Consider the following 144,179-nt stretch of genomic DNA (forward strand, 5'->3'; position numbering starts at 1 on the left):
ACCACATACACATGGCATGATGCACAAACAAGTATGATGCATGTCCGATTTAATGAGGCATGGCATGGCAAAATGCAACAAACAATACTACAAATTAAGTGGAGCTCAATATGCAACGAGTTGCATATTGACAAAACACCACATCAATTATTTAGTTCGCTCTTGTTTATGCTACTCGTCAATATTAAATGTTGATTAACATGGCAAGAGGTGAAGCATAAGTAAACTAACTATTTAGGCAAGTTTAAATGAGGCCGGAACAACAAATAACAATTCCAGAAAATCCTCAAATGCATATTTTGAATTTGGTACTGTTCTGCCCTAAACACAATTTCAATGTTGTTAAACAGCAAAATAAAGTGCACCATGTTAAACTAGGCATTTTTCCAAGCAAGTTACATATATAGTTTATTTAAATCCGAGTTACGGTTATTTAGTTATGAAATAAAGCATTTTAACAAGGCATTTGAGAAAATTAAACAAACAGCATTTTAAACATTTTAACATGGGATGAAAGTGGCAAATTATCAATCTACACAAATTTCTGAGCATTTAACATGTATAAATTATTTTAATCCGATGCACGGTTGTGAAGTTATTATATGCATGAAGTTCAAGGGTTTTTCTGCAAATCTGTTTTCTCAGCATTAATAGGCAAAAATCGCAGACAGAAAGAAAACAACACTGGGCCGAAACTGACTGGGCCAGCGGTGCACATGGGCGAACAGTGGCTGGGCTGAGGCTCACCAGAGGGCCTTGGGCCGCTGGTGGAGCTGGGCTGGACGCAGAGTGGGCCTTGGCGCGGCTTGGCTGGCGGGCCACGTGGAGGACGACGGGTCAATGGGCACGGGCGAATCGAGCAGGAGGAAGTGCTCGTTCGTCTCGGTCTCGCACGAGAGGAAGCAGGTGGCAGCAGAACTTGCAGGGGAGCCCGGAGATGAGGGCTTGGGGAGGGGCGGCGTGATGCAGGAGGCGCCGGCGGCGGAACTTGGCGAGGCGACGGAGGCAGGGCTTGCCGGCGGCGTGGCCGGATGCGAAGGTCAACGCGGGCGGCGGACGTGGAGTGGCTGCGGGGCGGCGGTGGATTTGTCCGGCGACGTACGGACACGTCCGGCGGCGCCGGATGGCGATTTTTAGGGTTGGACTGCGAATGTATTTCGGGAGAGGAGCATATATATAGCTAGAGGGAGCTAGGAGAGTCCAAATGAGGTGCGGTTTTCGCCCACACGATCGTGATCGAACGACCTACAGCATGGAAGTGACTTAGAGGAGTTTTGGGCTGATTTTGAGGGGGGTTTTGCTGCAACACATAAATGGACTTTGCGGTTGCCCGGTTAACCGTTGGAGTACCAAACGACCTCCAAATGGAACAAAGCTTGACCGGTGGTCTACCGGTGGTATACCAAGGCCACTTGACAAGCCTCGGTCCATTCCGAGAACGTTTGACACCCGCTCACGAAAGAAAACAAAAGGGGTGCGCCGGAGGAGATGGGAGCGCCGGATTGCAAAACGGACAACGGGGAAAATGCTCGGATGCATGAGACGAACACGTATGCAAATGCAATGCACATGATGACATGATATGAAATGCATGACATGGACAAAATGCAAAACGAAAGACAAAACCCGACCACGGAGGGAATATCATAACACATAGCCGAAAATGGCAAGAGTTGGAGTTACAAATATGGAAAGTTACATCCGGGTGTTACAGAGGGCATCTTATGGATCTTGAACCAAAGATGACAAAACTTAGATCCTTGCTTTATGCCTAGCTAAGGGCGTAAAACTATAGCGCTTGTTGGGAGGCAACCCAATGAATAAAATTTATTTTTTCTTTTTGCTTTCTGTTCTTGAGTGATAGCACAATTATGCTAATGTTATGATTGTGTTTTTTGTGTTTTAGTTAGTGTTTCTGCCAGGTAGAACCGATAGGATCTTCATGGCTGATAGTTGTTTGATCTTGCCGAAAAACAGAAACTTTTGCGCTCACGAAAACAATTCTTATGTTTTACCAGAGCGTGATAAAATGCCAATTCTTTTTGCAGAATATTAATATACAAATGACCCAGGTCTACCTAGTTTGTCAGAATTTTTGGAGTTCCAGAAGTATTCGAATAAATCAGAGTGCTACAGACTATTCTGTTTTGACAGATTCTATCTTCTTTGCGTTGTGTGCTTATTTTAATGGCCCTATGATTTTCTTTGATGAGTTTTTGCCATATAAAGTTGGAATACAGTATATATAATGCAAAAACAAAATATGAATTGGTTTGGTACAACACTTATAATAGTGATTTATTCTTCTTACACTAACGGATCTCACGAAGGTTTTGTTGTGTTTTGTGTGATTGAAGTTTTCAAGTTTTGGGTTATCTTACAATGGATGAAGGAATAAGGAGTAGAAGAGCCTAAGCTTGGGGATGCCCCGCCATCCCAGGCTATTATCCCAAAAAAGAGCAACCAACTAAGCTTGGGGATGCCCCCCGAGTGGCATCCCCTCTTTCTTCTAACGACCATCGGTATTTTACTCGAAGATATATTTTTATTCGTCACATACTATGTGTTTTACTTGGAGCGTCTTGTATGATATGAGTCTTTGCTTGTTTTATTTTGTGTTTTAAGTCTTGATCCCTTGCTGGACACACCTATTTTGGAGAGCCAAAATTATGTCATGATTTGTTAGAATTGCTCTCTATGCTTCACTTAATTTGTTATGAGCTATGGACTTGCTCTAGTGCTTCACTTATATCTTTTTGAGCACGGTGTGCTTTGTATTTTTGAATAAATGCTCTCTTGCTTCACTTAGATTTATTTGAGAGTTAGTAAAATTTTCAAGAAATTCTCTCTTGCTTCACTTAAATTATTTTGAGAGAAAGAAAGAAAAATTATGCTCATGATCTTTACTTATATTTGTTTGAGCTTATGAAAAGCAACACATGAAAATTAGTCCCAAAGTGATAGATATCCAAGAAGGATATAATAAAAACTTTCATGAAGATCATTGGACAAAAGAAACGTGACTCTTAGTAATAGTTTTGAGATATGATGATGTGATATTTGAGTTATGTTGATGAGTAATTATGCTTTAGTAAGAATATTGGTGTTAAGGTTTGTGATTCCCTATGCAAGCACGAAAGTCAATAGTCATGCAATGAAATTGTATCCTACTTGTGGTGCATTATTCGGTATTATTTATGCTAAATGCTTGCTTATGAGATTATCTGTTTCTTGGTTGGTCGCTTCTCAATCTTTTGCTAGCCTTCGTTTTGCACAAAGTATGATCTCTACTTGTGCATCCAAAAACCTTTAAACCAGTTTTGCCACATGAGTCCACTATATCTACCTATATGCGGTATTCTTTTGCCGTTCTAAGCAAATTTTCATGTGCTATCTCTAATTTTCAAAATAAACTTCTCTTTTTTGTGTTCGTTTCGCTCGCGGAGCGGTGAGGGGTGGCTAATATTTTCCATGCTAGATGTGTTATTCTCACGATGAGTGTTTATTCAATTGTCATTGCATGAGAGTAAGGCAAAGGTATTAGGGATGCCCAGTCCCGAAATGAAAAATGAATTTACTTTATGTTGTCAAATAATAAATTCCTTGGAAAGTGTTGGTATGGAAGGCACCCGTGGATACTGTTAGCCATGGAAAGTGAAAGTATGGTGGAAAAAGGAATAAACTTTATTTTCTGTTTGGGAACCGCCTATGATATATCTAGAATGGAAAGTGTTGGGAACTCTAAGTCATTTTCGTTGGTGGGATGGATACACCCCCCAAAATGTTTTTATCTCTAAGTTTTTCGCTTTAAGCTCTGGCACCTCTACAAATCCCTGCTTCCCTCTGCGAAGGGCCTTTCTTTTACTTTATGCAATTTTTATTTTGAATTTGAGTCTCCATCTTCTCTTACAAAATCACCAACTAGGAGGCAATATGATTGTACTTAAGTATTGGGTGTAACTAATATGCGAGTGTGTTTCATGAATGGATCAATTGTTGAGCATGATGGGCTAGGGATAACTTATTTTAACGTTGATATTTCGAAAGACATGGTTGCTTGTTGATATGCTTGAGTATTTAAATTATCATGTCAAAACTAGACTATTGCTTTGAATCACATAAAAGTCCAAATGTCCATGTTATAAATAAAAGAATATGATATGACATGTTAGGCGGCATTCCACATCAAAAATTCTGTTTTTATCACTTACCTACTCGAGGACGAGTAGGAGTTAAGCTTGGGGATGCTGATACGTCTCCAACGTATCTATAATTTTTGATTGTCCCATGCTGTTATATTATCAATCTTGGATGTTTTATAACCATTTTATAGTCATTTTATATCATTTTTTGGTACTAACCTATTGACATAGTGCCAAGTGCCAGTTGTTGTTTTCTGTAGGTTTTTTACATCGCAGGAAATCAATATCAGACGGAGTCCAAACGTAACGAAACTCCACGGAGATTTTTTTGGACCAGAAGGAACGTAATGGGCCATGGCTGCGCCTGGGGGGGGGGGTCCTCCGAGGAGAGCACAACCCACCATGGTGCGCCAGGAGGCCCAGGCGCGCCCTGGTGGGTTGTGCCCACCTCGGGTGCCCCCCCGGACCGCCTCTTTGCTCTATAAATACCCCAATACTCCCAAAACCCTGGGGGAGTGTAATATCCCAATTTTCAGTTTGGATGTTAATCATTAGGTCATCATATGCATTCATGCTCTTTGCATTTTAATTGAATTTTATTTGGACTTTTTTTATCCTGGAAACCTTAAGCAACTCAAGGACCCAAGGAGAGAGTTGGAGGTTTCACTAAATTTTCCTATTTGAATTTATTTCAAATTTGAAAAGAGGATCAATTTGATTTTAATAATTTCTCTCCAATTATTTCTAACAATAAAAATAAATGAGAGAAGATAAAATGACTTCTTCAACAGAGGAGAAATATTGGAGAAGAAATTTTAAAATCAAATTATTTTTATTTCTATTTTATTTGAATTAGAGAAAAAACATGCATTTTTGAAAATTGCATTTTAGTCCATAAATATGTTCATCTTGTCCTAAATATTAGGTTTGGACGATGAAAATTGTTTCTGGAATTTTTAGAATTTTTTTATATTTTATTAGGATTTTGTTCGCAGCGAAATTTATTTTTAAAAAGTTCCTCGGTCGGCCCAGCCGCAGCCGGGCCACGGCCCAGCCGAGCGCCGCCGCCTTCCTCTAGCTCGGGACCGGAGTCCCGAGTTCGCCCCGCTGCCGTGTCCGACAAGGACACGGGGAACCCCGCCCCTCCCGCAAGCTGCCCCGCCCCTCCCGCAAGCTGCCCCGCCGCCCCTCTCCTCCTCATCAAGCCGCCACCGTCGTTCCGATCCGCCGCCGGTTTCGTCGAAAACCGTCGAACCGGTAAAAACCGAACCGTCGCCCCGCTTTTTTTCGGTTCTCCGTTTTAGATCGGTTTTCTTTTAGGGTTCGCTAATTAGTGAACGTTCACCCGATCTTCTCTGTTAACGAACGTATTCGTCCGTTAGTCTCTGTTAGCGGACGTTCGTCTGATAGATTTTTTCTTTTTCTATTTTATTTTCGGCCAGAGACCTATCCGCGAATATTTTTCTTACAGAATTAGTCCCTGAACTTCAAACCCTTGCTACTTTTTGCTTGTTTGTCCAAATCCAGTGAAACCAACGCCAAAAATCTTCATCTCGATCCCCTCTATCCAGATAATCAACTTGAGCATGGTTTTGAGAATTTAAAATTTGGTTTCCAACAGATTTGAATTTGAACTTCTTTTGATCGTAGTTTGAGTTTCGTAAGTCCGATTCGATTGATTCTTTTTGCAAATCGAAGCTCTTCTCTTGAACTTTCTGTTCAGATCTTTTCTCTTGGTTTTACCTTGCATATTATGCTTGAGTGATTATGTATGCTATTGTTTGTTCATGATAGAGTTTCCGGAGTGCAAGGCTTGCTACTACGAATCTCTAGGGTTTTCCGATCGTCAGCAAGGCAAGTAACACTTTGATCATATCCCTTTATTACCCAGTTTTTATGCATTAGTTTCAACCCTCAATTACTGCATGAGTAGGATTTGATTAACATGTGGTATTGGGAAGTAGTTGATGAGGTAGCACCTATTGTCGTATATCAAACCCTAGGTATTTACTACGTTATGCTTATATTGCTATGCTATGCTTGTAGACGTGGTTTGGTTTGAGAGAATTCATGGAAGATCTGAGAGATTATTGTTAACTAAGGTTTAACTTAAGGTGGCTACTTTAATACACATCTGGGTGGATTGGTTTGTGGGCACCTGGGGAATCCAGTGTTGTCCAAGGAGATCCCGGGGTATCCGTGTGATCATCCTATGGTTCGCCACCCAAGCTCAAAGGGATCATAATGTTATTCATTCTAGAAACTTCCGTGTGCAGCCACAAGCCATTATGGGCTCTGGCATAGTTGAATATGTTGTTTGACCTCTTTCAGTGGTAGACTAGCAGATGTAGGGGATGTAGGTGGTACTATCTACCCGTCGTAAAGAGCTAACGCTTCTAAAAGACTTTGTCTCGGTCATCCGTTTCTCAAAAATCATGCAGTGCGAGAAATTTAATGGAGGAGATCGAGTCTTGTGGGGAAAAGTGCGCAAACATTTACAGAGTGTACAAACTAATCATGATTAGCCGTGTCCCCGGTTATGGACATCTTGAGTATCTGGTGCTTGAATTATTATGTTGATCTCATCACTTTAATTAATTAATTTGTCGGGTTATTGACTTTTAATTGGGATTGAGTTGGGGTTACCTTCTCAATGTTTTTCAACCAACTTGGTAGTTAAATAAAATATATTCCTTTGTTGTAGGGAAAAACTAGCTTATGCAAATGATAACCATAGAGCCTCCACCAGCCATATATGCATGTAGTGATAGCTGTTATTTGTTCATTGCTCTATGGTGTTATCATGCCAGCATATTCCATGTGCTGACCTACACAGGCTGCAACATATTATGTTGCAGAATTTTTAGATGAAGAGTAAGGTGCTGTCGGATTTTGGGTTCCAGCAAAACCCTCGAAGTTTGAACACTGGGGTGCGCACGAAGATCTCTCCCTTCCCTAGCTCACCCACTCCCCACAATCCCAAGGCTCAGCACATCGAACTCGCAGAACAAAGGACACAGGGTTTATACTGGTTTGGGCCACTGATGTGGTGTAATACCCTACTCCAGTGTGGTGTGGTGGATTGCCTCTTGGGCTGAGGATGAACAAATACAAGGGAAGAACAGCCTCCTGAGGAGAGGTGTTCTTGAGCTCGGTGAGCTTGTGTGGTTGAGGATGATCTGAATGATCGAAGATTAGTTGCCTCCCACTGTGGTGGCTAGTCCTATTTATAGAGGCCCTGGTCCTCTTCCCAAATGTAGGCGGGAAGGGATCCAACAACGGCCAAATTTGAAGGGAGACAACCAGTACAAGTTATCCTGACTAAAGGTGGTCTCCGCCTGCCAAAGGCTCTGGTGGTGACGCCATCCTGGGCTCCATGGTGACCTCCGTCCTGCTGTCCTGCTGGTCTTGGTCTCGTTGCACCGATATGGAAACCTTTGCCTGATGCCTCAGGACTCCTCGCCTGCGCTTGCCTCTTTAGCACCAAAGAGGAAACGAGTACGCTGCGCGCGCTGGCACCCGCCTGGCCTTGGTCATCATGGCTTGCGTCACAGGGACCTCGCGGGGTGCCCCTTGCCTTGATCTCCCCGCCCCTCGCGAGCCAGCCTAGTGAGGCTACCCCCGAGGAGGTCTTGCGTCGTTCACCTCGCGAGGCTTTGCCCCTCATGAGGGTCTTGATTGTTTGCTGATGAAGATGGGCCGTACAGGGCCGCTGGTGGAGCCACGCCGTGGGCCGCAGGCAGTCAAATCTGGGGACCCCCGTTCCCAGGATGCCAACAGTGGCCCCGGGCCCAAGGCGCGCTCAGACTTGGCTTCGAGGCGAAGCCAAGGGGCAAGTGCGGAGCGCCGCGGGCCCCAACAGCCTGTGGCCTCGGTTGACGCATGGAGATTGATGGACGTGGGCCTCTCCGCTTCCCCATGCTGCCTCGGCAACTTCCCGACTGACAAAAGGCTGGCGCGGGCTGCATTTGCCTTCATTGCTTTCCTTCTTCTTGCTCCAGATCCCCTTTCTTGCTCTTCACTCCCAGAGACTCCAGATCTGCCCGGATCCTCCTTCAAGCCTGCCGCCAATGGCGCCCAAGAAAGCTTGGGCCGCTCCCTCGTCATCTTGGTACGAGCCGGCGCTCGATGCGTCGAGCGTTTCAGAGAAGAACCTTTCCGCCATGCTCCTGATGACGACAGAGGGTGATGAGAAGAGGGAGACTGTGCTCCGGGCTGGCTCCGCCGAGCCGGAGGCCTCTGGCAGCACCTTCTACCCCTTCTTTATGAGCAACATTGTCGCCGGGTTGGTTCCCCTTTCTCCGACTTCTTCTACTCCATCCTCAGCCATTACAAGATCCACGCCCTCCATCTTCATCCCAACTCCATCCTCCTCCTGTCGATCTTCGTCTTCTACTACGAGGCGTACGTTGGAGTGATGCCATCCGTGGCACTGCTACGCCACTTCTTCTTCCTCCGGATCAAGGAGGGCCACTGCTCAGGGTGTGTTGGCTTCGTCGTGGCCAACAAGACCAACTCCATCTCAAAGGCCGGGAAGAAGGCCGAGGGCTTCAGGAGCAAGTGGGTCTTGATGGACGCCAAGTGCTCCCACCCCCGGCTGGTGCTACCGACGGAGATGCCTGTGTCCCAAGAGGGATGGCTTCGCGCGAAGCTCACCGACCCCTGGGCGGCGCAGGTGTTGGAGAGGATGACCGCCAACCTGAGGCCTGGTGACTCAAGGGCGGCGAAGCTGACGGGGGCCATGATCATCAAAGAATTCATGACGCAGCGCGTGGCTCCCCTTCAGGCGCGCCCGCGCCCCTTGTGGAAGCTTGGAGACGAAGGGGACGACCTCCGCCTGCGCCCGGAGGCCCTTTCTAACAAGGAGTTGCGCTCGGCCCTCCGCTCCTTGGTTGGGGACGACCAAGGGTACCCGCCGGACTCCTTCGTTCCCTTGTTCCACCGCTCAGATGGGGCGGAGGCTGCCGCCGCCATGCCTGTCTTCGACGGGCGTGGGCTTGTGCCGCCTGCGCCCTCGAATGTCCTGGTGACGACGACTCTGGTGGACATGTCTTCCGACGAGTCTCGCGAGGAGGAAGAGGAGGAGGAGCGCGACTCAGAGGCGACCCGCGAAGGGGCGGGGCAGACCTCTCCTTTGCGCAAGGCCGACATCCTCCGCACCCTGCCCGATGACGATGACGAGGCCGATGTCCCCCCGGAGAGGGGGGAGCTGCCCGTGGCAGGGGGCTCCACGAGGTCCAAGGTCAGTCCCCGGAGGAGGTCACCGCCCGAGGTTCCGACGAGGGGAAGGTCGGCGCTGATCTCCCGAGACGACGCCCCTTTTCTGACGCTGCCCGGAGCTACTTCCGGCCCATCTGCTGCCCCCTCTTCTACTCCTAGAGCCCGCGCCCGCGCTTCAGGCTGCGAGGCTCTCAGGTTTCAAGCTTAGGAAGCGGAGAGACTACGCCGCGGTGGACCAGTAAGTATTCTCGTTCTGCCTTGTTCTTGCTTCCGCTGCTAATTCTTGATGCTTCGCCGTTGCGCAATTAGGCCGACGCCCGCGGCAAAGAAGAGGAAGGAGGAAGCGGTGGTACTAGTCAGGATAAAATCGCCTGCGGCGGCCGCACCCCCCTCCGTGGGGAAGGGCAGTGACGGTGCTAGTGCTTCCCTGGCCCGATCGTCCTCGCGAGACTTGGGGGAGCGTCCTCCGGAGGAGGCAGCCACCGTAACCCCGCTGGCTCCGGAGGTGCCAACGTCCGGCTCGGTTGCTGGAGTCCCCAAAGCTCAGGAGCTCCCAGCCTCCCATGCCATGGTGACGATGTTGCCTCCTCCTTCTCCTGCCGCACTACTGACCCTAGATCCTTCCGCCTCCCCTGACGTCCTGGAGCACGCTCTTTCTACGCTGACCCTGCTGCGGGAGGATCTTCAAGGCACCGACCGTAGCCTGGTGGCCGGGCGCCTGGAGCTAATCTCTGGCTGGCTTCACTCCGATGTGTCCGTCCGGGCGGCGCTGAGCTAGGCTGCGGCGGCCTCCGAGAAGGACAAGCAGGTCGTCGCCCAAGCTGCGGCTGCCCGCGAGGTGGCGCTGAAGGATGCCGAGGCCGCCCAGGATCGTTGTCGATCGTCGGAGGCCGAGCTGGAGACCATGCGCAATGAGTGTGCGGACGAAGCTCAAGGCCGCAAGGTGGAGGAGGAGAAGATGAAGGCCCGAGAGGATGCCGTCAGGGGTCGCGACGCCGAGCTGGAGCAGTTGGTGAAGGCGCAGGCTACGGAGCGCAGCCGGCTGAAGAAGCTGGAGCATAAGATGAAGGCAGAGAAGGCCGAGCCGGAAGCCAAGGCGAAGGTCCTGGGTGAGGACCGCGTGGCCTTCAAGTCCCTTGAGGAGAGGCCCCGCGTGGTGCTGCAAGCACTCTACGAGAAGGGCTTGGAGGAGCCGCTGGCTATAGACGACAAGGGCCCCACCCAGCTGCTTCCTCATCTGGTCGCGGCGCTTGAGGATGTCGTGGGCAGGATCGACCCCTTGGTGGAGGGAGAAGCTCGCACGCTTTCCTCGGCCGCGCTGACGCGCATCTTCAGCCACCTCCATCTTTGTGATCCTGATGCCAACCTCGACGAGCTGCTGGAGCCTGTGGATGACGAGCGCTGCGCAGCTGCTGCCGAAGCCGTGAAGGGCCAGGTGGAGGCTTTGCTGAAGAAGTTCCGCGCCTTCGACCCTGCGCCCTCAACTGGTGGTGCTGCTGAACCTGCAACTCAGGCGGGCGGCACAGGTGAGGGCAACATTGCCGTCGAAGGGGCACCTCTTGCACGCGACGGCGGCGTCCAGGGGTGAGGAGATGACTTGCTGGCGACTCCTTTTCCTGCTTTGCCTCTGCAACACGTACCATGCCTTGTGGAGGCGTTAAACTTGTGTTTGGTATTTACAGAACAATATGTTTTGTAATATTTATTTGAGTCCCGCGATTTCCTTCTTGTTTGCTTCATATTCTACGTTGGCAGGGCCTGACCCCGCGCATACCTCAGCCGCCGTTGGGTCGTCCAGATCACCAGGACGAGACCAAGGGGTGAGGGGCTACATGGCCAGTTAGGCTCCTGAGTCATGATGTTCAGGAGTCCCCCTTGACACGCAAACAGCTTACAGAAAGGAGATGCAGGAGTAGGCCTAGTGTTCTACGTCAGCAGGGCCCGACCCCGCGCATACCTCAGCCGCCGTTGGGTCGTCCAGATCACCAGGACGAGACCAAGGGGTGAGGGGCTACGTGGCTAGTTAGGCTCCTGAGTCGCGATGCTCAGGAGTCCCCCTTGACGTCCAAACGACATTCATACCTTGGCTCCGCTCGGGAGGGTGCGTGACGACCAGGTTCGAGAGACCTGGCAGGGAGGCGTATGCTTGGGTGTGACCCGAGCGCACCCCCCGTGCCCAGCCCCCTCACGCGGCTCTCCCGAGGGGAAAGCGTTACAGTGAGGCTGGACACTGAGCCGGGTGGCTCCCTGAGGTTGGTATGGCCATTGGGCTGCCCTCACTTGTTTATCACCAGTGTGGAGCATAGCGCTTCCGCACTTGCACTGGCATAGCCGCTCCTCGACCGTGTCGACTGCCAGCGCGGAGCATGGTACTTCCACTGGTGCGTGGGTGAGGGCTCCCTCTGAGTGGAGCCCCCGGGGCGTGTACAACCCCGCCCTGACACATGGCTTGCACGACAGGGCTGGACGAGGTGTGTCTGGGCACTCGTGAGCCAGCGCGGGACTCACGAGGCCATACCTCAAGGCGGGTTGCGCCTGGACTTGATTCCTGGTGGCCACGACGGTCCTGCGAGATGGTTAGGCAACATGCGCCAGGCGATTCTGCTGAGGCAATCACATGAGAAGGCCAGGCACCAACGACCCCAGGAGGTGACGTGAGTGGGGCCGGCCCGCCAGACAGAGCTTAGTCGTTGGGTTTATCGACGCTGCAGGGACGGACCCAAGCATAGACGCCATGCCTAGTCTTCTCATGCGAAGGATCCTGAAGAAGGACGACCGGCGCGCGACTCCTGCGGTGGCGAGGCACCGGGTCGCGCGCCCTAGCCTGTCCATTCATGACCAGCTCATGCGAGAACAAGGCACCAAGGGCCACAGGAGGTGACATACACGGGAGTGGGCCCGTGAGCCAGAGCTCAGCCTCTTGGGTTTGGCGATTCTGCAGGGACAGACCCGAGCCCAGACGCCATGCCAGTTCTCATCATGAGGTGGTCATCGGTGGGCTTGCTAGGGCGCGTGACGTTCATGGCATTATAGTGCCGGGCAGGCAAGTGGTAATCATAGGTAACTCATGAGATGGAACAAGCTAGCTTAGATAGATGCGAGAACGATACATGCCACTGGGACAGACCCGAGCAGCCTGGGGATGATGCAGCCCGAGGGGCGCCCCCAGTAGAGTAAGCTAGAAACGCGAAATGATACATGCCACAGGGACAGGCCCACGTGACCTGGGAATGATGCAGCCCGAGGGGCGCTCCCAGCGGAGTAAACTTGGAAAATGTCACCTGGTTCCGTTGTCGAAGGAGTGTTGGGGTAGCTGAAGGTGCGCGCTGAAGAAGTCACTCCTCATGAGCCGCCAAGACCCTGAGCCTTGGGAGGCTCTGGGGGCTCAGGTGGTTCCTTGAGTACCGTTTCCATCTCCGCCAGGACTGCGTGATGCCTGGCCTCCTGAGCTGCCAGAATGCTCTGTAGGTTGCGCTGGAAGGCGGCTGCCACACTCGGCAGGCCAAATGGCATGCGGACATAGCTGTGAGGTGGACCCTCGCACCGCCAACGCGTGAAGGCCTGAAGCGCTCCTGAGATGCGGCCCTGTCGAGCCCTGGAATGTCGACGCACACGTGCAGTCCGCCATCCTCGCCAGGATGGGGAGCTGCGCCAAGTGGGCGGCGGTCGCCGCGCATGGTCCTTGCTTCTTGAAGCTCCTGGGTGGCCTTGACGATGAAATCCTAAGCGCCGGGCGCTCCTTGCCCGGTGCCCTCCTGAGGGAAACGTGCCACAAAGCACGCCTCCACGTGGTTCCCGAGCGCCTCCCTCGTGATGTTGGCTAGGTCTGAGGCCCTCCAGAAGAGAGCCCCCGGGCCTCGCCCGAGGAGGGCGCCGGGCACGCCTTCCTATGCGAGGGAGGGAGGCGCCCCAGGTGCGGGCACTGATTCTGAGGCGGCGGCGCCGGAGATGCTGCTCTCCTGAGGCCCTGTGCGGAGTAATTGCTTCTTCTTCTTGGGAATGGCCCCAGGAGGGTACTAGATGCCCTCGCTGTCGGGGTCTTTGATTGCTGCGGCTTGGAAGGCACGCTCCAGGGAGCACACCGCATCTCTTTCTTCGCAGGGGACCATGATTATTCCACCACTTCCTGGCATCTTGAGGACGTTGTAGCCATGGTGGGTCACTGCCATGAACTTGGCTAATGCTGGGTACCCAAGGATGGCGTTGTACGGCAGACGGATGTGGGCGACGTCGAAGTCGATGAGCTCGGTGCGGTAGTTGTCACGCTGGCCGAAGGTGACAGGGAGGCGGACTTGCCCTATCGGGGTGGTGGAGCCGTCGGTCACTCCTGAGAAGGGCTTGGTAGGCTGTAGCTGATCGTATGGCACTTGGAGGCTGTTGAATGTCTCGACGGACAGGATGTTAAGCCCTGGGCCGCCGTCGATGAGGGTCTTGGTGACTTGGACGTTGCTGATGACGGGCGAGCACAACATCGGGAGGGCGCCGGCGGTCGCCACGCACTTGAGATAGTCTGACGAGCTGAAGGTGATGGCGCACTTGAACCACCTGAGCGGGCGCGTGGCCTCGAGCCTGGGAAGAGCCGCGTTCACCTCACGAGCAAACTGCTTGAAGACACGCTGGGATGCTGGGGCCTGAGTGAAGGAAATATGCCCTAGAGGCAATAATAAAGTATTATATATTTCCTTATATCATGATAAATGTTTATTATTCATGCTAGAATTGTATTAACCGGAAACATAATACATGTGTGAATACATAGACAAACAGAGTGTCACTAGTATGCCTCTACTTGACTAGCTCGTTAATCAAAGATGGTTATGTTTCCTAGCCATAGACATGAGTTGTCATTTTCTTAACGGGATCACCTCATTAGGAGAATGACGTGATTGACTTGACCCATTCCGTTAGCTTAGCACTCGATCGTTTAGTATGTTGCTATTGCTTTCTTCATGACTTATACATGTTCCTATGACTATGAGTTTATGCAACTCCCGTTTACCAGAGGAACACTTTGTGTGCTACCAAACGTCACAACGTAAATGGGTGATTATAAAGGTGCTCTACAGGTGTCTCCAAAGGTACTTGTTGGGTTGGCGTATTTCGAGATTAGGATTTGTCACTCCGATTGTCGGAGAGGTATCTCTGGGCCCACTCGGTAATGCACATCACTATAAGCCTTGCAAGCATTGTGACTAATGAGTTAGTTGCGGGATGATGTATTACGGAACGAGTAAAGAGACTTGCTGGTAACGAGATTGAACTAGGTATCGAGATACCGACGATCGAATCTCGGGCAAGTAACATACCGATGACAAAGGGAACAACGTATGTTGTTATGCGGTTTGACCGATAAAGATCTTCGTAGAATATGTGGGAGCCAATATAAGCATCCAGGTTCCACTATTGGTTATTGACCGGAGAGGTGTCTCGGTCATGTCTACATAGTTCTCGAACCCGTAGGGTCCGCACGCTTAACGTTACGATGACAGTTTTATTATGAGTTTATGTATGTTGATGTACCGAAGGAGTTTGGAGTCCCGGATGAGATCGGAGACATGACTAGGAGTCTCGAAATGTCCGAGACGTAAAGATCGATATATTGGACGACTATATTCGGACTTCGGAAAGGTTCCGAGTGATTCGGGTATTTTTCGGAGTACCGGAGAGTTACGGGAATTCGTATTGGGCCTTAATGGGCCATACGGGAAAGGAGAGAAAGGCCCCAAAGGGTGGCCGCACCCCTCCCCATGGACTAGTCCGAATTGGACTAGGGAGGGGGGCGCCCCCTTCCTTCTTTCTCCTTCTCCCTTCCCTTCTCCTATTCCAACAAGGAAAGGAGGAGTCCTACTCCCGGTGGGAGTAGGACTCCCCCCTTGGGCGCGCCACCTCCCCTTGGCCGGCCCTCTCCTCCTTGATCCTTTATATATGGGGGCAGGGGGGCACCCCATGGACACACAATTGATATACGATATTTTAGCCGTGTGCGGTGCCCCCCTCCACCATATTACACCTCGATAATATCGTTGCGGAGCTTAGGCGAAGCCCTGCGTCGGTAGAACATCATCATCGTCACCACGCCGTTGTGCTGACGAAACTCTCCCTCAACACTCGGCTGGATCGGAGTTCGAGGGATGTCATCGAGCTGAACGTGTGCTGAACTCGGAGGTGCCGTACGTTCGGTACCTGATCGGTCGGATCGTGAAGACGTACGACTACATCAACCGCGTTGTTTTAACGCTTCCGCTATCGGTCTACGAGGGTACGTGGACAACACTCTCCCCTCTCGTTGCTATACATCACCATGATCTTGCGTGTGCGTAGGAATTTTTTTGAAATTACTACGTTCCCCAACAGTGGCATCCGAGCCTGGTTTTATGCGTTGATGCTATGCACGAGTAGAACACAAGTGAGTTGTGGGCGATATAAGTCATACTGCTTACCAGCATGTCATACTTTGGTTCAGTGGTATTGTGAGATGAAGCGGCCCGGACCGACATTACGCGTACGCTTACGCGAGACTGGTTTCACCATTGCGAGCACTCGCTGCTTAAAGGTGACCGGTGGGTGTCTGTCTCTCTCACTTTAGTTGAACCGAGTGTGGCTACGCCCGGTCCTTGCAAAGGTTAAAACAACACCAAATTGACAAACTATCGTTGTGGTTTTGATGCGTAGGTAAGAACGATTCTTGCTAAGCCCGTAGCAGCCACGTAAAACTTGCAACAACAAAGTAGAGGACGTCTAACTTGTTTTTGCAGGGCATGTTTTGATGTGATATGGTCAAGACATGATGCTATATTTTATTGTATGAGATGATCATGTTTTGTAACCGAGTTATCGGCAACTGGCAGGAGCCATATGGTTGTCGCTTTATTGTATGCAATGCAATCGCCATGTAATTGTTTTACTTTATCACTAAGCGGTAGCGATAGTCGTAAAAGCAATAGTTGGCGAGACGACAACGATGCTACGATGGAGATCAAGGTGTCGCGCCGGTGACGATGGTGATCATGACGGTGCTTCGAAGATGGAGATCACAAGCACGAGATGATGATGGCCATATCATATCATTTATATTGATTGCATGTGATGTTTATCTTTTATGCATCTTATCTTGCTTTGATTGACGGTAGCATTATAAGATGATCTCTCACTAAAATTTCAAGATAAAAGTGTTCTCCCTGAGTATGCACCGTTGCGAAAGTTCTTCGTGCTGAGACACCACGTGATGATCGGGTGTGATAGGCTCTACGTTCAAATACAACGGGTGCAAAACAGTTGCACACGCGGAATACTCAGGTTAAACTTGACGAGCCTAGCATATGCAGATATGGCCTCGGAACATGGAGACCGAAAGGTCGAGCATGAATCATATAGTAGATTTGATCAACATAGTGATGTTCACCATTGAAACTACTCCATCTCACGTGATGATCAGACATGGTTTAGTTGATATGGATCACGTGATCACTTAGAGGATTAGAGGGATGTCTATCTAAGTGGGAGGTCTTAAGTAATATGATTAATTGAACGTAAATTTATCATGAACTTAGTCCTGATAGTACTTTTGCTAATTATGTTGTAGATCAATAGCTCGCGTTGTTGCTTCCCTGTGTTTATTTTTGATATGTTCCTAGAGAAAATTATTTTGAAAGATGTTAGTAGCAAAGATGCAGATTGGATCCATGATCTGAGGATTATCCTCATTGCTGCACAGAAGAATTATGTCCTTGATGCACCGCTAGGTGATAGACCTATTGCAGGAGCAGATGCAGACGTTATGAACGTTTGGCTAGCTCAATATGATGACTACTTGATAGTTTAGTGCACCATGCTTAACAGCTTAGAATCGGGACTTCAAAGACGTTTCGAACGTCATGGACCATATGAGATGTTCCAGGAGTTGAAGTTAATATTTCAAGCAAATACCCGAGTTGAGAGATATGAAGTCTCCAACAAGTTCTATAGCTAAAAGATGGAGGAGAATAGCTCAAGCAGTGAGCATGTGCTCAGATTGTCTGGGTACTACAATCGCTTGAATCAAGTGGGAGTTAATCTTCCAGATAAAATAGTGATTGACAGAATTCTCTAGTCACCATCACCAAGTTAGTAGAACTTCGTGATGAACTATAGTATGCAAGGGATGATGAAAGTAGTTCCCGAGCTCTTCGTGATGCTGAAATCGACGAAGGTAGAAATCAAGAAAAAAACATCAAGTGTTGATGGTTGACGAGACCACTAGTTTGAAGAAAAGGGCAAAGGGAAGGGAACTTCAAGAAGAACGGCAAGCAAGTTGCTGCTCAAGTGAAGAAGCCCAAGTCTGGTCCTAAGCCTGAGACTAAGTGCTTCTACTGCAAAGGGACTGGTCACTGGAAGCGGAACTACCCCAACTATTTGGTGGATAAGAAGGATGGCAAAGTGAACAAAGGTATATTGGATATACATGTTATTGATGTGTACTTTACTAGTGTTTATAGCAACCCCTCGATATTTGATACTGGTTCAGTTGCTAAAGTAGTAACTCGAAACGGGAGTTGCAGAATAAACAGAGACTAGTAAAAGGCGAGGTGACGATGTGTGTTGGAAGTAGTTCCAAGATTGATATGATCATCATCGCACACTCCCTATACTTTCGGGATTAGTGTTGAAACTAAATAAGTGTTATTTGGTGTTTGCGTTGAGCATGAATATGATTTGATCATGTTTGTTGCAATACGGTTATTCATTTAAATTAGAGAATAATTGTTGTTCTGTTTACATGAATAAAACCTTCTATGGTCATACACCCAATAATATGGTTTGTTGGATCTCGATCGTAGTGATACACATATTCATAATATTGAAGCTAAAAGATGCAAAGTTAATAATGATAGTGCAACTTATTTGTGGCACCGCCGTTTAGGTCATATTGGTGTAAAGCGCATGAAGAAACTCCATACTGATGGGATTTTGGAATCAATTGATTATGAATCACTTGATGCTTGCGAACCATGCCTCATGGGCAAGATGACTAAAACGCCGTTCTCCGGAACTATGGAGAGAGCAACAGATTTGTTGGAAATCATACATACAGATGTATGTGGTCCAATGAATATTGAGGCAGTGGCGGATATCGTTATTTTCTCACCTTCACAGATGATTTGAGCAGATATGGGTATATCTACTTGATGAAACATAAGTCTAAAACATTTGAAAAGTTCAAAGAATTTCAGAGTGAAGTAGAAAATCATCGTAACAAGAAAATAAAGTTTCTACGATCTGATCGCGGAGACAAATATTTGAGTTACGAGTTTGGTCTTCAATTAAAACAATGTGGAATAGTTTCACAAATTCGTGCCACCTGGAACACCACAACATAATGGTGTGTCCGAACGTCATAACCGTACTTTATTGGATATAGTGCAATCTATGATGTCTCTTACCAATTTACCACTATCGTTTTGGGGTTATGCATTAGAGACAGCTACATTCACATTAAATAGGGCACCATCAAAATCCGTTGAGACGATGCCTTATGAACTGTGGTTTGGCAAGAAACCAAAGTTGTCATTTCTTAAAGTTTGGGGTTGCGATGCTCATGTGAAAAAGTTTCATCCTGATAAGCTCAAACCCAAATCGGAGATATGTGTCTTCATAGGATACCCAAAGGAGACAGTTGGGTACACCTTCTATCACAGATCCAAAGGCAAGACATTCGTTGCTAAGAATGGATCCTTTCTAGAGAAGGAGTTTTCTCTCGAAAGAAGTGAGTGGGAGGAAAGTAGAACTTGATGAGGTAACTGTACCTGCTCCCTTATTGGAAAGTAGTTCATCACAGAAATCTGTTCCTGTGACTCCTACACCAATTAGTGAGGAAGTTAATGATGATGATCATGTAACTTCAGATCAAGTTACTACCAAACCTCGTAGGTAAACCAGAGTGAGATCCACACCAGAGTGGTACGGTAATCCTGTTCTGGAGGTCATGTTATTTGACCATGACAAACCTACGAACTATGAGGAAGCAATGATGAGACCAAATTCCGCGAAATGGCTTGAGGCCATGAAATCTGAGACAAGATCCATATATGAGAACAAAGTATGGACTTTGGTTGACTTGCCTGATGGTCGGCAAGCCATTGAAAATAAATGGATCTTCAAGAAGAAGACTGACGCTGATGGTAATGTTACTGTCTACAAAGCTAGAATTGTCGCAAAAAGGTTTTCGACAAGTTCAAGTGTTGACTACGATGAGAGTTTCTCACTCGTATCTATGCTTAAATCTGTCTGAATCATGTTAGCAATTGCCGCATTTTATGAAATATGGCAAATGGATAAACAAAACTGCACTCCTTAATGGATTTATTAAAGAAGAGTTGTATATGATGCAACCAGAAGGTTTTGTCAATCCTAAAGGTGCTAACAAAATATGCAAACTCCAGCGATCCATCTATGGACTGGTGCAAGCATCTCAGAGTTGGAATATACGCTTTGATAAGTTGATCAAAGCATATAGTTTTATACAGACTTGCAGTGAAGCCTGTATTTACAAGAAAGTGAATGGGAGCACTACAACATTTCTGATAAGTATATGTGAATGACATATTTTTGATCGGAAATAATGTAGAATTATTCTGCAAAGCATAAAGGAGTATTTGAAAAGAGTTTTTCAAAGAAAGACCTCGGTGAAGCTGCTTACATATTGAGCATCAAGATCTATAGAGATAGATCAAGACGCTTGATAAGTTTTTCAATGAGTACATACCTTAACAAGATTTTGAAGTAGTTCAAAATAGAACAGTCAAAGAAAGAGTTCTCGCCTGTGTTACAAGGTGTGAAATTGAGTAAGACTCAAAGCCCGACCACGGCAGAAGATAGAAAGAGAATGAAAGTCATTCCCTATGCCTTGGCCATAGGTTCTATAAAGTATGCCATGCTGTGTACCAGATCTATTGTATACCCTACACTGATTTTGGCAAGGGAGTGAAATAGTGATCTAGGAGTAGATCACTGGACAGCGGTCAAAATTATCCTTAGTGGAATAAGGATATGTTCCTCGATTATGGAAGTGAAAAAAGGTTCGTCGTAAAGGGTTACGTCGATGCAAGTTTTGACACTAAATCTAGATGACTCTAAGTCTCGGTCTAGATACATATTGAAAGTGGGAGCAATTAGCTAGAGTAGCTCCGAGCAGAGCATTGTAGACATAGAAATTTGCAAAATACTTACGGATCTGAATGTGACAGACCCGTTGACTAAAATTATCTCACTATCAAAACATGATCACACCTTAGTACTCTTTGGGTGTTAATCACATAGCGATGTGAACTAGATTATTGACTCTAGTAAACCCTTTGAGTGTTGGTCACATAGAGATGTGAACTATGGGTGTTAAGCACATGGTGATGTGAATTATTGATGTTAAATCACATGGCGATGTGAATTATTGATGTTAAATCACATGGCGATGTGAACTAGATTATTGACTCTAGTGCAAGTGGGAGACTGAAGGAAATATGCCCTAGAGGCAATAATAAAGTATTATATATTTCCTTATATCATGATAAATGTTTATTACTCATGCTAGAATTGTATTAACCGGAAACATAATACATGTGTGAATACATAGACAAACAGAGTGTCACTAGTATGCCTCTACTTGACTAGCTCGTTAATCAAAGATGGTTATGTTTCCTAGCCATAGACATGAGTTGTCATTTGATTAACGGGATCACCTCATTAGGAGAATGACGTGATTGACTTTACCCATTCTGTTAGCTTAGCACTCGATCGTTTAGTATGTTGCTATTGCTTTCTTCATGACTTATACATGTTCCTATGACTATGAGATTATGCAACTCCCGTTTACCAGAGGAACACTTTGTGTGCTACCAAACGTCACAACGTAAATGGGTGATTATAAAGGTGCTCTACAGGTGTCTCCAAAGGTACTTGTTGGGTTGGCGTATTTCGAGATTAGGATTTGTCACTCCGATTGTCGGAGAGGTATCTCTGGGCCCACTCGGTAATGCACATCGCTATAAGCCTTGCAAGCATTGTGACTAATGAGTTAGTTGCGGGATGATGTATTACAGAACGAGTAAAGAGACTTGCTGGTAACGAGATTGAACTAGGTATCGAGATACCGACGATCGAATCTCGGGCAAGTAACATACCGATGACAAAGGGAACAACGTATGTTGTTATGCGGTTTGACCGATAAAGATCTTCGTACAGTATGTGGGAGCCAATATGAGCATCCAAGTTCTGCTATTGGTTATTGACCGGAGAGGTGTCTCGGTCATGTCTACATAGTTCTCGAACCCGTAGGGTCCGCACGCTTAACGTTACGATGACAGTTTTATTATGAGTTTATGTATGTTGATGTACCGAAGGAGTTTGGAGTCCCGGATGAGATCGGGGACATGACGAGGAGTCTTGAAATGGCCCAGACGTAAAGATTGATATATTGGACGACTATATTCGGACTTCGGAAAGGTTCTGAGTGATTCGGATATTTTTCGGAGTACCGGAGAGTTACGGGAATTCGTATTGGGCCTTAATGGGCCATACGGGAAAGGAGAGAAAGGCCCCAAAGGGTGGCCGCACCCCTCCCCATGGACTAGTCCGAATTGGACTAGGGAGGGGGGGCGCCCCCTTCCTTCTTTCTCCTTCTCCCTTCCCTTCTCCTATTCCAACAAGGAAAGGAGGAGTCCTACTCCCGGTGGGAGTAGGACTCCCCCCTTGGGCGCGCCACCTCCCCTTGGCCGACCCTCTCCTCCTTGCTCCTTTATATACGGGGGCAGGGGGGCACCCCATGGACACACAATTGATATACGATATTTTAGCCATGTGCGGTGCCCCCCTCCACCGTATTACACCTCGATAATATCGTTGCGGAGCTTAGGCGAAGCCCTGTGTCGGTAGAACATCATCATCGTCACCACGCCGTCGTGCTGACGAAACTCTCCCTCAACACTCGGCTGGATCGGAGTTCGAGGGACGTCATCGAGCTGAACGTGTGCTGAACTCGGAGGTGCCGTACGTTCAGTACTTGATCGGTCGGATCGTGAAGACATACGACTACATCAACCGCGTTGTGTTAACGCTTCCGCTATCGGTCTACGAGGGTACGTGGACAACACTCTCCCCTCTCTTTGCTATACATCACCATGATTTTGCGTGTGCGTAGGAATTTTTTTGAAATTACTACGTTCCCCAACACTGAGCTCCGCCCAAGATGCAGGCGATAGCGCGTGGCTCCTGGAAGCCCCCAGCCCCCTCGTCCTGATGGTGGTCGTCGTTCCTTCTTGGTGGTGGTGGCAGTGGAGGGAGACCAACATTGCCCTGAGGGCGGTCCTCGCGAGGCTGGTCCCTCCATGCGCCCTCACGAGGCTGGTCCTGCCAGCGGTCCTCACGAGGCCGGTCGCACCACTCCTGGCGGGGGCCGCGATCGTCCCAGCGTCCTCCACCTCGTCCTCCTCCTCGGCCGTAGCCCCGGTCACTGCGCTCGGGGCGTCGACCGAAGCGTCCATCTCCAATGGCCCTAAGCTCTTGACAACCGTTGGTGTTGTAGCTGTGTACATTGTGGAAGGGGCAGAACGGACGGCTGCTCTTGGATGACTCGGGGTGGTCTCGGCCGCGCTTTGTGTCTGGCTCCGCCGCGAGCACGACCACCCCCTTGCGCTTCACGTCCTTGGCCTTGGCTTTCTTCTCCTCCGGGTCGGAAGCAGGGAGCTCGAGGAGGGAAAGGCGCCCTTCCTCAGCTATTGCGCACTTGGTCGCCATGTTGAACAACTCCAGAGCCGTGCATAGCTCCTCGTGGATGGCGGGCTCCTCCTTCATCTTGACGTCGCGGACGCCATCGGAAAACGCTGAAATGATGGCCTCGTCCGTCACCTTGGGGATCTTGAGGCGAACGCTGTTGAAGCGCTGGATGTACTTCAGCAAGGTCTCTCCTTGCTGCTGCTTGATGCGGCGTAGTCACCCGCTGCCGCGCGAGCGGCCGCGAGTGCCCTGGAAGTTGGTGACGAAGCGGTCGCGCATCACACCCCAGGAGGAGATCGAGCCCGGGGGCAGGTTCAGGAGCCACGAGCGAGTACCATCATTGAGAGCCATGGGGAACCAGTTCGCCATGACTTTCTCATCGCCGTTGGCCACATTTATGCTTAGCTCATAGAGCTGCAAGAACTCCGCAGGGTCGGGGGTGCCATCATAGCGAGGAGGCAGGTCTGGCTTGAACTTGCCTGGCCAGACGATGGTACGCAGCTCTGGAGTGAAGGCGCGGCAGCCTGCTGTGGCCATCGAGGCCCTTCGCAGAGGCGGAGCCTGCCGTTGATGTCCGCGTGCCGCCACCGCAGGCGGCACGCGGTCTTGTCGTGGTGGCGCCGGGAGCGCAGGAGCGTTTTCTTGCGGCCGGGGAACCTCTTGGCAGCTTCCTTCTTCTCACGCGGGCGCCCGGCACGGTGGGTCGCGCCGGGGTCCGCGCGCCTTGGCGCCGTCTTGGTGTGGAGGTGGCGGAGGCGCCCCATGGGCTACGTCACCTGCGGCTGGAGGAGGGCGAGGTAGCGAGAGAGACGGGACAGGCGAGCCCCCAGTGGCGCTGACAAGCTTGGCGATGTGGTCCAGCCAGTCCTCGTAGAGGTCGTCGACCGGGCGGTAGCGCAGGAGCTCGCGGGCCATGAGCAACGCGGCTGTGTGTCCGTGGGTGCGCGACAAGCGTGAGACGATGAACCGGCCAGAGTTAGCGATGGAGTGGCGGTTCGGCCCGCCGCACAAAGGGGTGCAGCGAGGACACTTGCTGCTCGTTTCCTGCTGGGCCGGTGGCGGCGTTGGCGGCGAGCGACGGAGAACGACGGGGAGGCCCGCCGACAGGGGCCGTCTGAGCGATACGGGCGGCGAGGGCAGCCCGGTGCACGGCGCGGGCTTGACGCGCGTCTGCCATGGATGGGGTGGAGCTGTGGAACGTGGATCAACGAAAGGAAAGCTTCAGCGCACCCCTACCTGGCGCGCCAAATGTCGGATTTCGGGTTCCGGCAAAACCCTCGAGGTTCGAACACTGGGGTGCGCATGAAGATCTCTCCCTCCCCTAGCTCACCCACTCCCCACGATCCCAAGGCTCAGCATATCGAACGCGTAGAACAAAGGACACAACGTTTATACTGGTTCGGGCCACCGATGTGGTGTAATACCCTACTCCAGTGTGGTGTGGTGGATTGCCTCTTGGGCCGAGGATGAACAAATACAAGGGAAGAATAGCCTCCTGAGGAGAGGTGTTCTTGAGCTCGGTGAGCTTGTGTGGTTGAGGATGATCTGAATGATCGATGATCAGTTGCCTCCTACTGTGGTGGCTAGTCCTATTTATAGAGGCCCTAGTCCTCTTCCCAAATATAGGCGGGAAGGGATCCAACAATGGCCAAATTTGAAGGGAGACAACCAGTACAAGTTATCCTGACTAAAGGTGGTCTTCGCCTGCCAAAGGCTCTGGTGGTGACATCGTCCTGGGCTCTATGGTGACCTCCGTCCTGCCGTCCTGCTGGTCTTGGTCTCGTTGCACCGTTATGGAAACCTTTGCCTGATGCCTCGGGACTCCTCGCCTGCGCTTGCCTCTTTAGCATCAAAGAGGAAACGAGTACAGTGCGTGCGCTGGCGCCTGCCTGGTGCCTGCCTGGCCTTGGTCGTCATGGCTTGCGTCACAGGAACCTCGCGAGGTGCCCCTTGCCTTGATCTCTCCGCCCCTCGCGAGCCAGCCTAGTGAGGCCGCCCCCGAGGAGGTCTTGCGTCGTCCGCCTCGCGAGGCTTGGCCCCTCGCGAAGGTCTTGAGTGTTCGCTGATGAAGATGGGCCGTATAGGGCCGCTGGTGGAGCCACGCCGTGGGCCGTAGGCAAGCACATCTGGGGACCCCCGTTCCGAGGACGCCGACAGGTGCGCTAGGTCGTTGTCATGCACGCAGTTTTGCCGTGGAGTTGGATGGACTCTTCTACCTTCGAAGCTTCCGCTGTTATATTATTTAGATGGCCTTCAGCCATATTATTGTAATAATTTCTGTTTTGAGACATTCGATGTAATAAGTGTGTGATTGAACTCTGTTATAAATCCTCGAGTACTGTGTGTGTTAGCAATACCAATACAGGGATGACACTTAAGCACAGAGACATGACCGCCTGAGGTCGGGTCGCTACAAGATGGTATCAGCACGCTGACTATAGGACACGATCACTAGGATAAGCCACAGGATACTCCTCTCTACTCATTTCCGACTCTTCCCCATTTTCTACTCTATAGATGGTGGACCCAAGGAACAAGTTCACTCAACCGGATGATGACACTCCTTTTGGACGACACTTGAAGGAAGTCACTAGGTACCTGAGCATCGGAATACCAAGCTTCATCGGGACCTACACCGCCACTTTACCAGAAGAGGAGCGCTGGATGATTCGAATTCATATTCCAGGAAGGACATTCACGCCTATTACTGATCCCATAGAGTTTTCTTTTGATGCACCAACCTGGAGTCTAGGAAAGAGCATGGCTGCCCACATCGCCATTGGATGCATCGACGAGGTATACAACAAGGATCTTAAGGACACCATCTACCAGATATGTGGACGCCGAGACGAGCAATGGGAGATGATTTGCACCAGGAGGATAAATCCATTGCAGCCTACATCCAGGAGTTAAACCAGCACATTCGTCGTCAGGAGAACCAAATGTGCGCCAGCATGATAGACATGAAGAAGGTGATGACCCGGAACATGGAGCTAGAAGAGGAACTCAAGTCTACATGCGATGGATATGAAGAAGAAATTGCAGTACTACTGGAGAAGAATGAAGACCTGAAGAAGAAGCTAGGAATATTCATGGGAGATCCCGAACCTGAAGAGGACAATCATCCTGGAGACTACATCATAATCGATGACAACGACTCCGACTCCGATAGTGATGATGATGATGAAGACGAAGCTGGAGCAGATATCATGGAGTCTTCCACCGATCAAAATTTCTAGTAGGCCACCATATTATCATTAGTATTACCCCATGTATATAGTTATAGTCCGAGCTTTTTGTAACGATAGTCTAGATTGATTGTATGATCTTGTTTGAATTGAGTGGTGTGAAATAAATGTGATTGTCTCATGTGCATATGGGTAGTGATTTCTCTTTAGACCTCAGTCTATTCTGTCTCACCCCTCTAAAACCTATCAGATGCCTCCGAGACGTGACCCCGGATTTGTCTTCCAACCGGAGCTCACTCAGTTGATCCAACAGCAGAATGCCTTGATGCAGTTGCTAGTCCAGAACCAAGGCAACAACAAAAACAACAACAACCCACCTCCACCACCTCCAGTGGACAACTTAGCCTGTTTTCTGAGGTTAAATCCGCCGGTGTTTTCTAGTAGCACCGAGTCGATTGTTGCTGATGACTGGCTCCGCAAGATTGGAAGGGAGCTGACCACCACAGGTTGCACAGATGCTGAGAAGGTGCATTTTGCCGCACACCAACTGGATGGACCCTCAGCCTCATGGTGGGAGAACTACACCGCCACTTTCCCCGTGGCCAATGTCACTTGGGATCAATTTCAGCAAGCATTCCGCACTGCACATGTCTTAGCTGGAGCCATGAGTATGAAGAAGCGTGAGTTTCATAACTTACGCCAGGGAATCATACTGTGGCGCAGTACGTGGATGAGTTTAGTAAGTTAGCTCGCTACGCCCCAGATGATGTAGCCACAGATGTCGCGAAGTAGGAGAAGTTTATGGAAGGGCTGAATGACAAGCTGAGTATGTAGTTGATGGTGGCAACATTCACTAACTATCAGGAGTTGGTAGACAGGGCTCTTATGATAGAAGGCAAGCAGCAGCAGATAGAGTGCCGCAAAAGGAAGTATGGACAGGGGAATTACAATTCTGGAGCTCAGCAGAAGCCTCGCTTTACCCCAAACTCGGGAGGACATACCCATCATAACCATGGAGGCCATACTCACAATGGAGGAAGTTCACATAACCACAGTGGCCCTAAGAATGGAAACAGGAATGGAGGAAGCAGCAGCCAGAACCGTTCCAACCCAGCAACACCCGCCAAGAAGGATCTGAGTCACATAGCTGTTATAAGTGTGGGAAGACTAGACACTACGCCAATGATTGTTATGAATTAAAGAATGGCAATGGAAATGGAAGCTCTAGAAAGAAGCCCAATTCCTTCACCAGAGGATAGGTGAACCACATCAACGTGGAGGAAGTTGAAGAGCAGCCTGACGTAGTGATTGGTAAGTTTTTGATTAAGTCTACCACTCTCGTTCTTTTTGACACCGGTGCATCGCATTCATACATATCAAGGGGATTTGTGGACAAGTTTAAGTTGCCAACCTTAGCCCTTAGGTCACCCATGTTAGTAAGCTCGCCAGGAGCAGAGTATATGGCCAACTGATGGTGTGATCGGTTACCTTTAACCATTGGTAGCCACGTTTTCCCCTCAGACCTAATAATTTTGGAGTCACAAGGATTGGATATAATACTAGGTATGGATTGGTTATCTAAGTATGGAAGGAACATTGAATGTGCTAGTAAGTCGATACTACTCACGACCCCTGAGGGAAAAAGGATCAAGTATGTATCTAGGCATGCGCCAAGGAGGACCCAAGTAAATTCCCTCTCGGGAGTTGTTCAGGAAGAAGTGCCAGTAGTGAAGGATTACCCTGATGTTTTTCTAGAGGAATTACCAGGCATGCCACCAGATCGAGATATAGAATTTTTGATAGAGCTATTGCCCGGCACCGGACCAATATCGAAGAGACCATATCAGATGCCCGCAAATGATTTGGAGGAAATTAAGAAGCAAATTAAGGAGTTATTGGAGAAAGGTTATGTTCGACCAAGTTCATCACCGTGGGGAGCCCCAGTGCTCTTAGTTGAGAAGAAGGATGGATCTTTGAGAATGGCTGTTCATTATCGTGCACTGAATGAGGTGATGATCAAGAACAAGTACCCACTACCGATGATCAACGACTCGTTTGACCAGCTATAGGGAGCCAAAGTATTCTCCAAGATCGATCTTCGATCAGGATACCATCAGCTAAAGATCCGAGAACAGGATATACCCAAGACAACTTTTACCACAAGGTATGGGCTATATGAGTACACGGTCATGTCTTTTGGATTGACTAACGCCCCTGCCTATTTAATGAGTATGATGAATATGGTGTTCATGGAGTTCTTGGATAAGTTTGTTGTGGTGTTCATTGATGATATATTGGTGTACTCGAAGAATGAAGAGGAACACAAGGAACACTTGCAATTAGTTCTCGAGAAGCTCAGAGAACATCAGCTATATGCCAAGTCAGCAAATGTGAATTTTGGTTGAAAGAAGTTGGATTTCTTGGACATGTTATATCAGGAGAAGGTATAGTAGTAGACCCTACCAAGGTTCAATCTGTCACTGAGTGGTTGGCACCCACCTCAGTTGGAGAGATCCGCAGTTTTCTTGGACTCGCAGGATACTATAGGAACTTCATTGAGAATTTTTCCAAGATTGCGAAGCCCATGACAGAGTTATTGAAGAAGGACACCAAGTTAAAATGGACCGAGGAATGTGAGGCTAGTTTCTAGGAGTTAAAGAAATGTTTGGTTACAACCCCAGTGCTAATTCTTCCGGATATACGCAAGGATTTCCAAGTTTATTGCGACGCTTCTCGCCTGGGACTTGGAGGTGTACTTATGCAAGACGAAAGAGTTGTTTCATATGCCTCACGATAGCTTCGACCTCATGAGTTGAATTATGCCACGCATGATTTGGAGTTAGTAGCCGTAGTGCACGCGCTCAAGACCTGGAGACATTTTCTTATTGGAAACCGTTGTGATGTATACACGGATCACAAGAGTTTGAAGTATATCTTCACGTAGAAGGAGTTGAATCTCAGGCAGAGGAGATGGTTGGAGCTCATAAAGGATTATGATATGTAGCTGCATTATCATCCGGGAAAGGCCAATGTTGTAGCAGACGCTTTGAGCCGCAAGAGTTATGTCAATACTCTCGTAACCGGAGGGTTACCACAAGAGTTGGCCGACAATCTCAAGGAACTTCATTTGGAGATAGTTCTGAGAGGTTTTGTTGCAGCTTTGGAAGTTCATTCCACGTTATTGGGAAAGATTCAAGAAGCCCAGAAGACTGATAAGGAGATTGCGGAAATAAAGGAAAGGATGAGTAAAGGAAAAGCCAAGGGTTTTCGTGAGGACGAACACGAAACTTTATGGTTTGAGGATCATATTTATGTGCCTAATGATGCGGAGATCAGGAAGTTAATACTTCAGGAGGCTCACGACTCGCCATACTCGATTCACCCTGGAAACACCAAGATGTATTTGGATTTACAGGGACGTTTCTGGTGGACCGGTATGAAGAAGGATATTGCCGAGTATGTGGCAGTATGTGATGTATGTCAGAGAGTTAAGGCAGAACACCAGAAGCCAGCAGGATTATTACAGCCTATGCCGATACCTGAATGGAAGTGGGATAAACTTGGCATGGATTTCATCACCGGATTACCCAGGACACGATCCGGTTACGATTCCATCTGGGTAGTAGTTGATCGCTCGACCAAAGTGGCACAACGCCACCCGGCAACCGGCCTTGCCGTCCTCCCGCTTTATACCACGACTACGCTCACGCCCTTGGCGGAGGTAGGGGCAAAGTAGGATTAGGCCCTTCGTCCGTCCCCCTTCCATCGGAACTACAACCAAATTCCAGCCCAAAAAGGGGTTTTGGGCATAGGAAGGAGGGAGCACGGTGGCATGGGATTGAGCGAAGTTTCATACGGAAGTACGCAGCGGGGGAAAAAGGACTTATCTGAATCTGCTGCCCCCGGCAGCCTTGGCTTGCTGGGGTCGGGGTGTCAGTTCGTATCCTTTCCTTCAAAAAGTTCCACTGAAGCGCCCATGCAGCCTCCAAACCAAAGAGGACTGAAAGGGACAAAAAGACACGCACACTCGACCTCTATGCTAGGGGTTAGTTTCCGCTAAGCACTATCAACCCTACTAGAGAGAAGCTCAACCTAACATGCATGCTAATTCTTAGGGCGCCAACGCATCATTTATTCAGCCGTTGCTCAGGGTCTGCGCCTGGCTTTGTACAAAAGGTGGTCTGCCGGGGGTCCCGGCAACTGCGCCTTACGGGTAAAACTTGCGAAGATGTTTGATGTTCCATGAGTTGCTCACTGGGATACCATCTTCGGTCTCCAGGCGGACTGCGCCGGGCCTGGTGACTCGTATTACCCGATAAGGGCCTTCCCACTTTGGCGTCAACTTGTTGGAATTCTTGGCCGACTGAACGCGCCGAAGAACAAGGTCGCCTTCCTCAAAGCTTCGGGCATGAACCTTGTGGCTATGGTAGCGGCACAGGGCTTGCTGGTAGCGTGCAGCTCGCACAGCAGCCTGAAGACGATCTTCCTCAAGGAGCTTAGTGTCATCTTGCTGCAACTTCTCTTGCTCAAGCTCATCATAAGCGAGTACTCAAGGCGACCCGTATGTGAGTTCTGTGGGGAGAACTGCTTTTGCCCCGTATACGAGGGAGAAGGGCGTCTGGCCGGAGGCTCGATTTGGCATTGTTCTGATTGACCAAAGAACCGCCGGCAACTCGTCAATCTAGTGTCTTCCGCACTTGTGTAGCCTGTCAAAAGTCCTCGTCCTGAGGCCCCGTAACACTTTAGCATTTGCCCTTTCCTCCTGGCCGTTGCTTCATGGATGTGCAATAGAAGCAAAACATATCTTGCTGCCGAGGTCTTGGACGTATTGCATGAAGATGCGGCTTGTGAACTGCGTGTCGTTGTCGGTGATGACTCTGTTGGCACACCAAAACGACAAACTAGTCCTTTGAAGAACTTGACGGCTGATTGTGCTGTCACCTTTCTCACTGCTTCCACTTCTGGCCACTTTGTGAACTTGTCAATCGCAACGTACAAGTACTCAAAGCCCCCGATAGCACGGGGAAAGGGGCCCAGTATGTCGAGCCCCCAGACCGAAAATGGCCAGGAAACAGGGATTGTCTGAAGAGCTTGAGCTGGTTGATGGAGTTTCTTCAAATGGAACTGACACGCTTCACACTAGGTTACTAGTGCAGTTGCATCCTTGAGAGCAGTGGGCCAAAAGAAACCTTGCCGTCAAGGGCTCTTGATCCTATGTGAGAGCCACATATGCCCACGTGTATCTCTGCCAACAGCTCCAGTCCGTCCTCTCGGGGAATTGATACGTGCATTTTGCATCATGTTTTCTTACTGTTATTTATAATGTTTTTATCCATAATAATGCTTTTTGGAGTAATTATAATGCCTTCTCTCATAATTTGCATGGAACACACCAAGAGGGAGAATTCCGGCAGCTGGAAATCTGGACCTGGAAAAGCTACGTCAGGCCACCTATTCTGCACAACTCCAAATAAGCTGAAACTTCACAGAGATTTTTTATGGATTATTTAAGAAATACTGGAGCCAATAACCACCAGAGGGGGGCCACCAGGTGGGCACAACTCACCTGGGCGTGCCAGGCCCCCCAGGCGCGGCCTGGTGGGTTGTGGCCTCCTTGGCCAACCTCCGGTGCCCATCTTCTGGTATATAAGTCATTTTGACCTAGAAAAAAGAAGGAGGAGGCTTTCTGGACGGAGCGCTGCCGTCTCGAGGCGGAACTTGGGCAGGAGCACTTTTGCCCTCCGACGGAGCGATTCCGCCGGGGGAACTTCCCTCCCAGAGGGAGAAATCGTCACCAACAACTCTCCCATCTTGGGGAGGGCAATCTCCATCAACATCTTCAACAACACCATCTCATCTCAAACCCTAGTTCATCTCTTGTATTCAATCTTGTTACCGGAACTATAGATTGGTGCCTGTGGGTGGCTAGTAGTGTTGATTACTATATGGTTTATTTGGTGGAAGATTATATGTTCAGATCCATTATGCTATTTAATACTCCTCTGATCATGAACATGTTTATCATTTGTGATTAGTTACTTTTGTTCTTGAGGTCAAGGGAGAAATCGTGTTGCAAGTAATCATGTGAACTTGATACGTGCTCGATATTTTGATAGTATGTATGTTGTTATTCCCTTAGTGGTGTCATGTGAACGTCGACTACATGACACTTCACCATATTTGGGCCTAAGGGAATGCATTTTGGAGTAGCAATTAGATGATGGGCTGCGAGAGTGACAGAAACTTAAACCCCAGTTTATGCGCTATTCCGTAAGGGACCGATTGGATCCAAAAGTTTAATGCTATGGTTAGAATTTATTCTTAATACTTTTATCGTAGTTGCGGATGCTTGCGGGAGGGTTAATCGTAAGTAGGAGGTTTGTTCAAGTAAGAACAACACTGAAGCACCGGTCCACCCACATATCAAATCATCAAAGTAGCGAACACAAATCAAACCAACATGATGAAAGTGACTAGATGAAATCCCCGTGTACCCTCAAGAACGCTTTGCTTATCATAAGAGACTGTTTTGGCCTGTACTTTGCCTCAAAAGGATTGGGCTACCTTTCTGCATACTTGTTACTATATCGTTACTTGCTCGTTACAAATTACCTTGCTATCAAACTACTCGCTACTTACAATTTCAGCACTTGCAGACATTACCTTACTGAAAACTACTTGTCATTTCCTTCTGCTCCTCGTTGGGTTCGACAATCTTACTTATCGAATAGAGCTACAATTGATCCCCTATACTTGTGGGTCATCGGGAATGCACTTCAATTTCACACCGTTCGGTCTTTTCCTGTACAGGACGTCGTCCACAAACTGGTACATGGCAGACCGATGGGCTACTTTCTCCGCTTCTTCCTGTTCCTCAGGGAGTTCCCCTGTTTGGAGGAACCGAACAGTGTGCCGCGCCCATGCCAGAGCCCGAGGCTCGACGGCAAGGACTAGAGGCATGTCTTCTGTCATGGGAGCGGTTGTCTCTACGGCAAAGGCTTGAGGCCCTACCGAACCCTGTTGCTCCCCGGCAAGCTTGGCGTCCCCGGCAACATCCTTGCCGGCGGCTCCTGGGAGCTCGGCGGGAAAGTACTTGCCGGGGCCTGATTTTCTTCGCTTATTCTGTCCCGCTGATGGTTCAACGGATGGCTGAGTCAATTGGAGCACAAAGTTTCCTGCTTCCATAGGTAACTTGAGGGCAGCACGTTTTGACAGGTCGTCAGCATGCTGTTCTGTGCTCGAGGAACATGCTCTGCTTGTAGACCGTCAAAACGCTCTTCCGACTTCCTCACTTCATCTACATAAGCTTCCATCAGCGGGCTCTGATAATCCTTGTTCACTTGGTTCACTACGAGTTGCGAATCCCCACGGACGATCAACTTTCTGATCCCAAGGTCTGCTGCGATCCTGAGATCGGCAAGAAGCCCCTCATACTCCGCAGCGTTGTTCGTCCATCTCTCCCGGGGAAAGTGCATTTGGACTACGTACTTGAGGTGCTCTCCGGTGGGCGCGACAAGTAGCACACCAACACTGTTGCCTTGCAGTGAGGAATCCCCATCAAAGTACATAATCCAGTCGCGGCTTGTTTCCTTGCCGGGGAGAATGGTCTCTTGAATTTCTTCGTCAGGCGTTGAGTTCCATTCTGCAATGAACTCCACCAAAACCCTGCTCTGGATTGTCAAAGTGCTTTCAAACCTGAGACCAAAGCTTGACAGTTCCAACGACCATTCCACAATCCTTCCAGTTGCATCTGGGTTGTGCAAGATCCGTTGCAACGGGAAGCGAGTGACAACGGTGATTTCATGTGCTTGAAAATAGTGACGCAGCTTCCTCGAGGCCATGAGGAGGCTGAAGAGCAACTTCTGCACGCCAGAACATCTTGATCTAGCCCCCTGCAAAAGGGAGCTAACAAAGTAAACTAGGTGCTGCATCATCTTCTTCCTCTGTGTTACTTTGTCTGCTTGTGCAAATCCTGCCTTGCCGATGCCAAACTCTGCCGGGGGTCCTGCCTTGCCGGCACCAGACCCTGCCGGGGGGAGCCTTGGCTCGTCATCCGACAGCCTTGCCACCGCTACCTGTTGGTGTACAAAAGTACAGGCTCTCCTTTTGACCCCTACATTGGACCCAGGGCTCGGGAGGCACCTCTGTGGTGGCATGCAGATCTTTGTCAAGATCATGAGTACATGAGGTTAGATGAGAACCAGAAGACGACGACCCTCGGCGGGATTCTAGCCGAGGAAATCCACAAGACCCCCGGAAAGCGCCTTGCCGGGGACGACCGCAGCGCGACGGCAAGACCCTTGCCGGCCCCCCGGCAAGACCCTTGCCGAGGACACCAGCGGGGCCGCAGCCAGGCCCGCGTCTGCCAAGATGCCACCGCCGTCCCCAAGCAGCTGCTAGCTCAACCAGCTGGGCAGGCACCTGCATGGCGACGGGCAGCCTCTACACCGACCCAGAAAGCACCTGCGTGGTGGCATGCAGATCTTCGTGAAGACTCCACCACCGCGCCAGCCCAGCAGCCAGCCAACGTGGCGCCACGACGCCCCGTCAGCTCGGACGCGTGTCGAAGCCAGGCGGGGCGGCGACAGCTGGGACGTGCTTCCTTGCCGTCCCCGATAAAGCAAGGGGGGCACATCGGCAGCGCATTAAATGCGTTTGTCCGACGGTCCCAGAGGATAGGCTTATCGACTGTAGACCTTTCTACCTCCTGTGTGCCACTGTGGCAACCCCTTTTGCCTATAAAAGGAGGCCCGAGGCGACCTGGAGAAGGATCCGGCTCTTTGGAACGACGCAGCCACCGTAGCTAGTTCGAGAGCTCAAGAACACTCTGAAATACACACCAAAGTAGGACTAGGGTATTACGCATCCTCGCGACCCGAACCTGGGTAAACGATCTTTGTGCTAGCTCCTAAACCTACTCTTCTCACAACCCCGTGCCCGCCAACCGTAGAAGGGATTCCAGTGATCCCATAGGTGTCGTTTCCCCGACACCTTTGGCGCGCTAGGTATGGGGCACAGTTGTGATAATCTGGTTTAGCAGCCAGCTTAGTAGTTCCTCGTGGCCATGGCTTCTAAAAAAGAAGACGACCAAGAGAACGGCGCCGCCTGCAAGCGCGAAGGGCGCTAGTGCGGTGACAGGAAAGCTAAGTCATGCCGAACTTTAAATATTTCCTTTTTATATATGGTTATTATCCTCGAAGGTCCTGCCCTATGTATGGAAAACCTGCACGCAAGGGGGCCCTTCCGCGATTGGCAACACCCTTGCTTTGTTTCGTGTCCGCTCAACAGCTCAAGCGGCCGCGTCGAGAGCGGCAGGGTAGCCTTCCGCAATTAGGGACGCTCTCGATTCTGACTCGAGTCAAGCTCGACAGTTCGAGCGGCCGCGTTGAGGGCGGTAAGGTGGCTCGCCTGGCAGCAAGCAAACCCGGCAGGCTATTGGGGATCCATCCTCAAGGTGTCGTGGCCTGGGTTACGCACCGGCAAGCGAACCCGATTAACGTAGGGCGAACATACAAAGGGGGGATTGAACAGGAAGATAACATGCATCATATCAAAGGTACTGCAGAGTTGTATTACATCAAGTGTTGCTGCGGTTCTAACTAAAGATAAAAATTGTCTTGGTCATGAACCTGCAGCGGCAGTGAGAGACGGGGTTCCTAATCCCGGCGCTGGCTCTCTACCCTCTGAATTCCGCCGACGCGGCTGATGATGGGCTTGAGACGCTCCTTGAGCGCCGCGAGGTCCGCATCCTCCGACAAGCTATCCAGCGCGGCATCGAAGTCGAGGTTGGGATTCCAGTACGCCATCTTGGTGAGGACCTTGGTCATAGCACCCTGGCAAAGCCTCCGGGCCTCATCGGCCAAGGAGGCCGCCCGATTGGAGTGGAGCTGCTCCATGGCCCCGAAGACACCCTCGAAGAACAAGGTCAGCTTGGCGTTGGGGCTCACGTTGCGCTCCGGGGTGTACCTCACATTGGGCATCCCCATGGTAGCTAGCTGCATGGTGATCCTGCCGGTGACGTCTTTGAGGCGGCCGATCGAGCGGTTCTCGCCCTCCACAAAATCCTTGTGGTTGGCGGCTTCGTTCTTCCACAGCTGCTTCTCGGCCTCCAGATCCTTGGCCAGGGTCTCCTCCTGGGTTTTGGCCTCAGCATCCCCTCGAGACCCTCCAGCTTTAGCTCGAGGTCTTTGATGGAGTTTGCTACCTCTTGAGCACTGCGTTGGTTTTCCCTTGAAGAGGAAAGGGTGATGCAGCAAAGTAGCGTAAGTATTTCCCTTAGTTTTTGAGAACCAGGGTATCAATCCAGTAGGAGGCTACACACGAGTCCCTCGCACCTACACAAACAAATAAATCCTCGCAACCAACGCGATAAGGGGTTTTCAATCCCTACACGGTCACTTACGAGAGTGAGATCTGATAGATATGATAAGATAATATTTTTGGTATTTTTGTGATAAAGATGCAAAATAAAATAAAAGGCAACGGAAATAGCTAAGTGTTGGAAGATTAATATGATGGAAAATAGACCCGGGGGCCATAGGTTTCACTAGTGGCTTCTCTCGAGAGCATAAGTATTTACGATGGGTGAACAAATTACTGTTGAGCAATTGACAGAATTGAGCATAGTTATGAGAATATCTAGGCATGATCATGTATATAGGCATCACGTCCGAAACAAGTAGACCGACTCCTGCCTGCATCTACTACTATTACTCCACACATCGACCGCTATCCAGCATGCATCTAGAGTATTAAGTTCATAAGAACAGAGTAACGCTTTAAGCAAGATGACATGATGTAGAGGGATAAACTCATGCAATATGATATAAACCCCATCTTGTTATCCTCGATGGCAACAATACAATACGTGCCTTGCTGCCCCTACTGTCACTGGGAAAGGACACCGCAAGATTGAACCCAAAGCTAAGCACTTCTCCCATTGCAAGAAAGATCAATCTAGTAGGCCAAACCAAACTGATAATTCGAAAAGACTTGCAAAGATAACCAATCATACATAAAAGAATTCAGAAATTCAAATATTGTTCATAGATAAACTTGATCGTAAACCCACAATTCATCGGTCTCAACAAACACACCGCAAAAGAAGATTACATCGAATAGATCTCCACAAGAGAGGGGGAGAACATTGTATTGAGATCCAAAAAGAGAGAAGAAGCCATCTAGCTAATAACTATGGACCCGAAGGTCTGAGGTAAACTACTCACACTTCATCGGAGAGGCTATGGTGTTGATGTAGAAGCCCTCCGTGATCGATGCCCCCTCCGGCGGAGCTCCGGAACAGGCCCCAAGATGGGATCTCACGGGTACAAAAGGTTGCGGTGGTGGAATTAGGTTTTTGGCTCCGTATCTGATAGTTTAGGGGTACGTAGGTATATATAGGAGGAAGGAGTACGTCGGTGGAGCAATGTGGGGCCCATGAGGGTGGAGGGCGCGCCCAGGGGGGGGGGTAGGCGCGCCCCCTACCTCGTGACTTCCTGGTAGCTTTCTTGAAGTAGGGTCCAAGTCCTCTGGATCATGTTCGTTCCGAAAATCACGTTCCCGAAGGTTTCATTCCGTTTGGACTCCGTTTGATATTCTTTTTCTGCGAAACTCTGAAATAGGCAAAAAATAGCAATTCTGGGCCGGGCCTTCGGTTAATAGGCTAGTCCCAAAAATAATATAAAAGTGTATAATAAAGCCCAATAATGTCCAAAACAGAAGATAATATAGCATGGAGCAATCAAAAATTATAGATACATTGGAGACGTATCAGAGTTGTTGGCCTCGGAAAGCTGCCCAGCCCTGCTGAGGACCATGCCCTGCGCCTCAACCAGAGCGCCGTTGAGCGTATCCTTCTCTTTGGACAGCTTCAGGACCTGGTCCTTTAGCCCGTCCTGCTCCACCTCCAGCTCCTTCACCCTGTCGGCGTGAACCAGAGCCTGGGCATCGAGTGCCTCCTTGTGCCTCTGTTCCAGCTCCTGGGTCTGCTGCACGACGAGCTTCTCCACCTCCTCATCCTTGTCGCGGAGCTTTGCGGTGAGCCTCTCCTCGTGCCCGGCAAGGTCCTCCTCCTGGGAGTTTAGCGCAGCCTGCTGCTAGTGCCGAGCGGCCTCGGCCTGAGCCAGTTCCTGGGCCTTCTCAATGTCGGCCTGCTTCATGACGAGCGCCAGGTCGCGCTCGGCCAGCGCATCCGGGGCGGCCTTCAGGTCCTTGTGGGCCTGGCGGAACCAAGCTTGCGCCTCGACAACATGCCCCTTGAGGTCCGCCTCCGCCTTGTCCACCATCGCCATCCTGGACTTAGCCTTGTCCAGGCGAGCGCGGTGAAGCGCCCGGAGCTTTTGGAAGTTGGCGCCCATGACCTGGAGGAGCCGCTCTTCCTGGGAACCGCCGCCACCGCCGCTCAGCTCGTCAACGATCTCAAGCCCTGCGGCGGCGAGCACTTCATCATCAAACACCTCCCCTTCGACGGGCGCCCCGGTGCTCGTCGTCCCTGGGAGGTGGACGAACAGGTCGTTGCTCACCCTTAGGTACGTGCCTGAGCCAGAGGCAACAGAGGAGGAAGGTTGGTCGTCAACCACCTCCTCCTCGGCAGCGGCCTTGCCGGCCTTCCCGGCGGGCCCCTTGTCGGCCTCCTTGGCAGTAGCCTTGCAGGGCTCCTCGGCGGGCCCCTTGGCGGCATCTTCAGCAGCGCCCCTAGCGGCCTCCTCGGCGGTGATCTTGTCGGCCTCTGCCGCGGCGTCCTTGGCAACATCCTCGATGACGGTATCTATGTCCTCCGGACCGCCGAAGGAGGATCTGGATACCGAGAAGGGGATTAGGCGAAGCCGAGACCAAGACTCAGAAAGAACAGAAAAAGAACAGGGACGGAAGAAAAGCAACTTACACGTGCCGGGCTGGGAAGAAGAGGCCCCCTCCCCGCCAACATCTGGCGCTGAGGCGAAGCCACCAGCGTCTGAGTTTGCCTCCTCCTCCTCCGTGTGCATGGGCTCGGTGCCTGGCGCCCTTGCCGGGGACGCCCCTCGGGGTGGCGTGGTCCATGGGGGCGGCGTGTTGGGGGTAGCCCTCGGTGGCTCCTCCTGCTGCTGCCCTCCTCCTGCAACCACGGCAAGGTCAGCGCCAAAGGATCATACCCCCAACACACGTCGACGAGGGGTGAGTAATGAGCTTACACTGGGGGCTGTGCCGGGGGCTGCTGTCCGGGCTGCTCAACACCACCAGCGGTGTACCAGAAGTACCTGCCGGGGGCTGGCCGCTCGCCGAAGCCCTGGCCCTCTTCACCCTCTGGGCCAGTGTCTCCGCGTCCCTGCAATGAAAGAAACAAATCAAGATAAGCGGCATGGTTTGAGGAGGCAGAGATGGCGAGAAAAAGGGAACAAGATACTTACTCATCCTCCACCTCCTCCTCTGCTGCCTTCCTCTTCCTCCTTGGGCTGAGGGACCCAAAATCAAAGACAACCTCTGCGTCGTCATCCGCCGGAGGAGGGGAAGCAGATGGGGTCCGTGGACGCTTGGACGAAGCAGAGGCAGTTGCCTTCTTCTTCGCCACCGCGGCTTTCACCACTTGCCTCGCCGCCGCGACCCTTGTTTGGCGCGCGGACCCCTCCTGGGCTTGCCGCGGTTGCACGGCCCTGCCAGGCCGGACCGGCTTGCCGGAGGTGGCCCACCACAGGACTCGCCCTCTCCCCGGGGCTGGGGGATCGACAGCCTCGGCCTCCTCCTCCGATGACTCATCGACCACATCCTCGATGAGAGGAGCCCCGGTGCCGGCGCTGCTAGCCTCCCCAGCGGACTCCGCCCACTGGGCGAGCTCCTTTTCCTCCACAGCCGCCACGGCCTTGTCCTCCACACCGCCGGCGCTGCCGGCCTCCTTGGCGAGCTCTGCCTCCGCCGCCCTGGCGGCAATGCAGTCCAGCTCCGCCTGGGTGGTGTCCTGGACGAGCCGCGGTTTGGCACGGACGTACTTCTCCTCCAAGGTGTCAAAAAGCTCCTGCACCTGATCCGCCGGCGGCTTGGCCCAACTTGGGACGAGGCCATGCACGTTGAACTTTGGCATCATGGCGATGATGTCGTTTCGGTGTGAGTTGTTGCTCAGCGGGACCACGCCCACCGGCAACCCAAACAAGGGCCCCTTGGCGACCTTGCCGGCCTTCGCAGCCTTGCCAGACTGCTCGACCTTGCCTTCGCGGTTCACGTCAAGCTGGAAGAGGCGTTGGCAGAAGTGGGCATGCCCCATCATCGTGAGGTTGTGGTCCAAGTGGCAGAGCCTCATGATGTCGGCGACATTCATTGAGAGCCAGGCCAGCCTCACCTTGTTGTGCAGTGGAGCGATTCGGCGGCGGATGAAATCTGCCCCGATCATCTCAAGGGTGAGCCCGACCTCGGTGAGACGAAGAATCCGGGTTGTAGCGACCGTGAGCTTCTTGTCGTTGACATCGACATCACTCCAGTCGTTTCTACGGACCGGCGGTGCATGGCGGACCCAGCAAAAGTCCTGCGGATCCTTCTCTTCAATCCAGCTCCACCGGCCCCGCCACTCCTCCCACCTCTCCTTCTAGGCGCCGTCCGGGTATGTCTTTTTCTCCTGGGTCCTTGGGATCCAAGCGACACAACCGGAAATGGCGCCCCCCTTTTGGATGGGAGGGAAGAAGTAGTGGCGGAAGAGCGCCGTGTTGGGATGCACTCCGGCGAAGCCCTCACAGAGATGAGCAAAAAGGGACATGCACGCCACATCATACGGAGTAAAATCCAGAAGGCGGAAGCCATAGCTATGCATGACATCGTTGAAGAAATCGGAGAAAGGGGGACAGAGCCCGCAGGGGAAGTAATCGACGAAGAATGGGTACCCATTCGGGCCGGCTTCGGCGAAGGCGTCGGGGATGACGCGCGTGGCCGGATGCCCCGTCGTCTCGCTTCCCGTCTTGCACCCCCACAGGTGCTTGAAGTAGTCCCGGAGTTCGACCGCGTCGACCGTCGACGGAAAGTAGGCATGCTGCGTCCGCCGCACCGCCAACTCGCTCTCCGGCGGCTCCTTCTCCCCGGCGTCCTTGGCCATCCCCTTGCCTCTGCTGGTTTTGGGCGCCATGGCGGTCGGGGAAGACAAAGGCACAGCAGCGGCGAGCGGGAGCAAGAGCATGAGAGGGAAGAAGAAGGGGAAGGCGGTTCCAAGATTGGAGAAGGCGCAGGGGGTAAATGAGCAGTGCGCCCGCGGTTATTCCTTTTTACGGGGAAGGCGCGAGCCGCCTCTTTTCCCATTAACTGCGACGTGACGCATGCATGCGGGAACCACCCCACGCATGACCCCCACGTCACGCACGACCCTCCACGCCGCGTGTTCAACGCGGGTCATGGGGAAGCACCGCGGGTGAAAAGTTACCGCGGTAAAAGTCCACCCCACCTGCCCGCGCCCCGTTATGGGCCCGGCCCAACAACACGTCGCACTTATGTGTGGCCCAGAACCGGGGGCTCCTGTCGGTGTACAAAAGTAGGGGCTCTCCTTTTGACCCCTTTACTTGTGCACGGGCAGTCAGAGCCGCGTGCCGCGGCCACACATAGCAGGGCAAGAGGAGGGAAGCCGGAGGAAAACCGAAGCACAAGACAAACAAGGCGACGCCAAGACCAGAAGCATAAAAGAGCAAAGGGGCGAGCTGGACTCCCCCGGCAAGACCCTTGCCGGGGCGGCCTCCGCGGCCCCGGCAAGAGCCTTGCCGGGGCAACTTGCCCAACGCCAGCAGAGGGAGCCACCCTTGAGCCCAAGGGTTCCAAACACCGCCAACAACTACATTGGACCCAGGGCTCGGGAGGCACCTCTGTGGTGGCATGCAGATCTTTGTCAAGATCATGAGTACATGAGATCAGATGAGAACCAGAAGACGACGACCCTCGGCGGGATTCTAGCCGAGGAAATCCACAAGACCCCCAGAAAGCGCCTTGCCGGGGACGACCGCAGCGCCACGGCAAGACCCTTGCCGGCCCCCCGGCAAGACCCTTGCCGAGGACACCAGCGGGGCCGCAGCCAGGCCCGCGTCTGCCAAGATGCCACCGCCGTCCCCAAGCAGCTGCTAGCTCAACCAGCTGGGCAGGCACCTGCATGGCGACGGGCAGCCTCTACACCGACCCAGCAAGCACCTGCGTGGTGGCATGCAGATCTTTGTGAAGACTCCACCACCGTGCCAGCCCAGCAGCCAGCCAACGTGGCGCCACGACGCCCCGTCAGCTCGGACGCGTGTCGAAGCCAGGCGGGGCGGCGACAGCTGGGACGTGCTTCCTTGCCGTCCCTGATAAAGCAAGGGGGCACGTCGGCAGCGCATTAAATGCGTTTGTCCGACGGTCCCAGAGGATAGGCTTATCGACTGTAGACCTTTCCACCTCTTGTGTGCCACTGTGGCAACCCCTTTTGCCTATAAAAGGAGGCCCGAGGTGACCAGGAGAAGGATTCGGCTCTTTGGAATGATGTAGCCACCGTAGCTGGTTCGAGAGCTCAAGAACACTCTAAAATACACACCAAAGCAGGACTAGGGTATTACGCATCCTCGCGGCTCGAACCTGGGTAAACGATCTTTGTGCTAGCTCCTAAACCCGCTCTTTTCACAACCCCGCGCCCGCCAACCGTAGAAGGGATTCCAGTGATCCCATAGGTGTCGTTTCCCCGACACTACCACCTCTTCGTCAACTTCTCCCTGCGCCACTAGTGCAGCACTGACCACTTGATTCATTACCGCTAGATATAGCAGCAACGGCTCTTGCGGTTTAGGCGCAACTAGTATTGGTGTAGAGGAGAGGTACCTCTTTAATTCCTGCAGTGCTTCCTCGGCCTCCAGGGTCCATTTGATCGGCCCTGCCCTTTTCAAAATCTTGAAAAAGGGGAGGGCGCACTCAGCAGATTTGGAGATGAACTTACTTATAGCAGCAATAGAGCCAGCAAGCCGACACACATCTTTGACTCGCCTTGGTGCCTCAATCTGCTCAATTGCCTTGTTCTTGTTGGGGTTCGCCTCGATCCCACGTTGAAACACACAGAACCCGAGAAGCTTGCCGGATGGGACACCGAACACACACTTCTCAGGGTTGAGCTTGAGGTTGATCTTGTGCAGATTTGCAAATGTTTCTTCCAAATCTTGCACAAGTGTCGCCCTGTCCTTGGTTCTGACCACTATGTCATCCATGTAAGCCTCCATATTTCTATGGAGCTGGGGTTCAAAACCAATTTGAACTGTTCTTGCAAATGTCGAACCAACACTTTTCAACCCGAAAGGCATTCGTATAAAACAATATGTACCACATGGGGTGATGAAGGCGGTCTTCTCTTCGTCTTCCTTCATCATAAAGATTTGGTGGTATCCCGAATAGGCGTCAAGGAACGACAACAGGTCGCACCCGGCAGTGGAGTCCACGATCTGGTCAATGCGCGGGAAAGGGAAAGGATCCTTTGGGCAGGCTTTATTGATATCGGTATAATCAATGCACAACCTCCACTTTCCATTCGCCTTGCGCACCACCACCGGATTGGTCAACCATGTTGGGTGGATCACTCCTCTGACCAAGCATACAGCTTCCAACTTCCTAATCTCCTCGATGATGAATTCTTGCCACTCCAAAGCTTGCTTCCTAACCGTCTGCTTAATGGTCGCGCATGAGGGCAGACAGCAAGGTGGTGCTTAATCACCTCCCTGGGAACGCCGGGGATGTTAGATGCTTGCCATGCAAACATATCGACATTCGCCCACAGGAAGGCTACGCGCGCGCTTTCCTATTTGCTATCAAGGGTGGAGCTTATAATAAAAGCTCCGCCCGTGTCGTCCTCCTTCACGGACACCTTTTTGGTTTCCGGTGGTGCAGCCTTGGATTTCTTGCTCTTGTCAGTGGAGCTCTCTGGCACGTCCACAACGGAAACGCAGCACCCCGAGGAGGTACGCTTGCTAGAGTGGGTGCAAGAGCCTTGGCCGGGGCCAGAAGTCTTGCTGGTGACTGAGGCCTTGCCGATGACTAAGGCCTTGCCGGTCTTCTTCCCCTTGGGGGCTCCAGTGGCAAGAGAAAGTTCCTGGGCGGCAGGCGCCACCACCGCCTCCTAGTAGAGCTGGTTGGCACAGATGAGCGCGTCCTTCTTGTCGGAGCCGACAGTGATGATGCTCATTGGGCCGGGCGTCTTTAGCGTGTTGTAGGCATAGTGTGATGCTGCCATAAACTTGGCCAGTGCTGTTCGGCCAAGGATCCCGTTATACGGCAACGGGATCTTGGCTACATCAAAAACGATCTTCTCTGTCCTGTAGTTCAGCTCACCACCAAATGTAACTGGTAGTGTGATCTCACCCTTGGGCTGACTTCTCCCTGGATTGATCCCTTGAAACGTGCCTGTCTCCTTGAGATCTTCTTTGGGGATTTGAAACCTCTTAATCACTTGGGGCGAGATCAAGTTCAGACCGGCCCCACCGTCCACTAGCATTTTCGTCACCTTGAGGTTGCGAATTGTTGGGAAAACCAACAACGACAAGCACTCGACTGCAGTTGTGCAATCAGGGTGATCCTCGGCGTCGAAAATGATAGGCGTGTTGGACCATTTCAGTGGCTTCTGGGCATCAATCGATGGCTCTGTCGCGTTGATCTCGCACGCCCATTGTTTAAGCTGGCGGTGTGAAGAATGCAACGAGGCGCCACCATCGATGCACATGGCTTCTGTGGCCTTTTAAAATTCTTGGTCACTGGACTCATCGTCCTCTTCGTGGTCATCATCCCCCTCTTTCTTGTCGCGGCCTCGAGCAGGCCTCTCTTGTTGCTTCTCCTTGCCGCGGCGCCCCCCTCGGCCACTGCGCTTCTTGCCGGACCCCTCAGCACCATCCTGACCCTTCTCCTTGTCCCGCCTTCATACTCAGCTTTCTGCCTCTCCACAAGCTGCTCAACTTGCCGGCAGTTTTGGAGGTCATGGCCCTTGCTGCGATGGATGTTGCAATATTGCTTGTCGGAGCCCTCTGGCTTGTTGGCGGCTATCAAGTCCTGGTAGGCGGCACACCCGGCAATTCCTTGCCGGGGTTGTCAACCTTGGCCTTCTTGGCGGTGCTGGGGTTGTCGGATTCCTCGACGGCAAGCACGGTCTTGCCCCTGCGCTTCCTATTGCGCCGTCGGCCCTTCTTTGCCGGCGCGATGACATCTTCGTCACCAGAATTGCTTCCCATGCCAGCATCTTCGCCAGGGTACTTCCTTCCTTCTTCAGCACGAGCACATCTATTGGCCAGAACATACAGTTTGGCAACATCCCTAACCTTCTTCATGGCCAGCTCTTCACGCATCTTGCGGTTGCACACGTTCTGATGGAACGCGCTGATGACAGCGACATGATGAACATCTGGGATGTTGTACTGCACACGGCTGAACCTCTGTATGTACTTGCGCAAGGATTCACCATCCTTCTAGGGGATGAGATGCAAATCACTTGCCTGGCCAGGAGCTTGATGGCCTCCAGTAAAGGCGCCGACAAACTCGTGGCACATGTCCGACCAAGAGGAGATGGAATCTACTGGCAGGTGCATCAACCACGACTCGACGTTGGGTTTGAGCACCAACGGGAAGTAGTTAGTGAGCACCATGCCGTCCCGAGCCCCGGCAACTTGCATTGCAATGGTGTATACGCTCAGGAACTCGGACGGATGGGTCTTGCTATCGTACTTCTCCGGGACCTCAGGTTTGAATGTCCGGGTAGTGGGCCACTGGAATTGCCGCAGATCACGGGTAAAAGCTGGACAACCTACCTCAGAAGGCAGGTCACCAGAATCCCCCGACGCAGGCCTGTACGCAGTGGGCCCTGCACGCCTATCAGACTGATAGCGTGCTTCCCATCACCGCTCGATAGTAGTTCGAGCGTCTTCTTTAACCCGCTCCCGAAGAACTTGACGTTGGTCGCGGCGCTCGTGGATCGGACGAAGCCATGGATCCATCATCCCGGGCGTCGACCCGCCGAGCTGGCGACCGTTGCTGTCGTGGTGGAGGGGAGTGCACCGTGGTTGCGACGCCTCCGGCCCTTCCGCCGGCGGCATGCGCCGGCTCAGTGGAACGATGCCGCGAGGGGCCTGCCTCCTGGTATTGATCTTTATTGGCGTGGCCAATAAGGCTCTGGATAATAGCCCTCCGCTCTTCTTGCTTCTCCGCGGCAAGAGGGAAGTCGAGGAGTAGTTGTACTCGTGCTAATGCTTCCGCTGGCGTAGGTGGCAGCGACAAGCGCGAGGAACGGGAGGTGCTCGGACTTCTAACCATGTTAGAAGGAGCGCCGTCACGGTTCCGCGGCCGTGTGCTACCTCTTGAGCATGCGTTGGTTTTCCCTTGAAGAGGAAATGGTGATGCAGCAAAGTAGTGTAAGTATTTCCCTCAGTTTTTGAGAACCAAGGTATCAATCCAGTAGGAGGCCACACACAAGTCCCTCGTAACTACACAAACCAATAAGAACCTTGCAACCAACGCGATAAAGGGGTTGTCAATCCCTTCACGGCCACTTGCAAAAGTGAGATCTAATAGAGATGATAAGATAATATTTTTGGTATTTTTATGATAAAGATTAAAAGTAAAGATTGCAAAATAAATGGCGAAAGAAATAGTTAGTTGACTGAAGATTAATATGATGGAAAATAGACCCGGGGGCCATAGGTTTCACTAGTGGCTTCTCTCAAGATGCATAAGTATTATGGTGGGTGAACAAATTACTGTCGAGCAATTGATAGAAAAGTGTATAATTATGAGAATATCTAGGCATGATCATGTATATAGACATCACGTCCGTGACAAGTAGACCGACTCCTGCCTGCATCTACTACTATTACTCCACACATCGACCGCTATCCAGCATGCACCTAGAGTATTAAGTTCATAAGAATAGAGTAACACATTAGGCAAGATGACATGATGTAGAGGGATAAACTCAAGCAATATGATATAAACCCCACCTTTTTATCCTCGATGGCAACAATACAATATGTGTCGTTTCCCCTGCTGTCACTGGGATCGAGCACCGCAAGATTGAACCCAAAGCTAAGCACTTCTCCTATTGCAAGAAAGATCAATCTAGTAGGCCAAACCAAACTGATAATTCGAAGAGACTTGCAAAGAGAACCAATCATACATAAAATAATTCAGAGAAGATTCAAATATTGTTCATAGATAATCTTGATCATAAACTCACAATTCATCCGATCTCGACAAATACACCGCAAAAAGAGTTACAACGAATAGATCTCCAAGAAGATCGAGGAGAACTTTGTATTGAGATCCAAAGAGAGAGAAGAAGCCATCTAACTAATAACTATGGACCCGAAGGTCTGTGGTAAACTACTCACACATCATCGGAGAGGCTATGGTGTTGATGTAGAAGCCCTCCGTGATCGATTCCCCCTCTGGCGGAGCACCGAAAAAGGCCCCAAGATGGGATCTCATGGGTACAGAAGGTTGCGGCGGTGGAAATAGTGTTTCGTGGTGCTCCTCGCTGGTTTCCGGGTACATGGGTATATATAGGTGGAAGAAGTAGGTCGGTGGAGCCACGAGGGGCCCACAAGGGTGGGGGCGCGCCCAGGGAGGCAGGCGTGCCTCCCTGCCTCGTGGCCTCCTCGTTGATTTCTTGACGTCCACTCCAAGTTCTCTGGATCACGTTAGTTCCAAAAATCGCGCTCCCGAAGGTTTCATTCCGTTTGGACTCCGTTTGGTATTCCTTTTCCGCGAAACATTGAAATAGGCAAAAAAACAGCAATTTGCACCGGGCCTTGGCTTAGTAGGTTAGTCCCAAAAATAATATAAAAATGTATAATAAAGCCCATTAAACATCCAAAACAGAATATATAATAGCATGGAGCAATAAAAAATTATAGATACGTTGGATACGTATCAAGCATCCCCAAGCTTAATTCCTGCTCGTCCTGGAGTAGGTAAATGATAAAAACAGAATTTTTGATGTGGAATGCTACCTAGTATATTCTTCAACGTAATTTTCTTCATTGTGGCATGAATGTTCAGATCCGAAAGATTCAAGATAAAAGTTTAATATTGACAAAAAATTAATACTTCAAGAATACTAATCAAGCGATTATGTCTTCTCAAAATAACATGGCCAAAGAAAGTTCATCCCTACAAAATCATATAGTTTGGTTATGCTCCATCCTTGTCACACAAGAATGCTCTCATCATGCACAACCCCGATGACAAGCCAAGCAATTGTTTCATACTTTAGTAATCTCAATTTTTTTTCAACTTTCACGTAATACATGAGCGTGGCCATGGATATAGCACTATGGGTGGAATAGAATATGATGATGGGGGTTGTGTGGAGAAGACAAAAAAGAGGAAAGTCTCACATTGACGCGGCTAATCAACGGGCTAGGGAGATGCCCATCAATTGATGTCAATGCAAGGAGTAGGGATTGCCATGCAACGGATGCACTAGAGCTATAAATGTATGAAAGCTCAACAAAAGAAACTAAGTGGGTGTGCATCCAACTTGCTTGCTCACGAAGACCTAGGGCATTTGAGGAAGGCCATTGTTGGAATATACAAGCCAAGTTCTGTAATGAAAAATTCCCACTAGTATATGAAAGTGACAAAACAAGAGACTCTCTATCATAAAGATCATGGTGCTACTTTGAAGCACAAGTGTGGAAAAAAAGGATAGTAGCATTGTCCGTTTTTATTTCTTTTTTTGGGCCTTTCCTTTTTTTATTTGGCCATTCTCTTTTTTTTTATTTGGGACAATGCTCTATTAATGATGATCATCACACTTCTATTTATTTACAACTCGATGATTACAACTCGATACTAGAACAAGATATGACTCTATATGAATGCCTCCGGCGGTGTACCAGGAAGGGCAATGAATCAAGAGTGACATGTATGAAATAATATGCATGGTGGCTTTGCCACAAATACTATGTCAACTACATGATCATGCAAGTCAATATGACAATGATGAAGCGCGTCATAATAAACGGAACGGTGGAAAGTTGCATGGCAATATATCTTGGAATGGCTATGGAAATGCCATAATAGGTAGGTATGGTGGCTGTTTTGAGGAAGATATAAGGAGGTTTATGTGTGATAGAGCGCATCGTATCACGGGGTTTGGATGCACCGGCGAAAGTTGCACCAACTCTCAAGGTGAGAAAGGGCAATGCACGATACCGAAGAGGCTAGCAATGATGGAAGGTTGAGAGTGCGTATAATCCGTGGACTCAACATTAGTCATAAAGAACTCACATACTTATTGCAAAAATCTACAATCAAAAACCAAGCACTACGCGCATGCTCCTAGGGGGATAGATTGGTAGGAAAAGACCATCGCTCGTCCCCGACCGCCACTCATAAGGATGACAATCGAAGAACACCTCATGTTTCAAATTTGTTACACAACGTTTACCATACGTGCATGCTACGGGACTTGCAAACTTAAACACAAGTATTTCTCAAATTCACAACTACTCAACTAGCACAACTTTAATATCACTATCTCCATATCTCAAAACAATCATCAAGTATCAAACTTCTCTTAGTATTTAATGCACTTATATGAAAGTTTTTATTATATCCATCTTGGATGCCTATCATATTAGGACTAATTTTATAGCCAAAGAAAATTACCATGCTATTCTAAAGGACTCCCAAAATAATATAAGTGAAGCATGATAGATCAATAATTTCTATAAAATAAAACCACCACCGTGCTCTAAAATATATAAGTGAAGTACTAGAGCAAAATTGTTTAGCTCAAAAGATATAAGTGAAGCACATAGAGTATTCTAATAAATTCCGATTAATGTGTGTATCTCCCAAAAGGTGTGTACATCAAGGATGATTGTGGTGAACTAAAAAGCAAAGACTCAAATCATACAATACGCTCCAAGCAAAACACATATCATGTGGTGAATAAAAATATAGCTCCAAGTAAAGTTACCGATGGACGAAGACAAAAGAGGGGATGCCATCCGGGGCATCCCCAAGCTTAGGATTTTTGGTTGTCCTTGGATTTTAACTTGGGGTGCCTTTGGCATCCCCAATCTTAGGCTCTTGCCACTCCATGTTCCATAATCCATCAAATCTTTACCCAAAACATGAAAACTTCACAACACAAAACTTAACAGAAAATCTCGTGAGCTCCGTTAGCGAAAGAAAACAAAACACCACTTCAAGGTACTGTAATGAACTCATTCTTTATTTATATTGGTGTTAAACCTACTTTATTCCAACTTCTCTATGGTTCATAACCTCTGATACTAGCCATAGATGCATCAAAATAAGCAAACAACACACGAAAAACAGAATCTGTCAAAAACAGAACAGTGTAGTAATCTGTATCAAACGCATACTTATGGAACTCCAAAAATTCTAAAATAAATTGCTGGACGTGAGGAATTTATCTAGTAATTATCTGCAAAACGAATCAACTAAATATCACTCTCCAGTAAAAAGTTGTAGCTAATCTCGTGAGCGCTAAAGTTTCTGTTTTTTACAGCAAGATCAAAAAGACTTCACCCAAGTATTCCCAAAGGTTCTACTTGGCACAAACACTAACTAAAACATAAAAACACATCTAGCCAGAGGCTAGATGAAAGATTTATTACTAAACAGAACCAAAAAGAAAGAAACAAAAATAAAAATTGGGTTGCCTCCCAACAAGCGCTATCGTTTAACGCCCCTAGCTAGGCATAAAGGCAAGGATAGATCTAGGTATTGTCATCTTTGTCATGCAATCCATAAGTAGCTCTCATAATGGATTCATAAGGTAATTTAATTTTCCTTCTAGGAAAGTGTTCCATGCCTTTCCTTAACAGAAATTGGAATATAATATTCCCTTCTTTCATATCAATAATTTCACCAATCGTTCTAAGGAAAGGTCTACCAAGAATAATAGGACATGAAGGATTGCAATCTATATCAACGACAATGAAATCTACGGGCACATAATTTCTATTAGCAACAATAAGAACATCATTAATTCTTCCCATAGGTTTCTTAATGGTGGAATCCGCATGGTGCAAGTTTAGAGAACAATCAAATTCACGGAAACCTAACATATCACACAAAGTTTTTGGAATCGTGGAAACACTAGCACCCAAATCACACAAAGCATAGCATTCATGATCTTTAATTTTAATTTTAATAGTAGGTTCCCACCCATCATAAAGTTTTCTAGGGATGGAAACTTCTAATTCAAGCTTTTCTTCATAAGATTGCATTAAAGCATCAACGATATGTTTAGTAAAAGCCTTATTTTGACTATAAGCATGTGGAGAATTTAGCACGGATTTCAATAAGGAAATACAATCTATTAAAGAAAAATTATCATAATTAAATTCCTTGAAATCCAAAATAGTGGGTTCATTGCTATGTAAAGTTTTGACCTCTTCAATCCCACTTTTACCAATTTTTGCATCAAGATCTAAAAACTCTGAATCATTGGGACGCCTTTTAACTAAAGTTGACTCATCTCCAGTCCCATCATTATCAAGATTCATATTGCAAAACAAAGATTTAATAGGAGACACATCAATCACTTTTAGATCTTCATCCTTATTATCATGAAAACTAGAAGAACACGCTTTCACAAAGCAATCTTTTTTTGCACGCATCCTAGCGGTTCTTTCTTTGCACTCATCAATGGAAATTCTCATAGCTTTGAGGGACTCATTGATATCATGATTAGGTGGAATAGATCTAAGTTTCAAAGAATCAGCATCAAGAGAAATTCTATCCACGTTCCTAGCCAACTCATCAATCTTAGGCAATTTTTCTTCAAGCAAGGCATTGAAGTTCTTTTGAGAAATCATAAATTCTTTAACACTAGTCTCAAAATCAGAGGGCATCTTATTAAAATTTGCATAAGTGTTGTTGTAGGAATTACTATAATTATTAGAGGAATTACTAGGATACGGCCTAGGATTGAAGTTTCCTCTACAAGCGTTGTTACCAAAATTGTTCCTACCAACAAAATTCACATCCATAGATTCATTATTATTCTCAATCAAAGTAGACAAAGGCATATCATTGGGATCAGAAGAAACACTCTTATTAGCAAAAAATTTCATAAGTTCATCCATCTTTCCACTCAAAACATTGATCTCTCCAATTGCATGCACCTTTTTACTAGTAGATCTTCTAATGCGCCATTGAGAATAATTAACCATAATATTATCTAGGAGTTTAGTAGCTTCTCCTAAAGTGATTTTTCCATAAAAGTGCCTCCCGAGGCCGAACCTAAAAGATTTCTAGAAGCAAAATTCAATCCGGCATAAATTTTTTGTATAATCATCCATAAATTCAAACCATGTGTAGGGCAATTACGTATCATTAATTTCATCGTCTCCCAAGATTGTGCAACATGCTCATGATCAAGTTGCTTCAAATTCATAATATCGTTCCCAAGAGAGATGATCTTAGCGGGAGAAAAATACTTAGAGATAAAAGCATCTTTGCACTTATTCCATGAATCAATACTATTTTTAGGCAAAGAGGAAAACCAAGTTTTAGCATGATCTCTAAGCGAAAACGGAAATAGCTTCAATTTAACAATATCATTATCCACATCTTTCTTCTTTTGCATATCACACAAGTCAACAAAGTTGTTTAGATGTGTAGCGGCATCTTCACTAGGAAGGCCAGAGAATTGATCTTTCATGACAAGATTTAGCAAGGCAGCATTAATTTCACAAGATTCAGCATCGGTAATAGGAGCAATCGGAGTGCTAAGAAAATCATTGTTGCTGGTATTGGAAAAGTCACACAATTTATTATTATCTTGAGCCATCGTAACAAACAATCCAACACACAAGCACACAAGAAGCAAGCGAAAAGAGGCGAATGGAAAAAGAGGGCGAATAAAATGGCAAGGGTGAAGTGGGGGAGAGGAAAATGAGAGGCAAATGGCGAATAATGTAATGCGAGCGTTAAGAGTTTGTGATGGGTACTTGGTATGTCTTGACTTGACTTGACTCCCCGGCAACGGCGCCAGAAATCCTTCTTGCTACCTCTTGAGCATGCGTTGGTTTTCCTTGAAGAGGAAAGGGTGATCCAGCACAGTAGCGTAAGTATTTCCCTCAGTTTTTGAGAACCAAGGCATCAATCCAGTAGGAGGCCACACACAAGTCCCTCGTACCTACACAAACAAATAAGAACCTTGCAACCAATGCGATAAAGGGGTTGTCAATCCCTTCATGGCCACTTGCAAAAGTGAGATCTGATAGAGATGATAAGATAATAGTTTTGGTATTTTTATGATAAAGATTAAAAGTAAAGATTGCAAAATAAACGCCGAAAGAAATAGCTAGTTGACGGAAGATTAATATGATGGAAAATAGACCCGGGGGCCATAGGTTTCACTAGTGGCTTCTCTTAAGATAGCATAAGTATTACGGTGGGTGAACAAATTACTATCGAGCAATTGATAGAAAAGTGCATAATTATGAGAATATCTAGGCATGATCATGTATATAGGCATCACGTCCGTGACAAGTAGACCGACTCCTGCCTGCATCTACTACTATTACTCCACACATCGATCGCTATCCAGCATGCATCTAGAGTATTAAGTTCATAAGAACAGAGTAACGCATTAGGCAAGATGACATGATGTAGAGGGATAAACTCAAGCAATATGATATAAACCCCATCTTTTTATCCTCGATGGCAACAATACAATACGTGTCTGTAACGCCCCGGATCCGATGCGCCAGGTGTCATCCAGTTATTCGCCGTCGTTGCCATGTCATTTGCTTGTGTGTTGCATCTTGCCATGTCATCATCTGCATTGCATCCTCATGTTTTCAAAACTTGCATCCGGCCTTTTTCCCCGTTGTCCGTTTCGCGATCCGACACTCTCGACGCGCCCGTCGCCCCTCTGAGACCTTGTTTCGTTAGCGGGAGAAAAACATTCTCAGAATGGACCGAGATTTGCCGAGTGGCCTTGGTTTAGCACCGGTAGACCGCCCGTCAAATTTCGTTCCATTTGGAGGTCGTTTGATGCCCCAACGGTTAACCGCGTAGCCCGAAACCCCTTCTTTTGTGCAGACCAACACCCCTTCAAATCAGCCCACTAACCCAGCAAAACCCCCTCCATGCTCTCCGCCGTTCGATCAAGATCGTGTGGGCGAAAACCGCACCTCATTTGGACTCTCCTAGCTCCCTCTATCTATAAATAAGTCCCCTTCCCCAAAATTCGCAGTCCAAACCCTAGCCCCGCTCCCCTCGCGCCGCCGGACATGTCCGCACCCTCGCCGGACGTGTCCACCGCCGCCAGCCACGTCGCCCGGCAAATCCTCGCGCGCCACCTCAGCTCTAGCCGGCGCCGTCGCTCCCAACCGTGCCGTGGCCCGCGGAGCCCATCCGGGGCCGCGCGAGCCCATCCGCCGCCGTCGCCCGAGGCGCCCCGCGCCCGAGCGCCTCCCGTGCCCTTCGCCGGCGCCCGCCTCCACCGCCGTTCGCCGCGATCTCGCCGACCGCCACCGCCATCTGCTCAGCCCCGCTGCCGTCTCCGCGAATGCCACCGCCGGCTGCCCTCTCGTCGCCGGCCACCCCAGTGCCTTCCCCGACCCGCCACATGGCGTCGCCTCGCCTCCGGCAACCTCGCCGGCCGCCGCAGCCCGGAGCTCGCTGGCGCTCCCCTCCGCGCCATCCCCATCGACACGCGCCTCCCACGCCGGACCCTCCCCGCCGTCGGTCGTCGCTCTCCGGCGACCTCGCCGGCGTCGGCCGCCGCCCCGCCTCGCATCCGGTCGGGTGGGACGAGATCCACCCGACCACCGATCCAAACACGCCTTCCCCCGCCTGGATCTCCCCGTCCCGCTTCGTCCTGTCCAGATTTTCGGAGTGGTAAATTTCTGCTAAGTCCCGAAATTGTTGCATTATGTTGCTCTGTTCTTCATGCCATAACGTGCTCGGTGCTCCGATTCATGCGTGTAATATATCAAAATGTTCATCATGAGATGCTCTTCATTTCATTCCATTGTACCATGCTTGTTTGAGTTTATCTTGATGCCCTAATCATCGTTGCAAGAGTGCTATATGATGTTAACTGTTGTCTGTTATCAGAACTTGGTGATTTGTCTTTTTCATTGCATTTTGTGTGTGCATCCTATGAGCATGAGCTCTACATGAGATTTGTACTACATCATGCCATCTTTACATAGGTGCTTGTCTTGTATTTTTGTGATCTATGTGGTGACTAGCACAAGCATGCAAAGTAGCCTCCGTGATGTTGCTGATTTCTCTGACTAGGTCATTTCTGTTGTCTGTAGCTGTAGCATTGTGATGCCATGTAAACCTGCTGTCACCATGAGTTCTATGCATAGTCTGGAGATGTTCACTAAGGATGTTTTGTTATACATATTATGCTTTATCCATCCATGCCCTTGTTTGCATTTATAGCCTGCTGTAGCTTGTTGTTATCATGCTCCAAATTTGCTAAATAATGTTTCTGTCAGCCTGTTAACATTAAGTCCAGTTTTTGCCATGTGTTTTGATAGTGATCCATGCACCCTATGAACTTTCTCTTGCCATGCTTTGCTTCATAATTATGCCTTCTTACTTCTGGTTACCTTGTCATGCCATGTATTTCTCTGTGGTGAGTGGTTCAAGCTCACCAACATGCCTACTTATCGTTGATCCTGCCATGCTTTGTTTTTCTGCTAAGTCTGTATCTGTTTATGAACTTGCTATGTTTACATGGGTGCCATCATATCTTCTGTGCCTTTTTGGCCAATGTTTAGTAAGGGACTTTTGTTCTATGCAATTAGTAAATTCATGCCATGCCTTTGTTTGCTATGATATGTTCCTGTATCATGTTGTTTGATAGCTCAAACTTTGCAACCTGATGTTATTTCTGCCATGTCCAGTAATTTCTGCTAAGTCTGTGATCTGTTATTATTTGCAATTTTGCCATGTCCTTTTGAGCATGTTCTAGTGATTTCTGGAGATAGCTCAGTGTTCATGTTTTGTCATGCTTTACCTGTACATCATGCCCATGCCTTTTGTTTTTATATTGAGGTGCTGTAGCATATTGTTTTGATGCTTGCTAGAGGCCTAGTTGTTGTTTTGGACAGATTGTTGTTATATCTTGTTTGGAGTGTATGTGTTGCACCGTTGCTCCGTTTTGAGCATGCTCTATATCAAACTTGCTTAGAATTGCATGTAGTTTCATATTATCATGTTGCATTCATGCCTTGAGTGTGTTCGTTTGATGGTTGAATGCATTTTGCATCAATGCCATGTTTAACTTGTTTTGCTCATATCTTCTAGGCCGTAGCTCCGAACTAAATGAACTTTATATGTAACTTGACTAGAATTTCGTGTAGATCATATTGGTGCATCTTAACTTTCTGTTTAACAACTTGAACATAAGGTTTATTCAGATCTGGACCAATTTAGAAATTTGCATATGAGGACTTACCAGAATTGTTATATGTTGTTTCCGGCCTCATTTAAACTTGCTTTGATGTGTTGTTCTTGTATGCATCATCTCTTGCCATGAGTAGCTTCATATAGCCTTGTCATGCATCATACTTGATTGAGCATCATGCCTTGTTCATGTGTGGTGTGTTTACCATGTTGTGTGCTTCTTCTCGATAGTTCACGTTTCGTTGCGATCGTGAGGATTCGTTCGTCTACGCTTGGTTCGTCTTCGTGGCTTCATCTTCTTCATGGGCTCGTTCTTCTTCCTAGCGGGATTTCAGGCAAGATGACCGTCACCTTGGATCTCATTACTATCATTGCTATGCTAGTCGCTTCGTTCTATCGCTATGCTGCGCTACCTATTACCTGTTTATCAAGCCTCCCAAATTTCCATGAACCTCTAACCCTTGTCACCCTTCCTAGCAAACGTTGTTTGGCTATGTTACCGCTTTTGCTCAGCCCCTCTTATAGCGTTGCTAGTTGCAGGTGAAGATGAAGTTTGTTCCATGTTGGAACATGGATATCATGAATTTTGTTGGGATATCACAATATTCTCTTATTTAATTAATGCATCTATATACTTGGTAAAGGGTGGAAGGCTCGGCCATATGCCTGGTGTTTTGTTCCACTCTTGCCTCCCTAGTTTCTGTCATACCAGTGTTATGTTCCTTGATTTTGCGTCCCTTACGCGGTTAGGTGATTTATGGGACCCCCTTGACAGTTCGCTTTGAATAAAACTCCTCCAGCAAGGCCCAACCTTGGTTTTACATTTGCCTAACCTAGCCTTTTTCCCTTGGGAGTCGTGCTCCCGAGGGTCATCTTTATTTACCCCCCGGGCCAGTGCTGCTTCGAGTGTTGGTCCAACCTGTCAGCTGCCGGTGGCCACCAGGGGCAACTCTGGGCTGGCCTACCGGAAGTTTGGACAATCCGGTGTGCCCTGAGAACGAGATATGTGCAGCTCCTATCAGGATTTGTCGGCACATTCGGGCGGCTTTGCTGGTCTTGTTTTACCATTGTCGAAATGTCTTGTAAACCGGGATTCCGAGACTGACCGGGTCTTCCCGGGAGAAGGAATATCCTTCGTTGACCGTGAGAGCTTATAATGGGCTAAGTTGGGACACCCCTGCAGGGTATTATCTTTCGAAAGCCGTGCCCGCGGTTATGTGGCAGATGGGAATTTGTTAATGTCCGGTTGTAGAGAACTTGACACTTGACCTTTATTAAAACGCATCAACCGCGTGTGTAGCCGTGATGGTCTCTTCTCGGCGGAGTCCGGGAAGTGAACACGGTTTCTGGGTTATGTTTGACGTAAGTAGGAGTTCAGGATCACTTCTTGATCATTGCTAGTTTCACGACTGTTCCTTTGCTTCTCTTCTCGCTCTTATTTGCGTAAGTTAGCCACCATACTTGCTTAGTCGCTGCTGCAACCTCACCACTTTACCTCTTCCTTACCCTTTAAGCTTTGCTAGTCTTGATACCCATGGTAATGGGATTGCTGAGTCCTCGTGGCTCACAGATTACTACAACACCAGTTGCAGGTACAGGTTTTGCGATGATCATGACGCGAGAGCGATGTTACTTGTTTTGGAGTTCTTCTTCTGCTTCTTCTTCGATCAGGGGATAGGTTCCAGGTCGGTAGCCTGGGCTAGCAGGGTGGATGTCGTTTGAGCTTCTGTTTGTGTTTCATCCGTAGTCGGATGTTGATCTTATGTATGATGTATTGATGTATTCTTGCGGCATCTGTATGCCTTGTATGTATCCGCATCTATTATGTAATGTTGATGTAATGATATCCACCTTGCACAAGCGTGTCAATATGCGGTTCTATCCTTGGTGGGACCTTCGAGTCTCTTTACGATAGTATCGCATATTCGGCGTGACAATGTCGTTTCCCCTGCTGTCACTGGGATCGAGCACCGCAAGATTGAACCCAAAGCTAAGCACTTCTCCTATTGCAAGAAAGATCAATCTAGTAGGCCAAACCAAACTGATAATTCGAAGAGACTTGCAAATATAACCAATCATACATAAAAGAATTCAGAGAAGATTCAAATATTGTTCATAGATAATCTTGATCATAAACCCACAATTCATCGGATCTCAACAAACACACCGCAAAAAGAGTTACATCGAATAGATCTCCAAGAAGACCGAGGAGAACTTTGTATTGAGATCCAAATAGAGAGATGAAGCCATCTAGCTAATAACTATGGACCCGAAGGTCTGTGGTAAACTACTCACACATCATCGGAGAGGCTATGGTGTTGGTGTAGAAGCCCTCCGTGATCGATTCCCCCTCCGGCGGAGCGCCGGAAAAGGCCCCAAGATGGGATCTCACGGGTACAGAAGGTTGCGGCGGTGGAAATAGGGTTTTGTGGTGCTCCTCGATGGTTTCAGGGTACATGGGTGTATATAGGAGGAAGAAGTAGGTCGGTGGAGCCACGAGGGGCCCACGAGGGTGGGGGCGCGCCCAGGGGGCAGGCGTGCCTCGCTGCCTCGTGGGCTCCTCGTTGATTTCTTGACGTCCACTCCAAGTCCTGTGGATCACGTTTGTTCCAAAAATCACGCTCCTGAAGGTTTCATTCCGTTTGGACTCCGTTTGGTATTCCTTTTCTGCGAAACACTAAAATAGGCAAAAAAACAGCAATTTGCACTGGGCCTTGGGTTAGTAGGTTAGTCCCAAAAATAATATAAAAATGTATAATAAAGCCCATTAAACATCCAAAACAGAATATATAATAGCATGGAGCAATCAAAAATTATAGATACGTTGGAGACGTATCACCGTGCACCATCTTGACCAGCATCTTGGCATGCATGTCGGCCCTGAGCATCTCAGGAATGATGCAGAGGGCTCTTCCCGCGGCGGCGCCCGTGGTCACCAATGTCGCGGCGCTGCTTGTCACGCACGACCTGAGAGGAGCCTGGCGCGGGCGCCGGTGGGGGTGTCTTGGAGGCCGTTGCGCCGCCTGTAGGCAGTATGGCTCCGCCCTTGGAGGTCCCCGCGCCGCCCGTAGGCGGCACGACTCCGTTCTTGGACGCGGCAGCATGCGGCTCGTCGTCTTGGGCACGAACGACACCGCTCGCCTGGCTTCGGTTGCCAAAATGTTGTGGATGGTCGTGATCTGCACCTCCGCCACCATCCACGACTACCCCATCGCCCGTCCATGTTGGCACGGGCAGTTCGGCTCCAGAAGAACCGATCGCCGTGATCCCCTTCTTCTTGGGAGCCATAGTGATCGAGGAAATGATGCACAAACCACTAGATCAGGTTCGCAGAACTACTCTTTTCCCCTGCTTGGCGCGCCAAAGATGTCGGTGAGAACAACACCTATGGGATCACGTGGACCCCTTCTACGGTTCGGCAGGGAAGAGGGGTGGTGCAAAGAGCAGATCTAATGATCAACACGATGGATTTTTACCCAGGTTCGGGCCACTGAGAAGCGTAAAACCCTAGTCCTGCTTGAGTGTATATTCTGTGTTCTTGAGCTTTGGCTCGCTGCTCCGCATGCAAGTTGGGCCGAGAGGTTCAAAAGTCCGAATCCTCCTCCAGTACGCCGTGGGCCTCCTTTTATATGTCCAAGGGGCTGCCACAGTGGCATACAAGAGGTGTAAACTAGCTACAGTGCCTATGTTTATCATCGGCATCTCAGGACAAACGCATTAAATGCATTGCTTACGTGCCCTTCAGCTTTATCGGGGACGAGAGGAGAGCTCGTCCCGTCCGTTGCAGCCATGCTCCGTCTCGACACGCGTCCATGTCGACGGGGCATGCAGTGCCAAGTTGGCTGGACAGCTGGTGCGCTGGAGAGGTGGCAGGAACATCATGAAGATCTGCATGCCACCACGCAGGTGCTTGCCAGGCTGGTAGGTCGGCCACTGCGCCGGAGTGGTGACGGGGTGGCAGAGCCTTGCTGCGTTCTTGCCGATGTCCCCGGCAAGGATCTTGCCGGGGCCTCGTAGACGTCTTCGACAAGGATCTTGCTAGGTACTTCATCTTCTAGCCTTTACATAGATCTACGCGCCACTACACGCGGACCCCTGGGTCTGGGCCTTAACATTGTCGATGGTGTCAGAGCTCTCAACCATAAGGGTGGTGCCTTTGTTAGTGATCTGCAAATCATCCCGGTAAGGATCTTGCCGGGGTCTCGCAAGCCGTCCGGGCAAGGATCTTGCCAGGGGTCCAGCTCGTCCTCTGTCCTCTGGTCTCTGGCTCGGCTGCTTCTCTTCGCCTTGTTCTTGTTTTTATCCTTGATCGCCCTCTTCATGCCTCGCCATGCGTGGCTACGACTGCCCGCGCATAAGTATGGGGTGCTAAAGGGCCCAAACTTTAGTACACCAACATAAGAATTCAGAGAAGATTCAAGTAATATTCATAGATGAGCTGATCATAAATCCACAATTCATCGGATCTTGACAAACACACCGCAAAACAATATTACATTGGATAGATCTCCAAGAGCATCAAGGAGAACATGGTATTGAAAATCAAAGAGAGAGAAGAAGCCATCTAGATACTAGCTATGGACCCGTAGGTCTGTGGTAAACTACTCACGCTTCATCGGAAGGGCAATAGAGTTGATGTAGAAGCCCTCCATGATCGAATCCCCCTCCGGCAGGATGCCGAAAAAGGCCCCCAGATGGCATCTCACGGGAACAGAAGGTTGCGGCGGTGGAAAAGTGTTTTCGTGGATGCCTCTGGTGGTTTGGGAATATATGTGAATATATAGGCAAAAGAATTAGGTCAGGGGAGTCACGGGGGGCCCGTAAGGCAGGGGCGCGCCCTACCCCCCTAGGCGCGCCCTCCACCCTTGTGGCCGCCTCGTGGCTCCTCTGACTTGAACTCCAAGTGTCCTAGGTGTCTTCTGGTCCAAGAAAAATCACCGCGAAGGTTTTATTCCGTTTGGACTCCGTTTGGTATTCCTTTTCCATGAAACTCAAAACAAGGAAAAAACAAATACTGGCACTGGGCCCTAGGTTAATAAGTTAGTCCCAAAAATAATATAAAATAGCATATTAATGCATATAAAACATCCAAAACAGATAATATAATAGCATGGACCAATAAAAAATTATAGATACGTTGGAGACCTATCAAGCATCCCCAAGCTTAATTCCTACTCGTCCTCGAGTAGGTAAATGATAAAAACATAATTTTTGATGTGGAATGCTACGTAACATATTTATCCATGTAATTTTCTTTATTGTGGCATGAATATTCAGATCCATAAGATTCAAAACAAAAGTTTAATCTTGACATAAAAACAATAATACTTCAAGCATACTAACAAGGCAATTATGTCTTCTGAAAATAACATGGCCAAAGAAAGCTTATCCCTACAAAATCATATAGTCTGGCCATGCTCCATCTTCATCACACAAAATATTCAAATCATGCACAACCCCGATGACAAGCCAAGCAATTATTTCATACTTTTGATGTTCTCAAACTTTTTCAACTTTCATGCAATACATGAGCGTGAGCCATGGACATAACACTATAGGTGTAATAGAATATGGTGGTTGTGGAGAAGACAAAAGAAAGGAGATAGTCTCACATCAACTAGGCGTATCAACAGGCTATGGAGATGCCCATCAATAAATATCAATGTGAGTGAGTAGGGATGGCCATGCAACAAATGCACTAGAGCTATAAGTTTATGAAAGCACAAAAAGAAACTAAGTGGGTGTGCATCCAACTTGCTTGCTCACGAAGACCTAGAACAATTTGAGGAAGCCCATCATTGGAATATACAAGACAAGTTCTATAATGAAAAATTCCCACTAGTATATGAAAGTGACAACATAGGAGACTCTCTATCATGAAGACCATGGTGCTACTTTGAAGCACAAGTGTGGTAAAAGATAGTAACATTGCCCCTTCTCTATTTTCTGTCATGTTTTATTGGGCCTTCTCCCATTTTTTTGGCCTCTTTTTTTTCGTCCAGAGTCTCATCCCGACTTGTGGGGGAATCATAGTCTCCATCATCCTTTCCTCACATGGGACAATGCTCTAATAATGAATATCATCACACTTTTATTTACTTACAACTCAAAAATTACAACTCGATACTAGAACAAAATATGACTCTATATGAATGCCTCTGACGATGTACCGGGATGTGCAATGACTCAAGAGTGACATGTATAAAAAAGATGAAAGGTTGCTTTGCCACAAATACGATGTCAACTACATGATCATGCAAAGCAATATGACAATGAGGAAGCGTGTCATAATACACGGAACGGTGGAAAGTTGCATGGCAATATATCTCGGAATGGCTATGGAAATGCCATAATAGGTAGGTATGGTGGCTGTTTTGAGGAAGGTGTATGGTGGGTGTATGGTACCGGTGAAAGTTGCGCTATACTAGAGAGGCTAGCAATGGTGGAAGGGTGAGAGTGGTATAATCCATGGACTCAACATTAGTCATAAAGAACTCACATACTTATTGCAAAAATCCATTATTTATCGAAACGAAGTACTACACGCATGCTCCTAGGGGGATAGATTGGTAGGAAAAGACCATTACTCGTCCCCGACCGCCACTCAGAAGGAAGACAATAAATAAATAAATCATGCTCCGACTTCATCACATAACGGTTCACCATGCGTGCATGCTACGGGAATCACAAACTTTAACACAAGTATTTCTACAATCCACAATTACTCACTAGCATGACTCTAATATACTATCTTTATATCTCAAAATAATCATAAGGAATCAAACTTCTCATAGTGTTCAATGCACTTTATATGAAAGTTTTTCTTATACCCCTCTTGGATGTCTATCATATTAGGACTAAATTTATAACCAAAGCAAATTATCATGATGTTTAGAGACTCTCAAAATAATATAAGTGAAGCATGAGAGTTCAACAATTTCTACAAAATAAAGCCACCGCCGTGCTCTAAAAAGATATAAGTGAAGCACTAGAGCAAAATTGCCTAGCTCAAAAGATATAAGTGAAGCACATAGAGTATTCTAATAAATCACGATTCATGCGTGTCCCTCTCAAAAGATGTGTACAGCAAGGATGATTGTGGCAAAATAAAAAGCAAATACTCAAATCATACAAGACGCTCCAAGCAAAACACATATCATGTGGTGAATAAAAATATAGCCTCATGTAAAGTTACCGATAGACGAAGACGAAAGAGGGGATGCCTTCCGGGGCATCCCCAAGCTTAGGCTCTCGGTTGTCCTTGAATATTACCTTTGGGTGCCTTGGGCATCGCCAATCTTAGGCTCTTGCCACTCCTTATTCCATTGTCCATCAAGTCCTTACCCAAAACTTGAAAACTTCGCAACACAAAACTCAACAGAAAATCTCATAAGCTCCGTTAGTATAAGAAAATAAATCACCACTTTTGCTACTGTTTTGAACTCATTCTTTATTTTTATTGGTGTAATACCTACTGTATTCCAACTTTTCCATGGTTCATACCCCTGATACTACCCATAGTTTCATTAAAATAAGCAAACAACACATAGAAAACAAAATCTATCAAAAACAGAATAGTCTATAGTAATCTGTAACTCTCGAATACTTCTTTAACTACAAAATTCTGGAAAATTAGGAAAACCTAAGAAATTTGTTTATTAATCTTCTGCAAAAAGAATCAATATTTTATCATGCTTCTGTTAAAAAAGAGAATTGTTTTCCTGAGTGCAAAAGTTTCTGCTTTTCAGCAAGATCAAATCAACTATCACCGTAAGCCGTCCTAAAGGTCTTACTTGGCACAAACATTAATTTAAACACAAAAGCACATCTAACTAGAGGCTAGATGAAGTATTTATTGCAAGACAGAAGCAAAAAGTAAAGAACAAAAGTAAAATTGGGTTGCCTCCCAACAAGCGCTATTGTTTAACGCGCTTAGCTAGGCATAAAACACAAATAGATCTAGGTATTGTCATCTTTGGTATGCAATCCATAAGTAGCTCTCATAATAGGTTCATATGGAAATTTAATTTTATTTCTTGGAAAGTGTTCCATGCTCTTCCTTAACGGAAATTGAAATCTATTGTTTCCTTCTTTCATATCAATAATTGCACCAATCGTTCTAAGGAAAGGTCTACCAAGAATAATAGGACATGTATGATTGCAATCTATATCAAGAACAATGAAGCCTACGGGCACATAATTCCTATTTGAAACAATAAGAACATCATTAATCCTTCCCATAGGTTTCTTAATCGTGGAATCCGCAAAACGCAAATTTAAAGAACAATCATCAAATTCACGGAAACCTAACACATCACATAAAGTTTTTGGAATCGTGGAAACGCTAGCACCCAAATCACACAAAAGCATGGAACTCATATTCTTTAATCTTAATCTTAATAGTAGTTTCCCACTCATCATAAAGTTTTCTAGGGATAGAAACTTCCAATTCAAGCTTTTCTTCAAAAGATTGCATCATAGCATCAACAATATGTTTAGTAAAAGGTTTGTTTTGATTATACGCATGAGGAGAATTCAACATGGGTTGCAACAAGGAAATACAATCTATTAAAGAACAATTATCATATTTAAATTCCTTGAAATCCAAAAGAGTGGGTTCAATGCTACTTAAAGTTTTGACCTCTCCAATCCCATTTTTATCAATCCAAAAACTCCAAACCAGTGGACGCTTTTTAACTAAAGTTGACTCATCTCCAGTCCCATCTTTATAAAGATTTATATTGTAAAACAAAGATTCAATTGGAGTCACATAAATCACTTTAAGATCTTCATAATTATTTTCAGGGAAACTAGAAGAACACGTTTTTACAAACCAATCTCGTTAAGCACGCATCTTAGCAGTTCTTTCTTTGCACTCATCAATGGAAATTCTCATAGCTTTGAGAGACTCATTAATATCATGCTTGGGTGGAATATATATAAGTATCAAAGAATCAACATCAAGAGAAATTATATCCATGTTCCTAGCCAAATCATCAATCTTAAGCAATTTTTCTTCAATCAAAGCATTGAAATTTCTTTTGCGAACTCATAAATTCTTTAGCACTATTCTCAAAATCAGAGGACATATTATTATAATTTCCATAAGAATTGTTGTAGGAATTACCATAATTATTAGAGGTATTACTAGGAAACGGCCTATGATTAAAATTACCTCTATACGCGTTATTACCAAAATTGTTCCTACCAACAAAATTCACATCCATAGATTCATTATTATTTTCAATCAAAGTAGACAAAGGAATATCATTAGGATCAATAGAAGCACTCTTGCTAGCAAATAATTTCATAAGCTCATCCATCTTTCCACTCAAAACATTAATTTCTTCAATCGCATGCACTTTTTTACTAGTGGAAGATCTTTCGGTATGCTATTGAGAATAATTAACCATAATATTATCTAGGAGTTTAGTAGCTTCTCCTAAAGTGATTTCCATAAAAGTGCCTCCCGCGGCCGAATCTAAAAGATTTCTAGAAGCAAAATTCAATCCGACATAATTTTTTTGTATAATCATCCACAAATTCAAACCATGAGTAGGGCAATTTCGTATCATCAATTTCATCCTCTCACAAGATTGTGCAACATGTTCATGATCAAGTTGCTTAAAATTCATAATATCATTCCTAAGGGAGATGATCTTAGCGGGAGGAAAATACTTGGAAATAAAAGCATCTTTACACTTATTCCATGAATCAATACTATTTTTTGGCAAAGATGAAAACCAAGTTTTTGAACGATCTCGAAGTGAGAACGGAAATAGCTTCAATTTAACAATATCATTATCCACATCTTTTTTATTTTGCACATCACACAACTCAATGAAATTATTAAGATGGGATGCAGCACCTTCACTAGGAAAGCCGAAAAATTGATCTTTCATAGCAAGATTCAGCAAAGCAGCATTATTTTCATAAGATTCCGCACTAGTGGCGGGATCAATCAGAGTACTAATAAAATCATTGTTATTGGTGTTGGAATAGTCACACAATTTGGTATTCTCTTGAGCCATGGTGACAAAGCTAGCAATCCAACACACGAGCACACAAAAAACAAACGAAGAAGACAAACGAAAGAGGGGCAAAGAAAAGGCAAATATTTTCGAAAATCATTTTAGAAGTGGGGGAGAGGAAAATGAGAGGCAAATGGTGAATAATGTAATGCAAGAGATGAGAGTTTATGATGAGTACTTGGTATGTCTTGACTTTGCGTAGACCTCCCCGGCAACGGCGCCCGAAATTCTTCCTGCTACTTCTTGAGCTTGTGTTGGTTTTTCCCTTGAAGAGGAAATGGTGATGCAGCAAAGTAGAGATAAGTGTTTCCCTCAGTTTGAGAACCAAGGTATCAATCCAGTAGGAGACAACACACAAATCACCAATACCTGCACAAACAATCAAACAACTTTCACCCAACGCGAAAAGGGGTTGTCAATCCCTTCACGGTTACTTGCAAAGGTCAGATCTGATAGAGATAGATGAAACTAAACAAACGATAGAGTAAATATTTTTGGTATTTTTGGTTTATAGATTAGAAAGTAAAAGATTGCAAAATAATAGATCGGAAACTAATATGATGGAAAATAGTAGATCGGAAACTTATATGATGGAAAATAGACCCAAGGGCCATAGGTTTCACTAGAGGCTTCTCTCAAGATAGCAAATAATATGGTGGGTGAACAAATTACTGTCGAGCAATTGATAGAAAAGCGCAAAGTTATGACGATATCTAAGGCAATGATTATGAAATATAGGCATCACGTTCGTGTCAAGTAGACCGAAATGATTCTGCATCTACTACTATTACTCCACACATCGACCGACTCCTGCCTGCATCTAGAGTATTAAGTTCATGAAGAACATAGTAATGCATTAAGTAAGATGACATGATGTAGAGGAATTAACTCAAGCAATATGATGAAAATGAAGGAAATATGCCTAGAGGCAATAATAAAGTTGTTATTTTATATTTCCTTAGTTATGACAAAAGTTTATTATTCATGCTAGAATTGTATTGATCGGAAACCTAAATACATGTGTGAATACATAAACAAATACTGTGTCCCTAGTGAGCCTCTACTACACTAGCTCGTTGATCAAAGATGGTTAAGGTTTCCTAACCATAGACATGTGTTGTCATTTGATAACGGTATCACATCATTAGGAGAATGATGAGATGGACAAGACCCATCCGTTAGCTTAGCATAATGATCATTCAGTTTTATTGCTATTGCTTTCTTCATGTCAAATACATATTCGTTCGACTATGATATTATGCAACTCCCGGATACCGGTGGAATGCCTTGTGTGCTATCAAATGTCACAACATAACTAGGTGATTATAAAGATGCTCTGTAGGTATCTCCGAAGGTGTTTGTTGAGTTGGCATAGATCAAGACTAGGATTTGTCACTCCGAGTATCAGAGAGGTATCTCTGGGCCCTCTCGGTAATACACATCATAAGCTTGCAAGAAAACGACTAAGGAGTTAGTCACGAGGTGATGTATTACGTAACAAGTAAAGAGACTTGCCGGTAACGAGATTGAAGTAGGTATGAAGATACCGACGATCGAATCTCGGGCAAGTAACATACCGATGGACAAAAGGAATTGCGTATGTTGTCATAACGGTTCGACCGATAAAGATCTTCGTAGAATATGTAGGAGCCAATATGGGCATCTAGGTTCCGCTATTGTTTATTGACCGGAAAGGTGTCTCGGTCATGTCTACATAGTTCTCGAACCGGTTGGTTCCGCACGCTTAACGTTCGTTGACGATATAGTATTATATGAGTTATGTGATTTGGTGACCGAATGTTGTTTAGAGTCCCGGATGAGATCACGTACATGACAAGGAGTCTCGAAATGTTTGAGAGGTAAAGATTGATATATAGGACGATGGTATTCGGACACCGGAAGTGTTCCGGAGGGTATTGGGTACTTATCGGGTCATCGGAAAGGAGTTTCGGGCACCCCCGGCAAAGATATGGGCCTTATGGGCCAAGTGAGGGAACACACCAGCCCTGGTGCGCCCCTGCAGAGGCCAGACCTATGAGGAGGAGAAGGAAAGAGGGGAGGGCAAGGAAAGTGTGGAATAGGATTCCTACTTCCTTCCCTCTCCCCCTCTTTCCTTCCCCCTCGGTTATATATGGCAGGGGGCGCGCGGCTTGGGAGGGACTCCAAGTAGGATTCCTCCTACTTGGGCGCCTTCTATGGCTGCTCCTCCCTCCCTCCCACCTATATATATGAGGAGGGGGGCGCCTAGCACACACCAGACAATTGCCTAGCCGTGTGCGGTGCCCCCCTCCACAGTTTACACCCTCGGTCATATCTTCGTGGTGCTCAGGCGAAGTCTTGCGAGGATCACTTCACCATCACCGTCACCATGCCGTCGTGCTGATGGAACTCATCTACTACCTCGACGTCTTGCTGGATCAAGAAGGCGAGGGACATCACCGAGCTGAACGTGTGCAGAACGCGGAGGTGCCGTGCGTTCGGTACTTGACCGGTTGAAGCGCGAAGAAGTTTGACTACATCAACCGCGTTGTGAAATGCTTCCGCTTATGGTCTATGAGGGTACGTAGACACACTCTCCCCTCGTTGCTATGCATCTCCATGGATAGATCATTGCGTGTGCGTACAATTTTTTTGTTTTCCATGTAACATTCCCCAACAGTGGTATCAGAGCTAGGTCTATGCGTAGATGATATGCACGAGTAGAACACAATGAGTTGTGGGTGGTGATAGTTATACTGCTTACCACCAACATCTTATTTTGATTTGGCGGTATTGTGGGATGAAGCGGCCTGGACCAACCTTACATGTCCACACACATGAGACCGGTTCCACCGACACACATGCAACTTGTTTTGCATAAAGATGGTTGGCGGGTGTCTGTTTCTCCTACTTTAGTTGAATCAAATTTGACTACAGCCGGTCCTTGAAGAAGGTTAAAACAGCAAACTTAACGAAACACCGTTGTGGTTTTATGCGTAGGTAATTAAGAACGGTTCTTGCTAGAAGCCCGTAGCAGCCACGTAAAACTTGCAACAACAAAGTAGAGGATGTCTAACTTGTTTTTGCAGGACGTGTTTTGATGTGATATGGTCAAGACATGATGTGATATACATTATTGTATGAGATAATCATGTTTTGTAAAAGTTATCAGCAACCGGCAGGAGCCTTATGGTTGTCTCTTTATTGTATGAAATGCAAACGCCATGTAATTGCTTTACTTTATCACCATACGTTAGCGATAGTTGTAGAAGCAATAGTTGGCGAGACGACCACGATGTAACGATGGAGATCAAGGTGTCGAGCCGGTGACGATGGAGATCATGACGATGCTTTGGAGATGGAGATCGAAAGCACAAGATGATGGCCATATCATGTCACATTTTTTGATTGCATGTGAAGTTTATCTTTTATGCATCTTATTTTGCTTAGTACTGCGGTAGCATTATAAGATGACCTCTTCACTAAATTTCAAGGCAAAAGTGTTCTCCCTGAGTATGCACCATTGCAACAGTTCACTGTGTTGAGACACCACGTGATGATCGGGTGTGATAGACTCTACGTTCACATACAACGGGTGCAAGACAGTTTTGCACATGCAGAATACTTGGGATAAAGTTGACGAGCCTAGCATGTACAGACATGGCCTGGGAACACTGGAGACCGAAAGGTCGAACGTGAATCATATATTAGATATGATCAACATAGAGATGTTCACCATTGATGACTACCCCATCTCACATGATGATCAGACATGGGTTAGTTGATTTGGATCGCGTATTACTTAGATGACTTGAGGGATGTCTATTTAAGTGGGAGTTCTTAAGTAATTTGATTAATTGAACTTAATTTATCATGAACTTAGTCTGATAGTATTTGCAAATCTATGTTGTAGATCAATTCGATATAGCTCCCCTATTTTTGATATGTTCCTAGAGAAAAATAAGTTGAAAGATGATAGTAGCAATGATGCGGACTGGGTCCGTGATCTGAGGATTATCCTCATTGCTACACAGAAGAATTATGTCCTTGATGCACCACTAGGTGAAACCCCTATTGCAGGAGCAGATGCAGACGTTATGAATGTTTGACAAGCTCGGTATGATGACTACTTGATAGTTTAGTGCACCATGCTTTACGACTTAGAACCGGGACTTAAAAAAAGTTTTGAACGCCACGGAGCATATGAGATGTTCCAAGAGCTGAAATTTGTATTCAGACTCATGCCCATGTTGAGAGGTATGCGACCTCTGACAAGTACTTTGCCTACAAGATGCAGGAGAATAGCTCAGCCAGTGAGCATGTGCTTAGAAAGTCTGAGTACTACAATCGCTTGAATCAAGTGGGAGTTAATCTTCCAGATAAGATAGTGATTGACAAGAGTTCTCTAGTCACTATCACCAAGCTACTAGAAGTTTGTGATGAACTATAATGTGCAAGGGATGATGAAAACAATTCCCAAGCTCTTCACGATGCTAAAATCGACGAAGGTACAAATCAAGAAAGAGCATCAAGTTTTGATGGTTAACAAAACCACTAGTTTCAAGAAAAAGGGCAAGGGAAAGAAAGGGAACCTCAAGAAGAATGGCAAGCAAGTTTTCACTCCTGGGAAGAAGCCTAAACCTGGACCGAAGCCTGAAATTGAGTGCTTCTACTGCAAAGGGACTGGTCACTGGAAGCGGAACTGACCCAAATACTTGGCGGATAAGAAGGATGGCAAAGTGAACAAAGGTATATTCGATATACATGTTATTGATGTGTACTTTACTACTGTTCGTAGTAGCCCCTGGGTATTTGATACCGGTTTAGTTGCTAAGATTAGTAACTCGAAGCAGGAGTTGCAAAATGAACAAACTAGTTAAGGACGAGGTGATAATGTGTGTTGGAAGTGATTCCAAGGTTGATAAGATCACCATCGCACACTCCCTCTACCTTCGGGATTAGTGTTGGACCTAAATAAATGTTATTTGGTGTTTGCGTTGAGCATGAACAAGATTGGATCGTGTTTATTGCGATATGGTTATTCATTTAAGTCAGAGAATAATTTTTGTTCTATTTATATGAATAAAACCTACTATGGTCATACACCCAATGTAAATGGTGTATTGAATCCCGATCATAGTGATACACATATTCATAATATTGATGCCAAAAGGTGCAAAGTTGATAATGACAGTGCAACATACTTGTGGCACTGCCGTTTAGGTCATATTGGTGTAAAGCGCATGAAGAAAGACCACGCGGATGGACTTTTGTAGTCACTTGATTATGAATCATTTGATACTTGCGAAGCATGCCTCATGGGCAAGATGTCTAAAACTCCGTTTTCGGAAACAATGGAACAAGCCAATGACTTATTGGAAATAGTACATACCGATGTATGCGGTCCGATGAGTGTTGAGGCACACAGCGGGTATCATTATTTTCTGACCATCACAGATGATTTGAGAAGATATGGGTATATCTACTTAATGAAACACAAGTCTGAAACATTTGAAAAGTTCAAAGAATTTCTGAGTGAAGTGGAGAATCATCGTAACAAGAAAATAAAGTTTCTACGATCTGATCACAGAGGCGAATATTTGAGTTACGAGTTTAACCTTCATTTAAAACAATGTGGAATAGTTTCACAACTCACGCCACCTGGAACACCACAGCATAATGGTGTGTCCGAACGTCGTAACCGTACTTTATTAGATATGGTGCATTCTATGATGTCTGTTACCGATTTACCAGTATCATTTTGGGGTTATGCATTAGAGACAGCTGCATTCACGTTAAATAGGGCATCGTCTAAATCCGTTGAGACGACACCGTATGAACTATGGTTTGGCAAGAAACCTAAGCTGTCGTTTCTTAAAGTTTGGGGATGCGGCACTTATGTCAAAAGGATTAAGCCTGATAAGCTCAAACCTAAATCAAATACCCTAAGGAAACAATTGGGTGCACCTTCTACCGCTAAGGCAAGATCTTTGTTGTTAAGAATGGGTCCTTGATACGTCTCCATCGTATCTACTTTTCCAAACGCTTTTGCCCTTGTTTTGGACTCTAACTTGCATGATTTGAATGGAACTAACCCGGACTGACGCTGTTTTCAGCAGAATTGCCATGATGTTATTTTTGTGCAAAAATAAAAGTTCTCAGAATGACCTGAAACTTCACGGAGAATATTTTTGGAATTAATAAAAAATACCGGCGAAAGAATCAAGGCCAGGGGGCCCACACCCTGTCCACGAGGGTGGGGGGCGCGCCTACCCCCTGGGCGTGCCCCCTGCCTCATGGGCCCGGTGCTCCACCGACCTCAACTCCAACTCCATATATTCACGTTCGGGCAGAAAAAAATCAGAGAGAAGGATTCATCGCGTTTTACGATACGGAGCCGCCGTCAAGCCCTAATCTCTTTCGGGAGGGCTGATCTGGAGTCCGTTCGGGGCTCCAGAGAGGGGAATCCGTCGCCGTCGTCATCATCAACCTTCCTACATCACCAATTTCATGATGCTCACCGCCGTGCATGAGTAATTCCATCGTAGGCTTGCTGGACGGTGATGGGTTGGATGAGATTTACCATGTAATCGAGTTAGTTTTGTTAGGGTTTGATCCCTAGTATCCATTATGTTCTGAGATTGATGTTGCTATGACTTTGCAATGTTTAATGCTTGTCACTAGGGCCCGAGTGCCATGATTTCAGATCTGAACCTATTATGTTTTCATGAATATATGTGAGTTCTTGATCCTATCTTGCAAGTCTATAGTCACCTATTATGTGTTATGATCCGTTAACCCCGAAGTGACAATAATCGGGATACTTACCGGTGATGATCGTAGTTTGAGGAGTTCATGTATTCACTAAGTGTTAATGCTTTGGTCTGGTACTCTATTAAAAAGATGCCTTAATATCCCTTAGTTTCCAATAGGACCCCGCTGCCACGGGAAGGTAGGACAAAAGATGTCATGCAAGTTCTTTACCATAAGCACGTATGACTATATTCGGAATACATGCCTACATTACATTGATGAACTGGAGCTAGTTCTGTGTCACCCTATGTTATAACTTTTGCATGAGGAATCGCATCCGACATAATTCTCCATCACCGATCCAATGCCTATGAGCTTTTCACATATTGCTCTTTGCTTAGTTACTTTTCCGTTGCCACTGTTACAATTACTACAAAACTACTACTGTTACTTTTGCCACCGTTACTTCCATACTACTTTGCTACTAAATACTTTGCTGCAGATATTAAGTTATCCAGGTGGGTTGAATTGACAACTCAACTGCTAATACTTCAGAATATTCTTTGGCTCCCCTTGTGTCGAATCAATAAATTTGTGTTGAATACTCTACCCTCGAAAACTGTTGCGATCCCCTATACTTGTGGGTTATCAAGACTATTTTCTGGCGCCATTGCCAAGGAGCATAGCTCTATTCTTTGATTCACTTGGGATTTATATCTGCTGGTCACTATGAGGAACTTGAAAGACGAAAGAACTAAGATTTTTCCCTCAACTACGAGGGGAGGTAAGGAACTGCCATCTAGCTCTGCACTTGATTCACCTTCTGTTTTGAGTAAGCTTGCGACACCTAAACCTGCTTCTGCTATTAATTCTGATATGTCGCATGTTATTGATGATGCCACTTCTTCTATGCATGATACTTATGATGAAACTACTTCTATGCTTGATACTACTGTGCCATTAGGTGAATTTCTTGATGAACAACTTGCTAGGGCTAGAGAGAATGAAATTATTGAAACTGATAATATTGATGAAAGTGATGATGAAGATTCTCCCCCTAGATATGAATTGCCTGTTGTGCCTGAGGGTTATGTTATGGATGAAGAAACTGCTAGAGACTTTCTTGCTTGCAATGATAGATATGATCTTAAGAAATTATTAGCTAAGATGAAAGAAAAATCTTTGAACGCTAGAATGAAATATGACCCTGCTTTTGCTACTTCACCTATCTGTGTTACTGATAAGGATTACGATTTCTCTGTTGATCCTGAGATAATTACTTTGGTTGAATCTGATCCTTTTTATGGCTATGAATTTGAAACTGTCGTGGCACATCTTACTAAATTAAATGATATAGCCACCCTATTCACTAATGATGAGAAAACTCGTTACTACTATATCCTTATATTATTTCCGTTCTCATTAAAGGGTGATGCTAAAACATGGTTTAATTCTCTTGATCCTGGTTGTGTGCGTAGTCCCCAGGATATGATTTATTACTTCTCTGCTAAATATTTCCCCGCTCATAAGAAACAAGCTGCTTTAAGGGAAATATATAATTTTGTGTAAATTGAAGAAGAGAGTCTCCCACAAGCTTGGGGGAGGCTTCTCCAATTACTTAATGCTTTGCCTGATCATCCTCTCAAGAAAAATGAAATACTTGATATCCTTTATAATGGACTAACCGATGCTTCTAGAGACCACCTGGATAGTTGTGCTGGTTGTGTTTTCAGGGAAAGAATAGTTGATCAAGCTGAATTTCTATTGAATAATATGTTGACTAATGAAAATAATTGGACACTTCCTGAACCAACTCCTAAGCCAACTCCGAAGAAAAGGGGTATTCTATTTCTCAGTCCTGAAGATATGCAAGAGGCAAAGAAATCTATGAAAGAAAAGGGTATTAAAGCTGAAGATGTTAAGAATTTACCACCTATTGAAGAAATACATGGTCTTGATAACCCGACACAGGTAGTAAAGGAAAATTCTCTCTATAGATTTGATGAAGGTGATATTCCTCGTTATAAGTCTGCTAGCCAATGCTTAGATGAGTTTGATAATTTTATTGTTAAACAAGAAAACTTCAATGCTTATGTTGGTAGACAATTGAAATGAAATGCTTATATGATTGAACACTTGAGTGATTATATGTCTAGAGTTAAAGGTGAACTTAAACTCATTAGTAAACATGCTTCTATGGTTACCATTCAAGTAGAACAAGTGCTTAAAGCTCAAAATGAATTGCTCAATGAATTAAATAATAAGAAGAATGATAATGCTATTAGAGTTGTGACTAGAGGGGATAAAATGACTCAGGAACCTTTATATCCTGAGGGCCACCCGAAGAGAATTGAGCAGGATTCGTAGAGAACTAATGTTGATGCACCTAGTCCTTCAAAAAAGAAGAAAAAGAAAAATTATAGGACTTTGCATGCTTCTAGTTAACCTGTTGTTGACACACCTGAGAATCCCAATGATATTTCTATTTCTGATGCTGAAACACAATCTGGTAATGAACATGAACCTAGTGATAATGTTAATGATGATGTTCATGTTGATGCTCAACCTAGCAATAATAATGATGTAGAGATTGAACCTGCTGTTGATCTTGATAACCCACAATCAAAGAATCAACGTCATGATAAGAGAGACTTTGTTGCCAGGAAGCACGGTAAAGAAAGAGAACCATGGGTTCAAAAACCCATGCCTTTTCCTCCTAAACCATCCAAGAAAAAGGATGATGAGGATTTTGAGCACTTTGCTGAAATGATTGGACCTATCTTTTTGCGTATGCATTTGACTGATATGCTTAAATTGAATCCTTATGCTAAGTACGTGAAAGAAATTGTTACAACTAAAAGAAAGATACCGGAAGCTGAAATTTCCACCATGCTTGCTAATTATACTTTTAAGGGTGGAATACCAAAGAAACTTGGAGATCCAGGAGTACCAACTATACCATGCTCCATTAAAAGAAACTATGTTAGAACTGCTTTATGTGATCTTGGAGCCGGTGTTAGTGTTATGCCTCTCTCTTTATATCGTAGACTTGATTTGAATAAGTTGACACCTACTAAAATATCTCTGCAAATGGCCGATAAATCAACCGCTATACCTGTCGGTATTTGTGAGGATGTGCCTGTTGTGGTTGCAAATGTTACTATTTTAACGAACTTCGTTATTCTTGATATTCCCGAGGACGATAGTATGTCGATTATCCTTGGTAGATCCTTTTTGAACTGCAGGGGCTGTTATTGATTGCAACAAAGGCAATGTCACTTTTCATGTTAATGGTAATGAGCATACGGTACACTTTCCAAGGAAACAACCTCAAGTCCACAGTATAATTTCTATTGGAGGTTTTGAATTTCCTCTTCCTACTGTCAAGAAGAAATATGATATTCTTACTATTGGGGATGTGCATATCCCCATTGAGGTAACATAGTGTTATTCGAAATTTCTCCGGTTCCATGTCATTCGGAATGAGTTTGTTAACAAGTCTTGATCAACCTTGTGAGTGGATTCCTTTTGATGAGCATCAGATGGATGAAGTTAGAAAACACAACCTTCTATACCCTCCTTTTACTTTCTGTTATTTAGATTAAATAAAGCAAAAATAGTATTTTCTTTCTGTTTTCTGAATTATCCTTGCAATAAAAATACCCCGAAAATAAAAGTTCTCCAAATGTCCCGAAAATGAAATATGATTTTTTCTAGAATATATGAGAATATCTGGCACCGAGAACACATCAGGGGAGCCAGCACCTGGCCACGAGGGTCCAGGGCGCGCCCCCTGCCTCGTGGGCCCCTGGTGGCCCCCTCCACTTATTCCTGCACCCACACACTCCTTCTTCCTCCCAAAAAATCACCAACCAGCTCAAGCACGAGTTCTAGCTCATCTTGCTGCCATTTTCAATATCCTTGCTCAAAGCTCCACTCACAAAACTGCTTTGGGGGATTGTTCTTCGGTATGTGACTCCTCCAATGGTCCAATTAGTTTTTGTTCTAGTGCTTTATTTATTGCATATTTTTGCTGCTTAGGTGACCCTGTTCTTGAGCTTGCATGTCAAATTTATATGGCCCCAAGTAGTTCTAATGCATGATATAGTCTCTAGGCACTTGTGGGAGTAGTTGCTATCAATTTTGTTGAGTTTGGTTCACTTTTATTTTGAGTTACTAAAATTTTCCGAAATTTTTCAGAGGAAGAAATATGTTTAGGAAAATGTAACAAGGTGGTTCTTCAAGGAAGCAAGGACCCAGGCCCGCAATACGTGAGCCGGACCATGAACTACCAAGAGAAGCTCAAGTGCGGCCTTATGAATGGCCGTGAGAAGATTTCATGGTCCAAGCAGGAAGTAAAGAGGAATTTGACGCATATGTGCGTAATGCTGAACTCGAGGGCTTCATGCTAGATAAGTGCCCTCAGTATTATCACCTAACTTATTCCTTTGTGAGAAGGTTCAAATTTACATCTTCACGCAATTCTCACACTGTCCTATTTGATCTCTATGGTAAATCTTATACTATGGACTTAGAAGATTTTAATACTGCTTGTAAACTCCCGCAATGGGGTAGTGCTAGTGAACCTCGCAAATCTGAGTTTAAAGGTTTTCTTGCTAGCATACTGTGGGGGAGTCTAGAGAGATAACACAAGCTACCATAGGGAGCATTCATTTTCCTGCTATATTTTATTTTGCTCTCTTTATAGGTAGATGCATTAACGGCAAGGACGAGGCATGTCACATGTGTGTTCCTGACCTTAGTGTTCTCAAGAGTGCCGTATTAGGAGATAAACAATATAACTTGGGGGCCATTGTTGCACGAAGGTTGCATAATAATGGTTTAAGTGGAGACTTGTTCGGTGGGATTTATGCAACCTGTGTAGCTAATTTTCTTGAGATACCCATACATGAAAATGATATGGAACTGCCTCCCGCTTATCTAGATTATGATGATATGGTTCGCCATCAGTTTATTGAGAGGAATGAACAACTGTAACACCCATGATGCGGCTATATCTCCCACGTGTCGAGGCACGACTTAGAGGCATAACCGCATTGTGGTTTTGTCGCAAGAAGGGTCATCTTCACACAATCCCATGTAATGCACAAGAATGGGATAAAGAGTTGGCTTACAATCGCCACTTCACACAATACATAAATAAAATCATACATCAATCAGAGTATACACATAGGTCCGACTAGGGAACCAAAAGAAAAGAAGACAACCCCAAATGGTAGATCCCCGATCGTCCCAACTGGGCTCCACTACTGATCATCTGGAAACGAAACATAGTAACGACCAAGGTCCTCGTCGAACTCCCACTTGAGCTCGGTTGCATCACCTGCACTGGTATCGTCGGCACCTGCAACTGTTTTGGAAGTATCTGTGAGTCACGAGGACTCAGCAATCTCACACCCGTGAGATCAAGACTATTTAAGCTTATGGGTAGGATAGGGTAATGAGGTGGAGCTGTAGCAAGCACTAAGCATATATGGTGGCTAACATACGCAAATAAGAGCGAGAAGAGAAGCAACGGAACGGTCGTGAAGCTAGCAATGATCAAGAAGTGATCCTGAACCCCTACTTACGTCAAACATAACACAAGAACCGTGTTCACTTCCCGGACTTCGCCGAAAAGAGACCATCACGGCTACACACGCGGTTGATGCGTTTTAATTGAGTCAAGTATCAAGTGTCAAGTTCTCTACAACCGGATATTAACAAATTCCCATCTGCCACATAACCGCGGGCACGGCTCTCGAAAGTTTATACCCTGCAGGGGCGTCCCAACTTAGCCCATTATAAGCTCCCACGGTCAACGAAGGATAAACCTTCTCCCGGGAAGACCCAATCAGTCTCGGAATCCCGGTTTACAAGACATTTCGACAATGGTAAAACAAGACCAGCAAAGCCGCCCGATGTGTTGACAATCCCGATAGGAGTCGCACGTACCTCGTTCTCAGGACACACCGGATGAACACTACGTACAACTAGAACCAGCCCTCGAGTTTCCCCGAGGTGGCGCTGCAAATGGCTCTAGTTTGGACCACCACTCAGAGGAAAACTGGCCCGGGGGTTTAAATAAAGATGACCCTTGAGTCTGCAGAACCCAAGGGAAAAAGGCTTAGGTGGCAAATGTTAAAACCAAGGTTGGGCCTTGCTGGAGGAGTTTTATTCAAAGCGAACTGTCAAGGGGGTCCCATAAATCACCCAACCACGTAAGGAACGCAAAATCAATGAACATAACACCGGTATGACGGAAACTAGGGCGGCAAGAGTGGAACAAAACACCAGGCATAAGGCCGAGCCTTCCACCCTTTACCAAGTATATAGATGCATTAATTAAGATAAGAGATATTGTGATATCACAACATATCCATGTTCCAACATGGAACAAACTTAATCTTCACCTGCAACTAGAAACGCTATAAGAAGGGCTGAGCAAGAGCGGTAACTTAGCCAAACAACGGTTTGCTAGGAAAGGATGGTTAGAGGCTTGACATGGTAACATGGGAGGCATGATATAACAAGTGGTAGGTAGCGCAGCATAGCAATAGAGCGAACAACTAGCAAGCAAAGATAGAAGTGATTTCGAGGGTATGGTCATCTTGCCTGAAATCCCTCTAGGAAGAAGAAGGAGTCCATGAAGAAGACAAACGGACGTAGTCGAACGAATCCTCACAACTCCGGAACGAAACCGAAGCTAACGAGAGAAGCAACCTGGAAAGAAACAAACAACATAGTAAACAACCATCACATAAACATGGCATGATGCACAATCAAGTATGATGCATGCCCGGTTTAATGAGCATGGCATGGCAAAATGCACAAACAATACTACAAATTAAGTGGAGCTCAATATGCAACGAGTTGCATATTGACGAAACACCACATCAATTATTTAGTTCTCTCTCGTTTATGTACCCAACAATGTTAAATGTTGATTAACAAGGCAAGAGGGTGAAGCATATGAAAACTAACTATTTAGGCAAGTTTAAATGAGGCCGAAACAACAAACAACAATTCCAGAAAATCCCCACATGCATGTTTTTAGATTTGGTACTGTTCTGCCATAAACACAATTTTAGTGTTGTTAAACAGCAAAATAAAGTGCACCATGTTAAACTAGGCATTTTTCTACCCCATTTACATATAAAGTTTATTAAATTTGGAGCTACGGTTAATTAGTTATGAAATAAATCATTTTAGCATGGCGTTTGAGCAAATTTAATCAAACAGCAATTTAAACATTTTAAACATGGATGAGAGCAGCATATTATGAAACTAGATGAAATTCTAGACATTTTTCATATATGAAGTTTTTACATATGATGCACGGTTGTGGAGTTATTATATGCATGAACATGAGGGACTTTTCTGCAAAACGGTAAAACTCTAGATAATTAGCAAATCGTCCAGAACTGAAAAAAAACGTCCACGGGCTGAAACTGGGTAGCCCATTAGTGCAAGGCGGGGCGCTGGTGTAACGCCCATGATGCGGCTATATCTCCCACGTGTCGAGGCACGACTTAGAGGCATAACCGCATTGTGGTTTTGTCGCAAGAAGGGTCATCTTCAAACAATCCCATGTAATGAACAAGAATGGGATAAAGAGTTGGCTTACAATCGCCACTTCACACAATACATAAATATAATTCATACATCATCCAAAAATACACACATAGACCGACTACGGTCAAGATCCAAATGAAAATAAGATAACCCCAAATGCTAGATCCCCGATCGTCCCAACTGGGCTCCACTACTGATCATCAGGAAAAGACACATAGTAACGACCACGTTCCTCATCGAACTCCCACTTGAGATCGATCCCATCATCTGCACTGGCATCGTCGGCACCTGCAACTGTATTGGTAGAATCTATGAGTCACGAGGACTCAGCAATCTCACACCCGCGAGATCAAGACTATTTAAGCTTATAGGAAAGGATGGTGTAATGAGGTGGAGCTGCAGCAGGCACTAAGCATATATGGTGGCTAACGTACGCAAAAGAGAGCGAGAAGAGAAGCAACGGAACGATCGTCATCTAGCAATGAGCAAGAAGTGATCCTGAACTCCTACTTACGTCATTCATAACTCAAACCGTGTTCACTTCCCGGACTCCGCCGAGAAGAGACCATCACGGCTACACACACGGTTGATGTATTTTAATTGGGTCAAGTGACAAGTTCTCTACAACCGAACATTAACAAATTCCCATCTGCCTCATAACCGCGGGCACGGCTTTCGAAAGATAATACCCTGCAGGGGTATCCCAACTTAGCCCATCATAAGCTCTCACGGTTAACGAAGGATAAACCTTCTCCCGGAAAGACCCGATCAGTCTCGGAATCCCGGTTTACAAGACATTTCGACAATGGTAAAACAAGACCAGCAAAGCCACCTGAATGTTCCGACAAATCCCGATAGGAGCTGCACATATCTCGTTCTCAGGGCACACCGGATTGTCCAAGCTTCCGATAGGCGAGCCCAGAGTTGCCCCTAGTGGCCACCGGCGACTGACAGGTTGGACCAATACTCAGAGGAGCACTGGCCCGGGGGTTCAAAATAAGGATGACCCTCGGGCTCTAGGAAACCCGGGGGAAAAATGCTTAGGTGGAAAATGGTAAAACCAAAGTTGGGCCTTGTTGCAGGAGTTTTATTCAAGGCGAACTGTCAAGGGGGTCCCATAAATCACCCAACCGCGTAAGGAACGCAAACTCAAGGAACATAATACCGGTATGACAGAAACTAGGGCGGCAAGAGTGGAACAAAACACCAGGCATAAGGCCGAGCCTTCCACCCTTTACCAAATATATAGATGCATTAATATAATAAGAGATATTGTGATATCCCAACATATCCATGTTCCAACATGGAACAAACTTCAACTTCACCTGCAACTAGCAACGCTATAAGAAGGGCTGAGCAAAAGCGGTAACATAGCCAAACAACGGTTTGCTAGGAAAAGGATGGTTAGAGGCTGACATGGCAATATGGGAGGCATGATATAGTAAGTGGTAGGTAGCGCAGCATGGCAATAGAACGAACAACTAGCAAAGCAAAGATAGAAGTGATTTCGGGGGGTGGTCATCTTGCCTGCAAGGTTCTCAGAGTTGTCGAAAGCTTGATCCTCGTAAGCGTACTCAATAGGTTCCTCATTCATGAACTCGTCTCCCGGCTCTACCCAAAACAAGAACACAAGCAACGGAACCACAATCAATCACGGGGAATGCACAAGCAACATGATGCAAAACATGAATGATATGCAAGATATGGTATGCGATGCATATGCATGCTCCGGAAGAAAAATGATGAACAAGGCAGTAACTTGGCAAACCAAGCATGCTACTAGAAAGATGAGATGATTTTGGTTGAAATCGATATAAAGATCACCGGAAACGGATGCACGGTTTGCAAATGGCAAGCAAAACAAGAATGACACGAATCTGCGATTAACAGCATGATAGCACTTAAAATGCAACAAGTAGCAATGCTACAGCACTCCAACATATCAACAAAGCATATGGAAGTAAACTACAGGAGATGCTTGACCAAAGATGAACACTGTGCTACGGCTAGATCACAACATAACAGGCTCAAACAAGCATGGCAAAAGTGCAAAAGATAACAGGTTCACCGACTTGGTGAAATTACTGGACATGCCTGAAATAGTATCAGGTAGCAATGTTCAGAGCACGAAAACAACATGCTACAGGAACTTAACATGCCAAAACAAGGCAGGTCAGTGTTGTACTAAATGCATATGACAAAAGTCCCTTACTGACCAGAAGCCAAAAAGTACCAGAAGATATGATGGCAACCATGTAAACATAGAAAGTTTCGTTATCAGGTTTCAGACTTAGCAGAAAACAGAGCATGGCAGAAACAATAATATGAAGAAATCTTGGTGAGCTTGATGCACTCACCACAAAGCAATGCATAACAAAACAAGCATACCTACAGCAATATGGCATGTTTATGAAGCTATCCATTGCAAGAGAAAATACATAGCATTTAGGGATCAACTACAATAAGCTTGGCAAAATTGAATAACACGTAAACAATCTGCCAGAAATATTTTATTGCAAAAGTAGAGCAAGATTGAGTCATGCTATGGCACTCCATAATTGCAAAAAAGGGCAGGAATGGATCCATTACAATAATATCTACAAAACATCCTTAATGAACATCTCCAAAATATGCATGGATCTCTCTGTAGCATCAAGTTTACATGGCAACAAAATAACAGCAGACAAGGACTTGGAGAAATTACCAAGTCCCTGAAATCAGAAACATTATGGAGCCTAGTTTGCATGCTTGTACTAGTCACCACAGAGATCACAAAAATACATGGCATACACCACTGGAAAGATGGCATGGCATACAACAAAACACATGTAGAGTTCATGCCCATAAGATGCACAGATTAAATGATACAAAAATAACAAATCTCCAAGTTCTGCTAAGTAACAGGAGATAACAGCAAGTAGCACTCTTGCTCGAGAGATTTGGGCATCAAGATGGCCTCTAATGAACATGGTGCAGTGGAACAAATTGTAGAGCATCACGAGACGAACATTTCGATATATCGCACGCGTGAAACGGAGCTATATACAGTGCGTTATGATGCTACGAACATGTGCACATGCAGTAAAAAATCAAAAACTTAGAAAAAATCGGGGTCTCGGGAAAAGTCAACCTCGAGCTCGATTGGATCTGGCCGGGGCTCGGGCGACGCTCGCCGGCGACGGGAGAGGAGCGGGCGACGCGGCGGGGCACGGCGGCGGCGCGGGGCGGCGGGGCACGGCGAGGGACGGCGGCGGGGCACGGCGAGGCAGGCGCGGCGCGGAGGAGGGCACGGGCGGCAGGGCGCGTCCGGGCTCGGGGGCCGGCGCTGGGCCCTCGCGGGCCGCGGCGGCGCGGGGTACGGGCGGCGGCTGCTGCCACGTGTCGAGCGCTGATTGGCCCGGGGCGGCGGCGCGATTTGTCCGGCCGGCGGCGGACGTGTCCGTCGGCGCGGAGGGATAGGGTTAGGGTTGGACTGCGAATGTATTTCGGGAGGGTTGCATATATATAGGTAGAGGGAGCTAGGAGAGTCCAACTAAGGTGCAGTTTTCGCCCACACGATCGTGATCGAACGACCTAGAGCATGGAAGAGAGTTTGGTGGGTTTTGGGCTGTTTAGAGAGGGGGTTTTGCTGCAACACACAGAAGGCATCTGCGGTTACCCGGTTAACCGTTGGAGTACCAAACGACCTCCAAATGGAACGAAACTTGACCGGTGGTCTCCCGGTAGTATACCAAGGCCACTTGACAAGCCTCGGTCCATTCTGAGAACGTTTGACACCAGCTCATGAAAGAAAACAAGAGGGGTGCACCGGAGGAGATGGGAGCGCCCGAGTGCAAAACGGACAACGGGGAAAATGCTCGGATGCATGAGACGAACACGTATGCAAATGCAATGCACAAGATGACATGATATGAAATGCATGACATGAACAAATGCAAAACGACAAACAAAACCCGACCCCGAAGGGAATATCATAACACATAGCCGAAACTGGCAAGAGTTGGAGTTACAAATATGGAAAGTTACATCTGGGGTGTTACAGCTGGATCTGGGCTTCTCACCAAAGGGCTTGGGGTGCTGCTGGGCAGCGGCTTGGCGCGCTGGAGGCGCGGTCAACGCGAGCGAGGCAGGCTCAAGGCGCTCGTGCGGGATGAGCGAAGGTACTCTGCTCGAAGCAGAGCGAGCAGAGGCCGGCGATGGTGGACTTGGCGAAGGGCGGCGCGCTGGCGTGGGGTAGCGGAAGCAGACGCGAAAGCTGGCGGCATGAGAGGCACGGATCCGGGCGGTGGAGGTAGCATGCCGGCGGCGACGACTGCTGTTACAGAGAACCAGAGAGAGAGATCGGGAGTGAGTAGCGGCATGGGGAGGAAAAAGAAAGAAGAACGGAGGCGGGGCATGGCAAGGTCCTGGCAGCGGTGGACCTTGCGGGCACGCAGAGGAAGGTCGAAGATGGTGGTGCATCGCCGGATCTGGTGCAGGTGACGAAGCTCCAGGCGGAGAAGGTTCCATGGGGCGGCGGCGTCCTTGTTCGTCCCTGAGAGAGAAAGAGAGCGAGAGCGATTGAGATAGGGGGAACAGAGGAGGACCAGAGGACGGAAAGAAAGGGTCGGCGACCTGCGGGGAGGTCCGACCGCGGAAACGCGCCGGCCTCAAGGTGCGGCAGCGACGGCGAGATCTGGCGAGGACGCGACTTGGACGAGGCAGCGGCTGTCCATGGAGGTTCTCTGTCCGAGAAAAAAAACAAGACAGAGATGTGAGAGGGAGAAGAGAGGAGCGGGAAAGGAAGGAAGGGGCGGCGCGGGGCTCATCTGCTGGTGATGATCGACGGCGGAGGGAGCTCCGGTGGTGCTGCGGCTTGCCGCGCGTGAAGGACGGGCGAGGACGGAGGGGAACGAGGCAGGAGCTCGAGCTCCTGGCTGACGAGGGGAGCGAGGAGGTGGCGCACGAGGTCGGGCTCCAGGCGGTGCTCGGGCGCCGCGGGAGACGATAAAGGGAGTGGAGCGATGGGTTCCTGAAGCTGCTGATGCGGCTTTGTGCGGTGGTGGATCGGGCAGGCGTGCCGATCGAGGAAGGTGGGTGGCGGCGCTGGGTTGACTCGGGAAGGAATGAGGGGATCCCAAGGCAGAGGGGGACTGGAGGAGTGGCGGCGGCGCGATGGGATCGATGGGACAAGGGGGCTAGATTTTTGGGATTGGTCTAGGGTTGGACTATTTATATAGGGAGGGGATTAGGGTAGGGGTTAATCCGGTCCGTCCGATTATAATCGGGCGGTCGTAAATAAATAGGTTAGGTAGCCCGAATAATAAAACGGAGATGTTTTATAGATGTTAGGAGATGATCTGAATGCAACGGTGATGACTGAGCGGGTCGGGTTCGGGACAGGTTTCGGACGCGCGCGAGAAGGGGTTTTGTGCATTGTGCAGAGAGGCTCAGACGGTCGGACAACAAAAGAACAGTTGGTCTCGAGAAAGGTCAACAGAGACGAGGAAGAAGCGACAACTATCAACAGGTGCATGTTTAAAAAAAAATGCGGATGCAATGCACATGATGCGATGATGAAATGCAACAAACAAATAAATAACATAGCTGGCACGCAACACAAGGAAGACATCTGGAGCGTCGGTCTTGGGGTGTCACAACACTCCAGCACTACAAGAGGATCTCGTCCCGAGATCTAGGATGGCACCGGAGAGAAACGGAAGAGGAAGAGAAGAGGTAAAACTAAGTTGCTTCTTGACAAACGAGTGAAACCACGAACCTTGAGAGGTTGAACAAATTAAAAGAGAGAATACAACGAAGATGAACAAGATTGAAAACACTCCGTTATCAAAGAGGAACAAGGAACATTGCGAGAACCTTTGTAGGTTGAAGAATATGAAACAAGAGCTTAACGGATCAAAAGGAATATGAAAGCACACCGGTAGGAAAAAGAAACAAGGAACAAGAATGACAGAATTTGGACAGCACTCTGGTAGAAAAGAGAAGAAAACTTGATAAGATGAAAAGATATTGAAGAGATGATCCAACACTCCGATTGGAAATGGAAGGAATAGAATTTGAACATGGCAAAATGAAAGCACTTGGATGAGACTCTAATTAAAAGAGGAATGATAGACACAACACTCCGGTTAAATGGATTAGTAAGAAAAGAACACGATCCTCACAATTCGAGATGATGAGCGAAGAGAGCAACATCACCATGCCTCCGGAAGAAAAAATAGAAGATAAATCCTTGGAATAAAGAATGGAGAAGAAAATGACAACTTTTGCCACAAATGAGCTTAGAAAGCACCCTTCCAAGAAGGTTATAACGGAGTTGTTGGAAAATCAACAACAAAAAGAACAAGCTTGTTGAGGGCTTATGGAACACATCTCAAAATTATGAGGTCACAACCCGCCACTAACGAAAACAACTAATATAATTGATAACACCAACGAGATGAAAAACTTCTTTCACCAAGAGGAAATGAGAAAACTTGGATCATTGATAAGCACCATAATAGCAACATTCCTTAGGGAAGGCTTTAGGTGAAATATAACCCAAGATAACTCCAACAAAGAGATTGATGTGTTGAAAGATCTCCTGAGCGAAGAGAAAAAATGGTGGGTTTAAATATCTCATTCCTTACAACTTGTGAATCATGAAACATGAAGGAAATTATCCAGAATGACATAACACCACCTCAAAAGATAAGAGAGAAAGAATTGCACTTTAGAATGCAAGATGACGAATGCTTGAACTCCTCAGGACAAAACATGTGTAGAACACCATGTTTATTTTAGAGTATAGCTTGGCGGATCATAACTTCAAGAGAAATCTTGAAGAACAATTGAAGAATGAAAAGACTCCTTGATGAACCACCATGTAGAGCCTCCATGAAGAACTCCCGTAATAAAAGAATGATAGAAAGGAAGAGAAGTTGAAAGAACAAGGTGATCCTTGCAATGATTTGGGTGGAGCTTTGGAATGATATAACCGAGAAAACTTGGAACTCCGAAAAGAAAGATGAACAAATGAAAACAAGAATTTTTGATGAACCTCCGGAATAAGGAATTAGATCACTTGGATGAAACAATAATAAGAATTACATTATGCGTATCCTTCACCAATATAAATTGATGACAAGCAACGGATTTGGCATACTACTTATTCTAGTAGAAAGGATTAAGATAGAAATTGCGCAAACTTGGGAAGGTCTTCATCGAACCACCAGTAGGATTGAAACAACGAATAAATTTATATGATAACGAAGGAAGAGAACTCTTCTTTGGTCTTCAAAATCCGAGAATGACGACGAGGAATACCACCAAAATTATTGAGACACTCCGGAACAATGGATAATAGAAATGATGAACCAACGATGAAAGAATTTGAAAGATCTTGGAGAAAGACATATGACTGATGAAAATTCATTCTTCCGACAAACTTTGAAAAGAATTTGAGAATAACTCCAGAAAAATTAGAAGAGTCAGGTAAGATCCTGGAAAAAGACCTGTGGGTTAGGGCCCACTCAAAAGATACACCGTTGAATGATTTAAAAGAGAGATTGCGCCGGTTGAATTAAATGGCTTGAATGAGATAACAACCACGAAATAACTTGAACGGATCGAGAGTGGGAACGCGAATCTTCTGAGATATCTTCGTCACTTCGGATATGAATAAAGAGAGATGAACGATTAAGAGGTGCACCAGCATGGAAAAGCATTTGAAACAAGGAAAGGAATGTGATCAACACTGAAAGCTTGAATTGAATCCACCAGAGAAGAAATAACAACGAAGGATGATGAACTTGAAGCTTCGTTAGTATCTTCATGGGAATTCATCAGATCAGAACATTGATTGAAAAAAAGGATGGAGAGACTTCCCATCAATAAAAAGGATACTTGGTTAAGAAATCTGAGTCCTTGAAAAAAGAGGGTGGGAGGGCGGGGAAACAAAGACAACTTGGGACGGATGAAGCAAACACCGTTGCAAAGAACTGAGAATTGATCTCGCGAATGTTGAAATGATCGGATCCACATGAAAAAGAGCACGTCGGTTGGAAAAGAATTGAAAAGACAACCTTGAAGATGAAGAAGGATTAGCATCCACATAGAAATATGAGAACACCGCTTAGGATAAGGTATGGAATCAACACTTGACATTGAAGCAACTCGAATACCACAACTTAAAACAAAACAAAGGATTGGCTTGCAGAATAAGCCAGAAACAAACATATGATAGAGATTTCGTCCGAAGTTTTCGTGGTGGGGCCCACACGGGCTCGATCGTACAACACCATCATGTACAAGGCAGTGCACATGACATACGAAGCGTCCCCGAGTCGGCATAGCCAAGGACTATTTAAGACACTACGAGACCACTGTAAAACCAACCGTGGAAAGGCGGACCACTAGATGTCGAACCCCAATCTCATATCATGCATCTGTCGGAAAGATATCCTAGGAGCTACTTGAATTCCCACTTATAAACTCCCGAAACTTTCTGGTTATGCAATCTGGTGTTGGGGATACAGGGGACAAAATATATCACCCAAACTAACAATCCCTAGATCCAGCTGTATCCATCCGTAAACACATAACCAAGAAACCTTCGGAAATCGTTTACCTCAACCTTCGAAAAGCATCCGTTATACGAGTTATGGCAATACTCCCGAACTCCCGCCCCAGTACTGGGTGGCGTCGAGGTGATCTCACCAACAACTGCATAAAAGAGATTTTCGATGTCGGCGAAACTCAGGTATTCCAGAACTGCAACGATAAAATTGTGACAACAACACCTCGGAGCTCAACTCCCCGGGACACTGCCACAACCCCTAAATGTCAGGAGGCACCAAGAACAATGTTCTCGTCACAAAACCATCGGAACGACTCCAAGATACCCGCGTGATCCTAAATTTTTTTAGTGAAATTTGAGGAGAGGAAAGTCAAAACTTCTACGTCAGGAGACCTCACCAGAGAGACGAAGGGACTGAGGAGTAAAAAGAATCCTACTCTCCGATATATATAATCCTAAGACTCAAAACATTTTTGTTCTAGACTCAACAACGCCAGCAATTCGATCAAGCAGGGGGCTCCTAAGTGGGGGATGGCTCTGATTACCAACTTGTAACACCCGCGATGCGGTTATATCTCCCACGTGTCGAGGCACGACTTAGAGGCATAACCGCATTGTGGTTTTGTCGCAAGAAGGGTCATCTTCACACAATCCCATGTAATAAACAAGAATGGGATAAAGAGTTGGCTTACAATCGCCACTTCACACAATACATAAATAAAATCATACATCAATCAAAGTATACACATAGGTCCGAGTACGGAACCAAAAGAAAAGAAGACAACCCCAAATGCTAGATCCCCAATCATCCCAACTGGGCTCCACTACTGACCATCTGGAAACGAAACATAGTAATGACCAAGGTCCTCATCGAACTCCCACTTGAGCTTGGTTGCATCACCTGCACTGGTATCGTCGGCACCTGCAACTGTTTTGGAAGTATCTGTGAGTCACGAGGACTCAGCAATCTCACACCTGTGAGATCAAGACTATTTAAGCTTATGGGTAGGATAGGGTAATGAGGTGGAGCTGTAGCAAGCACTAAGCATATATGGTGGCTAACATACGCAAATAAGAGCGAGAAGAGAAGCAACGGAACGGTTGTGAAGCTAGCAATGATCAAGAAGTGATCCTGAACCCCTACTTACATCAAACATAACACAAGAACTGTGTTCACTTCCTGGACTCCGCCGAAAAGAGACCATCACGGCTACACACGTGGTTGATGCATTTTAATTGAGTCAAGTATCAAGTGTCAAGTTCTCTACAACCAGATATTAACAAATTCCCATCTGCCACATAACCGTGGGCACGGCTGTCGAAAGTTTATACCCTGCAGGGGTGTCCCAACTTAGCCCATTATAAGCTCTCACGGTCAACGAAGGATAAACCTTCTCCCGGGAAGACCCGATCAGTCTCGGAATCCCGGTTTACAAGACATTTTGACAATGGTAAAACAAGACCAGCAAAGCCGCCCGATGTGTCGACAATCCCGATAGGAGTCGCATGTACCTCGTTCTCAGGACACACCGGATGAACACTACGTACAACTAGAACCAGCCCTCGAGTTTCCCTGAGGTGGCGCTGCAAGTGGCTCAGTTTGGACCAGCACTCAGAGGAACACTGGCCCGGGGGTTTAAATAAAGATGAACCTTGAGTCTGCAGAACCCAAGGGAAAAAGGCTTAGGTGGCAAATGTTAAAACCAAGGTTGGGCCTTGCTGGAGGAGTTTTATTCAAAGCGAACTGTCAAGGGGGTCCCATAAATCACCCAACCGCGCAAGGAACGCAAAATCAAGGAACGTAACACCGGTATGACGGATACTAGGGCGGCAAGAGTGGAACAAAACACCAGGCATAAGGCCAAGCCTTCCACCCTTTACCAAGTATATAGATGCATTAATTAAGATAAGAGATATTGTGATATCCCAACATATCCATGTTCCAACATGGAACAAACTTAATCTTCACCTGCAACTAGAAACGCTATAAGAAGGGCTGAGCAAGAGCGGTAACTTAGCCAAACAACGGTTTGCTAGGAAAGGATGGTTAGAGGCTTGACATGGTAACATGGGAGGCATGATATAGCAAGTGGTAGGTAGCACAGCATAGCAATAGAGCGAACAACTAGCAAGCAAAGATAGAAGTGATTTCGAGGGTATGGTCATCTTGCCTGAAATCCCTCTAGGAAGAAGAACGAGTCCATGAAGAAGGCAAACGGACGTAGTCGAACGAATCCTCACAACTCCGGAACGAAACCGAAGCTAACGAGAGAAGCAACCCGGAAAGAAACAAACAACATAGTGAACAACCATCACATAAACATGGCATGATGCACAATCAAGTATGATGCATGTCCGGTTTAATGAGCATGGCATGGCAAAGTGCACAAACAATACTACAAATTAAGTGGAGCTCAATATGCAACGAGTTGCATATTGACGAAACACCACATCAATTATTTAGTTCTCTCTCGTTTATGTACCCAACAATGTTAAATGTTGATTAACAAGGCAAGAGGGTGAAGCATATGAAAACTAACTATTTAGGCAAGTTTAAATGAGGCCGGAACAACAAACAACAATTCCGGAAAATCCCCACATGCATGTTTTTAGATTTGGTACTGTTCTGCAAAAAACACAATTTTAATGTTGTTAAACAGCAAAATAAAGTGCACCATGTTAAACTAGGCATTTTTCTACCCCATTTACATATAAAGTTTATTAAATTTGGAGCTACGGTTAATTAGTTATGAAATAAATCATTTTAGCATGGCGTTTGAGCAAATTTAATCAAACAGCAATTTAAACATTTTAAACATGGATGAGAGCAGCATATTATGAAACTAGATGAAATTCTAGACATTTTTCATATATGAAGTTTTTACATACGATGCACGGTTGTGGAGTTATTATATGCATGAACATGAGGGACTTTTCTGCAAAACGGTAAAACTCTGGATAATTAGCAAATCGTCCAGAACTGAAAAAAAACGTCCACGGGCTGAAACTGGCTGGCCCATTAGTGCAAGGCGGAGCGCTGGATCTGGGCTTCTCACCAAAGGGCTTGGGGTGCTGCTGGGCAGCGGCCTGGCGCGCTGGAGGCGCGGTCAACGCGAGCGAGGCAGGGTCAAGGCGCTCGTGCGGGACGAGTGAAGCAACTCTGCTCGAAGCAGAGCGAGCAGAGGCCAGCGACGGTGGACTTGGCGAAGGGCGGCGCGCCGGCGTGGGGTAGCGGAAGCAGACGCGAAAGCTGGCGGCATGAGAGGCACGGATCCGGGCGGTGGAGGTAGCATGCCGGCGGCGACGACTGCTGTTACAGAGAACCAGAGAGAGAGATCGGGAGTGAGTAGCGGCAGGGAGAGGAAAAAGAAAGAAGAACGGAGGCGGGGCATGGCAAGGACCTGGCGGCGGTGGACCTTGCGGGCACGCAGAGGAAGGTCGAAGACGGTGGGGCAGCGCCGGATCTGGTGCAGGGGTGCAGGTGACGAAGCTCCAGGCGGAGAAGGTTCCATGGGGCGGCGGCATCCTTGTTCGTCCCTGAGAGAGAAAGAGAGCGAGAGCAATTGAGATAGGGGGAACAGAGGAGGACCGGAGGACGGAAAGAAAGGTTCGGCGACCTGCGGGGAGGTCCGACCGCGGAGATGCGCTGGCGTCAATGTGCGGCGGCGACGGCGAGATCTGGCGAGGACGCGACTTGGACGAGGCAGCGGCTGTCCATGGAGGTTCTCTGTCCGAGAAAAAAAACAAGACAGAGATGTGAGAGGGAGAAGAGAGGAGCGGGAAAGGAAGGAAGGGGCGGCGCGGGGCTCATCTACTGGTGATGATCGACGGCGGAGGGAGCTCCGGTGGTGCTGCGGCTTGCCGCGCGCGAAGGACGGGCGAGGACGGAGGGGAACGATGCAGGAGCTCGAGCTCCTGGCTGACGAGGGGAGCGAGGAGGTGGCGCACGAGGTCGGGCTCCAGGCGGTGCTCGGGCGCCGCGAGAGACGAGAAAGGGATTGGAGCGATGGGTTCCTGAAGCTGCTGATGCGGCTTTCTTGCGGTGGTGGATCGGGCAGGCGTGCCGATTGAGGAAGGTGGGTGGCGGCGCTGGGTTGGCTCGGGAAGGAATGAGGGGATCCCAAGGCAGAGGGGGACTGGAGGAGTGGCGGCGGCGCGATGGGATCGATGGGACAAGGGGGCTAGATTTTAGGGATTGGTCTAGGGTTGGACTATTTATATAGGTAGGGGATTAGGGTAGGGGTTAATCCGGTCCGTCCGATTATAATCGGGCGGTCGTAAATAAATAGGTTAGGTAGCCCGAATAATAAAACGGAGATGTTTTATAGATGTTAGGAGATGATCTGAATGCAACGGTGATGACTGAGCGGGTCGGGTTCGGGACAGGTTTCGGACGCGCGCGAGAAGGGGTTTTGTGCATTGTGCAGAGAGGCTCAGACGGTCGGACAACAAAAGAACGGTTGGTCTCGAGAAAGGTCAACAGAGACGCGGAAGAAGCGGCAACTATCAACGGGTGCAAGTTTAAGAAAACAAATGCAGATGCAATGCACATGATGCGATGATGAAATGCAACAAACAAATAAATAACACTGCTGGCACGCAACACAAGGAAGACATCTGGAGCGTCGGTCTCGGGGCGTCACAACAACCTCTCCAGTACCGATTAATGTTTGACAGGCGCCGCACTGTCCATGTTGCTCTCCCTGCTCCTACTTTCTTTGACTTTCGGGCAAAAGGGAGATATATTATAACCAGGGAGGAGGCGAACGAGTATAAGAGAAGGACGGAGGCAGCTCGCCTCCAAGCTGCAGCTCATGAGGCAATAGCTACTGCTTCTCAGTACGACCCCAGCTACAACTTTGATCCTTGGGCATAGACCAACTTAGGCCAAAATCCTAAGCTTGGGGGAGTACGTATTTCTCACCGACATTACATTCATGTTCACACACTCATTCTAGTTGTCGGTGCTCATACTTTTTCATTGTACTATCCATGCTAGTTTATTTTCTTTTCTAGCCTTCTTCTTGTGTGTTTGAGAAAAAAACCTTAAGAAAAACCAAAACAATTAGTTGTAGCTTCTAGCTAGTTTACTTTCCATGCTTGTAGTAGTAATAATTAAAAGAAAACCCAAAAAGATTTCTTGTTCTTGTTTTGCTTGTTGGGAGCTTTCCCGTGTAAATAGTTTTATTTCTTTTCTTTGCTTTGGGGATCGAGAGGAGAAGACCATAATGAAAATGTTGAAGTGGCTCTTATATGCATTATTGTTGATTTAACAAAGAGCCCATATTACCTTGTCTTCTCCTGTGTATTAAGATGCCTGCAGATTCCAGCTTAGTCCAATGCACGTGCACTATTATTATTATTATTATTATTATTATTCACACCGTTCGGTCGTGCAAGTGAAAGGCAATAATGACGATATATGATGGACTGATTGAGATAAGAAAAGCTGGTATGAACTCGACCTCTCTTGTTTTTGTAAATATGATTAGTTCATCGTTCCTGATTCAGCCTATTATGAATGAAACATGTTTGCAATGACAATTAGAGATTATAGTTGCTTATGCCATGCTTAATTAGCTAGGAGTTTATAATGGTTTACCTTGCGTGCCAACATGCTATTAAAATGGTTGTGATGTGGTATGATAGGGTGGTATCTTCCTTTGAATGATTCGAGTGACTTGACTTGGCACATGTTCACACATGTAGTTGAAACAAAATCAACATAGCCTCCACGATATTTATGTTCATGGTGGATTATATCCTACTCATGCTTGCACTCAATGTTCATTAATTTTAATGCATGTTCATGACTGTTGTCGCTCTCTAGTTGGTCGCTTCCCAGTCTATTTCTAGCCTTCACTTGTACTAAGCGGGAATACTGCTTGTGCATCCACTTCCATAAACCCGAAGTTATTCCATATGAGTCCACTATACCTTCCTATATGCGGTATCTACCTGCCGTTCCAAGTAAATTTGTATGTGCCAAACTCTAAACCTTCAAATGAAATTCTGTTTTGTATGCTCGAATAGTTCATGTATCAACTAGGGCTGTCTGTATCCTCCATGCTAGGCGGGTTATTCTCAAGAGGAGTGGACTCCGCTCCTCACTCACGAGAAAATGGCTGGTCACCAGGATGCCTAGTCCCATGCTCAAACCAAATCAAAATAATTGCAAATAAAACTCCCCCAGGACTGTTGTTAGTTGGAGGCACCCATTGTTCCGGGCCAGCCATGGATTAATGCTTGTTGGTGGTGGGGGATTATAAACTTTACGATTCTGTTTGGGAACCGCCTATAATGTGTGTAGCATGGAAGATATCGAGATCTCTCGGTTGTTCTGTTGACAATGAAAGTATGCCGCTCAAAATATTATTTATCTCTATTTCAAAACTCGAGCTCTGGCACCTCTACAAATCCCTGCTTCCCTCTGCGAAGGGCCTATCTATTTACTTTTATGTTGAGTCATCACCCTCTTATTAAAAAGCACCGTATTAAGATATGCAGGCCGAAGCACATGGGAGGGCTTGGAGTCATTGGCCTGTCTAAACACGAAATCGCATTAAGATTGAGATGGGAATGGCTCCGACGCACATACGAGTCTAGGCCTTGGCAAGGCCTCAACTTGACCGCGGACAAAAAAGTTGACCAAGCATTTGGGAGCCTTGTCAAATGGAAGGTTGGACCGGGAGGCAAAACCTTGTTCTAGAAAGACCGGTGGATACATGGTGCAACAATCAAAGAGATTGCTCCATTGGTGGCAGCAAAGGTGCGGACACAAGTAGCTAACCGGAGGCTTGTGCGGGATGCGATGTACATGCATACATGGATGGACGATCTAGTAGGAAGCCTATGTACTGAGGGTCTTACCCAGTTCATCGGACTTTGGGAGATTCTCATGGAGGTCCAGCTGGATGATCAGGTGGAGGACTATCCCATCTGGGCTTGGAATGCAACGGGCGTATATACGGCGTCTTCGGCATATAAGATGTTGTGTGAGGGAGGAACTAAATTCCACTCCTTTGGGGACATATGGAAGTGTTGGGCACCTCTTGCATGCAAGATTTCCATCTGGCTCGCCGTGCAATATAGACTGTGGACATCAGACAGGAGAACCAGGAACGGTTTGCAAGACCAAACATCTAATTGTTACTTGTGCGACCAAGAGGAGGACACGGTCGATCATATATTGCTGCAGTGTGTTTTCTCGTGGCAAGTTTGGTTCCATTGCATCGACAGGATGGGTTTGATGGCGGATCTTTGCCCATCTTACAACTCTAGTTTGGTGCAATGGTGGACGGATGGTAGAAAACGGTTAGATAAGCACTCCAGGAAAGGTTTCGACACTTTTCGTGATGCTAATTTGTTGGACGTTATGGAAGCAAAGGAACGCGAGGGTTTTCAACACTGGAATGATCAAGAATGAGTGGCATACGGTGGACATGATCTTCGATGATCTTAGGACCTGGGCCCTGGCAGGAGCGTTTGGAGGACAACCAGTTGTAGAGTAGTCGAGTAGACCTAGGGAGTGGTCTGGAGGGTTGGTTAGGGTCGACATGTGACACCTAGCTAGCAAATGTGTAATCTCTTGTACATATTTTCCCCCTTCTATAAAGCTAAGGTACGCCTTTGGCGTACCCTTGAAAAAAAGCACCAGTTGGAGAGCACCGCTGTCATTTGCATCCATTACTATTAATTTATATTGAGTATGACCATGACTGGATCTCTTTTACCATGAATTACAATGTTTAGTCAGTCCTTGATCTTCAGAGGTGCTCTGCATTTATGTTTCGCGGTCTCAGAAAGGGCTAGCGAGATACCATCTTGTTATATAATATTATGATTGTTTTGAGAAAGTGTTGTCATCCGAGATTTATTATTATTGCTCGCTAGTCGATTATGTCATTGATATGAGTAAATATGAGACCTAAATGTTATTGTGAATATGGTTAGTTCATAATCTTTGTTGAAAACCTGAATGCTGGCTTTACATATTTACAACAACAAGAGCAAACAGAGTTTGTAAAAGTTTTTCTTTATCACTTTCAGTTTGTCAACTGAATTGCTTAAGGACAAGCAAAGGTTTAAGCTTGGGGGAGTTGATACGTCTCCATCGTATCTACTTTTCCAAACACTTTTGCCCTTGTTTTGGACTCTAAATTGCATGATTTGAATGGAACTAACCCGAACTGACGCTGTTTTCAGCAGAATTGCGATGGTGTTATTTTTGTGCAGAAATAAACGTTCTCGGAATGACCTGAAACTTCACGGAGAATATTTTTAGAATTAATAAAAAATACCGACAAAAGAATCAAGGCCAGGGGGCCCACACCCTGTCCACGAGGGTGGGGGGCGCGCCCCCCGCCTCGTGGGCCCCCTGGTGCTCCACCGACCTCAACTCCAACTCCATATATTCACGTTCGGGGAGAAAAAAATCAGAGAGAAGGATTCATCATGTTTTACGATACGGAGCCGCGGCCAAGCCCTAATCTCTCTCGGGAGGGCTGATCTGGAGCCCGTTCGGGGCTCCGGAGAGGGGAATCCATCGCCGTCGTCATCATCAACCTTCCTCCATCACCAATTTCATGATGCTCACCGCCGTGCGTGAGTAATTCCATCGTAGGGTTGCTGGAAGGTGATGGGTTGGATGCGATTTACCATGTAATCGAGTTAGTTTTGTTAGGGTTTGATCCCTAGTATCCATTATGTTCTGAGATTGATGTTGCTATGACTTTGCTATGCTTAATGCTTGTCACTAGGGCCCGAGTGCCATGATTTCAGATCTGAACCTATTATGTTTTCATGAATATATGTGAGTTCTTGATCCTATCTTGCAAGTCTATAGTCACCTATTATGTGTTATGATCCGTTAACCCCGAAGTGACAATAATCGGGATACTTACCGGTGATGATCGTAGTTTGAGGAGTTCATGTATTCACTAAGTGTTAATGCTTTGTTCCGGTACTCTATTAAAAAGAGGCCTTAATATCCCTTAGTTTCCAATAGGACCCCGCTGCCACGGGAGGGTAGGACAAAAGATGTCATGCAAGTTCTTTACCATAAGCACGTATGACTATATTCGGAATACATGCCTACATTACATTAATGAACTGGAGCTAGTTCTGTGTCACCCTATGTTATAACTTTTGCATGACGAATCGCATCCGACATAATTCTCCATCACCGATCCAATGCCTATGAGCTTTTCACATATTGCTCTTTGCTTAGTTACTTTTCCGTTGCCACTGTTACAATTACTAGAAAACTACTACTGTTACTTTTGCCACCATTACTTCCATACTACTTTGCTACTAAATACTTTGCTGCAGATATTAAGTTATCCAGGTGTGGTTGCATTGACAACTCAACTGCTAATACTTGAGAATATTCTTTGGCTCCCCTTGTGTCGAATCAATAAATTTGTGTTGAATACTCTACCCTCGAAAACTGTTGAGATCCCCTATACTTGTGGGTTATCAGTCCTTTCTAGAGAAGGAGTTTCTCTCAAAAGAAGTGAGTGGGAGGAAAGTAGAACTTGATGAGGTAGTTGTACCTTCTCTCGAATTGGAAGGTAGCACATCAGAGAAATCCATTCCCGTGATGCCTACACCAACTAGAGAGGGAGTTAATGATGATGAACATGAAACTTCAGATCAAGTTACTACTGAACTTCGTAGGTCAACCAGAGCACGATCCGCACCAGAGTGGTACAGTAATCCTATCCTAGAAGTCATGTTACTAGACCAAGGCGAACCTATGAACTATGAAGAAGCTATGATGAACCCAGATTCTGACAGATGGCTTGAGGCCATGAAATATGAGATAGGATACATGTATGAGAACAAAGTGTGGACTTTGGTGGACTTGCGCGATGATCGGCAAGCCATAGAGAATAAATAGATCTTCAAGAAGAAGACTGAAGCTGATGGTAATGTTACTGTCTACAAAGCTCGACTTGTCGCAAAAGGTTTTCGACAAATTCAAGGGGTTGACTACGATGAGACTTTCTCACCCATAGCGATGCTTAAGTCCATCCGAATCATGTTAGCAATTGCCGCATTTTATGATTATGAAATCTGGAAAATGGACGTCAAAACTGCATTCCTCAATGGATTTCTTAAAGAAGAGTTGTATATGATGCAACCAGAAGGTTTTGTCGATCCTAAAGGTGCTAACAAAGTGTGGAAGCTCCAGCGATCGATCTATGGACTTGTGCAAGCATCTCGGAGTTGGAACATACGCTTTGATGAGGTGATCAAAGCATATGGTTTTATATAGACTTTCGGTGAAGACTGTATTTACAGGAAAGTGAGTGGGAGCTCTATAGCATTTCTGATATTATATGCGGATGACATATTGTTGATTAGAAATGATATAGAATTTCTGGATAGCATAAAAGGATACTTGAATAAGAGTTTTTCAATGAAAGACCTCGGTGAAGCTGCTTATATATTGGGCATCAAGATCTATAGAGATAGATCAAGACGCTTAATAGGACTTTCACAAAGCACACACCTTGATAATTTTTTGAAGAAGTTCAAAATGGATCAGTCAAAGAAAGGGTTCTTGCCTGCGTTACAAGGTGTGAAGTTGAGTCAGACTCAAAGCCCGACCACTACAGAAGATAGAGAGAAAATGAAAGTCATTCCCTATATCTCAGCCATAGGTTCTATAAAGTATGCCATGCTGTGTACCAGACCATTTGTGTGCCTTGCCATGAGTTTGGCAAGGGGATACAATAGTGATCCAGGAGTGGATCACTGGACAGCTGATAACCCACAAGTATAGGGGATCGCAACAGTTTTTGAGGGTAAAGTATTTAACCCAAATTTATAGATTCGACACAAGGGGAGCTAAAGAATATTTGAAGGTATTAGCAGCTGAGTTGTCAATTCAACCACACCTGGAGATTAATTATCTGCAGCAAAGTGATCAGTAGCAAAGTAGTTTGATAGTTTTGATAGTCGTGACAATAGCAACGGTAACAGTAATAGTGGTAGCAGTAATTTGTAGCAAGTGTAACAGTGATGATAGCAATAGTAACGCAGCAAGATCAATAAGGATAAATTCGTAGGCATTGGACCGGTGACTTGTTGGATGATATTCATCATGTGACAGTTATAACCTAGGGCGATACGGCACTAGCTCCAGTTCATCGATATAATGTAGGCATGTATTCCGTAAATAGTCCTACATGCTTTATTAAAAGAACTTGCATGACACCTTTTGTCCTACCCTCCCGTGGCAGTGGGGTCCATATTGGAAACTAAGGGATATTAAGGCCTCCTTTTAATAGAGAACCGGAGCAAACACATAGTGAATACATGAACTCCTCAAACTACGGTCATCACCGAGAGTGGGCCCGGTTGTTGTCACTCCGGGGTTGTCGGATCATAACTGTAATAGGTGACTATAACTTGCAAGATCGGATCTAAAACATGGATATAATGATGAATTCATAAACAGTTCATATTTGAATTCATGGCACCCGGGCCCAAAGTGAAAAGCATTAAGCATAGCAAAGTCAAAGCAACATCAATCTAATAACATAGTGGATACTAGGGATCAAGCCCTAACAAAACTAACTCATTTACATGATGAATCTCATCCAACTCCTCACCGACCAGCGAGCCTACGAAGGAATTACTCACTCCCGGTGGGGAGCATCATGTAATTGGCGATGGATATGGGTTGGTGATGACGAAGAACGAAGATCCCCCTCTCCGGAGCCCCAAATGGACTCCAGATCTGCCCTCCCGAGGAAGAATAGGGCTTGGCGGCGGCTCCGTCTCGTGGATCGCGATAATTCTTTCTCCCTGATTTTTTTCTGGAAATATGTGATTTTATAATATCAGGGGGGTCGTGAGTGGGGCCACCAGGTGGGTACGACCCACCTGGGCGCGCCAGGAGAGGGGGGCGTGCCCTGGTGGGTTGTGCCCAACCAGGGGCCCCTCTCTGGTGGGTCTTGGCTCTAGAGAAATTTTATTTCTGCATAAAAACAACACCATGGTAGTTCTGCTGAAAACAGCGTCAGTTCGGGGTTAGTTTCATTCAAATCATGCAAATTAGAGTCTAAAACAAGAGGAAAAGCGTGAGAAAAAGTAGATACGTTGGAGACGTATCAACAGCTGTCAAAATTATCCTTAGGTACGTAAGAGTACTAATGAAAAGTTTCTTGGTTATGGAGGTGATAAAGAGTTAGTCGTAAAGGGTTACGTCGATGCAAGCTGTGACACTGATCCGGATGACTTTAAGTCTCAATCTGGATACGTATTGAAAGTTTGAGCAATTAGCTAGAATAGCTCCATGCAGAGCATTGTAGATAGAGCATCGTAGACATAGAAATTTGCAAAATACATATGGCTCTAAATGTGGCAGACCCGGTTACTAAAACTCTCTCACAAGCAAAACATGATCACAGTTTAGTACTCTTTGGATGTTAATCACATGGCGATGTGAACTAGATTATTGACTATAGTAAACCCTTTGGGTGTTTGTCACATGGTGATGTGAACTATTGGTGTTAATCACATGGCGATGTGAACTAGATTATTGACTCTAGTGCAAGTGGGAGACTGAAGGAAATATGCCCTAGAGGCACTAATAAATTTGTTATTTTATATTTCCTTATTCATGATAAAGGTTTATTATTCATGCTAGAATTGTATTGATCGGAAACCTAAATACATGTGTGAATACATAAACAAATACCGTGTCCCTTGTGAGCCTCTACTAGACTAGCTCGTTGATCAAAGATGGTTAAGGTTTCCTAACCATAGACATGTGTTGTCATTTGATAACGGGATCATATCATTAGGAGAATGATGTGATGGACAAGACCCATCCGTTAGCTTAGCATAATGATCATTCAGTTTTATTGCTATTGCTTTCTTCATGTCAAATACATATTCCTTCGACTATGAGATTATGCAACTCCCGGATACCGGAGGAATGCCTTGTGTGCTATCAAATGTCACAACGTAACTGGGTGATTATAAAGATGCTCTACAGGTATTTCCGAAGGTGTTTGTTGAGTTGGCATAGATCGAGATTAGGATTTGTCACTCCAAGTATCGGAGAGGTATCTCTGGGCCCTCTAGGTAATACACATCATAAGCTTGCAAGCAGACGACTAAGGAGTTAGTCATGAGGTGATGTATTATGGAACAAGTAAAGAGACTTGCCGGTAACGATATTGAATTAGGTATGAAGATATCGACAATCAAATCTCGGGCAAGTAACAAACCGATGGACAAAGGGAATTACGTATGTTGTCATAATGGTTCGACCGATAAAGATCTTCCTAGAATATGTAGGAGCCAATATGGGCATCTAGGTTCCGCTATTGGTTATTGACCGGTGAGGTGTCTTGGTCATGTCTACATAGTTCTCGAACCCGTAGGGTCCGCATGCTTAACGTTCGTTGATGATATAGTATTATATGAGTTATGTGATTTGGTGACCGAACGTTGTTCGGAGTCCCGGATGAGATCACAGACATGATGAGGAGTCTCGAAATGGTCGAGAGGTAAAAATTGATATATAGGATGATGATATTCGGACACCGGAAGTCTTCCGGAGGGTACCGGGTACTTATCGGGTCACCAAAAAGGAGTTTCGGGCATCCCCGGCAGAGATATGGGCTTTATGGGGCAAGTGAGGGAACACACCAGCCCTGGTGCGCCCCTACGGAGGACTAACCTATGAGGAGGAGAAGGAAAGAGGGGAGGGCAAGGAAAGTGTGGATTATGATTCCTACTTCCTTCCCTCGCCCCCTTCTTTCTTCCCCCTCGCACTACAAAAAACAAAGACACATCCGTGACATTTTGGGTCGAACGATTTTTTTGTCATGCTTATGACACTTCTATGATGATAATTGTGACAAAACCCGGTATCATCATAGATGTGGTGGATTCCTACTTCTGTGACACAAAATCATGACAAAAAATGGGCTTTTCGTCCTGGGCGGGCCGGAGACGCAACTTCATGACATTCTTTGGGCCGTCCATGATGGAAAAAACCGTTGTAGAAGCGAGGGCGAGGAAAATATCGTGGATTCCTGGTTCTGGTGGGTGGCCGGGGCTGAGCGATGCACGTTTCTCTCGTACACGTATGCGCGTGGGTGCGAGGCGTTGGGCTCTAACTGAACCCGAGCGAGGCGTTTGCCTACTGAACCCGAGCGATTGCACTGCAGGCTACGTGTTACTGAACACGAGCAATCGATTGATCCCTGGCTGTTAACTGAACCCGATCGAGCGATTCCTTTGCTACTGCTGCTAACTGAAGCCGATCGAACCTGCTGCCTCTTGATGAACAGTGAGCGTTGTTGGGGGGTTGGATGAATGACACGTCTCCAACGTATCTATAATTTTTGATTGTTCCATGCTATTATATCATCTGTTTTGGATGTTTATGGGCTTTATTATGCACTTTTATATTATTTTTGGGACTAACCTATTAACCCAGAGCCCAGTGCCAGTTCCTGTTTTTCCCTTGTTTCAGTGTTTCGAGAAAAGGAATATCAAACGGAGTCGAAACAGAATGAATCCTTTTGGAGAAGTTATTTTTGGAAAGAAAGCAATCCGGGAGATTTGGAGTGCACGTCAGGAAATCAACGAGGGAGGCACGAGGCAGGGGGGCGCGCCCTCCACCCTCGTGGGCCCCTCTTGGCTCCCCTGACGTATTTCTTCCTCCTATATATACCAATATACCCTAAAACCTTCGGGGAACAGAATAGATCGGGAGTTCCGCCGCCGTAAGCCTGTTCCTGCACCCTGCCGGAGGGGGAAACCCTCACCGGTGGCCATCTTCATCATCCCGGCGCTCTCCATGACGAGGAGGGAGTAGTTCACCCTCGGGGCTGAGGGTATGTACTAGTAGTTATGTGTTTGATATCTCTCTCTCTCTCGTGTTCTTAAGGTGATACGATCATGATGTATCGCGAGCTTTGCTATTATAGTTGGATCTTATGATGTTTCTCCCCCTCTACTCTCTTGTAATGGATTGAGTTTCCCCTTTGAAGTTATCTTATCGGATTGAGTCTTTTAATGATTTGAGAACACTTGATGTATGTCTTGCGTGGGATACCCGTGGTGACAACAAGGTATTCTATTGATCCACTTGATGTATGTTTTGGTGATCAACTTGCGGGTTCCGCCCATGAACCTATGCATAGGGGTTGGCACACATTTTCGTCTTGATTCTCTGGTAGAAACTTTGGGGCACTCTTTGAGGTTCTAAGTGTTGGTTGAATAGATGAATCTGAGATTGTGTGATGCATATCGTATAATCATACCCACGGATACTTGAGGTGACATTGGAGTATCTAGGTGACATTAGGGTTTTGGTTGATGTGTGTCTTAAGGTGTTATTTTACTACGAACTCTAGGGCTGTTTGTGACACTTATAGGAATAGCCCAATGGATTGATCGGAAAGAATAACTTTGAGGTGGTTTCGTACCCTACCATAATCTCTTCGTTTGTTCTCCGCTATTAGTGACTTTGGAGTGACTCTTTGTTGCATGTTGAGGGATTGTTATATGATCCAATTATGTTATTATTGTTGAGAGAACTTGCACTAGTGGAAGTATGAACCCTAGGCCTTGTTTCCTATCATTGCAATACCGTTTGTGCTCACTTTTATCATTAGTTACCTTGCTGTTTTTATATTTTCATATTACAAAAACCTATATCTACCATCTATATTGCACTTGTATCACCATCTCTTCGCCGAACTAGTGCACCTATACAATTTACCATTGTATTGGTGTGTTGGGGACACAAGAGACTCTTTGTTATTTGGTTGCAGGGTTGTTTGAGAGAGACCATCTTCATCCTACGCCTCCCACAGATTGATAAACCTTAGGTCATCCACTTGAGGGAAATTTGCTACTGTCCTACAAACCTCTGCACTTGGAGGCCCAACAACGTCTACAAGAAGAAGGTTGTGTAGTAGACATCAAGCTCTTTTCTGGCGCCGTTGCCGGGGAGGTGAGTGCTTGAAGGAATATCTTTAGATCTTGGAATCGAATCTTTTAGTTTCTTGTTTTAGCACTAGGCTATTTTATAAAAGAAAACTAAAAAAATGGAATTGAGTTTACCTCATACGCTTCATCTTTTTAATATCTTTCGTGAGAATGATGGGAAGGAAAATTGTGCTCAAGTGCTAGAAGAAGAATGCATTAGAATGTTTGGCACTAAATCTTTGTATGATGAGCATGATTTAAATGTTGTTAGTATGAATTCTTTGAATATCCATGATGCTAATCATATGCAAAGCCACAAGCTTGGGGATGCTATGTTTAATGAAGATGATATGTTTTGTCCCCCAAGTTTTGATGAGCAAATTTATTATGATGAAAGCATGCCTCCTATCTATGATGATTATTGTTATGACACGTATGCTATAAAGAATAATGATAACCATGAAACTTGTCATCTTGATCTTAATTTTCAATCACATGATAGTTATTTTGTTGAGTTTGCTCCCACTACTATTGACGAGAATAAATTTGCTTATGTGGAGAGTAATAAAATTTCTATGCAAGTAGATCATGAAAAGAATGCTTTATGTGCTGGTTATATTGTTGAATTCGTTCATGATGCTACTTAAAGTTATTATGAGAGAGGAACATATGCTTCTACATATTGCAATAATATCAAGTTTCCTCTCTATGTGCTTAAAGTTTTAAAGTTATGCTTGTTTTGCCTTCCTATACTAGTTGATTATTGTTCCCATAAGTTGTTTGCTCACAAAATCCCTATGAATAGTAAGTGATTTAGACTTAAATGTGCTAGTCATATTCTTCATGATGCTCTCTTTATGTTTCGATTCTTATCTTTTATGTGAGCATCATTGAAATCATCATGCCTAGCTAGGGGCGTTAAACGTTAGCGCTTGTTGGGAGGCAACCCAATTTTATTTTAGTTTATTGCTTTTTGGTTCTGTTTAGGAATAAATAATACATCTAGCTTCTGTTTAGATGTGGTTTTGTGTTTTAATTAGTGTTTGTGCCAAGTAGAACCTTTGGGAAGACTTGGGTGAAGTCTTTATGATCATGCTAAAAAAACAGAAACTTTAGCGCTCACGAGATTAGCTAAAACGTTTTACTGGAGAGTGCTATTTAGTTGATTCTTTTTGCAGATGATTACCAGAAAAATTCGTCAGGTCCACCAATTTATTTTAGAATTTTTGGAGTTCCAGAAGTTTGCGTTAGTTACAGATTACTACAGACTGTTCTGTTTTTGACAGATTCTGTTTTTCTTGTGTTGTTTGCTTATTTTGATGAATCTATGGCTAGTAAAATAATTTATAAACCATAGAGAAGTTGGAATGCAGTAGATTTAACACCAATAAAAATAAATAATGAGTTCATTACAGTACCTTTAAGTAGTGTTTTGTTTTCTTTCTCTAACGGAGCTTATGAGTTTCTGTTAAGTTTTGTGTTGTGAAGTTTTCAAGTTTTGGGTAAAGATTCGATGGACTATGGAATAAGGAGTGGAAAGAGCCTAAGCTTGGGGATGCCCAAGGCACCCCAAGGTAATAATCAAGGATAACCAAGCGTCTAAGCTTGGGGATGCCCCGGAAGGCATCCCCTCTTTCGTCTTCGTTCATCGGTAACTTTACTTGGAGCTATATTTTTATTCACCACATGATATGTGTTTTGCTTGGAGCGTAGTTTTATTTTCTTTAAGCTTTGCTTGCTGTTTGAATAAAATACTAAGATCCAAAATTCTTAAATGTTAGAGAGTCTTCACATAGTTGCATAATTATTAAACTACTCATTGATCTTCACTTATATCTTTCGGAGTAGTTTGTCGGTTTCTCTAGTGCTTCACTTATATATTTTAGAGCACGATGGTGGTTTTATTTTGAAAGAAATAGATGAACTCTCGTTCTTCGCTTATATTATTTTGAGAGTCCTAAACAGCATGGTAATTTGCTTGGGTTATGAAACTAGTCCTAATATGATGGGCATCCAAGATGGGTATAATAAAAACTTTCATATAAAGTGCATTGAATACTAAGAGAAGTTTGATACTTGATGATTGTTTTGAGATATGGAGATAGTGATATTAAAGTTGTGCTAGTTGAGTAGTTGTGAATTTGAGAAATACTTGTGTTGAAGTTTGCAAGTCCCGTAGCATGCACGGATGGTAAACGTTATGTAACAAATTTGAAACATGAGGTGTTCTTTGATTGTCTTCCTTATGAGTGGCGGTCGGGGACGAGCGATGGTCTTTTCCTACCAATCTATCCCCCTAGGAGCATGCGCGTAGTGCTTGGTTTTTGATGACCTGTAGATTTTTGCAATAAGTATGTGAGTTCTTTATGACTAATGTTGAGTCCATGGATTATACGCACTCTCACCTTGCCATCATTGCTAGCCTCTTCGGTACCATGCATTGCCCTTTCTCACATTGAGAGTTGGTGCAAACTTCGCCGGTGCATCCAAACCCCGTGATATGATATGCTCTTTCACACATAAACCTCCTTATATCTTCCTCAAAACAGCCACCATACCTACCTATTATGGCATTTCCATAGCCATTCCGAGATATATTGCCATGCAACTTTCCACCGTTCCGTTTATCATGACACATTCATCATTGTCATATTGCTTTGCATGATCATGTAGTTGACATAGTATTTGTGGCAAAGCCACCGTTCATAATTCTTTCATACATGTCACTCTTGGTTCATTGCATATCCCGGTACACCGCCGGAGGCATTCATATAGAGTCATACTCTGTTCTAGTATCGAGTTGTAATCATTGAGTTGTAAATAAATATAAGTGTGATGATCATCATTTTATAGAGCATTGTCCCAAGTGAGGAATAAAAAAAAAGGAGAGAAAGGCCATAAAAAAAGGGAAGGTCCAAAAAAATGAGAGAAAAAGAGAGAAGGGACAATGTTACTATCCTTTTACCACACTTGTGCTTCAAAGTAGCACCATAATCTTCATGATAGAGAGTCTCTTGTTTTGTCACTTTCATATACTAGTGGGAATTTTTCATTATAGAACTTGGCTTGTATATTCCAACAATGGGCCTCCTCAAGTGCCCTAGGTCTTCGTGAGCAAGCAAGTTGAATGCACCCCCACTTAGTTTCTTTTGTTGAGCTTTCATACATTTATAGCTCTAGTGCATCCGTTGCATGGCAATCCCTACTCCTTGCATTAACATCAATCGATGGGCATCTCCATAGCTCATTGATTAGCCTCGTTGATGTGAGACTTTCTCCTTTTTTTTGTCTTCTCCACATAACCCCCATCATCATATTCTATTCCACCCATAGTGCTATATCCATGGCTCATGCTCATGTATTGCGTGAAGGTTGAAAAAGTTTGAGATTACTAAAGTATGAAACAATTGCTTGGCTTGTCATCGGGGTTGTGCATGATGAGAGCATTCTTGTGTGACGAAAATGGAGCATGACTAAACTACATGATTTTGTAGGGATGAACTTTCTTTGGCCATGTTATTTTGACAAGACATGATTGCTTAGTTAGTATGCTTGAAGTATTATTATTTTTATGTCAATATTAAACTTTTGTCTTGAATCTTATGGATCTGAATATTCTTGCCACAATAAAAAGAATTACATGGATAAATATGTTAGGTAGCATTCCACATCAAAAATTCTGTTTTTATCATTTACCTACTCAAGGACGAGCAGGAATTAAGCTTGGGGATGCTGATACGTCTCCAACGTATCTATAATTTTTGATTGTTCCATGCTATTATATCATCTGTTTTTGATGTTTATGGGCTTTATTATGCACTTTTATATTATTTTTGGGACTAACCTATTAACCCAGAGCCCAGTGCCAGTTCCTGTTTCCCTTGGTTCAGTGTTTCGAAGAAAAGGAATATCAAACGGAGTCGAAACGGAATGAAACCTTCTGGAGAAGTTATTTTTGGAAAGAAAGCAATCCGGGAGACTTGGGGTGCACATCAGGAAAGCAACGAGGGAGGCACGAGGCAGGGGGGCGCGCCCACCCCCCTGGGCGCGCCCTCAACCTTCATGGGCCCCTCGTGGCTCCCCTGACGTATTTCTTCCGCCTATATATACCAATATACCCTAAAACCTTCGGGGAATGGAATAGATCGGGAGTTCCACCGCCGTAAGCCTCTGTAGCCACCAAAAACAAATCGGGACCCTGTTCTGGCACCCTGCCGGAGGGGGGAACCCTCACCGGTGGCCATCTTCATCATCCCGGCGCTCTCCATGACGAGGAGGGAGTAGTTCACCCTCGGGGCTGAGGGTATGTACCAGTAGCTATGTGTTTGATCTCTCTCTCTCGTGTTCTTGAGGTGATACGATCTTGATGTATCGCGAGCTTTGCTATTATAGTTGGATCTTATGATGTTTCTCCCCCTCTACTCTCTTGTAATGGATTGAGTTTCCCCTTTGAAGTTATCTTATCGGATTGAGTCTTTTAATGATTTGAGAACACTTGATGTATGTCTTGCGTGGGATACCCGTGGTGACAACGGGGTATTCTATTGATCCACTTGATGTATGTTTTGGTGATCAACTTGCGGGTTCCGCCCATGAACCTATGCATAGGGGTTGGCACACGTTTTCGTCTTGATTCTCCGGTAGAAACTTTGGGGCACTCTTTGAGGTTCTAAGTGTTGGTTGAATAGATGAATCTGAGATTGTGTGATGCATATCGTATAATCATACCCACGGATACGTGAGGTGACATTGGAGTATCTAGGTGACATTAGGGTTTTGGTTGATGTGTGTCTTAAGGTGTTATTTTACTACGAACTCTAGGGCTGTTTGTGACACTTATAGGAATAGCCCAATGGATTGATCGGAAAGAATAACTTTGAGGTGGTTTCGTACCCTACCATAATCTCTTCGTTTGTTCTCCGCTATTAGTGACTTTGGAGTGACTCTTTGTTGCATGTTGAGGGATTGTTATATGATCCAATTATGTTATTATTGTTGAGAGAACTTGCACTAGTGGAAGTATGAACCCTAGGCCTTGTTTCCTATCATTGCAATACCGTTTGTGCTCACTTTTATCATTAGTTACTTTGCTGTTTTTATATTTTCAGATTACAAAAACCTATATCTACCATCTATATTGCACTTGTATCACCATCTCTTCGCCGAACTAGTGCACCTATACAATTTACCATTGTATTGGTGTGTTGGGGACACAAGAGACTCTTTGTTATTTGGTTGCAGGGTTGTTTGAGAGAGACCATCTTCATCCTACGCCTCCCACAGATTGATAAACCTTAGGTCATCCACTTGAGGGAAATTTGCTACTGTCCTACAAACCTCTGCACTTGGAGGCCCAACAACGTCTACAAGAAGAAGGTTGTGTAGTAGACATCAATGAACAGGTCTAGGTGGGGGTTGGATGAATAGGACCCCGTGGTAGTAGAGGCCGTTGCCGCTGGATGAACAGGACTCCGATCGAGCCGGTTGGGGGTGGATGAATAGGACCCCATGGAGGGTTGGATGAACAGCAGCTGGTGGAGGGCTGGTTGAACAGTAGCTGGTGGAGGGCTGGATGAACAGTAGCCCGTGGAGGGGTGGTTGAACAGGACCCCGTGGAGAGGGCTGGTTGAACAGTAGCCGGTGGAGGAGCGGTGGAGGCTGGATGAAGAGGAGCCTGTGGATGAACTGTAGCTGGTGGAGGCAGGAGGGAGACACCATGGATGAACAATCATAGGTGGGGGCTGGAGAAGGTCCACGCTGGATGAACAGTAGTCCGTGGAGGCTGGAGCGAGGCAGTAGACGGTGGATGAACAGTAGCCCGTGGAGTCCCGTTTTGCGGTACGCCACACCCCTCCCGATGAATAGGACCCCCGTTTCGACCGTAGGAGGTTGAAGAGAAGTCCGTTTTGTGGTACGCCACACCCCTCTCGATCAACAAGACCTGTTTCGGTGTTGGAGGTCGAAGAGAAGTCCGTTTCCTCCGTTTTGCGATACAGCACACCCATCCCGGTGAACAGGATCCTGTTTGACCGTAGGCGGTCGAACACAAGGCCGTTTCCTCCGTTCTGCGGTACGCCATGCCTCGTTTTGGCTGTTCCGCCCAAGGTGGTTGGCTCCCGATGAACACGACGCATTCCGTTGCCTCCCGATGAACACGACAACGCAGTTTCTCCGTTCTGGCTCAGCCGGTTGGCTGCCAATGAACAGGACGCCATCGCTGCCTCTCCATGTACATGAGTCCTGGCCGTACATATGCGCGAGTAGGCGTTCGAGACCTCGCCCGTGTGTACGTACGTGGCCATATTTACTTTCTTGCACCATGGCTGTACGCACGTGTACATGCTACGTATGCGCCTCTACTACGACATGTGCCCTTATTTACTCGGCCACGGTTCATCGCTGCAGCCTGCAGACAGACCAATCGACCAGTATGTCGTACACGTTCGTGACCAGAATCACAACGCTACGTAAGCTTCGACCAGGTGGGTCCCGACTATCAGGGAGGATAAGCAGGCACTTCCTTCCCTGCGAAGATGTAGCTGGTGGGTCCCAACAGTCAGGGGGAAACGTTTTTTTTGTGAAATACAGTGGCCTTTCCAATGGGTCCCTGCTATCAGGTGGAGGAATCATTATTTTGCGTGTAATAAGGTTGCACTTCCTTGTTGCGGCCCTGGACCCAGCTGCCAGCCTCTTCACATACAGTACTATTCCGATGGAAGTCATTCCTTGACCACATTGACCACGCCGCGCCGAGAGCACCAAGGCGGTGGACGATGGCCAGGCCTACGAAGGGGACGATGCGAAGCCGGGGAAGACGCGGCAGTGGATGCCCACGCGGAGAGGAGTACGAGGGTTCACTGGTTCGGCTGCGGTGTGAGGCTGCCATCGCCGCAGAATAACAGGGGGTGTGGGTGAGTAGAGGGATGGCCTGGCCAGCGGTGGGAGTAGTAGGGGGCGGTGAGGCCTCCACGGCAGCACAGCCGGCCATGGGAGGCAGCAGCAGGTGGCACGACCGGCACTGGTTTGGGCAGGTGGAGCAAGAAGACTAGAGGTTGAAGAAGCACTACAGCCGTTGGATGGACATCGTACGGTCACTAGAGTTAGAATCGTTCATATTGACTAAGTTGACAAAGCCCTCCGTCCGCATCAACTTAGTAGGCCCACAAGTCAGCCTCCCACTATGGTGGGTCCCAACTAGCAGGGAAGTATTCATTTTTTTGTGCGTAATAAGGAGGCACTTCCTTGCGTGCGAAGATATAGCTGGTGGGTCCGAGCTATCAGCGGGGGGAACATTTTTTCAAATACAGAGGCCCTTCCGGTGGGTCCCCGCTGTCAGGTGGAGGAATAATTATTTTACACGTAATAAGGTTGCACTTCCTTGCTGCGGCCATGGACCCAGCTATCAGCCTCTCCACGTTCAGTCCTCTTTCGATGGGAGTCGTTCCTTGACCACGTTGACCACGCCGCGCCGACAATACTAAGGCGGTGGACGACGGTGAGGCCTGGAAGGGGACAACGCGGAGCCGGGGAAGACGCGGCAGTGGATGCCCACGCAGAGAGGAGTACGAGGGTTGACTGGTTCGACTGCCGTGTGAGGCTGCCGTTGCCGCAGAATAACACAAGTTGTGGGTGAGTAGACAGTAGAGGGATGGCCTGGCCAGCGGCGGGAGTAAGGTGGGGCGGTGAGGCCTGCGTGACAGCATAGCCGGCCACTGGAGGCAGGAGCAGGCGGTCTCGCCAGCGCTGGTTTGGGCGGCTGTTGTAAGAAGAGCAGCGATTGAAGAAGCAAGAGGACCGTTCGATTAAAATCCAATGGTCACTTCTGCTAAATCGTTTATGACTAAGTTGAAAAAGCCCTGCGTACGCGTCAACTTAGTAGGCCCACAGGTCAGCCTCCGAACCGGTGCTCCCCAGATGTCAGTGAGAGGAATCATTTTTTCGCATAATAAGGAGGCAGTTGATTGCGTGCGGCCATGGACCATGGGGGTCCCTACTATCAGCCTCTCCACGTACATCCCTATTCCCATGGCTGTTGTTCGTTCAATGTTGAGCATGCCGCGCCTAGAGCACCAATTGGGTGGACGACTGTGAGGCCTAGGAATGGAACGACCCGGAGCCGGTGAAGACATAGCAGTGGATGCCCAGACTGAGGAGAGTATGACGGTTGACTGGTTCGGTTGCGGCATGAGGCTGCCGTCACCGGATAATAATAGGAGGTGCGGGTGGGTAGAGGGATGGCCAGGCCAGTGGAGGGAGTAGGGTGGGCTGGTGAAGCCTGCGCGGCATCACAGTCGGCCACAAGAGGAGGGAGAAAGCAGTCCCGCCGGTGCTGTCTTAGGTGGCTGGACCAGGAAGATCAGAGATTGAAGAAGCATGTTGGCCGTTGGATGGACATCCAATAGTCACTGCTGCTAGAATCGTGTGTTGACTGACAAAGCCTTGCGTAAACAAGCCAGCCTCGAAATCTATGGCGTGTACAACCCATTTGCTATTATTTTTATAATTTTTACTCATTTGCTAATTCATATGGAATTTATTGCAGCCCATTTTCCATTTTTAGAACTGCTGCCCATTTTCTGGTTAGTGCCAAGGTTAGAAAATTGAACTAAAAAATGTGCGAAATTTTAAAAATTCGCATATTTTTGCTTGGGAACAAAATATTATTAATCCATAAATTAGTGGCCATACTAAAACGAATTTAAAAATAAATTAGTACCATGTCACATTAATTTTTTTCCAATGAAATATAAAATATCTGTGAAGAACAAAAACAAAAAAAGAAACTAATTGCCCATTTGCTATAATTTTTTTGGAATTTGCAACCCGTTTGATATTACTTTTAAGATATACTGACCATACTCTTTGGCCAGGCCGGAATGCATCCCTCCTCGTCTTGAAAGATTTGCAGCCCAGTAGGTCGGAGAAAACAAATAGGCCTAGCTTGGGTATTTTTAAAAAGAAATAGTGGGCTGCCTATTTTCCGAAAGAAAAAACTGTGGGCTGCTCATGTTATTAGACGGGCCACAGAGACCGCACAACCAAGTTTATAGCCTGCTCCTTCGAACAAATCGTCTAAAAAAAGTTGTGCAATTCTGTCGATAATTGACATACGTTGACAATGATGTGGGTCCCAGATATCAGCAGGGTGGATTAGAGTAAAAAAACGAGGGGTGCATCTGAGTAGTAAAAGAGGCGCTTGCTTGCGTTCGGGAGTGGACCTAGTGGGTCCATACTCTCATACTCACAACTACAATCCTCTCAAGATTCACTATGTTGACAGGGCCGGACGATGGCACCGTGGCGAGCGCACCAAGGCGGAGGATAAAGTGGCGTCACCAATGTGTTGGGCTTGGTTGGGCATTCTTATCGAAAAATAAAAATGGACCGGAACTATTTATGACGTTGACTACGATTTGCATGGGTCCGCTGGTTGCAGGAAGAAAATGGTGGGAGAAGGAAGACTGGTCGCTATCTTTGCCTAAGAATAATATCGACTAAATGTAACAACACTATCATAGGAAATAATATCCTCCTGTTAAAATTTTACTTTTCAAATCGTGAATTTAAAGAACTGGTGCATGAGCATTAATCTTTATTTATTTATTTACTTATTTATGTTTCGGGGACCATGAGCATGTACCTCGTCTGGATTCATGTGAGAGCCTCCCTTCCAGTTAATTATGGGCTCCTCTATTGGGCCTTCATCAGTGGGCTGCATGTTATCGACAAGTGGAAAATGTGTTCCGTACCAAAAATAGTATGCGCTACTACGGTACGGGGCACTAAAGGATCGGACCGTGCAACGACTTCCAAAACATTGTGTTTGTCGTTCTAACAACACATTTATTCAACCAACAGAAGAAATATACTACTGATTTTACATTGAAAACAGCAGCAACAGCAACCAGGGCTGGGGGTGCAACAGAAGCAGTAAGCAGGCCAGAAGAGTAAAGACATAGATCTCTCTCCCAAACCAAACATCAGCCATCATTACAAAAGGGCTACCAAAAAAGAACAAGTGTATGCATCAAACTAAATAAAGATCCTACTACACCAAGTGTACACATCTAACTAACTTGTTTAGTTAGACGTTACTATTTATTAAGCTGTGGAGATTGGCTGACGGCTTGAACCAGATGGGTGCCTGACGGGGGAAACTCCAGCCAACAGGTCGAAGTCTGATACTTGCGACCCTCTCTCCTACTTTGGGCTGCAGGGCGTGGCGGCACATATCAGGGTATGGTGGATGGAGAGACGCATGGTACACTGTGTACACACAGTTTTGCCCGATGAACGAAACCGCACTGCCATCATGATCCTTGATGTCGGTTATCTCCTGGTTAATTGGATAATTCAGTCCAAGAAACAAAGAGCGTGTACCAAGGCTACTTACCAGCCTCCAGTAAAAAATTCCTGAAGGCCCAGATAAGCTAGGATCCTACTCAAAGACCTTGCAGTGACTGTGATTGTATTCCGCGAAACAACACGTCCGTTATGTGTGAACGATCATCAATCATTCGCCGTCGCCTGATCGAGCCAGGAACCACCTGCAACTGCCATGCCGCTTTTCTTTGAAAGGTTCTGGGATTAGGAAGGGTAGGGACACCAGGCGGCCTACAACATCATATCAAGTTGGAGTCAAATAAAAAAGGGCTCTTACTATAGTCAATCATAAGAATAGCATGTTATGAGCATGAATATTTTTTCAGTAAATGTTGACGGTAATATAAGCAAGCTATCATGATATCGTAGGAAAGTAACATACTGCTGTAACAGCCAATTGTACTGATGGCTGGAGTAGGCCAGCAATACGTCCAGCCATAGAAGGAGTCGACAGCATAAATGAAGCCCTTGTGTTCAATGGCATCTGAGAACCATGGAGGATGTATGATCCTGCGATGGATGTGCAGACTTATCCACTTACCGCGGTGACCTGTCACATAGGCGAGACCGCGGTTGAAGAATGCAATTAGCCTGAAGTCTTTATAATTCGCAGATCTTGTGGGCACTTGGCAGATTACAACCTTGAGCAAATCAAACTTGGTATCATGTTGGCTTTTGTACGATTCTGAGTATTCTGGGCCGCGTTGGCAAAGCAGTGCAGTGTTAATCGAAGGAAGGGGGATCAATCGCCGGGTGTAGACCACCACGATCATCTAGCTGCCGCGACCGTCGATGATCACCATCCAAGACGTGTTACTGCCGACCCAGTACATACCATTAATGTAGTTGAGCGTGATGGGGATCGGATCACAGTCAAGGGGTTGATGCTCGCTACCCTACGATCGTTCTGCTGCGTGACATGCCGTTTCTAAAGATCATGCGACATCAGCAAGCAAGGAGCTAGCTTAAAAAGCTCCGGCATGAGGGCTTTGAGTAAACGGTACATCCCCGACAAGAACGCGGCGAGCGGCATGGTACTGAGATTGTCCACATGCGAAACAATGAGCTTGATTACCTCTGTGTTGAGCGAATTCCAGCCACTCTTTCAGCGGACGCTGCTCGGTTCTGCCATTGTTAGTGCTTGGGATTTGGAAGAGGGGCGAGGCGCCTTAGCGGGGATTGAAGATTGGACGATTATGTGCGGACAAAGATGGAGAAGCGAATATGTGCTGCAAGAAGTGGACAGGTGATGATGACTACAACACGCCGCTTGACTTACGGGACACATACCAGCAGCGTAGGGTCATATCAATGCGAGACAACTTTCTTGAGTGACCACAGTACTAGTACTCCCTACAGTACTTTGATGTCTACTACACAACTTTATCCTTGTAGACGTTGTTGGGCCTCCAAGTGCAGAGTTTTGTAGGACAACAACAAATTTCCCTCAAGTGGATGACCTACGGTTTATCAATCCGTGGGAGGTGTAGGATGAAGATGGTTTCTCTCAAACAACCCTGCAACCAAATAACAAAGTGTCTCTTGTGTCCCCAACACACCCAGTACAATGGTAAATTGGATAGGTGCACTAGTTCGGCGAAGAGATGGTGATACAAGCATAATATGGATGGTAGATATGGGTTTTGTAATCTGAAAATATAAAAACAGCAAGGTAGCAAGTCGTAAAAGTGAGTGAAAACGGTATTGCAATGCTTGGAAACAAGTCCTAGGGTTCATACTTTTACTAGTGCAAGTTCTCTCAACAATGATAACATAATTAGATCATATGGCAATCGCTCAACGTGCAACAAAGAGTCAGTCCAAAGTCACTAATAGCGGAGAACAAACGAAGAGATTATTGTAGGGTATGAAACCACCTCAAAGTTATTCTTTCTGATTGATCTATTGGGCTATTCCTATAAGTGTCACAAACTTCCCTAGAGTTCGTACTAAAATAACACCTTAAGATACACATCAACCAAAACCCTAATGTCACCAAGATACTCCAATGTCACCACAAGTATCCGCGGGTTTGATTATATGATGTGCATCACACAATCTCAGATTCATCTATTCAAACCAACACAAAGAACTTCAAAGAGTGCCCCAAAGTTTCTACCGGAGAGTCAAGACGAAAACGTGTGCCAACCCCTATGCATAAGTTCATAAGGTAACAAAACCCGCAAGTTGATCACCAAAACATACATCAAGTGGATCACGTGAATAACCCATCGTCACCATTGATAAGCACATGCAAGACATACATCAAGTGTTCTCAAATCCTTGAAGAATCAACCCGATAAGATAACTTCAAAGGGAAAACTCAATCCATTACAACAAGCTAGAGGGGGAGAAACATCATAAGATCCCACTATAATAGCAAAGCTCACGGTACATCAAGATCGTGCCAAATCAAGAACATGAGAGAGAGAGAGAGATCAAAAACATGGCTACTAGTACATACCCTCATCCCCGAGGGTGAACTACTCCCTCCTCGTCATGGAGACCTCCGGGATGATGAAGATGGCCACCGGTGATGGTCCCCCCCTCAGGCAGGGTGCCGGAACAGGGTCCCGATTGGTTTTTGGTGGCTATAGAGGCTTGCGGCGGCGGAACTCCCGTTCTAGGTTTATTTTCGGGGGTTTCTGTATTTATAGGAATTTTTGGCATCGGTTACACGTCAGGGGGGGTCCACGAGTCAACCACAAGGTCGGAGGGCACACCCGGAGGTGGGGGTGGGGGGTAGGGCATGCCCTCCACCCTTCTGGAGGCCTCGTAGCTCTTCTGGCCCAACTCTGTTGCTTCGGGGGCTTCTTCTGGTCCATAAAAAATCACCGTAAATTTTCAGCTCATTTGGACTCCGTTTGATATTCCTTTTCTACAAGACTCAAAAACAAGGAAAAAATATGGAAACTGGCACTGGGTTCTAGGTTAATAGGTTAGTCCCAAAAATCATATAAAATAGCATATAAATGCATATAAAACATCCAAGATAGATAATATAATAGCATGGAACAATAAAAAATTATAGATACATTGGAGATGTATCAAGCATCCCCAAGCTTAATTCCTGCTCGCCCTCAAGTAGGTAAATGATAAAAACAAATTTTTTGATGTGGAATGCTAGCAAGTGCACAAGTTTGATCAATGATAATTTCAATCACCTTCTCTATCAACAATATATATCATAAGAGTAGGTCATATCATAAAGCTTCTCAGTATCAAGTAACAAGATATTCACATGTTAAAGCATAGACCATAAACTTTCTTGAAAACTAACAAACTATGTTCTTAGTCATCAAACAATTGCAATTCATCTTATTTTCAGGAAGGGTCTATGTAAGAGCTTTGATTTAGCAAATCCCACATACTCAACTATCATATAGTCTTCCATGATTGCTACCACTCAAAGCATATTTTTAGAACAAATATCATCCATTGAACACAGAGAAAGATAGGGGCTTAATGTTTCGCCTCCCAACTTACTTATCATATATACATTTGTAAGCAATAATTATTCATGATCAAATATATTTGAATGGCCATATATGCTTAGATCTTTCCCCATCACATGATGCTTGACAACTAAAGAGTAGGTTGGAATGAGAAGGATTACTACTGACTCTTGCATAAAAGTAAAAGATAGGCCCTTCACAGAGGGAAGCAGGGATTTGCAGAGGTGCCAGAGCTCGAAGCTTTTAAAATAGAGATGAAAATAATTTTGAGAGGCATGCTTTCATTGTCAACATAACGACCAAGAGTTCCCAATATCTTCCATACTAGATATATTATAGGCGGTTCCCAAACAGAAAGGTAAAGATTTTACTCCGCCACCACCAACAATCACACTCCACGGCTTGTCCAAAACAAACGGGTGCCATCCAACTATCAACAATCCTGGGGGAGTTTTGTTTAAATTATTTGCGATTTTTTTTGATATTTTGATCATAGGACCGGGCATCCCAGTTACCAACCATTTTCTCGTGAATGATGAGCGGAGTCCACTCATCGTGAGAATAACCCACCTACCATGAAAGATAATGACAGTCCCTAGTCGCTAATTGTGCTATTCGGGCATACAAAACATATTACTCATAGGATATAAGTGAAGCACGTTAGTATAGGAAAAACTACTCCAAAAGATATAGGTGAAGATCAATGAGTAGTTAAATAATGATGTAGCTATGTGAAGACTCTCTCTCATTTAAGAATTTAATATCTTGGGATATTATTCAAACAGCAAGCAAAACAAAATAAAATTACCTTGCAAGGATAGCACATATCATGTGAAGAAGCAAAAACTTAGGCTCAACCAAAATTGACCGATAGTTGTTGAAGAAGAAAGGTGGGATGCCAACCAGGGCATCCCCAAGCTTAGATGGTTGAGACTTCTTGAAATATTAATTAGGGATGCCTTGGGAATCCCCAAGCTTGATCTTTTGTGTCTCCTTAATTCCTCTCATATCATAGTTTCCCTAATTCTTAAAACTTCATCCACACAAAACTCAACAAGATCGTGAGATAAGTTAGTATAAATCAATGCAAAACCTTATCATTCTCTACTATAGAAAGTCACTAAAATTATTATTTGACATTTCATACTAAATGCCTCTGCATATTTAATAGTCCTATCCTCAAATAAAATCATTAAACAAGCAAACATATGCAAACAATGCAAACATAACAGCAATCTGTCTAAACAGAACAGTGTGTAAATAATGCAAGAGGAATCATACTTCCCTAACTCCAAAAATTCTGAAAAATTACCATACTGTAGAGAATTTGTCTTTACTCATTGTGTAAAAATTTCAAGATTTTATCATGTTCTGACTATTCACAAATATTCAAAACATAACAGCAAACTTTCTGTTTTCAAACAACAACATATAGACTTGTAAAATAAGCATGGCAAAGGCTATACTTGACCTTTTTATTTAAATAAAAGATGCAAAACTTTACTCTAAGTAACAGCAAGCAAATACTAATAAAATAAAATGACACTCCAAGCAAAACACATATCATGTGGTGAATAAAAATATAGCTCCAATAAGGTTACCGATGAACGAAGACGAAAGAGGGGATGCCATCCGGGGCATCCCCAAGCTTAGGCTCTTGGTTGTCCTTGAATATTACCTTGGGGTGCCTTGGGCATCCCCAAGCTTAGGCTCTTGACACTCCTTATTCCGTAGTCCATGGAAACTTTACCCAAAACTTGAAAACTTCACAACACAAAACTTAACAAAAAACTCATGAGCTCCGTTAGTATAATAAAACAAATCATTCACTTTGGTACTGTCAGACAAGGTTCATTATTTGTATCACATGATGCCTACTGTACCCTATCATTTCTACAATTTATATTCAGCAATATAATCCATAGAAACTAGAAAACAAGCAAACTATGCATCGAAAGCAGAATCTGTGAAAAACAGTACAGTCTGTAAAGATCTGGATTGAAACCATACTTCTGTAGCTCCAAAAATTCTGAAAACTTAGGACAATCTAGACAATTTGTATATCAATCTGGTGTAAAAAATTCAGATCAAAAGCACGTTCCAGTGAATTTTCAAAATTCCTGGACTGGGAGCAAAAGTTTTTGTTTTTGCACAGAATCAAGTCAACTATCGTCCATACTATCCCAAAGGCTTTACTTGGCACTTTATTGAAACAAACATGATTACCAGAGTAGCTTAATCATGTGAACACTCAAAAACGGTAGGTATAAGTATTGGGTTGTCTCCCAACAAGCGCTTTTCTTTAATGCCTTTTTAGCTAGGCATGATGATTTCAATGATGCTCACATAAAAGATAAGAATTGAAACAAAGGGGAGCATCATGAAGCATATGACTAGCACTTTTAAGTCTAACCCTCTTCCTATGCATAGGGATTTTGTGAGCACATAATTTATGGGAACAAGAATCAACTAGCATAGGATAGCAAAATAAGCATGACTTCACGATTTTCAACACATGGAGAGGAAACTTGATATTATTGCAATTCCTACAAGCATATATTCCTCCCTCATAATAATTTTCAGTAGCATCATGAAGAATTCAAAAATATAACCATCACATAAAGAATTACTTTCATGATCTACAAGCATAGAAATTTTATTACTCTCCCCATAAGCAAAACTCTTCTCATTCGAAATAGTGAGAGTATCATAAGAAACTCGAATGCTATAAATTGTTTCCACACTAAAAGAGTAATGTTCAGAGAAAGGGTAATCATAATTATGACAACCTTTATAAATATAATCATCATTACTTTTTATAGCATAAGTGTCATCACAATAATCAGCATAAGTAGCAACTTTGTTCTCATCATAGTCAATTGATACCTCTTCCGAAATAGTGGAGTTATTACTAAATAAAGTCATGACCTCTCCAAATACACTTTTATCATTATAATAAGATTCAACACCCTCCAAAATAGTGGGATCACTACCTAGAGTTGACACTCTTCCAAACCCAGTTTTATCAATATAATCATCATAAATAGGAGGCATGCTATCATCATAATAAATTTTCTCATCAAAACTTGGAGGACTAAAAATACCATCTTCATTAAACATATCATCCCCAAGCTTGGGACAAACATTAATTGCATCAAATAAATTCTCAAACATGTCATTTTCATCAAACATAGCATCCCCAAGCTTGGGCCTTTGCATATCATAAGCATAATCACTCTCATCATTAATAGTGTGGATATCACAAATAGTATAGCAATTATTATCATCATAACTTTCTAAGTTGGTGCCAAAAAGATTTTCAAGATTATACCAAGTATCATTACTTTCCCAATCATGATCATCATAATGAATAATAGGCATAACGAAATCGTCCTCAATAATGTCTTTGGACATAGTACCATAAGGCAAAGAATCAATATCATCATCAAGTATATCATCATCCACATTTATTTTTGATTCACTCTCATGAGGCATAACAATAATAGGAGCAACATCATTTGGGAGAGATACCTTTTTATCTTTGCTTTTACGTCTTTTCTTTTTCTTCTTCATGTCATGTGTGGGTTTAATCAACCTTTTGGAGCTCCTTATTGATGAGATTGGTTGAATAAAAGGCTCCTCCTCATTACCTGATTCATCATAAGAAAAAATAGGAGGATATTGGGAAACCTCTTCCCCTTCATTAGTATTCTCTTCATCTTCTATTTGTTTTCTTGTCTTCAAGTAATTGGCAATATAAGGATTCTCAATGCAATTCACCGCACAATACATATAAATTCCATTTAGATCAAAATCAATCATTTTCATGAGAACCCAATCTGGAACATCGTTGGTTTTATATTTCATTTCTTCATACCCCAAAAATAGACTAAGTTCATTATGATGCTCAAGGGTAATGAGGTTATCACAATTTTTGGACACAATTCGATCATAAAATAATTCACATTGGAAATTAAAATGCCCACTTTCATTGCAAAGTTCACAAGGACGGAGAGAAATATTAAGTCTTTCAGCACAAACATATAGCCTCTCTTGCAACCATTTAGTTTCTAAATACTTATGCCCATTACAAAATCTATCTTCCCTTCTTGGTATATATTTGCAAACTCTATGCACTCCACAAAAGTTGACATGCTTATAAGAAATATTTTTATCATGACTAGTGTAATCATCATTAGTACTATGGATATTCAAAGAATTCATACGAACAATATTGCAATCATGCTCATCATTCAAAGATTATATGTCAAATATTTTATTGCATTCTTCCTCTAGCAATTGAGGACAATTACCGGAATCCTTATTTTCACGGAAGACATTAAAAAGATGAAGCATATGAGGCAACCTAAATTCCATTTTTTTGTAGTTTTCTTTTATAAACTAAACTAGTGATAAAACAAGAAAATAAAAGATTCAATTGAAAGATCTAAAGATATTCCTTCAAGCGCTAACCTCCCCGGCAACGGCGCCAGAAAAGAGCTTGATGTCTACTATGCAACTTTATCCTTGTAGATGTTGTTGGGCCGCCAAGTGCAGAGTTTTGTAGGACAACATCAAATTTCCCTCAAGTGGATGATCTAAGGTTTATCAATCCGTGGTAGGCATAGGATGAAGATGGTCTCTCTCAAACAACCATGCAACCAAATAACAAAGAGCCTCTTGTATCCCCAACACATCCAATACAATGGTAAATTGTATGGGTGCACTAGTTCGGCGAAGAGATGGTGATACAAGCATAATATGGATGGTAGATATGGGTTTTTGTAATATGAAAATATAAAAATAGCAAGGCAGCAAGTGGTAAAAGTGAGCGAAAACGGTATTGCAATGCTTGGAAACAAGGCCTAGGGTTCAAACTTTCACTAGTGCAAGTTCTCTCAACAATGATAACATAATTAGATCATATGGCAATCCCTCAACCTGCAACAAAGAGTCACTCCAAAGTCACTAATAGTGAAGAACTAACGAAGAGATTGTTGCAGGGTACGAAACCACCTCAAAGTTATTCTTTCTGATCGATCTATTGGGCTATCCCTATAAGTGTCACAAACAGGCCTAGAGTTCATACTAAAATAACACCTTAAGATACACATCAACCAAAACCCTAATGTCACCTAGATACTCCAATGTCACCACAAGTATCCGCGGGTTTGATTATACGATATGCATCACACAATCTCAGATTCATCTATTCAAACCAACACAAAGAACTTCAAAGAGTGCCCCAAAGTTTCTACCGGAGAGTCAAGACGAAAATGTGTGCCAACCCCTATGCGTAAGTTCACAAGGTCACAGAACCCGCAAGTTGATCACCAAAACATACATCAAGTGGATCACGTGAATATCCCATTGTCACCACAGATAAGCACATGTAAGACATAGATGAAGTGTTCTCAAATCCTTAAAGACTCAATCCGATAATATAACTTCAAAGGGAAAACTCAATCAATTACAAGAAGGTAGAGGGGGAGAAACATCATAAGATCCAACTATAATAGCAAAACTCGCGGTACATCAAGATCGTGCCAAATCAAGAATACGAGAGAGAGAGAGAGACTGTGTCGCGGGATATCCACAACCACCTATGGGACTAGGAGGCCCCTTGATGGTTCGACGGGGGGACGACGCGTTGCACAAAGAGCAGACCAATGCACGTCAGAGAGCACACAAGCAATTTACCCAGGTTTGGGCCGCCGCGAGGCGTAAGACCCTACTCCTGCTTTAGTGGATTGATGGTGAAATGGGAATGGTGGAACGCAGTACACTTTGCACGGCAGGGTTGCCGTAGGGCAGCAGCGACTACACATGTATGGTGGTGTGGGTTCCTCAACTTTCCAGCCATTCCTACAGGTGCCATGGGCCTCCTTTTATAGATTAAGGGGTCACCACAATGGCAAAGTGGTCATTATCCACTGATATGATAGCAAATAGTGCTATGATACCTAACTCTGTGGGCTGATAGGGTGCATTAAATGCACCGCTTAGTGTCACATCACTGGTTGCCCGGCAAGGCTTGTCGGGCTGTCTCGCCAGCTCCGCGCCTGTTCCCTTGACACGTCGCATGACGGGTGTCATTTGTAGGCTTCTTTTGTAGGAAATGGCTGCCATGTGGCAAATGGCTGCCACTTAATAACCTTGCGGCTTGCCACCACACCAATCGACGACGTGGGCTGTGCTTGAGTGGTTGGTGGGGTGGTTCAGCCCCCGCGAGCCCCGGCAGACATTGCCGGGGTGCTCTGGTTGCCTGCTTCTTGGGGTGGCCTCGCCCCTTGCCGGGCTCGCCTGCCCGGCAAGGGAGACCCTTCTCTTGCCGATATCTTGTTGCTCTGGCTTGATCTTGGTCCTTTTGAGCTACATATTGGCTCTTCAAATCCCTTGGTTCTTCAATCTCTGGCTTGTTCTGGGCTTGTCCGTGCACGAGTCAGGGGAAAATGCATGCCCCTGTATATTTCCCCGACATAAGCCCCCGGGTCTGAGCCACACGTGTCGCATGGCACATTGGGTTAGGCCCCAAACAGTGCGCGAACACGTGGCAAGAGAAGGTTGTGTGTGACGGTTTGCCACAATGACTAGTCAATCCAACGTCCACTTTTGCGCAATTACTGCGCGTCATGGGGTCATGGGACTGTTGCAGTTAAGGTAAAATGGTAACTTTCCGAAGCGTCGCACCTCTGTCCCACTTTCCCCCTCCCTTAAGAGCAGGGCAAATCGGTGCGGCACGATTTGTCTTTCCCTTGCCCCGCTCCTCCATCTTCTTCCTCCGCAAGCCAAGCGACAGTTCCCCATCTCGCTTCTCCTTTTGCCGCCACCCTCTCCAACGAATCCCTCTCCTTTCCGCGTTGCCGCGGCAATGGGGAAGAGCCCATGGATAAGAAGAAGTCGATGACCACGGTGAAGGAGACCGCCGCCGAGGGGAACAAAATGTCGGCGGAGCTGAACAAGAAGCGGAGCGAGGACGTCATCGTTGTCCCGTCCACTTTGCGCGGCCCTGTTCTTAAGGTGAAGTACGGATACCTGTGGGGGCGGCCTGTTGAGAAAGGACATGGGGCACCAATGTCAATGTCAAAACCGGCGGATCTCGGGTAGGGGTCCTGAACTGTGCGTCTAAGGCGGATGGTAACAGGAGGCGGGGGACACGATGTTTACCCAGGTTCGGGCCCTCTCGATGGAGGTAATACCCTACTTCCTGCTTGATTGATCTTGATGATATGAGTATTACAACAGTTGATCTACCACGAGATCGTAGAGGCTAAACCCTGGAAGCTAGCCTATGGTATGATTGTTGTTGTCCTACGGAGTAAACCCTCCGGTTTATATAGACACCGGAGGGGTTAGGGTTACACAAAGTCGGTTACAATGGAGGATATCTACATATCCGTATTGCCAAGCTTGCCTTCCACGCCAAGGAGAGTCCCATCCGGACACGGGACGAAGTCTTCAATCTTGTATCTTCATAGTCCTACAGTCCGGCTAAAGGATATAGTCCGGCTGTCCGAGGACCCCCTAATCCGGGACTCCCTCAGTAGCCCCTGATCCAGGCTTCAATGACGATGAGTCCGATGCGCAGATTGTGTTCGGCATTGCAAGGCGGGTTCTTCTTCAAACTCTGAGTACCTGTTGAGTAGTGTCCGGCTTCCCATAAATGTTGCACTCCTTGGCTTCCGCGCCTAATAATGGCCATCTTCCACGTGTCGAGCGAATGCGAGAAGCCAGGGCATTTTTACATTTGCCACCCTAGCCATGTGAGTAAACCGTCTATTAAAGAGACGGGGATTCTTAGATCCAGATCACACCATCCTCCCACAGCGAGTATCCATCAGAGCGCGCCTGAAAAAATCCATTCCAACATGGCCGGCCATCACAGCTCCTCCTCTCGCTCCCGTAGCCCTAAGCCCGACGATTGGAAGAAGTGTTCCGTCCCTCACAGCCAATTAGTAGAGTTACAGACCCAGGGATTTCTCCCTCCAGCGTATATGGTTCCCGTTCGAGCCGGGCTCGCTACCTACAATGGCGGGGAGCAAGTGGAGAGCTTCCCTAACCCATCCAGGGGGGAGCGGGTATGCCTTGTCCCTTACTTATTAAGGGGACTTCGATTTCCAATCCATCCGTTCCTCCACGGGCTCCTGGAGTTCTACGGCCTCCAGTTGCATAACTTTACCCCCGCTTCCATATTACACATCGCTGGCTACGTCGCCCTTTGCGAGCTATTTCTAGGCTGCGAAGCTCATTTCGAGCTATGGCAGAGGCTATTCTGCCTCGTACCTCGTACATAGAAGGGGTCAATATATCAAGTGGGCGGAGCCGAAATATGGCGCATCGCCGGGACCGGATACCTGTCCGATACCCCGAAGAAGATGTCCGAAGACTAGCCTTCGGAGTGGTTTTATATGGAGGACGTCCCCCTTCCAGATCCTATTTGGATGGGCCTTCCTGAGTTCGACAACGCCCCTTTGAAGAAACGCCGCAGCTGGCACCCTCGGAGCCCCTAGGAGGAAGATAACGGAGAAGTCCTTTACCTGATGGGCCGGATAGAGATGCTGGCCAAATCAGGATTGACAATAACCGAGGTTATGTCCATATGTATAATGCGGGGGGTGCAGCCACTTCAATATCGGGGACAACCCATGTGGCACTTCAATGGAGAAGACGATGCCACCCGCTGTGGTCATAAAGGTCTGGACTCCGTCGCTGCCCTAGCGAAGATACTGTCTGATTTGTATAAAGGAGAAGAAGAGGAGTTCGTCTGTATTAAGCCACGGGATGGATTCTCCATGTACAACCCCCCAAGCTGGGTGAGCTGCTACTTTCCACTCCAATCTTTCTGCATTCTTTGTCATAAGTATTTACCTTGCTATTTCATAGCAGGAACTGCAAAAGCTGCGAGGGAGGTCCACAACCCGTATCCACAACCAGAGGACCCTGATCGGGCTGTCGACCCCGGACTCGAAGAAGATCCGGACACATTTGTGGAGCTCATCGACAGAACATTCTATCAGTTGAGCTGTGACGGTACCTTGGTGGCCATCATAGCCGATTATCCTGGACTGCTCCCCGCATCGCATGTAAGTAAAACTGGAGCCCTAACTTCCAAGAAGGATCCCTTTTTCTGCACTTCACCTACCGCACACATATGGTGTTTTACAGGGAAGGCCCTCGGGACGCCATGCCGAACCCGCAGTGACTCACCAACAAGGGGCACCAAAGCCGGGTAGGCTTAAAAGGAAGGCGGTCAGGACTGAGACGCCGTCGCAGGGGTACGAAAGAGAACCCCGCTCCGTGGTGGTCGTCTTTTAAAATATAATAACGCCCAAGTTTCCTAGTAGGAAAAACGCTCGTCGGACTATATCCGGAGAGGTTGCCGGTCACGCCTCCACCAGTCGGGCTCCAGAGCTAGACATAGAGGCGGACGCTAACATGGGGCCAACGCCGGATGTTCCTCCTACAGAGGATGCGGATAGGCTATCCGCTACAAATTCCGAAGTGGAGAGCGCCATGAATCACAGGCGTCGCCGGGCCGTACTCCGTGACACTTGTTTCTCCCAAGAGGCGTTCGATGCCTTCAACTCAGGAGACGCGTACATCCGAGCTGCTCAAAATGGTCTTGCCAGAGCCACGGACCAGTATGTAAAAGATATACGGGTAAGGAAATCTAATAATTATGTATATCAGTAGCCCCTGAGACTTGAAACAGTTGGCACAACTGATTTAAGGATCATTGTTTGCATAGGTTCTTACGGAGAAGAATACCCAGTTGTCTCTAGAGCTGGAGGAGTGCAAAGCCCAGCTTCAGGCCGCAGTTGCCGCGGTGAAGGAGTCCGAGAAGGCCCCATCTGGTAACACTTGTTTTCATTGCAAAGAATGTCATGTACCAGGTAGTATGCGGCATGCGTGCAAATCTAACAATAGATTATGCAGATGGTCCCGGAGTGAATCCGGATGAGCAACATGCTCAACGATAGCTAAAGGCTGGCGAGTGCGTGCTTATGCAGGTTAGGCGGGAGAAAAACGATCTCCAAGACGCCAATACCCGGCTGAGCGTTGAACTGAAAGATGTTCGGGCCCAGCTTGCTGACTCCGTAAAGGAGAATAAGATGCTTCGACGCGGCATTTTCAGTAAGTGCATGAACGAAGTTTTATATAGTTCGGCGAAGAAACCGGCTGACAGAGTTATATCTTTAGGTATGCTGACGGGTCGTCCTGCGGAGGAGATGCTCGGGTCTACGGGCGATCTTCTGCCAGAGCTCTCACAACTGCACGAACAAGTGCGGCAGGTGATGCAGGGCATTGCCCAAGCCTTGTGGCTGTCCGCCTCCCTGCCAGGAGGCATGAGAGAGCTTGTAGAAAAGCTCAAGGGAGCGTGGCGGCGCTTCCGATTATGGAAGATATCGGCCTGCCGACAAGGTGCAAGGGAGGCCTGGGCCATGGTGAAGACGCGATATACCAAGGCTGACCCGAACCACATGGCCGACGTCGGACCTGTGGGTCCTGACGGGAAAGAGATCCCCGTCAGTTTGGTTTATGACCAGGTAGAATTAGCCGCAAAGTATTCTCAACAGGACTGTAGGCTAGGCAGCCTGTTGGATGGTATAGAAGAAGAATTTAGTCAGTCTAAGTGACTGTGTACTTCAAGTGACATATATTGTCCCTAGCCGGATTGTAAATCATTTGTCATGGCGGACCCTTTCGCTTCAACCTCCGGACCCGACAGTCCGGAGTGTATCCGAATACCCGCTCAGTTATGTAAAAACCGGGATATGCGTGGAAACCAGGCGTAGGGGTCATAAGTGCGTGAACAGACAAGTACCGAACTAGCTATGTTATATTACATGGATAGTAAGAAACATCTTCCAGGGAGAATAGTTCCGTTAAGGGTTCCTTTCCCTGGGTACGCATGCATTAATGTGCATGTCCGGACTGCGAAAAGAGACGCAGGATATAAACTTCTGGGGGCATGTAGTACAATAAATAGAAATCGTCTTTTGTTCACCGACCGAATATTCCCTTAAGAACGCTAGTTTTCGGCTTCACCCAATCTGAGGTACACATCCGGCTGACCCGGCAGTAACAATCGCAGAGGTGCTCCCCTTATGCCCTAGCCGAATTAACGGGAACGTAGGGCATAAACACAAGAGCCAGGCAACCCAGCTTGGCCAAAACTTAAGTCATATCGATGCATATAATGGCGAAAAAGGTATATGTGAAAAGTAACACATGTTTGGGGCCTAGAGCCCGGAATGTAGCAATATTAAGCTTCTGTATAAGAAGCCCCCAGGTATCATGAGCGCAGCCAGTGCGTCAAGATTGTGTAGTCAAGACACATTTTAGCCTTTTAAGGCCTTGAAGAAAAAAGGGGAAGAAAGAAAGAAAAGACAGATAACGCATATACAAAAAATTGACAGAGGTAAGGAGACGAACACCGAGTCCGGCACTAGGCGTAGAACCTTCGGAGTCTGGCTGCGTTCCATGGGTTTGGCTCGAGTCGATTGTCCGATGCATCCCGCAGACGGTACGCTCCACCGGTCAGAACTTGGTCGATAACGAAGGGACCTTCCCATTTGGGCTTGAGCTTGTTCTTTTTCTTCTCCGGTAGGCGTAGAACGAGTTCGCCAACGTTATAAGTTTTGGCCCGTACTTCTCTGCTTTGATACCTTCGAGCCTGTTGCTGATAGAATGCGGAACGGGCTTTTGCCACGTCACGCTCCTCCTCCAGGGCGTCCAAACTGTCCTGCCGATCAAGCTCGGCTTCTTTCTCTTCATACATGCGCACTCGAGGTGAGTCATGAATTATGTCACAGGGCAGTACCGCCTCTGCGCCGTACACCATAAAAAACGGTGTGTATCCGGTAGTGCGATTCGGCGTGGTCCGCAGCCCCCATAGTACGGAGTCGAGCTCCTCTACCCAGTGCGTATCGGATTCCTTCAAGGATCGCACTAATCTGGGTTTAATGCCGCTCATGATAAGACCGTTTTCTCGTTCGACTTGACCGTTAGTTTGCAAGTGATAGACAGAAGCATAATCGAGCTTGATGCTCATGTTGCTGCACCAGAGTTTTACCTCGTCGGCTGTAAAGTTCGAGCCGTTATCAGTGATGATGCTGTCGGGGATGCCATAACGGTGTACAACCCCGGATATGAAGTCTATCACTGGTCCGGATTCGGCCGTTTTAACTGGTTTGGCTTCTATCCATTTGGTGAATTTATCCACCATGACCAATAAGTATTTTTTTTATGGCTTCCCCCTTTGAGGGGTCTGACCATATCAAGCCCCCAGACCGCAAAGGGCCAAGTAATGGGGATTGTTTGGAGAGCGGCAGGCGACATATGGCTTTGGTTTGCAAAAAGCTGGCAACCGACGCAACGTTGAACGAGGTCCTGTGCGTCTGCTCGGGCCGTCGGCCAGTAGAAACCTGTACGGAAGGCCTTGCTTACAAGGGCCCGAGCTGCGGCGTGGTGGCCGCCAAGTCCAGCATGAATTTCTGCCAAAAGTTGCCGCCCTTCCTCTTCGGAGATGCACCTTTGAAGGACTCCGGTAGCGCTTTTCTTATAAAGCTCTCCCTCGTGGACCTTGTAGGCTTTAGACCGCCGCACAATGCAGCGTGCCTCATTTGGGTCCTTGGGTAGTTCCTGCCTAGTTAGGTAGGCCAGGAATGGTTCTGTCCACGGGGCGATGACAACCATTATTACGTGGGCGGAAGGTGTTATTTCGGTGGCAGAGCCTCCGATTATGTCAGAGTGTTCGGTATCTGTTGTTGTGGCCGGGTCCGGACTATTGTTACCGGTCTCCCCTTCCCATACCACGGATGGCTTAAACAGCCTTTCCAAGAAGATATTAGGTGGGACAGGGTCGCGCTTAGCGCCGATGCGGGCGAGGATATCCGCCGCCTGATTGTTTTCCCGGGCCACATGGTGGAATTCAAGCCCCTCGAACCGAGCTGACATTTTGAGGACGGCGTTGCGATAAGCCGCCATTTTTGGATCCTTGGCGTCGAAGTCTCCATTTATTTGAGATATTGCGAGGTTCGAGTCCCCACGCACCTCCAGGCGTTGAATGCCCATGGAGACTGCCATCCGGAGACCATGTAACAGGGCCTCATATTCTGCCGCGTTGTTGGAGTCTGTGTATAGTATTTGGAGTACGTATTGGACTGTATCTCCGGTGGGGGACGTCAGGACGACGCCAGCCCCCAGACCAGCCAGCATTTTAGAGCCGTCAAAGTGCATAATCCAATTGGAGTACGCGCCGTACTCTTTAGGGAGTTCGGCTTCTGTCCATTCGGCGACGAAATCAGCCAGTACTTGTGACTTAATGGCTCGCCGTGGTTTGTATATTATGTCGAACGGGAGGAGCTCAATAGCCCATTTAGCAATCCGGCCCGTGGCCTCGCGGTTGTTTATTATGTCGTTGAGTGGCACTTCAGAGGCCACCGTAATTGAACACTCTTGAAAGTAGTGTCGTAGTTTCCGGGATGCCATGAAGACCGCATATGCTATCTTTTGATAATGTGGGTACCGTGATTTGCATGGAGTGAGGACAGTGGATACATAGTATACCGGCTTTTGAAGCGGGAACTTATGTCCGTCCATCTCTCGTTCGACGACGAGCACTGCGCTTACAACTTGGTGTGTTGCCGCTATATATAGCAGCATTGGTTCGCCGACGTTAGGTGCGGCCAAGATTGGGTTTGTGGCCAAAACGGCTTTTATTTCTTCTAATCCGGCCGTGGCCGCATCCGTCCACTCGAAGTGTTCGGTGCGTCGCAGAAGGCGATAAAGAGGCAGTGCCTTTTCTCCTAATCGGGAGATGAAGCGGCTTAAGGCAGCCACGCATCCAGTTAGTTTCTGGATTTGCTTGAGGTCTGTTGGGATGGCCAACTGTGACAGAGCTCGGATTTTAGCCGGATTTGCTTCGATTCCTCTGTTGGAGACGATGAAGCCTAAGAGCTTTCCGGCGGGCACGCCGAAGACGCATTTTTCCGGGTTGAGCTTAATGTCGTATGTTCGGAGATTGTCGAACGTGAGCCTCAAGTCGTCTATTAAGGATTCGACGTGTCTGGTTTTAATGACCACATCGTCTACGTATGCCTCCACTGTTTTGCCAATCTGTGTCTCCAAGCATGTCTGAATCATGCGTTGATAGGTTGCACCGGCGTTTTTGAGCCCGAAAGGCATGGTGTTAAAACAGAAGGGGCCGTATGGAGTGATAAATGCCGTTGCGGCTTGATCGGACTCCGCCATCTTAATTTGATGGTATCCGGAGTATGCGTCGAGGAAACACAATGAGTCGTGTCCTGCGGTAGCGTCGATAATTTGATCGATGCGAGGGAGGGGGAAGGGATCCTTTGGGCAAGCCTTATTAAGGTCCTTGAAGTCGACGCATAGGCGCCAGGATTTGTCCTTCTTTGGTACCATCACCAGGTTTGCTAGCCAGTCCGGATGTTTTATTTCTCGAATGAATCCGGCCTCCAGTAACTTGGCTAGCTCCTCTCCCATGGCTTGTCGCTTAGGCTCAGAGAAGCGCCGAAGAGTTTGCTTGACCGGCTTGAATCCCTTTAGGATGTTAAGGCTATGCTCGGCCAGCCTGCGTGGGATTCCTGGCATGTCTGAAGGATGCCAGGCGAAGATGTCCCAATTCTCGCGCAAGAACTCCCGTAGTGCGGCGTCTACTGTGGGGTTTAACTGTGCCCCGATGGATGCTGTTTTTGTAGGGTCCGTTGGATGGACTTGGAATTTGACTATTTCATCCGCTGGTTTAAAAGAGGTGGACTTGGATCTTTTGTCGAGTATCACGTCGTCCCTGTCCACTGTGGAGCGCAGCGCAGTTAATTCCTCGGCCGCGAGGGCTTCGGATAACGCCTCGAGGGCCAGTGCGGCTGTTTTATTTTCGGCGCGGAGTGCTATGTCCGGATCACTAGCTAGAGTGATGATTCCATTGGGCCCGGGCATTTTGAGCTTCATGTACCCGTAATGGGGTATAGCTTGGAAGATCGTGAATGCCTCCCGCCCTAGAAGGGCGTGGTATCCGCTATTGAACGGGGCCACTTGGAATGTGATTTCTTCGGACCTATAATTCTCCGGCGTGCCGAATACCACATCTAGTGTGATTTTGCCAGCACATCGTGCCTCCCGACTAGGGATGATTCCTCTGAAGGTCGTGCTGCTTTGCTCAATGCGGCTTCTGTCTATTTCCATTTTTCGAAGAGTCTCCTCATAGATGAGGTTTAATCCGCTGCCGCCGTCCATGAGCACTTTAGTAAGCCGGAAGCCGTCCACAATTGGACTAAGGACCAAGGCGGCTGGTGCTCGGGCTGTTCGGAATTTAGGTTCGTCACTGGCATTGAAGGTGATAGCCGTATCGCTCCATGGATTTATTGCTGCTACTGGCAGACTTCGGCAAGGCTGCGGAGTGCTCGCTTACGCCTATTATTTGAGGCGAAGGTCTCGAAGACTGTCAATACTGTATTGTTGTTCTCCACGGGATGGTGCTCTGCGGTATTGTTGATGAGGATATCCTCACCGCTCTTGGCCACCTGCCGGAGTACCCAACATGCTCTAAGGCTGTGTGTTGGTATGGTATCCGCTGTACTGTGAATTTTGCATGGCCCGTTGAGCCATCCCTCCAATACGGTTCCACGCCCTGTAGTGGGCTTTTGTTTCTTTGTAATTGGATCTGGTGACTTATGAGAGTACACCCTTTTAATTCGGACGGGGGGTTTAGTGAGAGCCGGAGGATCCCAGAATTTTGTTTTGGTTTTCCAAGCGCTTTCCATTGCACGGTACTTCTGTACTATGGCCGCCAAGTCAGCGAAGTGTGCTATGTCACGGCGACTTATGGCGTTGAGGATTCTCTTGTCCGTGCAATTTTTGCAAAAGAATGAAATTGCGTCTTCCTCGCGACAGTCCTTGACCTTGCTCATTACAAGGAGGAATCTGGCCCAATAGTGATGTACTGTTTCTTGGGGCTCTTGTCTAATGTGGGAAAGATCACTTATATCTGGGTGGGTGGGTAGATTTAGGTCCGAACCCTGACCCGATCTGAGACCCAGGAGCGGCGGAGTTTCCGATCTCGAAAGTTCGGGCTCCGGTTTGTTGCCCAATGGATCTGGCCCGCTGTCTGATTCTAGGTTCTGAGCATGGGCTATGTCCTCCCGTGGAAGGGTATCCGGCTTAGAGAGCTCGGGAATCCGGACATAGCTTGTCCTCAAGATAGAGGAAGAATCGATGCATTGCTCCTCCACCACCGCTATCTTATGGGTGACCGACGGAGAGTTAATCTCCCTTTGGTCGGGTTCAAGCCCGATCCGATCATAGTCTGTAGCGACTCCCAAGGCGGCGATGCGATCCAAGAGCTCGTTCAAAGAAGAGAGCTCCATTGGATCCATCTGCTCGGCGAATTCCGAGCCGACGTGGAGACTGTTTTTGATGACCCGAGAAGTCATCGTCGGCGCAGCAGCCGAACGGGCGGTCATGACGAAGCTGCCTAGTCGGAGAGTTTGGCCTACAGCCAGGGCTCCCCCAGAGGTGATGTTGTCCTTGACAGCGAGATGAGCCATCCAGCCTTATGATGACGGCACAGTGGAACTCTCAATGAAAGCACCAATGTCGGTGTCAAAACCGGCGGATCTCGGGTAGGCGGTCCCGAACTGTGCTTCTAAGGTGGATGGTAACAGGAGGCGGGGGACACGATGTTTACCCAGGTTCGGGCCCTCTCGATGGAGGTAATACCCTACTTCCTGCTTGATTGATCTTGATGATATGAGTATTACAAGAGTTGGTATACACGAGATCGTAGAGGCTAAACCCTAGAAGCTAGCCTATGGTATGATTGTTGTTGTCCTATGGACTAAACCCTCCGGTTTATATAGACACCGGAGGGGGCTAGGGTTACACAGAGTCGGTTACAAGGTAGGAGATCTACATGTCCGTATTGCCAAGCTTGCCTTCCACGCCAAGGAGAGTCCCATCCGGACACGGGACGAAGTCTTCAATCTTGTATCTTCATAGTCCTACAGTCCGGCTAAAGGATATAGTCCGGCTGTCCGAGGACCCCCTAATCCAGGACTCCCTCAGTTGCCGCGGCAATGGGGAAGAGACCCGCGGATAAGAAGAAGTCGATGACCGCGGTGAAGGAGACCGCCGCCGAGGGGAACAAAAGGTCGGCGGAGCTGAACAAGAAGCGGAGTGAGGATGTCGTCTTTGTCCCGTCCACCTTGCGCGGCCCTGTTCTTAAGGCGAAATACGGATACCTGTGGGGGCGGCCCGTTGAGAAAGGACATGGGGCGCCTATAGTCTTCAACGCGGGTGAGGTGGATCCCCCTGATTCTTATCGATTCTTTGCTGCTTACTTCATCTGCGGCCTCTGGTCCCCCTTCTCTGGGTTCTTTGAGGAGATTATGAACTTCTACGGGTTTCATCTCCTTGATTTCACGCCCAATGCAATGGCGACCATGGCCATCTTCACGCATTTGTGCAAGAATTTTGTTAGATGATGCCCAATGTGGACCTGTTTCGGCATTACTTTGTCCCGAGGGTCGAGAGCAAAGTCAAACGCTCCAGAGTCATCAGTTGGATGCCACGGGTGAAGAGGGCGATTTGGGATTACCTCTAGGGGTACCAATGCGAGAGGTGGGATGAATGGTGGGGCGACTGGTGCTGGATGCAGAACAAGAAAGCCCCTGATATTTGTGAGGCATGGCAGGAGTGTGTTGAGCGCGGCAAGTATTGGAGCTTGAAAGGCATTACTGAGGATAGACTGCGCCCGACAATCAACAGGATCACCCGCTTAGCAGCTGCCGGGCTAACCATTGAGCACGTGGGGGCAGATTTCCTTCTCCGTCGCATCTCGCCGTTGCAGGAAAGAGATAGGCCTGCGTGGCTGTATGGCGGCGCTGCAGACAGGATGAGGTTGCTACCGGGGCTGGCCAACAATTCATCAGTTTATGGCCATGCTTGCTTGTGCGACCAATTGTTTGGTCGCTTCGAGTTGTTCAAGCTCCCGTCAACTGTCATTCCCCTGAACATCAACTCTGCCCGGGATTAGATACTGAAGTGGATGCCATACTGCAACACTGAGGGAGTATCGGGCTCTTGGCAGCTCCCTTCCCTTGACGAAGAGCTCCAATGGTCGAGCACTTTGGTGGAGAAGGCCACCAGAGCCGAAGATGGAATGTATAAACGCACCTCTGTTGCGGAGGTAGCGTATATTCTGAAGAGAGTCGCGGAGGACAAGGCTGCCCGCCGCGCATAAATGGAGAAGGCCGCAAAGGCTAGGAAAGGCAAAGGAAAGGCTGGGAACGGAAGCTCTTCCCAGGGCGGCAGTGAGGCGCAAGCCATATAAGAGACTGCCGGGGAAGAGTTTGCCGGAGATAACTTCGCCAGGCTAGACGCCCTAGCCACGGCAGCAACGGAGCTCCAGGAGGGAGAGGGGGATGAGAGGGAGGAGGGCGCGCCAGCGGCCCCTGAAGAAGAGTGGCTTGCGGCAGGACCGCAAGCCCCTACACCAGACCCAGACCAGCGCACCCGCAGGAGCGCCGCAGCCCGAGGAGCGGTGACCTCCGACCCAGCGCCATCCACCAAGAGGGTGAAGAAGACCTCCACCAAGACTACCAAGGCTGAGGTGGTGTGTTGCCAATCCCCTCGCCTCGCTCAGGTCAAGGCACCTTCCGCCAAACGGCCGGTGGTCTCGGAGGAGGAGTCCAGCTCCCGTTCTGGCTCGAGCTCCTCACAAAGCTTGCCTTCCCCGGAGCTCTTGATGTCACGGTAGGCACCGAAGCTGCTGGGGAGTTCCACCCTCCCGTCTCTAAAGAGAGGACAAGAGTCCCCTCCTCCCACGGAGTTCAATTTGAACTCCATGCTCATCGCGGAAGTGTAAGGAGGATTTCTCTTTGTGGTAGATATCTTCCTAAGCAGATTTGAATGCTTTTGCCAACTAACCACTTGTTCTTGTTGTTGCTGGCAGGGAAGTGGAAGAGGACACGGAGACCCTCATCCACCGTTCCCAGAAGAGGCTCCGGTGGCTCGGGTCACTGGAGGGCATAGAGGGCTCGACTTCGGCAGGGAAGGATGCAGAAGATCTCGTGCCGAGCCCCCAGCCCAGCCCCCGGCCTGGGAGCGAAGATTCAACCCTGCCTGTCAAAGATGATGGAGACAGTCTTTCCGCCCCCCACACGGAGGAGGGGGTGAGGCGACGCAGGGCGAGCCCCTCCTTCAGGGGCATGTCTCCCCTGCCGCTCAAGCCAAAGATGTTGTTATGGAATCCTCCACGGTAGAGACGGTGCAGAAGGCTGCCGAGCCCACCCTGGCAGAGGATGAAGCTCGTGACCCGGCAACGACTGTTGCTGGGGAAACAGAGACCCCTGCCCGGCAGACTTCCCCAGGTATCTGGCTTGATCCTTCTTTCTCTTTTATACTCAGGTTGCCTTCATCGGTTTCTTCACCGTTTTATGGCCCTCCCGCAAGCAGCCCCCCAAACTGAAGAACTACATTTGTTGGAAGTGGTGGCTGACATAGGGAGGTTCGGCGTAGATGAGGTTGCGAAGGTCGCGGCTGCTGAAGGGAAGGATCTCACTACCGGGTGAACACAAGGTTCCTTAGCAGTGGTGGAGCACTCTCTAGAGGGCGCCCCGATAGAGGAAGTGGTTATCGAGGCGAAGATTCCTCTTCAAACCATGGGTCCACTCCCCTCTTTCGAGTGCGTTGTTGATGCCCCGCCGTCTTCCTCGAGCATGCTGGCCGTGGTGCCATTGTTGCCTGATATCGGAGCCCCCGGCCCGTCCTTGACAGACGCAGAGCTTGATGGAGAGCTTCAGCGTCTTCTGGCACCGCTGCATCTGGGAGGCTGGGAGGCCGATGACTCGGCTGCCATCACCATGGATTTGTCCTTCATCGAGTCCATGGCGGTGGGCTTGAAGGAAATGTAGGCCTGACACAACCAGAAGTGGCAGGAGCTTACGGAGCGGCGCGAATCCGCCGACAAAGTGGATCAGAAGCTGAAGGACAAGTGCCTGGAGGTGCGTGAATGGCACAACAAGCAGTTCACGGTGCTCATGAGGCAGCAAGAGATCCTTTAGATGACGAGGGAAGATGTCGTGGCTCGGGAGGGGCACCTGGCGGATCATAAGGCATCTTTGGATGCCAGGGAGAGAGAGATCTCCCTTCCAGAAGAAAATCTTGAAGCTACCCTCCGCGCCAAGGATGAAAGTTTGGAGGCTTTGGTGCAGTGACACACCAAGGAATTGGAGGACAAACATGGGGCTGCTCTGGACACCCTTGCCACCGACCATGCTGCCCGGCTGAAGAAGCTTGTTGATGATTTGGATGCCGCATCTTCTACTAAGGCCAAGCTTGACCGGCTGGTAGCCAAACTAAATGAAGACCTTGTCGAGAGCGTTAAGAAGGTGGAGGTACTCAAAGAGGAAGCATGGCAAGCAGAGCTCCACTTGGCTGACGTGCAGTCGCAGCTTTCCTCCAAGACTCGGAGTCTTGAGACCGCCAATAGCAACATCTCTGATATGAAGGTGAGGATCGGCTCGCTGGAGCAGTCGACAGAGTCCCTTTAATCCCGGCAGCAGTTGCTGTCAAAGGATTTGGAAAACGCCAAGCGTCTCTGGCAAGATGCAGAGGACAGGCTGAAGAATCGGGTCAATATGAGCAACCTCTGGATCGCGAGCTTGATTGACATTGTAGAATGTCTCGACGCCCAAGCTGCGGCGATGGGCATGGATGGCCCAGTCTACTCAGCCAACGAGCAGGAAGTCTCGAGTGTCAAGATGGGGTCTTCTTCAACGAGTTGATCGACAAGCTGAAGGTGCATGAAGAGGGGAGGGCCGAGCGCTTCGCGACCGAGTCCCGGAGGCTCGCTTGCGATGCCCTCTTCATGGTCTTGAGCAAAATCGCCTGCCGCCACCCAGAGCTCGATCTTGATGATGGTTTCAAGAAGCCGCCAACTGGTGCTGACGTCGCTGCCGCTAAAGAGAAGGCTGCTCCCCGCGCCGACAAGGTTCTTCGCGTTTAAGCTATTCCACTAGGTCCTGTAATGAAACATGACGCATATTTTTTGTTTAGTCATTTTATCTCTAGTGTTTGTGGGAAACTGATACTTCTACCCGGATCTTTGAATTCGTGTTTATCCCTTTGAACTCTATATGCTTGTGTTCATATGATCAATTCCTATGTATGCTCTGTATGCCTGCCGATATCATATTGTCGCGATTGTCGTAAGGGACCGGCCCTTAACAGTCATCTTGGCATGGATGCGTCTCGACAGGGTTTTTCCTAGGTAGCTCTCGATGTAGCCTCTCGACCTGCGAGCATGGCTCTGGACAGGACGATGGTGCGATCAAAGAAACTAGCCAAGGTTCCATCACATGAGGGCTTTCACGATACGAACACTCGCTAGAGTTAAGAGATAAATGACTGCAAAAAATCTGAAACGCATCAACAAGAAGTGATAATGTGAACTTAGCTTTCGTTTTCAGGATTGTTTTTCGTTTGCCGGGCCGCGCACATTTGACGCGTCCACGGCGCCTGGAGGAGTAGAAGGCAATCGGGCGATTCCTTTGCTTCTGGCAAGGGTCGGCATGCACTTCTTGTATCTGGCGAGTATAGGGGCATGACGTCGGGCTTCTCTGGTCCTCTTTCCTTTCGCTCCCCTCGAGTCAGTGCAGCGGCTATCGTCGCATGGGTCGTGCCAATGCAGGAAGCCTTGCTGAAATATGCTTGCCGGGGAATCAATCGATGGACTCATACTAGCTCTTTTGCTCAGGATTACCCATGGTGGGGGAAATACTAGACCGAGCGTCGCGTGGTAATCGTCGACATCGATGACACCGAGGCCAAAGCAGTTCGACTGCTGACGAGGTGGAGGGACAGGAAGGAGGGAGCTCGCGCCCGCACATCTTCTGCCCCTTCCTCCAGACAGTGCCCGGATGGCGATAACGCCATACGAGCCGCCGGGACAAATCTATCGCCACCAGCCATGGTGTTGGTTGTGACCGTTGCTACGGCAAAGCTCGGAGAGCGACAAAATGGCGCGAGACTGGATCTTCCCCTACTCCGCTTCTGTGCCTCCGCAGGCGCCACAGTCGATGGCGCCGTCGAGGATGAGGATGGTGATGAAGATGACGCGCTGCGCACACTCTCAGGTTCGCGCAAGCACTCCCCCTACCTAGCGCGCCAAAGATGTCGCGGGATATCCACAACCACCTATGGGACCAGGAGGCCCCTTGCTGGTTCGGCAGGGGGACGGCGCGTTGCACAAAGAGCAGACGAGCGCACGGCAGCATGGTAGAGAGCACAGAAGCAATTTACCCAGGTTCGGGCCGCCACGAGGCGTAAGACCCTACTCTTGCTTTAGTGGATTGATGGTGAAATGGGAATGGTGGAACGCAGTACACTTTGCCCGGCAGGGTTGCCGTAGGGCAGCAGCGACTACGCGTGTATGGTGGTGTGGGTTCCTCAACTTTCCAACCCTTCCTACAGGTGCCATGGCCCTCCTTTTATAGATTAAGGGGTCACCACAATGGCAAAGTAGTCATTATCCATTGATATGATAGCAAACAATGGTATCATACCTAACTCTGCGGGCTGACAGGGTGCATTAAATGCACCGCTTAGTGTCACATCACTGATTGCCCGACAAGGCTTGCCAGGCTGTCTCGCCAACTCCGCACCTGTTCCCTTGACACGTCGCAGGATGGGTGTCATTTGTAGGCTTCTTCTGTAGGAAATAGCTGCCATGTGGCCAATAGCTGCCACTTAATCACCTTGCGGCTTGAAACCGCACCGATCGACGACATGGGTTGTGCTTGAGTGGTTGGTGGGGTGGTTCAGCCCCCGCGAGCCCCGGCAGACCTTGCCGCGGTGCTCTGGTTGCCTGCTTCTGGTGGTGGCCTCACCCCTTGCCGGGCTCGCCTGCCCGGCAAGGGAGGCCCTTCTCTTGCCTATATCTTGTTCCACTGGCTTGATCTTGGTCCTTCTGAGCTGCATATTGGCTGCTCTTCAAATCCCTTGGTTCTTTAATCTCTGGCTTGTTCTGGGCTTGTCTGTGCACGAGTCAGGGGAAAATGCATGCCCCTCTATATTTTCCCCGAGAGATCAAACACATAGCTACTGGTACATACCCTCGGCCCCGAGGGTGAACTACTCCCTCCTTGTCATGGAGACCGCCGGGATGATGAAGATGGCCGGCGATGATGGTTTCCCCCACCGGCAGGGTGCCAGAACAGGGTCCCGATTGGTTTTTGGTGGCTACAGTGGCTTGCGGCGGCGGAACTCCCGATCTAGGTTTATTTTCCGGGGTTTATGTATTTATAGGAATTTTTGGCGTCGGTCTCACGTCAAGGGGGTCCACGAGTCAACCACAAGGTCAGAGGGCGCGCCCGGGGGGGGGGGGGGGTAGGGCACGCCCTCCACCCTTGTGGAGTCCTCGTGGCTCTTCAGGCCCAACTCTTTTGCTTCGGGGGCTTCTTCTGGTCCATAAAAAATCACCGTAAATTTTTAGCTCATTTGGACTCCGTTTGATATTCCTTTTCTGCAAAACTCAAAAACCAGGAAAAAATAGAAACTGGCACTGGGCTCTAGGTTAATATGTTAGTCCCAAAATTCATATATAATAGCATATATAACATCCAAGATAGATAATATAATAGCATGGAACAATAAAAAATTATAGATATATTGGAGACGTATCATACCTACTACTATGCCCTAGTTTGCATATAGTGGAGTACGACTCTGCTCTACTACTAGCACCGGAGGAGTAGTATATTCTAATCTAAAATAGTTACAAACTTCAATGCCCGATCATCGAACGACTGTGTACTGCCATCGGTGCTAACTCAATCCCCAGCAAACGTTCGCTGGGAGACATGGCAATTTGAAAGCACAAGTGCTCCCTGGGTAATTAATGTCAACATATCTCTTGTTGGACTAATGCTTCTAACTAGTATGTTTCAGATGAGTTCAACAATGGAGTGGCATGGACTAGAGGATGTGGAAGCCCTTCAAGATGCTGAAGACAAAGGATTGGCTCAAGCTCAAAGCTCCGGACTCTACATTTTCTATTTTAGTGGTCCAAGATCACATTGAGTCCACAGGAAAGCCAATACTATTAAGAGGGGATGAGGTGTTGCTTAATGGCTTTCTTGCTCAAAGTGCTTAGTGATATGCTCCAAAGCCCTCAACCACTTTCTCATATCCATATATGTCCCACACCTAAAAGTCAAACTCGGACCCACCGATTCTTTCTATCCGGCGCCACCGAGTTATCTTGACATAGCCACTGCCAGAAATCCTAATCAAATCGGTCTCACCGATAGGGATATCGGTCTCACCGAGATGGGATTGCAAACTCTCTGTTGCATATTGCAATAATTTTGGTCTCACCGAAATTTGCAATTAGTCCCACCGAGATTGCAATGCAAACTCTCAGTCACCCCTTCGTAACGTTTCGGTCTAACCGAGATGAGCGAATCGGTCCCACCGAGTTTGCCTGACCAACTCTCTGTTAGTCTATTACCAAAATCGGTCTCACCAAGTTTGTGTAATCAGTCTCACCGAGATTACGTTATGCTCTAACCCTAATGATATCGGTCCCACCGAGTTGAAATGTCGGTCCCACTGAAACACCTAACGGTCACATTATGAACCAAATCAGTCTGACCAAGTTATCTGAATCGGTCCCACCGAGTTTGGTGATTTGTGTGAAACGGTTAGATTTTGTGTGGAGGCTATATATACCCCTCCACCCACTCTTCATTCGTGGAGAGAGCCATCAGAACATGCCTACACTTCCAGTACATATTTTCTGAGAGGGAACCACCTAC

This window comes from Triticum aestivum, chromosome 4D (assembly GCF_018294505.1).
Source record: "Triticum aestivum cultivar Chinese Spring chromosome 4D, IWGSC CS RefSeq v2.1, whole genome shotgun sequence".
NCBI classification, from domain to species: Eukaryota; Viridiplantae; Streptophyta; class Magnoliopsida; order Poales; family Poaceae; genus Triticum; species Triticum aestivum.